At 38.7% G+C, this 144,179-nt stretch overlaps 2 protein-coding genes and 1 non-coding gene across 5 annotated transcripts; 2 read left to right on the top strand and 1 right to left on the bottom strand.

Moving 5' to 3' along the window:
* Positions 1-25,934: 25,934 nt before the first annotated feature.
* Positions 25,935-26,083, bottom strand: LOC123937826. Its single transcript, XR_006817608.1, has one exon. It is a non-coding gene; the product is annotated as a small nucleolar RNA SNORA62/SNORA6 family (small nucleolar RNA).
* A 3,224-nt stretch (positions 26,084-29,307) lies between these two features.
* On the top strand, positions 29,308-86,834 carry MOB1B (MOB kinase activator 1B). 3 transcript variants are annotated; one of them, XM_045997168.1, is made up of 7 exons: positions 30,574-31,135; positions 69,060-69,226; positions 70,669-70,762; positions 76,691-76,824; positions 78,396-78,559; positions 81,019-81,140; positions 81,173-86,834. In XM_045997168.1, exons 1-6 carry the CDS (start codon positions 31,095-31,097, stop codon positions 81,094-81,096), a joined length of 678 nt encoding a protein of 225 aa, XP_045853124.1. In that variant the 5' UTR covers positions 30,574-31,094; the 3' UTR covers positions 81,097-81,140; positions 81,173-86,834. The 3 variants fall into 3 exon arrangements, with proteins under 3 accessions (XP_045853125.1, XP_045853124.1, XP_045853123.1); XM_045997169.1 differs by lacking the exon at positions 30,574-31,135 and adding an exon at positions 29,308-29,854 and having other exon boundaries at positions 81,019-86,834; XM_045997167.1 differs by having other exon boundaries at positions 30,575-31,135; positions 81,019-86,834.
* A 6,666-nt stretch (positions 86,835-93,500) lies between these two features.
* DCK (deoxycytidine kinase) lies at positions 93,501-123,742 on the top strand. The gene is made up of 7 exons (XM_045986684.1): positions 93,501-93,878; positions 98,675-98,790; positions 115,421-115,614; positions 116,815-116,962; positions 120,300-120,415; positions 121,204-121,294; positions 123,243-123,742. Exons 1-7 carry the CDS (start codon positions 93,788-93,790, stop codon positions 123,267-123,269), a joined length of 783 nt encoding a protein of 260 aa, XP_045842640.1. The 5' UTR covers positions 93,501-93,787; the 3' UTR covers positions 123,270-123,742.
* The last annotated feature ends 20,437 nt before the right edge of the window (positions 123,743-144,179 follow it).

The following is a 144,179-nucleotide window of genomic DNA, read 5'->3' as shown; positions in this document are numbered from 1 at the left end:
CGGGGCTCCATCCCAGGACCCTGGGATCATGACCTGAGCCAAAGGCAGAGGCTTTAACCCACTGAGCCACCCAGGCGCCCCTCTTGCTTCATTTTTTACATATGTTTACTCACATATGCTTGCTTCTTCCCTCACCCACCCACTTCCAGATCATGTGAAAGCAAATTCCTCGATAATTTTATTAGTTGTAAGAGTGTGTATCTTCCCCAAATTAAAGAATCAGCAAGACGGTCCTGATGCATATCATTGATCATCAAACAACACATTGTATGAGGTGGGGTTCACCCAAGGTTTCATCTTCAAGATGCTTATAATCATTTTCTCAAGTGTATTTTCTCAGTCTGGAGGCTTATTAGCTCCTGAGGAACGTCTTTCTTAGAACTACTAAAACCAGATAACTCTGATCAACTCTCTTGACCGTACCTACAGCGCAGAGACCGATGATGGTCCTTTCATAACAACACTGAAGTTTTTGCTAGGCTACCAAAGCTGGACTATTACAGCTCATTGCAACCATTTCTCTAAATCTGATCAGTGGAATGTGAGAAGTGATGTCTGCCACGACCAGATCTTTTCCTCAAAGAAACTGGCATGCCTTCAACTTGTTTTTTCCTCTAACCTTCTGGTCTGGATACAAAAGTGATCATGGAGGCAAGAACCCCCAGCTGGGACCCAGAGACAAAAGCCACATATTGAAGATGGCAAAGCCTCTTTACCAGCCCAGAACCACCTATTTGGACTATTAGGTGAGAGAGAGAAAATGACACTTTTCTCTAGACCACTGTATTTTTAGATCTCTTTGTTTTAAAAAACTTAGACTATACCATAATTAACTAACATATCTATAAAATGTTGAAACTGAAACCGAAAGATGCGATTTTTTGTTTGCTTTTTTTTTTATGACCACCTTTTGTTTATAGGACACCCATAGAAGTGCCTAACTGGCTGAATCAGTAGGGCCTGTGACTCTTGATCTCAGGCGTATGAATTCAAGCTCCAAGTTGGGTGTGGAGCCTACTTAAAAAAAAAGAAAATCTGAAGAAGACCCCTATTTCTAAGATCTTCAAGGACAGAGATTATGCTTATCATTTTTGTATCACCAGGACCCTATCATTTTTGTATCCATAGAAATATAAGGAAACAACTTAAGTATATCCCAGGATTTATAGATAATTATATTATATATTTGTATATATTACATGGTATTGTACATTACTTATGTTATATATTTGTGTTTATAATAAATATATCCTTGGGTATAATATCCAAGGAGCTTTGGACCTTGCTCAAATGTCTCTTCCAACATCTCCTTAAGTCTTAGAACTTGGATTAATCCTATGCTTAAAATCATTTCTTTCACAGAGAAACGATAGAAGCCACAGATGGCAGCACTGGCTTCCCTAGAATCATGCCAGTTCCAGCTCTGCTGTTATTCCTTTGCTACTGTTCCATAAGCAGTCTTTGGAAATAAAAGCAAAAGTCACTGTTCTGTGACAAGGAAATAAAAAGATGTAGCTCTACTTAGTTTCAATGCCTGATCTTCACTTGATCTTAGCCAAAAGGCTGAGAAGCAATTCAATGCCTGATCTTGTTGCCTGGTCCTTTTCTGTCATCTGACTGCTATGAATTGATATTTTTAGAAATGTGAAATTTCCTCTTTGAAATGTGGTGCCATTTGCAAGGATGTTAATAAAAGGTAAAGTTTGAGTTGTAGTAATATTGATGTAATCCATCAATACAGTACGTTATTTTGTGAAAGCAGTCTTTTGTTTTAAATTTATTATTTATGTGAGAGAGAGCGTGCATGTGCATACGTGTGTGCGAGCGAGAAGGGAGAGGGGCAGCGGGAGGAGGAGAGAAGCAGACTCCCCACTGAGGGCAGAGCCTGATGTGGAGCTCCATTCCAAAACCCTGACAGCATGACCTGAGCCAAAATCAAGAGTAGGACGCTTAACCCACTGGGCTACCAGGCTCCCCCTTGTGAAAGCAATCTTGATATTAAATAATAATAATGCTATTTCACTTAAAAAATGAAAATGGTATTTCTTTCATGCAACTAAATAGCAACTTAAAGATAGTTTCATACTTAACACTAGCTGTGGGTCTGATTTTTCATTGACTGACTAGGCTATTTTAAGAAATTGAAATTGAGTCTAATTATTAGGAGGGTTAATCCTAAGCAGAACTCAGTTAATTATTATTTGACAGTCATTGGTCAGTTTTTAAAAAGTAAAACGTACTGAGTAGGTTCTATTACAAGATACACTCTGCAGCAAGATAATAGAATTCTATTAATATATTGAAAAGTAATTAAGCTGCTTTTCTTCTTTCAGTGTACCATTTGATAAGAAGAGGACCACTTTTGTCAGAAAAGAGAAATAACTCCAGTTTTTGTTTTGCTTGTACTTTGCTACTGACATTCAAGAAAGTATATTGAGCAATTTTAAAGCTAGCAATTATAAACCATATAGTTTGGTCAAAGCAACTGTAATAACTCATGTTTGCTGGCCTAGGTCATGAGAGCAAACTGCTTTCAGTAGAAGTAAGTCAATTATATGAAACAATTTTTTTCTAGATAATTAGGTAGTAATTATGAAGGAATCTGATATTTAGTCACTAATTTCCCTTAGTAACTAAATATTTGAAATAGATTCCATGCCCTTGGAATGAACCTTAAAGTCTTACCTCCTACCAGGCTGGATGCATTATGAGGCACAGAGGGTGTGTAGAGACCTAACGAGGGTGTAAAACCATAGCTATGGAACCGTTGACTCATTATTTCAAAATAAGCTGAGAACCCGTAGCTTCCTATATGTCACCCTTAAAAATGGGTTGGTATAGCGTTTTCCAAGATTTTCCAACCTAAGTTTTTCTCTCAAATTATTCTCACACAAAACCTAATACATGCCATAAAACAGATAAGTAAGGAGTTTCCCTTTGTGATCCGTATGTGTGGGGACAGGGAGGGAAGCAGAGATCTCACACAATGAGTTCATCCCCCAACAGCTTCTGCTGATCCCTACAGTGTTTCTGAAAATCTGCCCCCCAGATCCTATGATGAGAATCAAACCGAGTCAGCACGACTATTTTCCCTCTGGCAAAGACCAAGAAGATACTATATCATATGATGGAGTACTGGGGCTGATGAACAATAAAGGTTTGCTGATGGATAAAAGTTCGTCTATTGAGAAAATTTGGTTCACTTGAAATGGTCATGTTTTGGGCACCTGGGTGGCTCAGTGGGTTAAAGCCTCTGCCTTCGGCTCAGGTCATGATCCCAGGGTCCTGGGATCGAGCCCCGCATCGGGCTCTCTGCTCGGCAGGGAGCCTGCTTCCCCCTCTCTCTCTCTGCCTGCCTCTCTGCCTACTTGTGATTTCTGTCAAATAAATAAAATCTTAAAAAAAAAAAAAAAAAGAGGGCGCCTGGGTGGCTCAGTGGGTTAAGCCGCTGCCTTCGGCTCAGGTCATGATCTCAGGGTCCTGGGATCGAGTCCCGCGTCGGGCTCTCTGCTCAGCAGGGAGCCTGCTTCCCTCTCTCTCTCTCTCTCTGCCTGCCTCTCTATCTACTTGTGATCTCTCTCTGTCAAATAAATAAATAAAATCTTTAAAAAAAATGTAAAAAAAAAAGAAATGGTCATGTTTGAATACTAATCAGATGCCCTTTGTTATTTGTACTTATTTTTCCATAAGCGTACAAAGTAAATACTTCATCTTCATAGCATTGAAAAGTGAATTAAAAATGGAATGATTAGGGGCGCCTAGGTGACTCAGTGGGTTAAGCCTCTGCCTTTGGCTCAGGTCGTGGTCTCAGGATCCTGGGATGGAGCCCCACATCAGGCTCTCTGCTCAGCGGAGAGCCTGCTCCCCCACCCCCGCTGCTGCCTGCCTCTCTGCCTACTTGAGATCTCTCTCTGTCAAATAAATAAATAAAATCTTTTTTTAAAAAGTGGAATGATTCGCTACAAAGCTGTAATAATCAAAACAGTGTGGTTGTGGCACCAAAACAAACACATAGATAAATGGAACAGAATAGAGACCTCAGAAATAAACCCACGCTTACATGGTCAATTAATCTATGACAGAGGAGCCAAGAATATACAATGGGGAAAGGACAGCCTCTTCTGTAAATACTGCTGGAAAAACTGGACAGCTACTTTCAAAAGAATGAAGCTGGACTTCTTTCTTACACCAAACACAAAAAGAAACTCCAAATGAAATTAAAGACCAGGGATCCCTGAGTGGCTCAGTCAGTTAAGCCTCTGCCTTCAGCTCAGGTCATGATCCCAGGGCTCTGGAATTGAGTCCTGCCTCAGGCTCTCTGCTCAGTGGGGAGCCTGCTTGCCCCTCTCCCTGCTGCTTCCTCTGCTTGTGTTCTCTCTTTCTCTGTCAAGTAGATTAATAAATTCTTTTTAGAAAATGAACTAAAGACCTAAATATGAGAACTGAAACCATAAAACTCCTAGAAGAAAACAAGGCAGTAATTTCTTTGACATTGGTCATAGAAACATTTTTCTAGATATATCTTCTAAAGCAAGGCAAACAAAAGTAAAAATAATCTATTGAGACCACACCAAAAGTTTTGCACAGTGAAGGAGGCCATCAACAAAACTAATGGGAAAAGATATTTGCAAATGAGTTATCGAATAAGGGGGTAGTATCCAAAATGTATAAAGAACTTATACATGTGAACACCCCAAAACAAATGACCTAATTAAAATGGGTAGAGGACCCAAATAGATATTTTTCCAAAGAAGACATACAAATGGCAAACATACACATGAAAAGATTCCCAACATCATTCATCATCAGGGAAATGCAAATCAAAAGCACAGTGAGATACCACTTTATACTTCTCAGAATGGCTGGAATAAAAAAGACAAGAAATAACAACTGTTGGCAAGGAAGTGGAGAAAAAGGAACCTTTGTGCAACTGTTGGTGGGAATGTACATTGCTTTTGCCACTCTGAAAACAGCATGAAGGTTCCTCAAAAAATTAAAAATAGAATTACTATATGATCCAATAATTCCACTAATGAGAATTTACCCCCCAAAATAAATAAAAAGAAAAAAAAATGAGTGTTTACCCAGAGAAAACAGAAACTTTAATTTGAAAAGAGAGATGCACCTCTATGCTTGTTGCAGCATTATATATAACAGCCAAGATATGGAAACAACTCAAATATCCATCAATAGATGAATGGATAAGGTAAATGGGTGTGTGTGTGTGTGTGTGTGTGTGTGTGTGTAATGGAATATTACTCAGCCATAAAAAAGAATAAGGTTTTTTTGTTTTGTTTTGTTTTTTTGCCATTTGTGATACATGGATGGACCTGGAGGGTATTATGCTGAATGAAATAGGTCATACAGAGATAGGCAAATACTATATGATTTCACTTATATGTGAAACCTAAAAAACAAAACAAACAGAAAAAACTGATGGTTGCCAAAGAGGACAGGAGTGGGAGGATGGGCAAAATGGGTCGAGAGGAATGGGAGATACGGGCTTCCAGTTCTGGGATGAATAAGTCATGGGAATAAAAAAGTACAGCATAGGGAATATAGTCAGTGGTATTGTGATAGTGTTATATCATGACAGATGGTAGTTACACTTGTGATGAGCTTGTCAAATCACGATGTTGTACGCCTGAGACTAATGGAACATTGTGTGTCAGCTGTACTTCAATTAAAATTTGTTTAGTTATTTGCCCTGCTGGTATGAAGAAATGGGATGAGTCAGCAAAAGAAACAACTAAATGGGGTACCTGGGTGGCTCAGTGGTTTAAGCCTCTGCCTTCGGCTCAGGTCATGGTCCCAGGGTTCTGGGATCGAGCTCCCTTCGGGATCTCTGCTCAGCGGGAAGCCTGCTTCCTCCTTTCTCTCTGCCGGCCTCTCTGCCTGCTTGTGATCTCTCTGTCAAATAAATAAATTTTTAAAAATCTTAAAAAAAAAGACAATTAAATGATGCCTTGTGAATTTAAATGGGGCAATTACAAAATAGTGGTAAAGTTTATCTTATTTTAATAAAATCTATCATTACACCTTTTCATTTTTTTAAAGATTTTGTTCGTTTATCTGAGAGGGAGAGAGTGAATGAGAGCATGAGCAGGGGACAGGGTCAGAGAGAGAGGAAGAAACAGACTTTCCACTGAGCAGGGAGTCCCATGCAGGGCAATCCCAGGACCCTGGGGTCATGACCTGAGCCAAAGGCAGATGCTTAACCCACTGAGCCACCCAGGTGCCCTGTTACAGCTTCTTTTTAAATTACAAATCTGATTGGCAATCATGTGCTTACAAATCCCCCATCGTTCCCCGTTGCTCATCAGATGAGTCTCAGATCATTACCCCGGCTACAAAATTAGACTTGGTTTGGTTCCAACCGGATATCGGAATCACCTCAATTTCGACTGATCTGTTTGTTCCATGCACTTACACTCCAGCTGCACAGAACTTTAAACTGTTTTCCAAACAGACCTTACGAATTTTCTTTTTTTTTTCATATTATAAAAGGAAAACATTTCTATCAGAAAATGCTGAAAAGAAAAAAACTGAAGTCATTTCCATAATCTCAGCACAGTTTACAAAGTGGTGCTGTACTTTGAAAATAAAGAAATGGAGACACAAGCCAAGGAATATAGGCAGCCTCTAGTTTCTCCCCAGGGGCTCCAGAAGGAACCCAGCCCTGCTGATATCTTGACTATAGCCCTAGTGAAACCCATTCTGATCTCTAGCCTGTCATATAATAAAGCTGTGTTTTCTTAAGTCCTGAAGTTTGTTACAGCAGCAATAGGAAACTAATACCATGCCTTATAAAATTTAAGACAGCAGAAAAGCATAATATATGCCTAGTTAAAAATGTATTTTAGCACTAAAATCCCATGATTTCATTTGGCCCTATAAGTTTTTTTTTAAAGATTTTATTTATTTATTTGACAGAGAGAGATCACAAGTAGATAGAGAGGCAGGCAGAGAGAGAGAGAGAGGGAAGCAGGCTCCCTGCTGAGCAGAGAGCCCGATGCGGGACTCGATCCCAGGGCCCTGAGATCATGACCTGAGCCGAAGGCAGTGGCTTAACCCACTGAGCCACCCAGGCGCCCCGGCCCTATAGTTTTTGAGAAAGTATATTTAGGAAGTTTCACATTGCTATAGAAGTTTTACAGGTAATATTTTATGGTAACCTTGGGTTATAAATTAAAAATAAAAGTTGATTATATAATGAAGCTGCCCAATAAGACATGTGATATCGGTGAGGGTAGGAACCATATTGATTTTGTTCACTACATATATTTAATATCTATAGAGCGCTGGACATATGCCAAGTACTCAGTTAATGCGTATGGAATGAACTGAATGAGTGAAATCAGATTCTTAAACATTCTTCTGAAAGAAATCACACGAAGACTCCTGCAAAGTAATTATCGCACTGTTTTGATTGGTACATGTACTAAAAATGGACTTTTCTCATTGCCAGTAATGTAGGCAAATTTAAGCTCTCTGGACTCTGTGTGTGTGTGTGTGTGTGTGTGTGTGTGTGTGTGTGTTACATACATATATAATAATACATAATAAAAAGAAAAGAGGGGCGCCTGGGTGGCTCAGTGGGTTAAAGTCTCTGCCTTTGGCTCAGGTCATGATCCCAGGGTCCTGGGATCGAGCCCTGCATCAGGCTCTCTCTGCTCAACAGGGAGCCTGCTTCCCTTCCTCTCTCTCTCTGCCTGCCTCTCTGCCTGCTTTTGATCTCTGTCTGTTAAATAAATAAAATCTTTAAAAAAAAATAAAAAGAGAAGAAGTGGTAGTAAAGAAATATTCATTGGTAAAAGAATTAACGCTTCAAGAGGGCATTTCCGAACGAGAGTTCTAGAGCTCAGCAGTTTTTCTGAAGCTGCGAGCTCTGCTTCTTCGGCAAGGTATATCCATTTATCATTTCAGACATTTACTTCTGTTGAACCGTTTACGACGGCAGAAACAGTCTGTGGTAGCTTCACTGACCGGGCCAGTGTCTCTTTTGTTCAGGCGGATGAGCTAAAATACTAAAAACCAGATTATGTCTTCCAGATAACTGCCACTCCAACACCCCATTGACTAGTCACAGAATCTTGTTTTCAGGTCAACAGCATGAGTGAACTCAAATAAAACTGTTTGAGAAGGGGCACTTTTCTAGGACTTTTATTAAATAGAATATAATGAATATAATGGAGAATCAATAAGTAAACAAACAAAAAAAGGTTTTCCCATAAAAGATGTTACAAAATCCACAGAGAGTCATCCGTCTCCTCCTAATTTTAGGCCTAACACCAAATTTACTTACCTCGTTTCCCCAGCACAGGTAAGAAGTAGTGAATGAGCATAGTAACAAAAATAGCACAACAAGAAGCTCCATGAAGCCATAAAGTATCATCATTAAAAGACAGCGGAGATTACAGTAAAATTACCAGTGTAGGGGCCTCTGGGTTTCATAGCCTGTTACGCGCTGGACTCCTGGTTTCAGCTCAGGTGGTGGTCTTAGGGTCTTGGGGTCCTGGCATCAAGTCCCATGTAAGTTGTGAGCTCAGTGAGAAGCCTGCTTGTCCCTCCCCTTCCCCTCTTCTTCCCCCCTTATTTATCTCAAATAAATAAATCTTAAAAAAAAATTATCAGTGTGGGATAATGGTTTGGAAAACTGGTTCCATTTCAGCAGATCTGGTTTAAATATAAGCTTTACGATTACTAACTGGTAACCTCAGTTTCCCCATCCATACAACAGACATAGTAATAGTAAAAGGGTCAAACCACACACAGCAAGTAAAAAAAAGTGTTTGGATATGGTAAGTGTTAAGTAAATTTTATGTTTTTCTTTTATTAATTTTATTATCATTATTGCCGCTTATAAATCATGTAATCTTAGAAGCTATCTCCCTGGAAAGTATTACCCTGCCTTACCGCACATGGTTGTAACAAAAATATACGTATAGGGGCGCCTGGCTGGCTCAGTCAGTGGAGCCTGTGATGCTCCATCTTGTGGGTCATGAATTCAAGTCCCACGTCAAGCACAGAGATCACCAAAAAATTTTTTGTAATTAAAAAATTTTTTTAAAAAGGAGATGAACATGGAAGCTATTTTTAAGCTGTCAATAATAAATATGTATATTTTTAAGATCCTATTTATTTGTTTATTTATGAGAGATAAGGAGATAGAGAGTGCATGTACGCTGGTGATGGTGGTGGAGAGGAACAGAGGGGTAGGGAGAGGGACAAGCAGACTCTGCACTGAGCTCGGATCCTGACAGGGGGCTACATCCCAGGACCCAGTGCTAAAACCCGGAGACCACCACCACCACCGCCACTGGAGGTGAAATCAAGAATCGGCCCATTCAACTGACTGAGCCACCCAGGCGCCCCAAATATTAAATATATTCTTAAAGGAACAAATCATCCTGTAACCTTTCATGACACTGAAGGGCTACAGTGAAAATAGACCAGAAAAAGGTGGTTGTAGTCATAATGACGTTGACTATCAAAAAAGCATTTAACTAATTTCATTCATTTAGTCAACTAATATTTATTTGATTTTTTTTAAAAAATACTATTATTTTTTAATTTAAATTCAGTTAGCCAACACATAGTACATTATTAGTTTCTGCCGTAGTGTTCAGTGAATTCATCAGTTGCATATATCACCCAGGGGTTATCACATCACGTGCTCTCTTAATACCCATCACCCAGTTACCCCATCCCCCACCCAGCCTACTAATATTTATTAAGGAACCCCAAAATGTTGTGTGCTGAACCAGGCCCCCATGGGCGGCTCTTCCCTAGGACCTCTTAGTCTGATACAAAATAGTTCAAATCATTCAAATGTAATATGATACATATTGTAGTAGACTATAGAAGTAGGAGAAAAAGTACTGCCAAGGGACACTTCAGAGAAATTATAGTTGAATTAAGTGGGTATTAAAAGCTCAGAAAGTGGGGCACCTGGGTAGCTCAGTGGGTTAAGCATCTGTCTGCTTTTGGCTCAGGTCATGATCTCAGGGCCCTGGGATAGAGCCCCGCATTTGGCTCTCTGCTCAGTAGGGAGCCTGCTTCCCCACCCCCTCTGCCTGCCTCTCTGTCTGCTTGTGATTTCTCTGTCAAATAAATAAATAAAATCTTAAAAAAAAAAAAAAAGCTCAAGTACTTGCCTCTCTGGGAAAGAAAGCATTCTCAGTATTTACGGCGGAGTGAAAAAGCATAGCATATTTGGGAAATTATGGAAAATCCAGGTATGTCCTGGGGATGAGGTAGATAAGAGAGAAATCTACAAAAAAAAAAAAAAAAGGTGGGGACTTGTATGATTTGCTGAAGAGGTGTGTGTGTGTGTTTGTGGAGGTTTAACTGATAACTGGAGTCAGAGTTTTTGTTACAAGAAATTGGAAGAAAGAACATTATTACACAAGCTGAGGGACTCACAAAGTCAGCAGGAGGCTGAAGGTAAGATCTGGGAAACAGAGGAAAACCGAGGAGCTCCCAACAGATCAAAAACCCACAGTACAATAGCCGTTTTCACTCAGACTAGCAGGAGCCCACCTCCGCCAGCGCGGGCGGGATGATTCTGCAGGTTCCCTGAATAGATCTGCGTGTCCCATGGTTTTAGTGTAACCACCTCCAGAATCAATGCCCTGGTTTGGAGGATGCAATTTCTTTATCCTTCGGCTTCCATGATAAAAGATGGGGAACTGAGTCCTATCAAAACCGTACACAACAGAAGGTTCTCCCCAAATAGGAAAAGGGAGCTAGATAATTGACAACAAAAACAAAAAGCAACCGGCAAATACAATTCCAATAGTTAGCAACTCCACCAATAACCAAAAAAACTAATACAAGATTTTGAATAGGCAGTGACAAGATCAGATTGATTTGTTTAGCAGCAGATGACTATAAAATAACTTAAATGATGGGACGCCTGGGTGGCTCAGTTGGTTAAGCGGCTGCCTTCGGCTCAGGTCATGATCCCAGCATCCTGGGATTGAGTCCCATATCGGGCTCCTTGTTCGGCAGGGAGCCTGCTTCTCCTTCTGCCTCTGCCTGCCTCCCTGCCTACTTGTGATCTTTCTCTCTCTGTCTCTCTCTCTGACAAATAAATAAATAAAATCTTTAAAAAAAAAACTTAAATGATATAGAAGCAGACACACTGAAAAATAATTATCCTTCCTCCTTCTGATGCCCAGGTTGACATTTGCTCTCCCCAATGACATTTTACCATTTTTCTTGCATAATCAAGATCATATATATATATTTCTATGTTTTTGTTATTCTGGTTGCTAGGTGCGTGGGATATTGCTTTTCTTAATATTAATTTTATAGTCAGCTACTCTAATGAATGATTTTATCGCTCACAATAGTTTTTCAGTTTTCATGGTGTGGCAGGCAAAATAATGACCCCCCCCAAAAGGTGTCCATATCCTAATCCCTGGAACCTAAGACTCTTTTTTAAAAATTTGTCCTTTTTTACTTAAATTCAATTAAGGGTGCCTGGATGGCTCAGTAGGTTAAGCCTCATCCTTCGGTTCAGGTCATGATCTCAGGGTCTGGGATTGAGCCCCACGCCTCCCCCCATCCCCTCTGTCTGCCTCTCTGCCTACTTGTGATCTCTCTCTGTCAAAATAAAATAAAAAATAAAATATTTTTCAAAATCAATTAACTAACACATACTATTAGTTTCAGAGATACAGTTCAGTGATTCATCAGTCTTCTCTAACACCCAGTGCTTATTACATCCTGTACCTTCCTTAATGTTTATCACCCATTTACCCCATCACCCACCCCCCTCCCTCCCATCAACCCTCAGTTTCTTTGCTATGATTAAGAGTCTCTTTTGGTTTGTCTCCTAAGACTTTTTTTTTTTTTTTTTTGGAGTAAAGTGATGGAAGTTTATTAAGGAAGGATACGGAAAAAGCTCTTCAGAGTAAGAGGGCTCCCAACAGGGTTGCCACTGAGGACCTTTAGGGTTGGTCTTTTATAGAAAACTAACCATGGAACTTAAATCCTTTTAACATCTCTATTGATATCACCATTGAGCAAGGACTAGTGATAACACCTTCAATGGCTTACTTCCTTTTTAGGATCTGGTTATTTGTTGGTGAATGTGTTTATCATAAAAAGACACCCACCCCACACACCTAGGGCTGAGTGGTCAGGTTTGTTCCCTTATCTCTGGTCCCCCCCCCCCCACCTCCACATTTTTGGGATTTCTTTCTTTCTTTCTTTCTTTTTTTTAAGATTTTATTTATTTATCTGACAGAAATCATAAGTAGGCAGAGAGGCAGGCAGAGGTTGGGGGGAAGCAGGCTCCCACCGAGCAGAGAACCCAATGCCAGCCTTCATCCCAGGATTGTGAGATCATGACCTGAGCCAAAGGCAGAGACTTAACCCACTGAGCCACCCAGGCGCCCCAAGGGATTTCTGCAAGCCTAATCACATAGCCCCCTGTCTGTCTCTCCCTACCAGTTCCCTATTCGTTCCCCCCCTCCCATAGGAACCCTAACTGCCATTACGGAATGGGACGATGACCACTCTTGCTGCTTCTAGCTGAGAAGGGACGGCATGAGGGTACAGCAGTCAGAGTACACTCAGGGGTTGGTCAAGAGGTCCACGGTATGGCTCCAGAGAGATGTTGCAAGGTATGAGGAGACACAGGCATCAACAAAGACCAATGATTATTCCCACCAGCAAAATGGCATCTCTGAAATATTGACCCAGGTCTCCAAGCCAATTGAACAATCCAAGAGAGACGCTGATTTTGTCCAGTTGGGCGCAAATGTCACATTAATTGTGAGACTTTACGGGAATTGCCAGTTTCATTAAAACAGCACATGTGTGGAGACTCTTTACAACCTAATCACCTAAGTGATTTTCTAGAAATCTTGCCCTAACTTCGCTTAGTTCTTCATCTAGAACATTTAATGGTTGGGACGTGTCATTTCAGGTTCTGCGGAGCAGGCAGACCGTGCGTTTTACCTCACAATGTAAGATTTTCCCATGTGCCGGCAGTCCCATCAGGGAGAGGGCCACGACTGCTGTTTCCCCAACAGCCATGCCAGCACAGAATAAGGTCCATCCTCTAGGCCGGTGTAAGTTACTAAGTGGGGATGGGAGGTGTCAAGTTGCATGAGTAGTGGGCTCACTGCTGGCTGGGCACATGCACTTGGCTTGGATTATATGCTCTAGACGAACCACCGGGGGCCTGTCCAGCAGGGAAGGATCCTGAAACTGAGTAGCAAGGCTCTTGCTGAATTGCAAAATTTCGGCCAGGGTGGCCCCCACACATACCAGGCTGTTGAAAAGCAAGCTTTGTGGGGGAGTTACTGCTGGCAAGCTGGCAACACAAAATCGAGGTTGATTCTTGATATTTAGAGCCATATGTATCCAAAAAATTATAGTCAGCAGTTTCATAGGGTTTGGTTTACAGGGACCTAGTGGGCAAGGAACTTTTCTAGTATCAGGAGATCCTTTTTGCATTTTTATACAGGTGTATTTTCCTGCAACCATTAACATACTAGCGGCCAATTATATGGTATAATTCTTATTTTGCTTGCAGGATGGATCTGTTAAATTGGTGAAACGGACAGTGTTGGCCGTTTTGTGTCAGTAAATAACAGTATTTTTCTTTTTCCATACTATGGGAGCAATAGGCAAGGAGCAGTTAGACCAGCATTGGACATGTAAGGGTTCCCCTACAGTTAGATTAATAGCCTGAGAGGTTAAAATAGAACATTCCCTCATGGCCCCTATATGTATATTTTTCCATAGTAAAAGTAAGCCCAAAATCATGGCTCTTAGGCTCACCTGCCTTGTTTTTTGAATGGTAAACAGAGGTCTTGTATAGGCTCACAGGAATAAGTGGGAGGATCACCAGCAGGACTGTCGAGGACTGATATCCACTTCTTAATATGGGAATAATGAATCCAGGACTTGAGACCTGAAATTTTAGCAGCAGTGGGAATAGACAGAATGATGGGATGTGGTCTTTCCCATATTTCTTCCATCAAAGGAGAATTAGTGGATTCCCTGGCTAGATTCCCCAGCTGATATATGAGTTTCTTTTTCCTTGTGGCTGTTTATTTGACAGTTGTAGTTGTTGCTGAAACTGAGCTAAAGGTATCCCATGTTTAATTTGGGCATCTGTCTCTGGGTCAAATAGAAAATCACTGGTTAGGAAGGCACGTCCATATAACAGCTCATATGGATTAAGTTCTTGAATTTTTGGAGTATTTTGTATATTTTGGAGCTACAGGGAGGGTTGAAGTCCAAGAGAGCTGGATTTCCTGAGATAACTTCCTCAGGTGTTTCTTTAGAATATCATTTATTTTTTTCTACCTTTCTTGAGGATTGAGGTCTCCAAGCACAATGTAAGAGACAGTCTATTCCCAGGGTCTTCGATATCCTCTGCATGACAGTAGCCTTGAAGGAGGGACAGTTATCACTTTGTACACTCTTAGGCGAGTCAAATCTAAGTATTATTTCATGAGGCAAAACCCTTACTACTTCCTGTGCTTTTACAGTCCTGCATGGAAAAGCCTCTACCCAATTGGTAAATGTATCAGCCCATACTAACAGACGCTGGAAGCCTCTTGATTCTGGCACGTGGGTAAAGTCTAGCTGCCAGTCTTCTCTAGGATAGTGCCCAGTCCTTGGTCCGGAAGTGCAGGTCTTCTGCCAAGAGGTTTGTTTCTGAGACACACCTCACACGCCGAAGTTACTCGCTGAAACATTTTTGATAAATTTTTCAAGTAAATATTTTTTGACCAATTGATAAGTTTTGTCTCTACCAAGATGAAAAGTCTGATGTAGTGGTTTGATGACTTTCCAACGGTGTGAGCCATTAGGCTAGAGACCTCCTAAGACTCCTGACAAAGATTTCCTCCTTGATCAAACTTTAATCAGGCTCTCCTGAGCGATCTTCTTAACCGGGTTTTGACCTTTAGGCTTCTGTGTTAGTCTTCATGTTGCCCGGTTTTAGCAAGAACACTGCTAAGTCAATTTAGCTAGGAACCCACCCTTGATATCTAATCTTTCTAGATACCTGAGCAAATTCCTTATCCTCCCCTGCTCCTCACAGAATGCCTGATCGCCAGCGCTTGCCTGGAGTAATAATCCTGTCAAGTTGGTTTAGCCAGAAATTCCCTTTTACCTTTGATGTTTCCTTGCAGTGATTTTCAATTCACTGACCCCTCCCTGCTCCCTGGCTATAAATCCCCACTTGTCCATGAACTATTCACTTCTATACCCTATCATTTTCCTCTATTGCAATAGTCCTGAATAAAATCTGATTTTACCACTTTAATGTGGTTCTGGTGCCTCTTTGACACTGTGTTGTTACCTTATATGGCAAAAGGATATTCAGATCATACCAAATTAGGGGTCTTGAGATGGGGAGATCATCCTGGATTATCTGGGTGGGTCCAATATAATCACAAAGATCCTTAAAAGATGGAACAGAGACAGAAGAGTCAGAGAACGAGAGGCAATGACAGAAACAACTACTGGAGGGATAAAGGGCCTTGAGTCAAGGACCGTGAGCACACTCTAGAAGCTGGAAAAGGCCAGGAAGATCCTAGATCCTCCAAAAGGAAGGTAGCCCTCGTGAAACCTTGATTTTAGCCCAGGAAAATCCCTTTTGGACTTCTGACCTCCAGAAATGTACAATAATAAATCTGTGTTGTTTTAGTCCACTAAATTTGTGGTAATTTGTTTTAGCAACAATAAAGAAATGGATAATGTGGTCTTTTAAATACCTCCCCTCCTCTTTTTTTTTAAACAAATGATAGACTACCACATTATTTTTCTGTACTTTGCTTTTCCCCCCTTACTAATATATCTGGAAGATAATAATAATAATACTTATGTATTACTTTTTTTTTACTTTTTTTTCTTTTAAGTAATCTCTATGCCCAACGTAGGGTGTGAACTCATGACCCTCAGATCAAGGATCCCCTGCTCTACTGACTGAGCCAGGCAGGTGCCCTGGAAACCCTGAAAGGTAAATTAAAATCAGATCAGATAGATATGCCACATTTACTAACAATTGCAGAATGTTCTCTTTATGTTTATTTTACCCTATTTTTAAAAATTGTCTTGTGATCTTGTTCTTATTGAATTTCAAGAGCCGTTTATAAAGCAAAGAAACATACAATACATCTGAAATATGTTGTAAATATTCACTCTGATTTGTCAATTTAAACATTTGGTTATTAATATTTTTCACTATTGGAACTTTTTTTCATGTATCAAATTTGTCAGTTCTGTGAATGGGTGGATTTGGATTCTGGAGTTATGTCAAGCTTGGAAAGGCTTTCTCCCTGATAAGATTATAAAAAATTTTTTTAATGTTTTTTCTAGCATTTTTTTTAAGATTTTATTTATTTATTTGACAGACAGAGATCACAAGCAGGCAGAGAGGCAGACAGAGAGAGAGGAGGAAGCAGGCTCCCCGCCAAGCAGAGAGCCCGATGCGGGGCTCGATCCCAGAATCCTGGGATAATGATCTGAGCTGAAGGCAGAGGCTTTAACCCACTGAGCCACCCAGGTGCCCCTTTTTCTAGCATTTTTATGGATTCAATGTTATGTTTAAATCTTTGAGCCACTTGAAATTTAATGTGATATAAAAAATTAAGGTAGAGATTCAAGATTTTTCTGAAGACTATCCAGTTGTCCCATTATCATTTACTGAATAATCCATTTTTCTTACATTGACTTTATATATTTTTGTCTATATCTTTTCTTTCTATTCTCTTCCATTGATCTAGCTTATTTTTCAAGTTTTTATTTATTTATTTTAAGAGATTTTATTTATTTATTTGACGATAGAGATCACAAGTAGGCAGAGAGGCAGGCAGAGAGAGAGGGAGAAGCAAGCTCCATGCTGAGCAGAGAGCCCAACTCGGGGCTTGATCCCAGGACCCTGAGATCATGACCTGAGCCAAAGGCTGAGCCACTGAGCCACCCAGGCACCCCTTTTCAAGCTTTTAAACATTATATCTTTATAATGTTTTAACATCCGATAATCTGCCCCTCCATCATCCTTATTTTTTAGAATTTCTTTGGCTAAACTTGCACATTTCAGTTTTCCTGGAGAAAACTGAATTTTATTGGTATATTTGTTGGGTAGAGAATTGCATTAAATTTATAATCTAATTAAAGCATTGATTCTTCATATAATAGTGCCTTCTTTTAATTTATTTAAATCAAATTTAAATTTATTTAAATTTATTTGTGCAAGCACACATTGTGTGGTGTGAAATGACATTCATTTAAACTTTGAAAGACATTATTAATCATGGAAATCAAGAGCATTCTCCCCACAAGATAACCAGTGGCCTCTGATTTGGCCTTGGTAAAGGGTATGGTCCAAAAATTGATGAGTTACTGGCTAAGTCAATCATTGCCCTCATCCTGGCAATCTGAATTATAAATGCAGAAACAAATTGTCAGTTGGTGGCAGAATGGAAAAAAGTAGAAACATTGATTGTAAACCAGTCCGTATCGATGCAGAGCATAATAAGGCCCACAAATTCTGCTGCTGATGACTCCGGAGCTGTTTTGAGTCTAGAATCACCCATCAGGACTCCTTGAGACCTATTTGGCCCTAATAAGGCACCAGTTTTGAGGTTTCTTTGACATTCATTCTCCATTGTTGTTCTATGAGATTGTACAATAATTGCTACTATAAATGAGTGGTTGAGTAGATTTATTATTCTTTAAAAAAAAAAAAGATCCAAGAGGAGATACCTTATAATTATATATCGGTTTATAAATGCTTTCTCTTATAGTATCTCATTTACTGTATCAATAACCCAGTAAACTACTGAGCTTTGGAGATAGAGAATTTTTCGGCCACTTAATCATTAAAAGCAAATAACTTACAAAGCTGAAAAAGCTGAGGCTGACTTTCAGTAATCTGAGGCTGTCTCTGGAGAATTTCTAGAGACAAATTTTTTTCTAATGTCTTCTAAACGTGGTTGGACGTGAGCATGAGGTCCCAAAATGTAATACTCAATTTCCCACCACATTGAGGATGAAGCTGGCACACAGAGAAAGACAGACTCAAGGGAACCATAGAAAAATGGAGCTGGAATCACTGAATTAAGGCCACCCGAAACTTTCCTAATTTTAAAACGTCATTTCTGTTGACCAATAAATGTCCTCATTGTTTCAACCAGAAATAGCTTAGTTTTCTGCCGTGAGTAACTGAAAGCATACGATCTGACATGGTATCAATTACATGTTTACATGTATTCAAAAAGCTGAGAATAGGGCCTTGGGGGACGAGAAAAGCACCCCTGATTGGGGAGGGAGGGGTCTAGGAAGTCTGGACAAAGGATGCAGCCTTGTCAGTTCATGGTTATATGTGCAGAAGGAGGTGTAGGGCAACAGACCGACTGGAAAAGGAGGCAGAGAAGAGGAAGGCGGTCAGAGAAAAAGAGAAATTTCATGTACTTACTAGCCCAGCTCCTTCTAAGTTGTTTGAATACTTTCAACTTTGAAAGGAAACTTAGAGCATAGTTGTCAACCTGCAGATAAAAATCGTAACTGCTGGTTTTTATCACTACATTTCGAATAGCACTGTAGTAGAGCAGTGTTTCTCAAACTCCAGCTTTTCTCATAACATGTTAAATATTTGTCAAGTCTAAGTCATGTCATGTCTAAGTCCTATTTTTACCTAGTATTTTCTTTTAAATCAGTAGTAATCGGGGGTTATTTTCCCCCTGTGAGGACATGTGGCAGTGTCTGGAGACATTTTTGTCATTACTGGGTGCTACCAGCATCTAGTAGACAGAAGGCAGAAAGGCTATTAAAATCCTATAACTCACAACGTGGCCTCCCACAACAGAATTGTCTGGTCCACAATGTCAGCAGTGCCAAAGGTGAGAAATCCTGATTTAAATCAGCTTATTTTCAGGGTACCTGGGTGGTTCAGTTGGTTAAGCATCTGCCTTTGGCTCGGGTTGTGATTCCAGGGTTCTGGGGTTGACCAGGATCCCTGTGTCTGTCAGGGCTCCCTGCTCAGCTGGGAGTCTGCTTCTCCCTCTCTCTCTGTCCCTCCCCCATGCTCAAGCTCTGTCTCTTGCTTTCTCTTTCTCTCTCTCTCATATAAATAAAATCCTTTTAAAAAATCAGCTCATTTTCCCCTAAACTTCATAATACTAACATTTATTGAGCAACAGTGTATTTTGAATATTTTTCTAAGTGCTAAATATGCAATTTCTCATTGAATCCACACATTAACCTCCTATGTAAATATGACTATTAAACCTATTTTGCAAGTGAGGAGACTGAAGTTTACTTAATGTCCAAGATCTAACAGCTGGTAAGTAGATGAACCTGAATAGTATGATGCTAGAGTTCCTGAGCTTAATCAATGAGATCTACTTTCTATTACTACTATAAATGAAAACGAACATCACAGGCCTCATGTAGTAGAAGAAAATATAAATAAATTCAATAAAAGCACAGTGTTATTAAGTGCTAGCTGAATATTTTTGCCTACTGAAGCCTCTGGATCTAAAGCCTGTGGCTCTCTCTTAAAACCAGAGACTAAGAGTTAAACAGGTGTTAAAGACATACTTTCTCCTCGATATAATCAGAAGAAATGAAAACAAATTTAAAGGGGAATAACGTTCCTAATATGTGAATCGATATTATATAATGCTGTGTTTGTGGACCACTTAACCAACTTTTCAGTAACACAAAGCCCGGAGACATTTTGATTCCCCATGAATTCAAGAGTACCTGGCTTCAAATTCTGAATCTGTTACTTACTACTGGTGTTGTATTAGAGGCTATTTAATATCTTCATTCACAGAACTGGGACAGTATCACCCGCCTCAGAGGGGTGTGGTGAGAATTAAATGAGATACAGAGTCTTGCAAGATTCCCCAGAGAATTACACAGCATAAAATAAATATTAGTTCCCCTCATTTCCTGAAGATTCTGTGGTCTCTTTCCAGCCCTGGCTTAGATTTTCATATGCTTCCACGATTAAACAAGCTCTCTAAAAGCCATGGCAGGACAGGCAGCCACAGTTGGCTCCAGAGTGTTACAGCAAACAAAGAGCTGCTTTCAGTCCCATCCAGAGTAGCTACTAAGGCCTCTTGGGAGGCACTGGCCCTTTGAGCCATGCTGTGTAGCCACCAACCACCCCTTCCCATCCCTCTGCTCCCTGTGAGGGTTGTTGATGATCCAGGGAGGATTTATGGAAATTGTAAGCATGAAGGCCCCCTGACAGTGATTCTAATAGATGACACAAGTCCCTGGAGGTTGCTGGAGGTACGAAGGAGGACACGGAGAAGGAGGGGCTTCTGTTCCTAGGAGCAGAATGTGGTTGCGCATGCGCGCTCACACCCCCCCACACACCTGTTTCAATTTTAGGCCCGCCATTTGACCATGCAGTCATTGAGTTATGGTTAAAGGCTATACTCTCAATATTCTAGCACTACCTATAGAGTTTAATTTGGAACTCTGTGTTATCACATAAAGAAGAGTTCAACAGAGCATCGGAATTCTTTTCTGCTTGGTGGTCAGAAGAACTTTTTTGTCTTCAGGCTGTGACTCTGGAATTTCTTCACTACTTGATTACTGATAATTTTACTTTTCTGAAATATTGTTATAATAAGGCTTGAGATTTCGTACCATAACTAGGGATGATGAAAATATAAATACAGGGGCACCTGGGTGGCTCAGTGGATTAAGCCGCTGCCTTCAGCTCGGGTCATGATCTCAGGGTCCTGGGATCGAGCCCCGCATCGGGTTCTCTGCTCCGCAGGGAGCCTGCTTCCTCCTCTCTCTCTCTGCCTGCCTCTCTGTCTACTTGTGATCTCTCTCTCTGTCAAATAAATAAATAAAATCTTTAAAAAAAAAAAGAAAATATAAATACAACTAGAATTAATGCACTGACAAATTCAGAATATCTCCTCCCCACTAGAATATAAACTTCTTGGGGTCAGGGAGTCGGTTTTGTACACTACTATACCCCTCCCAAGCGCTAACATAAGTAACTAGCATATGGTTAGTACTAATAAATATTGTTGAATGAATAAGTGAGGGTTCATATTACAGTCGTTGGTTGTAGCAGTCAACATTTCGTTTACACATGTATTTTTTCATGCTTCTGGGCTTTTCATCTGTGGCATCATCGTCGCCTTCTCTCTGCCTCTCACTCCTCTATCAACCCTTCCTGATTCGGAGAAAGTCTACTAACTCTCTAAGCCTTGCTTCTTTGCTGAGAGTCTCTATGACCCTTATCTTCCTTCTCAAATTCACTCTTTCCCCCGCTGAGCTCCTGTAGCCCTTTGCACACGATCCTGTTAGCTTTTGTGCTGTAATTATTTGTTTATAGTCTGTCTCTGGCAGTAGAAATGAGCTCCTTGTGGGTTGTAATGTCTTTCTTTTGTATCCTCATCCTTAGCATGGTGACTAGTTTATGGTAGATCTTTAGTAAACCTTACTGACTGACAGAATGAATGAATTTTGCAAACGAGGGATCCTCTATCCTGCAGGGCTCTAGAAAGGTCTCAGATCCCTTGTAAGGAGTGCATTACAAGATCACTTCCTTTAAATGTTTTATTTTGGACAGGAAATCTTGTTCATTATGGTTTCGTTCTATAAAGCCCTTCCCCTGTACTCAAATGGAATGATTAGTGTGGAAATACAAAGTAGAGACTACAAACAAGGGATTTGGAAATAGTGGGTTAGATTTCAAGGTGGGACTGATCATCCTGGGTTGCTTCTCCATAGAGGCGTCCTGGTTACCCTGACGCCATACAAACCCTAAAAGTAGTGATATTTTGGGACAGTAGAAATATTTCTCCCAAGAAAAAACAAATGGTTTGACTCTCTGGGCCCAGATTCCTGCTGGTGCAGTACAGGGGAATTGTTAAAGCAGTATCTCACATCTCTAGCTATAAGAGGATTATGGCCTGCTCAGGTTGCTATGGTTGTGACCATGACAACTGTGAAAAACATGAGAGAATGCCAAGAAGAGGGTGCGGTAATGACCATAAGCAAGAGAGAACAAATGGCCAGGACTAGGGACTGCCTAGGGTCCCTAGAGTCCAGTGGTTGTACAGGCAGGGAGTCAAGACTGTATTGGAAGATCTGACTTCCACATTTATTGTTCACATTGATACAAACCCTGAGTGGCTCTTAACTAATCTCTATTATTCATCCATTTTGCTTTAAGTAACTCTGAGGAGGGGAATGGAGATGGGGGAAGCAGCCCAAGAACACTGGGCATAACCCAAAGGGCTGCAGCTCTTGAGAATAGGCACTATTTAATTAAGCCAACTGTGAATTTGTGTGGGTGAAAGTAACAGCTGCTGATTCTTAGGATATTTTTAAGTTGCAGCCACTTGGGATGCTCTCCATGCCTATATATGGTCCTTCGTGCTCAAGGACCTCATGGAGATGGGTGGGCTGAAAACACAGACTCCTTGAAACTGGACCATCATCTCTGAGTCTCGGACAGCACATAAGCTGCTTGCTCTCGGGGAAATTTGAGCAAGGGTAAGAGTCAGCTGCACCTCTGACACACTCAGTGATGACTCTTTCATTCTCCCCCCAGCCCCCACACTGTTGCTAGGCCTCTTCGAGGTTAAAAGAGACTTACTTGTTTAGTCCCCGTACACTTCCGAGCTGCTTAGCTACCGTGTCTTGTGCACAACGTGCACTCCAGGCAAACAGATTTTCAGGGCACAGCACACTGAAGTGGCAAGCCAGCCTACCAGACCGAGCCCCCTGAGCCCATGTGCTCTAGGAAGCAAACCAAAACACAGCTGGTAGAGTTAATTTTAGACTTTCTGACCTTGGCAATGTCCTATCAATTTGGGAAAAGCAGCTTTGAATAGGTTCAAAAAGGACCCTTCCTCTTCCTTATCCCAATGCAGCTGCCTAGAAAAGTGGCTACGTGGTCTAAGTTTCGTGGGAAAAACAATTAATTATGGCCAATAATAAACTTGACAGATCAAGAAATTCAATATTTATTGAGCAGGTGCAGAGTCCATGCAAGAAATCTTTTATGATTTTTGTCCTGTGAAACAAGATTCTAACAACTGTACTGAAAATAACACCTAAAAAGTTCTAAGACTGGCTTCTCAAAAACAAAAATCAATTTCGATGTCATGGTGCTTCAGAACACTGAAAGTGGGTTGGCAATGATAAGAGGGTTAGTAGTTTTATTAAATCATGCTGTTTATAAACATAACAGGATTTAAATGCAAGAAGTAAATATGTACTAATCGTTTCTTTTTTTACCCCAAGATTTTATTTATTTATTTGACAGAGAGAGAGAGAGAGAAAGAGAAAGACCACAAGCAAGGGGAGGGGCAGAGACAGAGGGAGAAGCAGTCACCCTGCTGAGCACGGTGCCGGAGGCGGGGCTCAATGCCAGGACCCTGGGATCACAAACTGAGCAGATGCTCAGATCTAAGGCAGATGCTTAACTGACTGAGCCACCCAGGTGTCCCTGTACTATTCATTTCTGAGTTCGCAGGATCCAATTCTCTGACAACCAAAAATAGGTGAGGTCCCCTTAATATACGCTCACATATAACATGGACTTGTCTTTCCTGAAACTTACACAATTTTTAATTTTCTTTTAAAGATATTATTTATTTATTTGACAAAGAGAGATCACAAGTAGGCAGAGAGGCAGGCAGAGAGAGAGGGCGAAGCAGGCTCCCTGCCGAGCAGAGATCCCGACGCAGGGCTCGATCCCAGGACCCCGAGACCAAGACCCAAGCCGAAGGCAGACGCTCAACCCATTGAGCCACCCAGGTGCCCCACAATTTTTAATTTTGCTTTTATTTATTTGATTGCCTATATTTCCCAATGACCTACAGGATTCATAATTTTTTGCTCCCAGAGGCCGTAGTAGACAATAAATTCTTGTTCAGTGGATAAATGATTTGCATCTCATCATTGTCTTAAATTTAGCCTTCTACTGCGCAAACCTCACCTTCAAAAGAATGAACAGCTTGAAGGGAGGGTATTGGCTTAGTTTGGGAATCAATGGAAGATTACTTTAAATTAAATTTAAAGCTTTGTGTTTTGATACTTTATGGCTTTTAGTGATAAATGAATGCACTGAGAGACACCAAGCTTCATGAACCAATCTTTTTTTTTTTTTTTCAAATTTTTATTTCTTTGACAGAGAGAAATCACAACTAGGCAGAGAGGCAGGCAGAGAGAGAGGAGGAAGCAGGCTCCCTGCCAAGCAAAGAGCCCGATGCGGGGCTCGATCCCAGGACCCTGGGACCACGACCTGAGCTGAAGGCAGAGGCTTTAACCCACTGAGCCACCCAGGCGCCCCGAACCAATCTTTTATATTTCTATTCTTTCCTATTATATCAGAATAATATGTCCTTGAGAAGTATTTCTAACCATACACTGGATTGTGAATAATCACACATGGTTGTTTTTAATGAAGCAAGGTATAGAATTAAAATCTAAAGAGCATTAATAAGGGTTAGGTTGAATCTCTAGGTGTGTTAAGTGGGATTGTATAGGATGTCAAAATTCATTTAGCATATATTCATTCTAATTTAGGTCATCCTGGGAATGAGGGGGGGAAGGAAGTGGGATTTACTGAATTCAGACTGTACTTATTAGCTATATGATTTTGAGCAAGTTACATACATAACCTCTTAGCATTAATTTCGTTACCTATAAATGGAGGGAGTAATACCTAACACCAACCGTATGGGGCTGGGTAAGGAATAAATGACATAAACATATTTATAAACATGGGGGTAAACGGGGTCAAAATATGTGAAAAGCTTAGCGGAGTGACTAGACCATCAGAAATATTCAAAATATTGGGGTGCCTGGGTGGCTCAGTTGGTTGGGCAACTGCTTTCGGCTTGGGTCATGATCCTGGAGTCCTGGGATCAAGTCCCGCATCGGGCTCCCTGCTCAGCAGGAAGTCTGCTTCTCCCTCTGACCCTCTCTCCTCTCATGCTTTCTCTCTCTCACTCTCTGTCTGTCTCTCTCTCAAGTAAATAAATACAATCTTAAAAAAAAGAAATATTCAAAATATTGCAGCTATAAAAACAATCTTATGTAATAAACTAATTAGATGGAATAATTACCACATCAGCCTAGATGTTATATAACCAAAATACTGCTGCACAACAGAATGCGTTTTATCAAGTCACTACAGGTTTGTTGCCCAGCTGTACTATTTCTAGTATTTGCTGTTCAGGTATCCATTCTTTCATAGTGAGATCACATTCCTGAATCAGAAGGGATCAGCTACCCAAGAAATACGGATGCCCAGATTTAGCCACAGGGTTTGAATTCAGTGTTTCTTCTCTCTGGAATTGACGGCATTTGCTTTTGCCTTTACATGTAAAAAAATATCTTAATATATAGGCCGAAAAAAAACCTGGCTAATATGAGGGCAAGGAAAGAATGCTCCAGTCCAAAGAATCATTGTCTATATCAGCAGATTTTAAGTTCCTATCATTAATAATACTTTTCTTGGCCTCTTCAAAAGGAGACCTGCTATTTATTTTTCTTTTTTATTATGGAAAGTTTCAAAGCTAAACAAAAGTAAGCAGGAGAGTATAAAGATCCTCATGTACTTATTTACCTGACTTTGACAACTATCAACTCACCGCCAGTCTCATCTCATCAGTACTCCTAATTCTCTCTTCTCCATTATTCTGAAGCAAATCCCAGGCATGTTATTTCACCTGTAACTATTTCAGCATATACTTATAGAAATATGGGCTCTTTAAAAAACAAAACCAAACCATAACTACAACATCATCATCACAACTGGGTAAATGGTGATCAGAATCCAGAGATATCAGGGAAGAGAAGTAAAGAAAGAAAAAAACCCAGATGCTTATGGGTAACACTTTGCTTTGTCTATCCTTTTTGGGCATGTAAATTCCTTTTTGGAAGCCCATCTTATGGCTTTTACTTGTAGCAAGAATTACTATCAAACTCCACTCACTGGGCCAGAGATGCTTGTGGTATGAGCAAAAGACTTGCCCCTCGTGTAGGGCACTACATATACTTGTGAGTTCTCTGGCTTGCCAGCCTCAACTCCGAGCTAACAATGTGCAGGGTTTCAAATACTTTTTACTTGCCTCAGCAAGTAAACAAGTCTGCATTCATGTCTCTAGTTCAGATTCCCTCCCCTTCCCCCGCCTTAACACAGTAGTCAAAACTCTACTTGACTATTTTGATGTCTAATAGACATCTCGAAGCTAACATATCTAAAATGGAACTTTTAGTTTAACCCCCAAATTGTGACTCATATCTTCCCTGTTTCGATAAATGGCTGTTTCCCTTAGTTGCTAAAGCCAAAAATAATTGGAGTAATCTCCTTTCCCCAACCTCCGCTATCAATCACCAAGTGCTGTTGGTTTTACCCTGAGATTATTAATTTCTTCTATTATTAATGACACTACGCTAAACCAAATCACAACTGAGAAACAACTGGACTATGAGCATAGTCTCCTCGTTTCCCTTCTGACTTGGCTCCCTCTGGTCCATTCTCCACAAGAAGGGAGAGTGATCTTTCCAAAATGTTAACCACGGATCATGAACTGATAATTGCTGAAGCTGTAGGATGGATTCATTATATTAATTTCCTCCCCTTTGTATATGTTTGAAATTTTCCAAATTAAAAAAAAAAATGAAACGTTATTCAGATTATCTTACCCCAGGCTGCCCTCTGTCTCCATGTCCAGCTTTATCTGATGCCATTTTTCTTGCTCACTCTGCCCAGGCCATAACCTTTCAGCTCTAAGAACTCTTTAAGCTCTTTCTTATCTTAGAGCATTTGTGCTTATTATTTCCTCTACTAGAAAATGCTCATCGCCTCACTCTTTGCAAGACTGCTTCCTCCTCTTGTTTCAGGTCTTAACAGAAATGTCACCTCCTTAGAGAGGCTTTTCTTAAAAGTATCTTTTTTTAAAGATTTTTTTATTTATTTGACAGAGAGAGAGAGAGAGATCACAAGTAGGCAGAGAGGCAGGCGGGGGGGGGGAGGCAGGCCCCCTGCTGAGCAGAGAGCCCGATGAGGGGCTCGATGTGGGGCTCATCCCAGGACCCCGGGATCATGACCTGAGCCGAAGGCAGAGGCTTTACCCACTGAGCCACCCAGGCACCCCAAGAGGATTTTCTTAACCACCGCATCTAAATTAGATCCTCTCCCTTCACCATTGCTATTACATTATTCTGGCTACTTCCTGTCTTCCCACAATTTATAACTATCTTGTTTGTTTACATTGACATATATAAATATACTCACTTATAAATGGGAATGAATCTTTTAAAAAGATATTTGAAGGCATATCCACACATGTTCTATTTCATTCATGTTATAGTAGCAATTCTTGGAAAAATTGGTAAATACAGATTTTAATCATCTTCCTTCATAAATAAAGACTTACAAACAAAATAATTTTGATCAGGGGAGTAACTTCTTGAAATTTTAAGAGGACAGTGATATGAAATATGAATTGGGGAAGGTGAAATTGAAATTAGAAACGTCTATTTGAATATACCCTCGATTTGATTCTAAATTTCCCAGTGCTTTTGAAGCTGAGTAATTTTAAGTGACAGCCATGGTTTGATTTAAATGTTTAACCTTTGGAATTATATTCTGTATTATTAATACAACACCTCTATCATTTCTAAGACCAATATATTTAAGTTTTATCAGCTGTTAATTTCAGCCAGTTCTCCTTGAGATATGAAAAGAGGAACTCAGCAGGTAATTTAGCAGATTCTCTCCTCTGCCCATCGTTATCCTGATTCAGTGTCATAGGATTCCTTTAAATTGTGTTAGAACAAAAGCAAAGCTACATAAGCCAGCTACCAAATCAGGGAGCAGATGGGAACTGTTCGCCAGACATTTGAAGGACAACCCTGACACGACAGAACTTTAGAACTGGAGGCTATCTTACAGATCATGTAAAAATTCAAGGCCCTCATTTTAACAGGGATGAGACTGTTGTTGTAGCAGGTTAACTGGTTTACTCTTCCCAAACGTAATTTCCTAATCTGGTAATTCAAGTTTTACTTTCAGAAGACCCTTAGAAATTGTATAGTACATTAGTAGTACCAAATCAAGATCTGGGCCTCTGTCATAAATCCATTACTTTCACTATATTAAGGTAAATCCTTTCCCCCCTTCTTTTTGCCATCTTTTGAGCCTTTAAGGCTTCTTAAATTATTCCAATGACCACTGCTATTTCCGAGATAGTGTCAAGATTCCAATATTTCCTTCTGTTTTAAAGAAAATGGTTTGAAGGGCACCTGGGTGGCTCAGTGGGTTAAGCCTCTGCCTTCCGCTCAGGTCATGATCCCAGGGTCCTGGCATCGAGTCCCGCATTGGGCTCTCTGCTTGGCAGGGAGCCTGCTTCCTCCTCTCTCTCTCTCTCTGCTTGCCTTTCTGCCTACTTGTGATCTCTCTCTGTCAAATAAATAAAATCTTAAAAAAAAAAAAAGAAAATGGTTTGATTTACTGAGATACTGAATGAATACCGCACAAACTCAGCAGACTATATTTCATATTGGTACTTCTTCCAAGTAACCCAACCCAAGGTGGGTTAATAGCTGTACATTATTTAAGTTTTGTTCCGATACTTTGAAAACTTACTTGTGGATTTGATGGGTGTTGTGAATAAAGAAGATGGACGTCTCTTGTGTAAAATACGTGGATACTTAAAGTGATAATGCTGTGGTAGGCTGCTCATCAGGGGCAAATGCTGATTACGCATTTATGGGGTCCAAGACCATTATAAACATTGGGCCTTCTGCTGCACAAAATACATTCAGTCTCCCTTATTTCACAGAGTCAGGGGGCTCAGGGCCAGGCTTTATCATCTATTGAAGAATGCTGCACAGATCTTGCGTATGTCACTACAGCAGTTTTCCCAGCCATTGATGACAGCCTAAGCGCCTTGAAGCAAGGCTGGACCCTGACCTCTCCTCTCCTAGTTCAGGGTTTTAAGACAGAACCATAAAACGACGGGGAGCTTGACTCCTTTCTCTATTCTGGCCGAACAACACCCACACATTCCAAACACATTCAACGTCCTCCTGCTTTTATATACTAGCAAAGGGACTCCATAACCTTTCATCGTCCCTTGCTGCACACTTACAGCGGGCAGAAGCTCTGGGGGCGATTCCATCCCTCACCGCAAACCCAGACATCCCAGAGAGGAAGCCCATTCCCTTCCCGACTGCTGAAACCCAGCCAAGGAGTTCGAAGCGCTCGGCCACGACCCCCAGCTGGGCGGACCGGTCTTCGCGGGCCTGGTGGCCCCAGCGCCCTCCTTGGGCGCGGTCCCGGGCTTCGAGGACGTCCAGACCTTGGCGGACCCGCAGCCCCGGCTAGACGAGGGTGGGCGCGCGCTGCTCTCGCGAGAACTCGCGGGGTGAGGGCCGCGGGGGGCTAGAGCGTTGGAGAGTGAGGAGGGCCAGGAGGAGGAGGAGGAGGAGGAAGGAGAGGAGGAGAAAGAAGGAGAGGAGGAGGAGAAAGGGGGAGGCGCGGCGAGCAGCTCGGCAGCCGCGGCAGCTGTTCTCCGGGGAGCAGGCGTGCGGCCCTTTCCCCGCCTTCTCCTCCTCCCCCGCCGGCGTCCGTGATTCAGGCGGTGCGCTTCCCACTTCCGCCCCCTGCGCCTGCCACTGGAACGAGCGAAGCCGAGCAAGTTGTGGCCGTCCAGCAGCCGGCCCTTCCCCTCGTCCTCCTCTCCTCCTCTTTTCTCCCTCCCTCTTCTTCCCTGGCCGCCGCTCGAGCCGTCGCCGCCGCCGCCGCCGCCCGGGGGCCAAGAGACCGCCGAGGCCCCCCAGCCCCCGCCGCCGCCGACATGAGCTTCTTGTTGTGAGTAGCCAGGCCCGGCGCGCGCGGGCTTTGTTCGGGAGCCCAGGGCCGCGGGCCGCAGCTCGCCTTGGCCCTCGCTGCCTGGGCCGGGCGTTCCCATCCAGCAGGGCTCTGGGAGCCTGCCCCGTGCGCGGGCGCTGCCGGACGCCTGTCGCCTCCCCAGCCCGCTTCGAGCTCGCGTGGAGCCCTCCAGCCCCCAGGGAGGCTCTTTCGCCCCGGACCCCAAGACCCGACACACCCCGGTGTGTGGGTTGGTTGGGTCTGCGTTTCTCCATCACCCCGATGTCTCTCTTCCCTCTTCTCTTGGGTTTGTGGGTTTAGCCGCCCAGCATAGATACCACCCACTCCGCCTTACGCGTCTCCTGCCCGGCGGCTCGGTCTCCGTTTCGCTTGCCCATTGCGTTTATCTGGGTCCAAGAATAGAAGATCGGGCGTTGTACTTTTCCCCGTCACCCCAGCGCGCTTTTAACTTCTTAGATTTTAGGAGTGCAAAGTTGGGATGACGAGTCCTGTGGATGTAACACCCTTAACGAGGCTGCTTTCGGGTCGGGATCCCATGATGACAGCCCAGGGTCTTGGGGTCTGGAGCAGCTCCTTGCTTCCCCGAGGCGCCCTTCCTCCCAGTGTGCTCCCCTGAAAAGTACGGGCTTTTTCTTTTTAGACAACCACCAAGTAGAAGTCTGAGTAGTGTGCCCTGGGGTCGATTAGGTCCGCTGGGGAGTGGTTTTGCAAATCTTTTGTAAATGCCAACTTAACGTCACATCGAGGGCTGGCTATTATTTCATTTACTTATCCTTTATTGTAGACGAATTTGGGGGATGGGCAGAAAGCCGGGATGGCCACTTGGGGGTATGGAGGCAGCAGACAGCCTCAGGTCGGCAGTAAACAGGCCATACACTCTTGGAATTCCTCTTTTGAGGGCTTCATTGTGATTCACCTATGTTTAATCTGTGGTTAGAAAGCTCATAAAAACTCAGATTGAAACTTGCACCATATACTCCTTTACTGTTGTGGACAGAATAGCATTTTTCTTCACAACGATAATGATAGTTTTGTTCCGATTCTCTGCTTTTCCCACCTGTAATTTTTAGTCACCGCATTGGCACTTGGATCCCGAGAATTTAACTAACCCTAATTTCACGTGTTCAGATGTAGAATATTAATCCTTTTTTGAGCAGTCAAGCAAAACTGAGTGATCACAGAAGGCTAACTGGCAGGCCAGATCGCTGGTGTTTCTCGTATGCGCAGGAGGCCTGGCTTGTGTCACCCTGCCCACCACATGTGAGTTTGAGTTGTGAAATCTCTTTCTTAGGCTCATCCTAGAAGTTGATTCTGAGTTTGTCATGTAGGTAGTCCTAGGTGAGAGGACCGAGTGACTTCTGAAAGACGTTGTTTCTTATTTTAGATTGAATCAGGATATCCAGGTATCTCTGCTTGAAGCTTCTCATCTTGACTGTATTTTACATTGCTGTTGTTTTATTTCTTCAAGAATTTAAAAGCTGTCTTCAAAATAGCCGTGTAGGTGATGTCCGTGACTGTTGCTGATGGGCTTATGACTCTTGGAACTCATAGCTAAATTGGTTGGAGCAGGAAAGAACCATATTTGGCTGAAACTAGGGGATGGAGAAGGTTTTGGTGGTACTTTCTGAATACAAATAGAACAGTATCCTTTTTTACATGGCTCAGTATTTAATAGTTACAGAAATGCAGTGGGTTAGTTCATTTCTCCTGAAGCATACTAGTTATGTAAGAAAAATCTTGCTGTAACAAATGTATATATGTAAAAGCACCTTTCAGGGTTTGTACTATTTGGAGCACAATTTTTCAGTCAGGTTTCATGTAGCAGTTAATATAGTCCGAAAATATTTAGCCCTTGTGCTTGACAATCCATAAAAATAAATCCAACTTGGTTTTGGTTTTTGTCCACCAGTAGTTTCAAATCTAAAGTGAAGACTTCATAGATAGAAATAATTATTATCAGACATGAAAGAATAAAGTTTTGGTTATTTCATCTATATGTTATTTGGTATAGCTTTCTGAGTATTATTTCTCTATGGGTAGGTGAGCAGAAAAATCAAGAGTTGCAAGTTAGGAAATAAATATAAATATTTACCTCTAGTTCTCGGAATCCTACTTGTAAGGCTACTGTGAGTGGATGAGCTGAGGAAATAGGGGCAGTGTGAGATAGGTTTATGAAGGTGCTGACTCAGAACTCCTGAGGGCTTTAAGACAGAAGGAAAGAACTATTGATTTAAAAAAATCATTTAGGGACACCTGGGTTGCTCAGTGGATTAAGCCTCTGCCTTCCGCTCAGGTCAGGATCTCAGGGTCCTGGGATCGAGCCCCGCATCGGGCTCTCTGCTCAGCAAGGAGCCTGCTTCCTCCTCCCTCTCTGCCTGCCTCTCTGCCTACTTGTGATCTCTGTCTGTCAAATAAATAAATAAATACATCTTAAAAAAAAAAATCATTTAATGTACCAGGCACTGAGGTAGGCACTGGGTATCATTTATGAACAAAACCAACAAAAATTCCTGTATTGGTTAAGCTTATGTTTTGGTAAGTGATCATAAACAGTGAATAGCAGTAAATTATATTGCACGGTAGGAGGATGTAAGTGCCATGGAACAAAGTAGGGCAGGGTAAAGAGGTTTTTTTTTTGGATAGGGAGATGAGGTAGATTAGGTAATCTCCAGAGGATGCCCAGATAATCAGCAGCAGTGATACCTTTTGTAGCTTTTGTCCAAACGCTCAGAATAAATTTGTCCAGCATATGGAGATACGGCTGGGACAAAGCTTTGGTTGTGCTGCAGATTGGCCTTTGTGTATCTTCAAGGTAATAAGCTAAACTCTCAAATGCACATAGGGAAACTTCACAGGAACCTAATTCGATTTTGTAGACTCAAATCTTTAAACATCCTCAGCACCTGCTGTGTGCTAAGCATTGTGTAAGATGTGGGACTCCAGCGTAGTTCAGTTCATAAATAGTAATCTCTAATAGATTGTGATGCAGTCATGGGGGCTCTAAAGAATGTGGAGCAATTTGTTTTATTTGGGCTGGAGGAAGGCTTCGTGAAAGAAGTGATGGACAGTTAATGGATCTATAGCAGGGGTTCTCTGAAAGGGTATGGCGAACTGGAAGATTGCAGTCAGAGGAAGCATCATAGAGATACGAACTTGCTTGTGAATTGTCCATTTTCAGGTTTGTCCAAGAGGCTGTGGAATTGTGGAGCTAGATGGGATCCATCCATAACCTAGCTTGCTCAACCTTTTAGTAAAATGGCAAAAATCACCAACATCAGGTTACTGGTATAATTATTGGCTTGGGTTGAATGGGAACACAGCCTTCTCAGGGTTTTTCCAGTCTTGGCATTTTATGCATATAACAACATCCAGGGAAACTTAGGATCAGAGTGAGTTCTCAACATTCACTCAAAGTGTATTGAGTGTTCTCTATGTTTCTAGCGTTTTGAAATTGCTGGTCTCTTCCAACCAGTAGAATTTCACAGAAATATTTGACTTGGAAAAGACTAAGGTATTATTTCCTGATGTAGGGCTTGGTTGGAACAGAGTTAAAACAAATAGTTAACTTTAAAAAAAGTCTGGAGGAAAGATGGTTTAGGGATGTGAATGAATATAAACCAGGTCTGTTTCTGTCTAGGAAGAAACAGATATTTTGGGAAAGTAAGGAAATGTTTATTGAGGATTGTGCTAGGTAACTTCAATTTATCTTTTTTATTTTTATTTTTTATTTTTTTAGATTTTATTTATTTATTTGAGAGAGAGGGCATATGAGGCAGGTGAGGTGCAGAGGGGGAAGCAGACTCCTTGATGCTGGGTGGGTAGGGTGTCTGATCTGGGGCTTGATCCTGCAACTCCAAGATCACGGCCTGAGCCAAAGTCAGACACTTAATGGATTAAGCCACCCAGGTACCGCTAAATTCAGTTTATCTCTTCTAAAAAATAGCAGTGTAGGGGACACCTGAGTGGCTCAGTCCGTAAGTGCCTTCTGCTCAGGTCATGATCCCAGAGTCCTGGGATCGAGTCCCGCATCGGGCTCCTCGCTCGGTGGAGCACCTGCTTCTCCGTCTGCCTGCCGCTCCCCCAGCTGGGCTCACTGTGCTCTCTCTCCTTCTCCCTCTCTGAGATAAATAAAATCTTAAAAAAAAGCCCAAACCTAGCAATTTAGGAAAGGAGATGTAGCTGTGTTTATGTCTGTCTCTGTCTCCCTCTCCTCTCTTTCCGCCTGCTTCCCACCCGCGCCCCCCCCCCCCCCAATAATCCCAGCATCATGAAGGCAAATGACTTGACTGATTAAAGGGCTTTAGCATCTTCATCTATAAAGGAAGTTAATAATAATATTACTAATAATAGTACATCTTGGTAAGTATTTACCATGTGCCAGGCACTGTTTCAGATGAGTAACTCAATTCAATAAGTAGCAGGAACCCTATTTTACAGATGAAGAAACTCACAAAGAGAGGTTAAGTAATTTGTTCAAAATTATGTAGCCAGTGATATAATGGGGGTCTGAATCCTAGCAGTCTAGATCCAGGGATCCTGCCTCATACTGTTGTATCTATAATTGATAAAATTATATAAAAAGATAGTATTCAAATAGGCCTTGTTTTTAAAAGAGGTGTCCTTTTCCCCGGCATTAATATTTCATACTCCTGTACTGTTTGCTACGGGTCACCAAGAATATAATGGTGGAAGAAAAAAATATAAACCTTTAAATTTAAATAATACTTTAAAATTATTTTTGACTTCCATTTTTAATGTAAAAATAATACACATGTTGGAGAAATCACAATATAGTGCTAAGAAAAGTAAGAAAATAAAAGTCACTCATTATCATTACACCTTCCAAAATGACTGTTCTTTGTACTTTGTGATAACAGTTTCCTAATCTTTTCTGCCATGTTTCTACCATATATAGACCAGGTTTTTCATTTGGAGATTTTTTTATGTCAGTAAACATCATTCTGCAACATCATTTTGAATGGCTTTTGAGCAGGTGTTAAGAGTTTTGTTGTCTGACAACCTGATGCAATATGTTCTGCTTTTTTGGAGGGGAAGAGGAAGTAGAGTAAGTGTGGTCATCTTTTTAGAACTGCAGTTTGGGAATTGTAGATACATGTCTGGCTTTAGTTTACTTTTCCTCTCTATAGGATTGCTTTTGCTTTACATTACTGAATGCAAAATAATTACTGTGTGATTACTTTTACCAATATTGACTTTTTTCCCCTCTATATAGTTTTTGTACCTTTGAATTTTCTAATACACAAAAGTACATGTAGTACATCTTTTCAGCTGTATATTCGGTTAGAAGGTATTGGGTCAGAATAGCTGTGGGTTGCTTGAAAAAATGGTACCTGTTCAGAATGTTGAATTAAGTCCTAGAGAGAACTCCTTTTTTTTTTTTTAAACTCTCCTTTTATTTCCATATTTGTTTTTAAAAATTCAGATGTAATTAATGTATAACATTGTGTTAGTTTCAAGTGTACAACTTGTAGTTTCAAGTGTAAAACTTTGTTTTGTATTGGTTATCTAACTTAAGGCCATCTTTTATAGAAGGTTTAGTTAAAGTGTAGCTGTGAAGTCTGTTCATTTGCAGAAAGTCATTTAAAAATTTTTTTTAAAGATTTTATTTATTTATTTGACAGAGATCGTAGGTAGGCAGAGGGGCAGTCAGGCAGAGGGGCAGGCAGAGAGAGAGAGAGAGAGGAGGAGGCAGCCTCCCTGCTGAGCAGAGAGCCCGATGTGGGGCTCCATCCCAGGTCCCCAGGATCATGACCTGAGCCGAAGGCAGAGGCTTTAACCCACTGAGCCACCCAGGCACCCCCATTTTTAAATTTTATTTTGAAGGATTTTCAAATTTTTAGAGAAGTTGCAGAGATTGGGAAAAAGAATTCCTACATAATTTTTGTCCAGAAACCCCATTTAGTGTCATCTGTTGCTCCCATAATGTTACCCCCAGCAGGAGGATCCAGTCATGAATCACACCCAGTTTTGTTCTGTGGTCTTCTTCAAAATGAAATGTTTCCTTAGTTTTTCCTTGTCTTTCAGGACCTTGATATTTTTGAGAATTATAGTCCCGTCATTTTGTGGAATATCCCTCAGTTTGAGTTTGTCGTGTTTTCTTGTGGTTACAACTGGTTATGCATTTGGGGCAAAAATACCACAGAGGTGTTACGTGTTTATCTTACAGCTTCTTATCAGGTGCATGTAATGTATATTTGTCCATTATTGGAAGTGATCCTTTGATTAAACTGTCTACAGAGATTTTCCAGTGTGAAGTTAATAGATCTTTTTTTTTCCTCCTACTAATTAATATTTTGTGGAGAGGTGCTTTGAGACTGTTTTGTGACTGTCTCATTCCTTATTTTGTTTTCACACACTAGTTGTAGTGTTCATTGATGTATTTTGTCTGAATTATTATTATGATGTTGTGTTCTCTCATTGCTTTTACCTTTATTATTTGAAATTTTTACTGAGAACGCACTCTTCCTATTTATTTATCAGTGTGGACCCTTAGATTCCTATTTTATTTAATGAGTTATAATCTATATTTGTTTTGGTGCTTATAATGTCTCAGTTTTGGCTAGTGAGAGTCCCATTCAAGTTGACTTCTGTGTCTCTGCTTGGCACTTCTTTTTTTTTCTGAGCACTTTGTAGCTTTCTGGCACAACCAGATCTTCCAGATACATCCGACACTTTCTCTGCCCCATCCCTGGAAATGGTCATTTCTCTAAGGATGTTGGTTCTGTTTACTGAGAAATAGTATTTAGGAAACAAGTGGTAAGTATCTAGGTGATAAGTATGCGCATTACTAAGATATGTTTCTGCTCTCAGAGCCTCTCAGTGGACATCGCTAGAAAACAACATAATCCATTCAGATTTACATACATAGATATATATATATAGATATATAGATACAGATACAGTATATAGATACAGATATCAATATCTGTATATATTGGATGAGTTCACACTAATACCGTAGTTCTTTATTTTATTTTATTTTATTTTTTCAGTGTCCCAAAATTAATTGTTTATGTACCACACCCAGTGCTCCCTGCAATCCGTGCCCTTCTTAATACCCACCACCAGGCTCACCCATCCCCCCACCCCACTCCCCTCCAAAACCTTCGGTTTGTTTCTCAGAGTCCACAGTGTCTCATGGTATCTCCCCCTCCAGTTTCCTCCAACTCACTTTTCTTTTCCTTCTCCTAATGTCCTCCATGTTCTCTCTTATGCTCCATGAGTAAGTGCAACCATATGATAATTGACTCCCTCTGCTTGACTTGTTTCACTCAGCATAATCTCTTCCAGTCCCGTCCATGTTGATAACAAAAGTTGGGTATTCATCCTTTCTGATGCCTGAGTAATACTCCATCATATATGTGGACCACATCTTCTTTATCCATTCGTCTCTTTAAGGGCACCTTGGCTCTTTCCACAGTTTGGGGATTGTGGCCATTGCTGCTGTGAACATTGGGGGTCATATTAATACCCGCAGTTCTGAGTCAAGTAGCACAGGGTTCATCCTAGCCTTCTCCCTCTACATATTTTTCACTTTGTTAGTCTACCAGGCTCCCATAATCCTCAACATAATGTATTTGCTCAAACCACTGTATATAGCCATTCTCCTAACCCTTCCCGGCCACCCTTCTTGTAGCTTGGGCCTCCGCATGTCATCCATGTCTCCTGAGCATGTGCAGGCCTCTGCTTTAGCTGTATTATGGTTGAAAGCAGTCTGAGACTCCACTGTGTATGGTTGAAGTGTGACAGTAATCTAATTTTTCCCCCATGAATCCTGTGTTTAGGATCAATACCTCAGATATGATGGGAGGATTAGAGATACTGAATGTAAAAGGCCTAGCTCAATAAATTCTAGTTAAGTATAGCAGTGATAACTAGTTCATTATCGATAATTCAGCAGTGTCATGATTGCTCGTAGCTGTTATTATTTTTTATTCACATATTCATCATTCTGATTACTTAAATCAGAGCCAGTTTCTGTAGGTTTATAGTCATATGTATCAGTGCTGCTTTGATTTTCTGTAGTTAGGACTTAAAAAGCAGATGTTTGAAGGTAAGCCAATATTTGGGTAATAGTTTCCTCCTAGCCAAGTGGCCTTATTATTTATAAAGGGAAGTGTGAATTTTCTTTTATTGCTACTGTTATTTTACCTTTCAGCTTAAGTCCTTTTGTTCTCAAACTGAAATTTGATAGGAATAGTTCAGTAGTTGTAGTATTGAGTCTTAGAGGAATATTTTTTGTGTGTTTCTTTGTAGAAGTAGATAATTATATGACAGACACTTCCTTGGGATATGCCTGGGTGGCTTAGTAGGTGAAGTGTCTTCCTTTGCTCAGGTCATGATCCCAGGATTCTGGGAGTGAGTCCTGCATCAGGCTCCTTGCTCAGGAGGAAGCCTCCTTCTCCCTCTGCCTGCCATTCGCCCCTGCTTATGCGCTCGCTCACTCTCTCTCAAATAAATAAAATCTTAAAACAAACAAACAAACAAAAAAAACCAAATACATTCTTAATATTCCGTGTAAATACAGGATGATTAAGTAGAAGCAGTAGGGGTGAAGGCCTTTTATGGCAACTTTTCTGGTATCTTGGTGCCTAGATCATGTTCCAGACAGAAGAGCAGCAGCTTGGCCTTTCTGCTCTGTAGGGAATCTGTTTGCTTGGTAGTGCCCTATAGCGTTACATTTAACTACTGAAATAACTCTTTGTTTAAAAACTCGCCACGGTTAAAGTTTTTAGTCACATGTGACTGGTTCCATTCTGTAGCTCTTCCCCACATCCTGCCAAATATTCAGCAGGCCCCCCTATTTTCAGCTCTTCAAAATTTCACTTTTGGATCCGTGAACAGCAACTGATTTGACAGAACCGAATTCTCTCCACTGGAGCACAGCCTTGTTTTGAGGACCCATACCAGTGTCAGTTGTCTCTGGTTTATTGTTAAGGACTCCGAAAGGGGTCTTATTGGTCAGCCTTGTCTGTTTTTTGTTTTGTTTTATTTTTTTTTATATATTTTTTTAAAGTAAATTGTGCCTCCAGCATGCGGCTCCGACTCTGCTGCCTGAGCCAGCCAGGTACTCTAACCTTGCAGTTTTTAATTTGGGAAATGAAAAGTTATCAAGAACCAAAATTAATTTTTTTTCCCCCAAACTACAGTTATAGCCAAACTATTCCAAAAGTGCAATTCTATGTTGCTAGACATTTGGGAACCAAAATGTGCCTCAATTGAGATGTATTGGTTTTAGCTTTTTTTTTTTTTAATTTGACAGAGATCACAAGTAGTCAGAGAGGCAGGCAGAGAGAGAGGTGGAAGCAGGCTCCCCGCTGAGCAGAGAGCCCCATGCAGGGCTCATCCCAAGACCCTGGGATCAGACCTGAGCGGAAGGCAGCGGCTTTAACCCACTGAGCCACCCACGTGCCTCAGTTTTAGCTTTTGTTAAGTGGGAAAATAATTTGGGTGTTGGGACTGTGTTGTCTAGTGATAACTAGAGGTTCTAGAGATAACTTTATTATCATTATTATTATTTTAAGATATCGTTTATCAGAGAGCGTGCAAGCAGGGGGAGTGGCAGGCAGAGGCAGAGGGAGAAGCAGGCTCCCCACTGAGTAAGGAACCTGAAGTGGGACTCAATCCCAGGACCCCGGGATCATGACCTGAGCCGAAGGCAGGCGCCCATTATTACAATTTTTTAAAGCCATTCAACATTTAGAAAAAAAGTACCACTAACACCACTGGGAAGAAGGTCTGCTGTTTGCTGTCTGGTGACACAGCGCTACCCCCCAGGACTGAGGAGATCAGTATCTCTACACAATTACAGCTCTTGATAAGTCTACTCTTGGGTGGAGCTTTGGCATCACTTAGCAGTATGTTAGAAATGCAAGATTTCAGGCCCGAAACCTTGAACTAGAATGAATTTTAAGATTCCTGTGTGAAAAGCACATTCAAGTTTAAGAAGCTTTAGATAATAGCGAGTGGACGATGCCCGTGTATTGAGTTAGATGATTCAAAATAAGGTAAAGTAGAAAAATCCTTGAGATTCTAAATAACACTACCTCTGTTCTTGAGACATTCTGTGAGGCCCTGCCAGATTCAGTGCTTGACCAGACTTGAGTGAGGCTCTTGGAAACCTACTCCTAGGCTCACCTGCGCACTTCCGTGTAAAGTTTGCTTTTAGCAGGAACCCTGCTTGTTCATTTTAAGCAGAAACCCCTCCCGCAATTTCAGTATCTGATTTAGCTTCGTCTTGTCCACCGTCCCTCAGGTGATGTTGGATCACCTGGCCTGTCTTCAGCAAGAATCCTGTTAGGTCAGTTTAGCCAGAACCATTCTAAGCCTGATGTTTTCTCCTGGTAATTTTCTGTCCGCTCACCCCCACACCCTGCTCCCACTTGCTGGCATTCCCTCTCGCACACGCTGTGCTTAGCTTTGAACCCAGTCTCCACCTGTGCCTTGCCCCCCAGTGTAAAATCCCATTCCCCTGGTTCCTGTATTTAGCTCCTTGTTCCTGAATAAAGTCTGCCGCACCATCTTTGACAGTTGTCGGTTTTCTTTCTGTAACTTCTCTCAAGGACGTTAGGTCCCTTGGTTGTCTTTGTACATCTGTGATTGTTTTAATTATTAATTAAGGCTTTTCTTCCCTTCTGGACAGTAAGTTTCATAGGGTTTATTGACTGTTTCATTTCCCAGGGTGTTTGGACCATTTTCTTCCAGCAGTTCACTCGGGTCTTTCAGGTAGAGACTGGAGTATGCTGGAAGTGGTTGGCAAAAGTCCCAAGGCAGCCTCTGTGATGTGGTGTTTGCTTACCATTTCCGTCTCATCTGAGCCTACCTTCCATGTCCTCCCCCGACAGAGCCCTGCCACTTTATTTATTTGCATTTCTTTATTTTTTATTTTGGTGGGGGAGGGGCAGCGGGAGAGGGAGAGAGAGAATCTTAAGCAGGGTTCCCGCCTTTTGTGGAGTCCAGGACCGAGCCAAAATCGAGTGTCACATGCTTAATCCACTGAGCCACCCAGGTGGCCCGATTTGCATTTCTCTTAACGTGGCATTTCTCCCCGGCCTGCCTGCATTTTAAATGCTCTTCCTGTTCTGCTGGCTGGACTGCCCTTCTGCTTCCCACCCACACTGCTTCAGTTCGAGAGCCAACTCCTTTTCTCTGCCCTGTGCCCCCTTTCAATTTGTAGGCTACCGTTTCAGATTCCTTCATGTTCCTTATTATAGCTCTCATCGAAAAGATACTGTACTTGTCAGTTTTCAGGCCTTTCTTCATCAGAATATGTGACCTTGCAATTTCAAAAGCTGTGTTTAAATCTCTACCACCTAGGGCGCCTGGGTGGCTCAGTGGGTTAAAGCCCCTGCCTTCAGCTCAGGTCATGATCCCAGGGTCCTGAGATTGGGCCCCACATCTGGCTCTCTGCTCCGCAGGGAGCCTGCTTCCCCCTCTCTCTCTGCCTGTTTGTGATCTCTGTCAAATAAAAAAGTAAAATCTTTAAAAAAAAATCTCTACCACCTAGCACAGTGCCTGGTATATGTTACATACTCAGTAACAAAAATTTTGTTTAAATCAGTGACATTTTCAAGTATTTTCATGGTGGTAGATGGAGGTGTGAGTGATTCCTTTTATTCTGCTCTAATTTTGACTTTCAAGAGACTTCTTGGGAAATATACATAGGTGGCTACCGTGCACAGGAAGGTTTACAACATCTGTTTATTGGGTCTTTATCTCACAATTTTAAAAAATATTTTGATACTAGTCTTTATTGCCCAGCAATTACAAGTATTCAAGCATGTATTTTTCTACATAACTTATTGTGAGGTGATCAATGTTAAATAAAATATTAATTTTCATCATCTGTTTCAATTCATGTCTCCTTGACCAATTCTTCATTTTTCCTTGTAATTGCATGCCTTTGAGGCAGTGAAAAATTTTAACCACGGTAGTTATGGACTTGAATATTCATCTGCATCTACCTATATGCTCATTACATGCAGTTGTGCTCCTAGTGGTTGTATTACAGCCATCCTTTGGGGATTTCTGGAAAACATCAGGACGACCTTCAGTCATCTTCATCTCAGAGGCTTTGTTGCACCTCAAAGAACCCAGCGACTGGCCGGCAGATGCTGCCACATGGCCTGCTTGCCGATGGGGACTCATGCCCCCTTCGATGTCTGCTGGGAAGAGAAAACCATCTCACAGTTTTGTAGAGACCTTGTCCTACCCTTTTTTCAGGATCTATGTATGCCAGGCATGTTTCCTACCTGCCACTGTAAATTGCGTTCCAGTAGCGGTGAGTGAGAGTACCCATTTCCTTGCATCCCTACCAGCATTTCACTTAAGAAGAAGAATCAAGAAGACTTCTTGGTTTCTTGGGTTTTTCATATTAATACCAAGTAAACAAGTTCTTTTTTTTAATTTTTAATTTTTTTTTAAGTAGACGCAATGCCCAGCATGGAGCTCAGTGTGGGGCTTGAACTCAGGACCCTGAGATTAAGACCTGGGCTGAGATCAAGGGTTGGATGCTTAACCGTCTGAGCCACCCAGGTGCCCCTGAAGTAAACAAATTAATGGTAAAGCTTCTTCCGAAGAACTTCTATCCCCATTCTTTCTCCTTCTTCTTCCTCCTTCCGTCCCCTCCCCCCTTCTTTCTTTCTTTCAAGATTTTATTTACTCACTTGACAGAGACAAGGGCAAGAGAAGGAAAACCAGCAGGGGGGAGTGGGAGAAGGAGTACTAGGCTTCCCAGTGAGCAGGGAGCTGGATGCAGGACTGAATCATGATTTGAGCCAAAGGCAGATGCGTCACAATTGAACCACCCAGGAGTCCCCCTCTTTATTTCTAATAAAGTAGTTAGGTGCTTGCTTCCATTACCATCAGTCTTTTTACTCTTTTATTTTAAAAGGGTAAAATAATACCTTTTTATGTTATAATTTAGAATGGAGCTCTTTGTTAATAATTGAAATTTAAAACTTAATAGTCATATAAAAAAGAATATAATTAAAAATTTTTTATTGTGTGCTTAATGGTCACAGAATTCATAATTTAAAATATTAATAACTTATTAGGAAAATACTAATTTTCTCCAAGAGGTGCACAGATAATAGTCTGTAAGGGGGGGGTTATAAAATGAAATATTTAACTTTTTTTTTTTTTAAGATTTTATTCATGTATTTGACAGACAGAGATCACAAGTAGGCAGAGAGGCAGGAAGAGAGAGGAGGAAGCAGTCTCTCCGCTGAGCAGAGAGCTCGATGTGGGGCTGGATCCCAGGACCCTGCCATCATGACCTGAGCCGAAGGCAGAGGCTTTAACCCACTGTGCCACCTAGGCGCCCCTGAAATATTTAACTTTAATTGAATTTGTTGCTGATATTTTAATGCAGATAATAAACAGATAATTTAATGCAAATAATATTTTTGGGAAGCAGATGGTATACTTGGAGCTGTAAAAATGCCTTGTAGATTCTGAAGCTTTTCACCTATTACTTTTAACATATTTATTGCTTTTTTCGTGGAGTCTGAGAGAGAGCTCTGCCAGGGTTTTGCTCTCTGTATTATTTCAAGGTAGAGTTTTTTTTCCTAAAATATGAGTAAGTAGTAGTGTTTCAGTTGCTGTTGAATCTGAAGCATATGCTTTTATAAAGTGCTTATAGTTTTGAACATTATAAATGTTGACTGTTTTAAGCATGAGTAAGTTACAACTCAGAACACTTTATCATTTTATTGGTAAATACTTTGCATATTTTTATATATGAGAAATCCTGGTAACCTTAATACATTTGTTCCTTTTTCTTTTTCTTTTTTCTTTCTTTTTTTTTTAATTTTATTTATTTATTTGACACAGAGAGAGAGAGAAATCACAAGTAGGCAGAAAGGCAGGCAGAGGAAGAAGGAGAAGCAGGCTCCCCGCGGAGCAGAGAGCCCGATGTATTTTTTCCTTTTTCTAATGGCAGTTCTGATAATTATATTTCACTTGATTCAAAGAAGAAACTGCGGGTGATGAGAGATTTTTGCAGTTTTATGCATTTTTTTTCTTTTTCCCCTCTTCGGTGGTTTTCACTGATTTGTGTTATCCTTTCACAGTTTTTTGTTGTTGTTGTTAATTTATTTGCCAGACAGAAATCACAAGTAGGCAGAGAGGCAAGCAGAGCAAGAGCGAGAGAGAGGGAAGCAGCCTCCCTGCTGAGCAGAGAGCCTGATGCGGGATCCTGGTTTCGGGACCCGAGCTGAAGGCACAGGCTTTAACCCACTGAGCCACTTAGGCGCCCCCCTTTCACAGTTTTAAATGGCTGAAGTTGAAGTCCATTGCAGGTACTGGGGAGCATTGCTGAATCCCAGGTAATGCAAAAATGTCATTTTTACAGTATTAGGATTAAAGGGGCTTTCTTTTTTTAATTGTACCACTCCTGGAATTTTATATAGCCCTTTCTCTGCCTTCTGTTCCCAAGCTTGACTACATCTGATTATTTTCATACGGGCCTTCCTGACATCACACTAGTGACTACAGGCTGTTCCTGTTAGCTTTCATTTAGAGGAATAATTGCCCTGTGCTTGGGTGCCATGCTTAGATTACTGGTGATCGGAATTTGATTGCTTTTGGCTTTTTCAAAGGCCATTTGTTTTATCAAGTTGATTGAATCTGGCAGTTTCTAAGGTGATTGAATCTTTTTGAAATAATTTGATAGTAGACCTAAGCAGTAGCAGACACTAGCTAGCTAATAAGCCATTAGGATGAGAAGTCTCCATATATATAGGTGATTTTTGGCTTACTGATCTTTGGTGTACTATAAATATGATGTCATAAATATATTGCATAGTATGCTTTGATTTTAAAGATAGACAGTTTATTAACACTTCTATAAAAGTCTATTTTACTGCCATGTTTTCATAAGCATTCACTTTTTTTTTTTTTTAAGATTTTATTTATTTATTTGACAGACAGAGATCACAAGTAGGCAGAGAGGCAGGCAGAGAGAGAGAGAGGAGGAAGCAGGCTCCCTGCTGAGCAGAGAGCCCCATGTGAGGCTTGATCCCAGGACCCTGGGATCATGACCTGAGCCACCCAGGTGCCCCAGCATTCACTTTTTTAGTTTAAGCTTTCGTATTTTAAACAATTTTATTCTTACTATACTTGTCCATGATTAAATAGTTCTGTAAGTCTTGTCATAAAACCCCTTTTTTCCTGCTTCAGGATATAGCCATTTGAACTCTTTTATCTGATTGTTTTAATTTCTTATCTCTAATTTATTGTTACTTATTTTTTTCATTTCTAGGCATTAAATACTAGATTCTCTTTCTTTTTTTATGGAAGTATAGTTGACGTATATAGTATTAGTTTCAGGTGTACAACAGACAGATTCAACATTTGTATGCATTGCAAAATGATCACCACTGTAAGTCTAGTTAAACATGTGTCATCAAAGTGTGATGCAGTATTATTGACTATATTTCTTATGCTGTATATTACATCCCTATGACTTATTTATCCCATAAGTGGAACTTTGTATTTCTTGATCTGTTTGCACTCCCACTGTCGCCCCTTCCCTCTGGCAACCACCAATCTGTTTTATATATCTATGTGTCTGGGTTCTGCTTTGTTTTGTTTTTTAGATTCCACACTTAAGTGAAATCATGTGGTATTTGTCTTTCTCTGACTTATTTCACTTAGCATAATACCCTGTAGGTCCATCCATATTGTGGTAAATAGTAAGATTTCATTCTTTTTTTATGGCTGAGTAGTATTTGTATGTGTGTGTGTGCACGCTCGTGTGTGAGACATTCTTTATCCATTCATCTATTGATGGACACTTAACACTGTTTCCCTATCTTGGATATTTTATATCGTGCTGCAGTAAATGTAAGAGTGCATATATCTTGTTGATTTAGTACCGCTTCCCTCCCCCCGAGTGCATAGACACTCAGTAAGTAGCGGAATTGCTGGCTTATTTAATAGTTCTTTTAATTTTTTGAGGAACCTCCATACTTTTCCGTAGTGGCTGTTGCAGGTTACATTCCCACCAACAGTGCACGAGGGTTCCCTTTTATCCACATCCTCCACAATACTTGGGATTTCTTATCTTTTTGGTGATAGCCATCCAGACAGATGTAAGGTGATCTCTCACTGTGTTTTTGATTTGCAATTCCCTGTGACTAGTGATGGTGAGCACCTTTTCATGTGCTTTTTGGCCATCTATTTGTCTTTTTTTGAAAAATGTCTATCCAGGTGCTCTACCTGTTTTTTAATGTTTTTTGTTGTTGTTGTTACTGAGTTGTATGAATTCTTTATGTATTTTGAATATTAACACCTTATTGAATGTATCACTTGCCAGTATCTCCTCCCATTTAGTAGGTTGCCTTTAGAATTATTGATGGTTTCTTTTGTTTTATTATTGACGTTTCCTTTTTAGTTTGATGTAATCCCCTTCATTTTTGCTTTTGTTTCCCTTTCTTTTGAGGTCAGATCCAAAAAAAAATGTATTGCTAAGACTGATGTCAAGGACTTAACCAACTGTTTTCTTTTAGAAATTTTATGGTTTCAGGTCTTATATTCAAGTCTTTTAAAAATTTTTTTTTTTATTTTTTAAAATATTTTATTTATTTATTTAAGAGAGAATGAGGGAGAGAGAGCACGAGAAGGGCGAGGGTCAGAGGGAGAAGCAGACTCACTGCTAAGCAGGAAGCCCTAGGCGGGAGTCAATCCTGGGTCCAGGATCATGACCTGAGCTGAGGGCAGTCACTTTATCCAGCTAGGCCCACATTCCAGTCTTTAATCCATGTTGAGTTAATTTTTGTGTATGATGTAAGACAGTGGTCGGTTTCATTATTTTGCATGTAGCTGTCCAGTTTTTCCAACTCTGGAACCTTGACATGCCTGTGTGGCTCAGTCACTTTAGCATCTGATGATTTCTGGTTTTGGCTCAAGTCATGACCTCAGGTCTGTGGAATTGAGCTCCGTGTGGGCTCTGAACTCGTTGTGGAGTCTGATATTGGTACTATCAGTCTCCTTTTCCCTTCCCTTAGGTTCTTTCCCTGCTTGTATGTGCATGTGTGGGTGCTCTCTCTCTCTCTCTCAAATAAATAAATAAATATTTTCCCCTGTGCCTTTTTAAAAATTTTAATTCAGGGGCGCCTGGGTGGCTCAGTGAGTTAAAAATATTAATTCAGTTAATTAACGTATAATGTATTACTGGTTTCAGAGGATATGTCTGTGATTCGTCAGTCTTACATAATACCCAGTGTTCATTACATCACGTGCCCTCCTTAGTGTCTATCACCCAGTTACTCCATACCTATACCCCCATCCCCTCCAGCAACCCTAAGTTTGTTTCCTATGATTAAGAGTCTCTTATGATTTGTCTCCCTCTCTGGTTTTTTTTTTCCCCCCTCTCTTTTCCTATGATCCTCTGTTTTGTTTCTTAAATTCCACATATCAGTAAGATCATATGATCGTTGTCTTTCTCTGATTGACTTATTTTGCTTAGCATACTACCTCTGGTTCCAACCACATCGTTGCAAATAGCAAGGTTTCTTTTTTTTGATGGGTGTGCAGTATTTCAGTGTGTGCGTGTCTCTGTGTGTGTGTACCACATCTTCTTTATCCATTCATCTGTTGATGGACATCTGGGCTCTTTCCATAGTTTGACTGTTGTGGACATGCTGCTATAAACATTGGGGGGTAAGTGCCCCTTTGGATCACTACATTGGTATCTTTAGGGTAAATACCCAGTAGTGCAATTGCTGGGTCATAGGGTAGCTCTATTTTCAACTTTTTGAGGAGCCTCCATACTGTTTTCCCAGTGCCTATACCAGCTTGCATTCCCACCAACAGTGTGGAGGTTTCCTCTTTCTCCACATTCTTCCCAACATGTGTCATTCCCTGACTGGCTAATTTTAGCCATTCTCACTGGTGTGAGGTGGTATCTCATTGTGGTTTTAATCTGTAATTCCCTGATGCTGAGTGATGTTGAGTGCTTTTTCATGTGTTGGTCATTTGGATGTCTTCTTTAGAGAAATGTCTATTCATGTCTTCTGCCCATTTCTTGATTCGATTATTTGCTCTTTGGGTGTTGAGTTTGATAAATTCTTTTTTTTTTTTTTAAACCGAGACCACACGAGTACACCTTATTTTTTTTTTTTTTTTAAGATTTTATTTATTTATTTGACAGAGATCACAAGCAGGCAGAGAGGCAGGCAGAGAGACAAAGAGGAGGAAGTAGGCTCCCTGTCAAGTAGAGAGCCCGATGCGGGACTGGATCCCAAGACCCTGAGACCATGACCTGAGCCGAAGGCAGAGGCTTAATCCACTGAGCCACCCAGGCGTCCCTGAGTTTGATAAGTTCTTAATAGATTTTGGATACGAGCCCTTTATCTAATATGTCATTTGCAAATATCTTCTCCTATTTTGTCAGTTGTCTTTTGGTTTTGTCAACTGTTTCCATTGCTGTGCAGAAGGTTTTAATCTTGATGCAGTCCCAGTAGTTCATTTTTGCCTTTGTTTCCCTTGCCTTTGGAGACTTGTCCAGCAAGAAGTCGCTGCAGCTGACGTCAGAGAGGTTGCTGCCTGTGTTCTCCTCTAGGATTTTGATGGATTCCTGTCTCACTCTTAGGTCTTTCATCCATTTTGAGTTTATTTTTGTGTATGGTGTAAGGAAATGGTCCAGTATCATTCTTCTGCATGTGGCTGTCCAAATTTCCAATACCATTTGAAGAGACTTTCTCTCTTAGATTTTTTTCCTTCTTTCTCAAAGATTATTTTACCATATTGCTGAGGGTCCATTTCTGGGTTCTCTGTTCTGTTCCTTTGATCTGTGTGTCTGTTTTTCTGCCAGTACCATCTGTCTTGATGATGACAGCTTTGTAATAGAGCTTGAAGTCCGGAATTGTGATGTCACCCGTTTTCGTTTTCTCTTTCAACATTCCTTTGGCTGTTTGGGGGTCTTTTCTGGTTCCATACAAATTTTAGGACTGTTTGTTCCAGTTCTGTGAAAAAAGTTGATAGTATTTTGATAGGGATTGCACTGAATGTGTAGATTGCTCTAGGTAGCTTACACATTTTAACAGTATTTGTTCTTCCAATCCATGAGCATGGAACATTTTTCCATATCCTCGTGTCTTTCTCAATTTCTTCCATGAGTGTTCTGTAGTTTTCTGAGAGTAGATCCTTCGCCTCTTTGGTTAGGTTTATTCCTAAGCATCTTGTGGTTTTGGGTACAATTGTAAGTGGGATTGACTTCTTACTTTTTCTTCTGTTTCCTTGTTTGTGTATAGAAATGCAACTGGTTTCTGTTTTTTTGTTTTGTTTTGTTTTGTTTTTACAAATCTCAGGTTTTTATTTAATCTCTGATCCAAGAATTAAGAGAAGTACTTTTGTTTATTTGTTGTTCCATGTTCATATGGTTGGGACACTTTCTTTTCTCAATTTGTTTTTAATTTCTTATCATAATCTTTTTTTAAAAATTTGTTATTTATTTCTTATTTTTTTATTAACATATAATGTATTTTTATCCCCAGGGGTACAGGTCTGTGAATCACCAGGTTTACACACTTCACAGCACTCACCATAGCACATACCCTCCCCAATGTCCATAACCCCCTCCCCCTCTCCCAACCCCACCTCTCCCCAGCAACCCCCAGCTTGTTTTGTGAGATTAAGAGTCATTTATGGTTTGTCTCCCTCCCAATCCCATCTTGTTTCATTTATTCTTCTCCTATCCCCCTAACTCCCCCTGTTGCATCTCCATGTCCTCATATCAGGGAGATCATATGATAGTTGTCTTTTTCCGATTGACTTATTTCACTAAGCATGATACCCTCTAGTTCCATCCACGTCGTCGCAGATGGCAAGATTTCATTTCTTTTGATGGCTGCATAGTATTCCATTGTGTATATATACCACATCTTCTTTATCCATTCATCTGTTGATGGACATCTAGGTTCTTTCCATAGTTTGGCTATTGTAGACATTGCTGCTATAAACATTCGGGTACACGTGCCCCTTCGGATCACTATGTTTGTATCTTTAGGGTAAATACCCAGTAGTGCAATTGCTGGGTCACAGGGTAGTTCTATTTTCAACATTTTGAGGAACCTCCATGCTGTTTTCCAGAGTGGTTGCACCAACTTGCATTCCCACCAACAGTGTAGGAGGGTTCTCCTTTTCTCCGCATCCTCGCCAGCATCTGTCATTTACTGACTTGTTAATTTTAGCCATTCTGACTGGTGTGAGGTGATATCTCATTGTGGTTTTGATTTGTACTTCCCTGATGCCGAGTGATGTGGAGCACTTTTTCATGTGTCTGTTGGCCATCTGGATGTCTTCTTTGCATGACGTGTTCATGTCCTCTGCCCATTTCTTGATTGGATTATTTGTTCTTTGGGTGTTGAGTTTGCTAAGTTCCTTATAGATTTGTTTCTGTTTTTATCTCTCAGATTCTCCCCTTGTGACCCAGTAGTTGTTTAGCTCTCTTTTTCTTAGCGTCTTTACTCTTCTCCATCATTTGGTCTTCTATATCACTAATCCTCGCTTCTACCTCATTCATCCTAGCAGTTAGAGCCTCCATTTTTCTATTGCATCTCATTTATAGCCTTTTTGATTTTGGCTTGGTTAGATTTTAGTTCGTTTATTTCTCCAGAAATGGATTCTCTAGTGTCTTCTATGCTTTTTTCCTAACCCAGCTAGTATTATGATTGTTTTTCTGAACTCTAGTTCTGACATTTTACTTAGACTTGCTGATTAGATCCCAGGCAGTCAGTACTTCCTCTTGTTCTCTTTTTTGAGGTGAGTTTTTCCATCTTGTCATTCTGTCCAGAGAACAGGTGAATGAAAGAAGAAGATTCTAAAATAGCAACAATGACCTCAGAGAAATATACACTAATCAAATCAGAAGACACTCAAAACTGGGAGAAAGAAAAAAAGAATACAGTCAGACAGGTGAGCAGTATAGAGCAGTACACTGGATTCTGTGTTTATTTTAGTCTGTTTTTTAGAAAACCAGATCCAAAAATTGTAAAGAAAAAAACTTATATGTACAAAAATAAAATTAAATACAATGAAAGGATAGGATGTAACTGTAAAAATGGAAATTAAAAGACAAGAAAAAGGAAAAGAGGAAAAAAATCCAACAACAGCAAAAAAGGGAGTGATATAAACAGGTGAATAGAGCAGAGCAATGCACTATCTCCTGAGTATATTTTGGTCAGTTTGTCTGAAGAAACTACATCTCAAAATTGTAAAGAAAAAAAAACATATATACAGAAATACATCAAAAGGATAGAATATAACTGTAAGATGAAAATTAAAAAAGACTTTAACAAAACAAAATAACAAAAAAAGGAAAAGCAAGAAAAAAGAAAAGAAAAAAGAGAATATGATCAGATAGGTGAATAGAATGGAGCCATACACTAGATTCTGGGTATATTTTGGTCTGTTAGAAGAAAGTGCATTTCAAAATTGTAAAGAAAGAAACACTTATGTGTATATATACAGAAATAAGATTAAATGCAATGATGGATAAAATGTAACTGTAAAATGAGAATTAAAAAAGATTTTAAAAAGGAGTTAATAAAATAAGAAATTGGTTGAAAAAGGAAAGAAAAATTTAAAAAATTAAAGTCGAGAGACTAAAGAATCATGGGGGAAAAAGCCAGAATTCCTCTGTGCTGTATTCCCCTCGTGTTGGAGTTCTGCAGTTCTGATTGATCAGCAAACTGGGTCTTGGCTGGATGTTCCTGCTGATCTTCTAGGGGAGGGGCCTGTTGGGTTGAGTCTCAAGTGTCTTTGCCCCAGGCGGAATCATACAGCCCTTGACAGGGGCCAGGCTAAGTAAGTGGCTCTGGATTGCTCTGTGTGCCTTTTGTTCCCTGAAGGCTTTCTGGACAGCTTTAGAGGATGAGAATGAAACTGGCAGCTTCCCAGTTTCTGGCCCCAGAAGTGAAAGCTCGGGCCCCCACTTGTCAGTGTGTCCTCAGAGAAAAGTAGTTTATCACTCCTGTCTCCGTGGTTTCTGGCCTCACTCTGCTCACTGGGCCTGTGATTGAGTGTTTCTGTCTCAGTCATGCAACCCCGTTTGGCGTCTCCAAACCTTGTGGACTCCTGCAGTGTGCTCCTGTGCTGCTCCTTCCTGGGGAGCAAAGTGCGGGGGGGGGGGGTGTCTCCCAGGTTCTCTCGCTTGTTGGGCCCTTGCTCAGAATGCACACCTGCCTGTGCCCGCTTTGCAGCTTATTTCCACCCCAAGCTGAGAGCCCATTACTGGGCTCATTCTTTGCAGCCAGCTTCCCTGCTCCAATGCCTGGGAGCTCTACTGCTGTCAGACACCCCCGGTCTTCCTGTGACCCTAAGGATCCTGAGACCACAGTGTCCCAGGTAGGGTTCCATCCCCACTTAGCCACCTGAGCAACATCCCTTAGTGGAGCAGACTTCTAAAAGTTCCGATTTTGCGCTCTGCTGCTGTCATTTGCCAGCCAGCTGTTGGAAGCCCCCCTCCCCCCAGTGGTCTTTCTTCCCACATTGCTTATGAGTCATTTCTCTGCACTTCCTACCTTGCTGAAAGTGGTTGCCTCTCTGGTAGAGTTGCATCTATTTGGGTCTTCAGTGTCCTGTTGACGTTGCAGGTGTTCAGAACGATCTGATAGCTGTTTAGCTGAATTCCTGGGACCAGACGAAACTAAGGTCTCCTACTCCTCTGCCATCTTGGACTCCTCTCAGATCTTTAAAAAAGAGAGAGATTATCCTTTCCTCATTGCATAGTCTTGCCTTCTTTCTTGTAAATATATGCCTGAGTTGATTTCTAGGTTCTCTATTCTATTGCATTGATCTGTGTGTCTGTTTTTAGGCCAGTACCGTACTCTTTTGATTACTACAGCTTTGTAGTATAGTTTGAAATTAGGGAGCATGATACATCTGACTTTGTTCCTTTTTAAGATTATTTTGGCTATTCAGGGTTGAATTCTTTTTTTTTTTTTCCTTTTTTTCCCAAAGATTTTATTTATTTATTTGACAGACAGAGATCACAAGTAGGCAGAGAGGCAGGCAGAGAGAGAGAGAGAGGAGGAAGCAGGCTCCCTGCTGAGCAGAGAGCCCAATGCAGGGCTCGATCCCAGGACCCTGGGAATCTGACCTGAGCTGAAGGCAGAGACTTCAACCCACTGAGCCACCCAGGTGCCCCTCAGGGTTGAATTCTTATAATGCAAGAAGAAAATATCGCACCCCTCTCCTATGTCACATATATACATACTTCTCATTCTGCCAGTTTCTCAATATGATTAGTACTATACAAACACTATATTTATTTTTTTACTTTAAAGATTTTATTCATTCATTTCAGAGAGTGAGAGAGAGAGAGCACAAACAAGTGTAGAGGCAAAAGGAGAGGGAGAAGCAGACTTCCTGCTGAGCTGGGAACCCCATATGGGGCTTGATCCCAGGACCTGGAGATCATGACCCGAGCCAAAGGCAGACACTTAATCACCTGAGCCACCCAGGCGCCCTGTAATTTTTTAAAAAAATATTTTATTTATTTGTTTGACAGAGAGAGAATACAAGCAAGGGGAGCAGCAGAGGGAGAGGGAGAAGCAGGCTACCTGCTGAGCAAGAGCCCAATGCAGGGCTTGATCCTAGGACTCTGGGATCATGACCTGAGCCACAGGCAGCTGCTTAACCAACTGAGCTGCCTCTGCACCCTATATTACAATTTTATTTTTCATTTCCTGAACAACTCTAAGCCATCTCTGGAAATGTTTTATTTTCTGTGTACTCATTGTTCTTTTGATCCCCCAGTACTCCCTCAGTTAACCTTTAAAAACATTCAGATTCTTTCACTGTTTTCTTGAGTAAATGCCTGCTGGAGTTTTTGACCTGCTCTAGTCTGTCTGCATTGGCTGATGTTATCTATCTAGTCTTGCTGGATAGCTGTTACTTTTGGAATCCTTTCATGTCATCCTGAGGATTTCCCCCTTGCATGGCTTTTGGATTTCTTGTTTCTTAGCTCTTATGTCCTTTTTCTTGGTTTCCTCCCTTACTTTGGTGGAGTAGATCTCTAAAAACTCCCTAGAAATAGTAAGTGGAATGTAAACATTTTGAGACGTTTGGTATATAGAGATATACTCTATCTTCCTACTTGATATTATTTTTATTATGTCAGAATATAGAGTTCTAGGTTATAAATAATTTTTTCACAGAATTTCAATTTTAATTTACATGGTGTCTAAGCTCTAGTTGTTTTAAAAGTCCAAATGCCTTTCTGATTCCTAATTTTTTGTATAAAACTTTTTTTTGGTTCTCTGTTGTAGGGTCTTATCTTTGTACATACAGATCTGGAGTTTCATAATGGCATCTTTTGGTCTGGGTCTGTTTTCATCCACTGAGTTGGTGATCTCTCACTCTAAAAAGGCATTTTCAGTTCTGGGAAATTTTCTGATTTATTTCTTTGATAAAATATTTTAATGGTAAAATATTTTGTTTTTCTGTTATATCTTTTTGGAATTTCTTTTACTTGGATATTGACCTCTTAGACTGGTTCTTGATTTTTTTACTTTCCATCTCTTTATGTCCCAAGAGATTACTTCAAGTTTATTTTCTGTTCTATTATGTTCTTCATTTCTGCTACCAATTTTTAAAAGTTTCAAGTATCCCATTTAGTTTCTCTTTTTTATGTAGTGTCCTATTCTTATTTCACAAAGCAACGTTCTTTTTTTCCTGTATTAATAGTTTTTTTGGAATGGGGTCATTTTTATTCCTCTGCATTGTTTATTCAAGTTGCTTTTTTCTATTTTAGTGTCTGCTTTCATGTTAGAGGCTTCCTGCAAGTGCCTGGTAACCCTTTTGCTTTCTTCTTTTATTTACAAGTAGGACAGCTGAAAAGCTAATTGGAATCTGTGTGCTTGTGTGTGAAGGGCGTTTCAACTGTGGTCTTTTCGAAGGGTGATAAGGCTAGGCTGTTTCCCTGAAGAACTCCTAGTATGAATCTTTTTAGGTCTTTGTGCATGGGTGGTCAGATTTGTCTGGAAGAGCTCTTCTGGTGTTTGCTTGGAGATTATTATCCTGGCTGCAGGGTTTTTGGGATCCTGTGGTTGGGAGGTGCAGGTGCAGGGGAAGCCAGATAGAGGCCCTGACATTGCTTTTCCACACTTACCCAATCTCCCAGTGTTGGGTATGGTACATTTGCCTGCACTTCGTGTGTGCGTGATCTCCCAAGCCAGACACCCTTTCTGTTTTGCCCTTTTCACAGAATAACTTTAGCTCCTAGTCTTTTCTTAGGATGGGGATAGTATTGAAGCCCACTGTGCTGATTGCAGAGGGAATTTGAGTGCGTCATTTCTTAGAACGTGAAAGTATTGTTCCATGTCCATTCCCACTTCCAGAGTACTCTGCTTTATTTTTGAACCTTTTGTGGGATCTGTGGTTTAGGATTAGGTTTCCTTAGGTATGTTAATTCAGTTATTTATTCATCTACTTTTTAATTTTCAAAATTTCATTTTTGTCTTTTCTTTCATTCTCTTTGTCCTTACAAGATTATGCTTTTTTAAAAAATTCACTTTAGGGGCACCTGGGTGGCAGGCATCATCAGCTTTTAGCTCAGGTCATGATCTCTGGGTCTTGGGATCGAGCTTGTATTGGGCTTCCTACCTGGCAGGGAGTCTGCTTCTCTTTCTCTCTCCCTCTGTCCCTCCCTAACACTTGTACTCTCTCTCTCTCAAATAAGTAAAATTTTGAAAAAAATTAAAAAATTCACTTTTCATCATTTTGAGGAGGGAACAGAAACTAGTAGCCTACTATCTTCAACTATCACTCTTCGAAATAGTCTTATTGTAAGTTCTAATTCACTTTATTGCCTGATTCTGTTAAGTATCAACAATTGTATGGTGTCTCTAAGTGAAAGGAAATTGTTTTTGTGTTAAACTATTGTTTTTTGAGTTGTTTTATTTCAGTGATGTATTAGTTGGTAGTGAGACTAAAGGTCCTTTTTCCAGCCAACAGGGTTTAATAACTTATTTTTACAATGAAACAGATTAATCCAAATTTGAGCTGTAAGGAACTTTTTAAAAATTTATTATCAGTCTTACTGATATTCTACATTATTCAGATTATTCTTATGAAGTATGTTTTAGCAAATCTCATTTAAATCTTTAATGTCTTTGATTTTAATTATTCATTGGTTAAAATATATCTCTAAATCAGGAATGATTTCTGTTTTATTTAAAACAAATAAAACCAATCAACTGCATTTGAAATTATATATATTTATGTTTTTAAGGATTTTATTATTTGTTTTATTTGAGAGAGAGCAAGGGGAGGGGTAGAGGGAGAGGGAGACAATCTTAAGCATACTTAGAGCTGAGCACAGAACCTGATATGAGGCTTGATCCCACAACCCTGAGGTCATGACCTGAATAGAAACCAAGGGTTGCACGCCTAACTGACTGAGCCATCCAGGTGCCCCTGAAATTATGTTTATAGGAGAAAATGATTTATAACTTTTGTATTCATGTTTCCGATACCTTTCTCTATCTCTACTAAGTAAAAGAAATAAGGCTTTTCCCATTTTCCTGGACACTTTGTCATTTTTCATAGGCAAGCATGAGCTTCCTTATTTTTCTTAAGACCATTTAATGTGTTGAATTTCTTTTTTTTTTTTTTTTAAGATTTTATTTATTTGACAGAGAGATCACAAGCAGGCAGAGAGGCAGGCAGAGAGAGAGGCAGGCTCCCTTCTGACCAGAGAGCCCGATGTGGGGCTTGATCCCAGGACCCTGAGATCATGACCTGAGCTGAAGGCAGAGGCTTAACCCTGAGCCACCGAGGCGCCCCTGAATTTCTTTTTTTTTTTTTTTATTTAAAGATTTTATTTGTTCATTTGACAGAGAGAGAGAGAGATCACAGGTAGGCAGAGAGGCAGGCAGAGCGAGAGGAGGAAGTAGGCTCCCTGCGGAGCAGAGAGCCCAATGCAGGGCTCAATCCCAGGACCCTGAGATCATGACCTGAGCTGAAAGCAGAGGCTTAACCACTGAGCCACCCAGTTGCCCCAAGACTGAACCTAATTTTATAAGCCCAGAAGATGAATTTAGCAAACATTGCCAAAATACTTGCTTTACCTTACCATTTTTGGCTTGGAGTCCTGTATTGGTTTAGCTCAGCAGACATTTATCAAAGATCTCTGTTTTAGCCTATGCCTTCTGCTAGGTTCTGGAGATGCAGTGTTGTCTTAGAAATAGTTCTTGCCTTTGAGAAACTGATGGTACGTTGTAAAATAGAGACGTGTGATAATGTCTTTGTGAACACAGAGGAGGCTTCCTTAACCCAGTTTAGACTATCAGGGAAGCCTCCTGAGGAAAATGATACCTGAATTAATTCTCTAGAGATGACTAGACAACCAATGGGAAAAAAAAAAGTTCAGTTAACAGTACATGGGATAAGGAGAGTAGGCTCTCATTTTGACTTCACATTTTTTTTTTCCTAGTCAGTCTGGCGTTATTATAAGAATTTAATTTCCTAGCATTTAGACCACAAAACTGCTGTATTTTGCATTGCATACCTATTGCTTTACTGCTTTGTATTTGTAGGCAAATGGTAGGCTATAGGAATTTTAGGTGAATCTTTGCTCTAGTGTTTACTTGAGTCTGTATCTGATAATTGTTTAGAGGATGCATGGTGGCTCAGTTGGAGCATGTGACTCTTGATCTTGGGGTCGTGAGTTTGAACCCCATGTTAGGCGTGGAGCCTACCAAAAAAAAGAGAAAAGATTGTTCCATTCCTGCCAAGGCTGAAGACGATCCTTTATTGCACCTTTTAAGGTGGGTCATAGTATTGGATTGAATACCAGAGTAATTCTGTTTTGCTTTGGAAAAAAAGATAAAAGAATCCTATTATTACAAGGAAGTGCCTATTAGCTTTTAAAGTATGATTAAATTACTTTAAAGTTTGGGAGGATATGGGAACCTGTTCAGTTATTAAAAATATATATATATGAATAAATCATAGAGATAAAAAGTACAGTGTAGAGACTATAGTCAATAATTTTGTAATAACATGGTGACAGATGATGACTCCACTTACTGTGGTGAACATTGAGTAGCACATAGAATTGTTGAATCCGTATGTTGTACACCTGAAAGTAATACAACGATGTATATCAATTATATTTCAATAATTTACAAAAGTATAAAAACTACTTCCTCCTTTCCCTTTCCCTTAGTGGGAGGAGTAAGCTTGCTTAAAATTGCTGAGATGTCTTGCTTTGAGTGACGAGTTTTTAAACCAAGGTTTAAGTATGGCCAGACTACAAAGGGCCCAAGATTGAAAATGAAATTTTGGTATCAGGATTAGGAACTAACCCCAATCCATCTGCTGCTGCTTTTGTTGCAGTTAAAATCTTCTGGATTTCTTGTGCCAAATAAAGACAATGGATAGGTTGTTTTTTTTTTTTCCCATTTTATTTATTTTTTCAGCATAACAGTATTCATTGTTTTTGCACAACACCCAGTGCTCCATGCAATACGTGCCCTCCCTATTACCCACCACCTGTTCCCCCAACCTCCCACCCCTGACCCTTCAAAACCCTCAGGTTGTTTTTCAGAGTCCATAGTCTCTTATGGTTCGCCTCCCCTTCCAAATTTTTTTTTTTTTAATATACATATAATGTATTTTTATCCCCAGGGGTACAGGTCTATGAATCGCCAGGTTTACACACTTCACAGCACTCACGATAGCACATACCCTCCCCAATGTCCATAACCCCCTCCCCTTCTCCTAACCCCACCTCCCCCCAGCAACCCCCAGTTTGTTTTGTGAGATTAAGAGTCATTTATGGTTTGTCTCCCTCCCAATCCCATCTTGTTTCATTTATTTTTTTTCTTTAATATTGGGAACAACTGCTCCTTGCAATAAGAACATTTTTTTTCTCCCCTTTCAACATCATTGTTTAAAGTTAAGTAAACATTTATTAGGTATCTGTTACCTCCCAGGTTCTGTGTTAGGTATTTGGGATTCAGGGGTGACTAAGACATGATCTGTATATATTCTTGATTAACTCACATTCTAGTGTAAAATGCAAACAAATAAGAGCGGGAATGTTTTAAGTGGACCCTTTGTGGATTAGCATAAGTGTGGCAGTAGAATTGCTGTGCTCTGGATGTGTGCCCCCACATTCATACGTTGGACTCCTAATGCCTAATGTAATGGCATTAGGAGGTGAGGCCTTTTGGAGGTCATTAGGTCATGAGGGTTTTACCCTCATGACTGGGGTTAGTACCCTTATTAAAAACAAACAAACAAACAAACAAATGAACAGACAACAACAAGCCGGAGAGCTCCCAGTCCTTCCAGCACATGAAGAGAAGTAGGCAGGCAGCGAGCGCAGAAGAGGGCCTTCACCAGTGCCCGACAGGGCTGCTGGCTCCCTGTTCTTGAACTTTCAACCCCCGAAACTATGAGAACTAAACTGGTATTGTTTATAAGCCACTCAGTCTGTGATATTTTGTTACAGCAGCCTGAATAGACTAAGTCAGGGATGAAGTGATTGGTGTTTTGTTTATGCATATGTGTATATACATGCATGCGAATGTGAATATACATATTCCCTGAATATCCTCATTCCCCGAGCATCTGAAAGCCGTCAGTTCCTATGCTGCGCGTATGCTGTGTGACAGCTGCCTTAAAACTAAGTTGGTTTAAATGTATTCACTCATTTTTTTTTAAAGATTGTATTTATTTGTCAGAGAGGAGAGGAAGAGAGCACAAGCAGGCAGAGAAGCAAGCAGAGGCAGAGAGAGAAGCAGGCTCCCTGCGGGGTAAGGAGCCCGATGCAGGACTCGATCCCAGGACCCTGAGATCATAACTTGAGCTGAAGGCAGCGGCTTAAGCCACTGAGCCACCCAGGCGTCCCTGTATTCACTCATTTAATTATCATAATAATCCTGCGTAATTGGTGATATCATCTCCAGTATACTAACAAACACAAAAGTACACACATAAAGTATTAGCGGTACATTAAGCTATAGTAAAACACAAGAGAGAATGGACAGTTTTTCCTGGGAGGTTAGGAAAAAATTTTGTAAAAGAAGTGATGTTGAAGCTCCCTAGATGTTTCTTGGTTGAAATACCAGTATATTTGGAATTACTGCCAACTCAGGTGCTAGATTCATGTTTATTCTGAGCTCTGCACAAGCAAATTTCAGTTTCTTCCTTTTCACAGGAAGAATTGTGTAGGATTCTGAAAAGGGAGTCACTGCGGCTGCATGGAAATCACCCAGATATTTGACTCTGGGTACTTTCAAAATCTCCTGTGGTTTCAGTACCTGTTTACCGACTGGGATAATGAACGTAGTGCTGGGCGAAGGAAACCATGGTCTGTGTCCCGCTCAAATGCTCAGAGGGTGGGGCGCCTGGGTGGCTCAGTGGGTTGGGCCTCTGCCTTCAGTTCAGGCATGATCTCAGGGTCCTGGGATTGAGTCCCACATCGGGCTCTCTGCTCAGCAGGGAGCCTGCTTTCTCCTCTCTCTCTCTGCCTGCCTCTCTGCCTACTTGTGATCTCTATCTGTCAAATAAATAAAATCTTCAAAAAAAAATAAATAAAAGCTCAGAGGGTGATTGGAGATGAGTGATTAAACTTTAGTGTCTTCACCTGTAATTGAGATAATGCCTCAGATTACTTCACAGGTGTGGAAACTAATTGGCCTTCGTGTGTGAAGTACTTTATTATTTTCTAAGGGTTAGATTATAAAATGTCATGGGGCACTAAATAGTGACTTGACCAACCCTCTACCTGTTCTTATACGAAGTCACTGAATTATACTTTTTAAGGTTGTAAGTGTTGTGAACCTGCTTTAACTGAGGCAACCCAGTTATCAGTTTAATACACTGGTGAAATATTCCGTATAAGACGTTAAAGAGCAAGATGTTAAAATATGGGAGAAAAGTTTCCATGATTAAAGATGTTTGGGAAGCCCTGGGCTAAATCATAAACAATTTTCTTTACTACTGTAGGACTTCTCATAGCTTATAAAATACTCATTTAATAATACACTCGTGCGTCTTTTGGCACTGTGCTAACCAGTGAAGATAGCAAAATTATCTCTTACCTTTAGTTTCATCTTTCCTCTGAGCCCGAGTCTTGTAAATACAGCTGCCTACCTAACATACACCCATTTGAATGTCTGATAGACGTCTCAGGTTAATCTGTCCAAAACCCATCTCAATAAATGGCCTTTTACCTACTTAAGACTAAAAACGTAGGAATCCTTGATTCCTTACCACTTTCCACAAATCATGAAATCCAGTAGTGAATCTTTTTGGTTCTACCTACAAATATTGGAATCTTTCTTCTTTTTTCCATCTCTACCATGAGAGTAGGGATCTTGTCTTTCTTGTTTAGTGCCATGTCTTAGGACTTAGAAGAGTGCTACCTAGAACATAGATGGTGGTCAGAGTATGTTATTTGAAGACGGAAGTAAGAGTGGATAAGTGGATGAAAGAAACGCACTTATTAAGGTGGTGAGGAGCATTTTTTTCCCTTCTTTTCTCTTTCTCTTTGTTTTAGGAGCATTGTTTTTTAATAATAAAGATTATTCTTTGAAAAATGTAAAAAATGGAAATATAATTCATATCCTAAAACTCATTCTTTAAAGTGTATAATTTTGTGGATTTTTAGCAAAGTTGCACCACCACCCCGGCTATTTAATTTCTGAACATTTTTTTTTTAAATATTTTATTTATTTGGCAGATAAAGATCACAAGTAGGCAGAGAGGCAGGCAGAGAGAGAGGGGGAAGCAGGCTTCTTGCTGAGCAGAGAGCTTGATGCGGGGCTGGATCCCAGGACCCTGAGATCATGACCTGAGCTGAAGGCAGAGGCTTTAACCCACTGAGCCACCCAGGCGCCCCAGTTCCTCAACATTTTCATCAAACCCTAAAAGAAACCTTGTATCATTAGTAGACACTCTTCCATTTCTTTCTCTCCAGCCCCTGTTTTCTGTCTCTGTGGATTTACCTATTCTGGACATTTCATATAATGGAATTGTACAAATGTGATACTACATATTTTGTGTCCGGGTTCTTTGCACTAGCAAAGTATTAGCAAGATTCACTCATGCTATACCGTGTATCATTGGGCATGTCCTAGGCTAGGTTTTGTAGACTTTCCTTTAAAAAAAAAAAAGAAAGAGATTTTATTTGCCAGAGAGTGTGTGAGAGTACAAGCACGGGGAGCAGCAGGCAGAGGGAGAAGCAGGCTCCCCATAGAGCAAGGAGCCTCAGGCGGGACTCGATCCCAGACTCTGGGATCATGGCCTGAGCTGAAGGCAGATGCTTAACCCACTGAGCCACCCAGACATCCTTTGTTGTTGTTGTTTTTTTTAAAGATAGACTTTCTCTGTTAGTGTATCTTGTCAACACTTTTTTTTAATCTAATTTTTTAAAACTGAATTGTCATTGACATATAATACCCTCCTAGTTTCAGGTGTATTCTCATCAGCTTTTTAATCTTACCAGAATTCCTCAGTTGCTGGTCTGCTGATAGCCTTCTTTCAGGCTGTCTAACAATGTTAAGGACTTTTTACTTTCCTAACTTTAGCTATAGCGGCAGTAGTACCACTAGTCATAGTGACTTAAAAAGAATGTTAGACATGGGGTGCCTCAGTGGCTCAGTCAGTTGAATGTCCCACTTTTGGTTTTGGCTCCGGTCATGATATCATGGTACCCAGGATGGACTCCGTGCTCAGCGGAGAGTCTGCTTGAGATTCTCTCCCTCTGCCCCTTCCCCTGCTTATGTGTGTGCTCTCTCTCTAAAATAAATCTTTTTTAAAAAGAAATGAATGTTTGAGTTAGGCAGAAATGTAAGTAGGTATGTTTGTTCAGATTGCTAACTTTCTTGAATGAAGATGGTCTTTTTGGTACTCATAGCTTTTAGCCTGTAGCCTTTAGCTTTATTAATTTTAGAACATGTTCTACTTGATTTTGGTAATTTCTAACATTTTTTGCTGGTATATATCTGCCTTTCTGAAAGCATTAGTATGTTTGTCAACCTTTTGAGAGAAATTGCTCTCTGGCGGGATTTTATTTTTCCTTAATGGTAGTACTAAATATTCATATACATTAGAAGAGATACGAAGAGAAGAAATGGAATTAAGTAGTTGGAAGATTGTTTTTAAAATATGTCTCATGGGCGCCTGGGTGGCTCAGTGGGTTAAGCCGCTGCCTTCGGCTCAGGTCATGATCTCAGGGTCCTGGGATCGAGTCCCGCATCGGGCTCTCTGCTCAGCAGGGAGCCTGCTTCCCTCTCTCTCTCTCTCTGCCTGCCTCTCTGCCAACTTGTGATCTCTCTCTGCCAAATAAATAAATAAAATCTTTAAAAAAAAATAAAATATGTCTCATAACTCCCTCAGTATGAATTAGTCTTGTGCTTTTTCATAAGTGGCTTGATTAAAACTTTGGTGATTTAGGAAGAAAATTGTTTGAAATAATTGGATCGAAGAAAAAGGTAAATAAGCATCATGTAGTCTTTGGTTGTGGGTGAAAGAATGGACTTTAAATATTTAAATCCTAGATTGAAATTCTGGCTCCTTTATCTACCACTCTTACAGTCTTGAGCAAATTATGTAATTTCTTAAGCCTCAGTTTTGTTATCCATAAAATAAAATAATAGCCTGTACATCATAGAGTTAGAAGGATTAAATGAGATATTACATGTAAAATACTTCTGAGCACAAAGCCTGCAGTAAATGTTAGTTAATATTAGTCATCATCATTACTGTCCTGATGTAGGAGTTCTTAGCCTGAATTTCATTGGAACTATCAATTAACAAGTGTTTATCAAGTACCTGATCTTTGGTATTGGACTTAGACCTATGGAAAGAGCTACTGATGTGAGTAACAGGTTGGTACCTAGAGTTGGAGCAAAGAGAACGAATATTAGTGTTCTTACCACAGGATTCAGTAGTAAGGTAGATATTATTATTCCCACTTTATAGATGAGGAAGTTGAGGCTTGGTAATGTTAAGTAACTTGTTAAGATAATTGACATGTTCTTCAGTGTCGAAATACACAGATACCTATTCTAACCCATATTAGTGCCCCAGTTTTAAGTTCTCTATGTATCTCTCCCTTGCCCCATTTCCTTTAGTCTTAAGATTTTCCTCTCCAAATTTGAAAGTATCATAGTTGGATTGGACGATAAAGGATTAAAATTAAGGGTAATAATGAATGTGACAGTGCTGAGATGGTAGGAAATGGTTTATGGGAATTAACCTAGGTATCACTGTGGGAGCTAATCTATTGTTTAGGTTCTCAAAGAGGAAATAAATAATGCTCTTGAAACTTACAAAAGGTAGGTCAAATTGGATGACTAATTAATTAACCGCGGGTTCAGGGTTTTCCCTTAGGACACAGTTATTTGTCAAACCAACATGTCTTGCTTTAGAAATTGATTGGCCTTCTGATGTGACTAAGAGAACCGACCAGGACAAACAATCCCGAATCCTTGTTGTTTACTTGGAAAGAAAAGACCTCAGAGTAATGCCATGAATTATCAAAAAGGGAAATTCATTCCCTTATGTGTAGAATCCTTTTCCTCTAAGACTGAAAATGTGCGTAGGCATTTTCTTTTTTTTTTTTTTAAGATTTTATTTATTTATTTGACAGAGAGATATCACAAGTAGGCAGAGAGGCAGACAGAGAGAGAGGGGGAAGCAGACTTCCTGCCCAGCAGAGAGCCAGATGTGGGGCTCCATCCCCAGACCCTGGGATTATGACCTGAGCTGAAGGCAGAGGCTTTAACCCACTGAGCCAACCAGGCGCCCCGCATAGGCATTTTCATACATTGTTAGTGGGACTGTAAAAGGGTACAACTTATTTGGGGAAAAATAGGCTTATATAAAATCTAAAAATGTGACTGTCCTTTAGCACAGTAATTTCATTTTTAGCGGTCTGTCCTTCATATATGCATGTGCAGGAGGATACTTACTTCAGTGTCATAATAACGAATGACTGGAACAGCCTAAATGCTTATCATTAAGTGACTGATTAAAATGTATTATGCACTTTTATAAAGAAGTACTATTGAATCTTAAAAAGAATAAGTTAGATCTACTTCTAATACAACCATGTCCTGGATATATTAAGTGAAAAACATTATTTAGTATAGTATAGCATGCAACAATTGTGTAAAAACAAAAAACAGGCCCAAGTGTTCTTGGCCTTGTTTAGACATAGACTCTCTGGAAGGAAATACAAGATACTTCCTCTGAGATTCTTCTGATACACAGGTCTCTTCTAAGGAGGGTGGGGTGGGAGGCAGTGTGCTCTCTGTTATTGAAGATGTTTTTGAATATTTGCATCAAATGTCTTAAAATGCCATGTGAGATATATGCATTTGGCCATACATAGTTATTGTAAGAACTTGTACTCATCGATAAGGATTTTTGTGTGTATACTTTCTTGTTTGTGCTTTTGAACTTGAGGACTCTGTCATTGGTCTTTTTGACCTAGAAATGGGGAGTAGTACTGACCTTCCAGAGGTAGGGTGGGTAGTGGTAGAAGTTTCAGGTTGAAAAAGCTGAATGTGGTTTCTAAAAATAATATTTTAAAAATATAGAGTATTGAAATGGTTAGGTTATTCTGCCTGAATAAAGTAGAAAGTTTAGAGAGAAAGAAAATTAAAGGGCTGAGAACATTTCGGAAGTTTGGGTGTACATGGAAAAGAGGGACAGAGAAAGGAGTCAGCAGTTTTAAAAACAGTTTAGGGGGCACCTGGGTGGCTCAGTGGGTTAAAGCCTCTGCCTTCGATTCAGGTTATGATTCCAGAGTCCTGGGATCAAGCCCCATATCAGGCTCTCTGCTGGGCAGGGAGTCTGCTTCCTCCTCTCTCTCTGCCTGCCTCTCTGCCTACTTGTGATCTTTGTCTGTCAAATAAATAAATAAAATCTTTTAAAAAAATAAGAACAGTTTTAGTTTTTAGGAACTAAAATCATTTTATAAACATTATCTCATCTCTCAAATTATCCCCTTTTATAAAAAGTTATTTTCCAGACTTTCAAAAGACAAAATAAGGACATTGAAGCCTAGATGATAATTTGTGGTTTCCTAAGTAACATGAGAGGAAAATGGCAAAATGAGGAATAGAACCTTGTTTTCTTGATTTCTAGTCTAGCCCCGCAATTAGCGTTAGATCACCTGAACCTTGTTATGGGAATAGCATCAAAAAACAAAACAAAAATTTTAAAACTTCTTTTGTAAACTTGATGTGTAAAAGCATTTGTTTCCAAAGTTAAGGTGATGTTTTTCCCCAGTCTTAGGAGAAGAGGGTGGGAATAGTGGTTGAATTCAGCTTCGGGTATGGGTCTACCCTTTCCTTTGTTACTCTGTCCTTCTGGTTCAGAAACAGGAAGACAATTAAAAAAACCTAACATTTTATTTGCACAGCATTTTACAGTTTTAAAAACTTTTTCACGGGGCGCCTGGGTGGCTCAGTGGTTTAAGCCTCTGCCTTCGGCTCAGGTCATGATCTCAGGGTCCTGGGATCGAGCCCCACATCGGGCTCTCTGCTCAGTGGGGAGCCTGTTTCTCCCTCTCTCTCTGCCTGCCTCTGCCTACTTTTGACCTCTCTCTCTGTCAAATAAATAAATAAAATATTTAAAAAAATAAAATAAAAATAAAACCTTTTTCACATTTATTTTCTCCTTTTGCAGCAGATTTAAGATACAGATAGTGCTGATGCTTTGTTATTTTTATTAGGCTTTCTCTGGTTTTTTTTTGTTTTTTTTTTTTTAAAGATTTTATTTATTTATTTGACAGAGAGAGATCACAAGTAGACAGAGAGAGAGAGAGGGAAGCAGGCTCCCTGCTGAGCAGAGAGCCCGATGCGGGACTCGATCCCAAGACCCTGAGATCATGACCTGAGCCGAAGGCAGCGGCCTAACCCACTGAGCCACCCAGGCGCCCCTAGGCTTTCTCTGTTTAAGAAAGAATAGACTCAGGATAATTGGGGTATTTGCTCCAGATAACATACCTTGGCCCTCACAGAATCGAACTCAGAGTTTTTTTTTCTTTCTACTCAAGAATTAAGTCTTATGAGGTAGGTTTATTTAGCTTTGTGGAAGACCAGTTCTGGAGAGGACACCAATCAAAAAACATTTGGAAGCCTAAAATTTCGTGGTAGAGTGATTCAGTACATAGGGGGCAGGTGGAGGAGGCTCTGACCCTCCTCAGAGGGCAGGCACAACTGATGTCCCTGTAACTTTCATCAGTTTGTCGCATCCTCAGTTGCTGTATTAGTCTGAAGAGTGGCGAATTAAAGGGAGTGTACTTAACTTACACCCTGCCCGAAGACATGTACCAGATCACTCAGGAGTTATTTTTGTAATTAATCACACATAAATTAGTAAAATGTCTTTGTTGTTTCTCACACTAAATTTTTATAAACAAAGGGTGAGAAGGGCGGGGAAATGAAGTAAGTCTTAAGCTTGGTGTAGCCACAATGATTCTTTCTGTGTTGTTATATTTTAGAGATGCTGGGAGAGAATTTGGTGTTTAGTGCATTACCGGATTAGACTGAAGAAGAGTTTTTGTGCTCTAGTGGTGGTCCAGGGACTTACTGTGTCTGTCGTTTGACATTTGTGTTTACTCTTAGAGCAATGGAAAAACCACGGAGTGGTTTTAAGCAGAGGAGTTTTGTCTGATCAGGGCTTTTAATGATACCTTGACTCTTAGGTAGAGATACCTGGCCTGGAGAGGAGGCCAGTGTTAGAGTTGAAGACCCTTGGTTTACTCCAGTTGAACACTTGAGGAAAGACCAGTGTGAAGAATACTGTTGCCTTAGAAATGAAAAATACTAGTCATTTAAATGGAATATTTGGGTTGACTGGTGGATTCTTAGTTTATCTCAGGATCCTTAGTATTTTTTGAAAGCACATTGGGTGACTATAATATGTAACCAACATTGAAAACTACCCTTTATCTTGGGGAAGACAGGAGAGATCATGGGGTTAAGCTTGGGAGAAAGGGGTTAGTGAGTGAAAAGTTATGGAGAGCTTGGAAAGTATAGCTATTGTTCATCTGTTCTTTTTTTTTTTTTTTAAGATTTTTTTTTTCCCCCGACAAGGGAGATTTTTTTTTTTTTAATTTAATTTATTTATTTGACAAACAGAGACCACACGTAGGCAGAGAGGCAGGCAGAGAGAGAGGAGGAAGCAGGCTCTCCACGGAGCAGAGAGCCCGATGTGGGGCTCGATCCCAGGACCCTGGGATCATGACCCGAGCCGAAGGCAGAGGCTTTAACCCACTGAGCCACCCAGGCGCCACTGTTCATCTGTTCTTTTTGGAATTCCCCTTTCATATTCATAAGCTCCACAAGTCTGAAGACTTTGGTGGTATGGATATAGTAATATTAAACTTTACAGAGTTCCCATTTACCCACCTTCCTCTAATTCATTCTTAACTGTTCCTTTTTATATGAAGAGAAGAAAAGGGAAGTATTAAGAAGGGATGACTGGGGTATAATACAGTTTGATAAGAATTGATAACATTAATGGAAGAATCCATCCTTAAAAACTCTTAAACCAGTTCTAAGACAAGTTTCATTTGACCCATTGAAAAAAATGCATGTGTATATCCACACGAATTCAGAAATTTTAGTGAGACAACCATATTAAGGTCTAGCTACTTACTGCATATGTGGAATTCTACATTAAGATTGCTGCTGCTTCCTATAATTGGGCAGAACATAGAACGTGTAGCTTCTCTTTCTCACTCTAGGATTTTTATGTTTTATTGATGTCAAACTTTTATCTTTAATGAAAGAAATTATTTTTACTAGAATAAGAGACTTAATAGGGTTGAAAAGGAATAAAATGGCAGAAAACAATCACAGAAATACTTTGTTTTTATAGACTACAACCTATAATTCTGAATCACTAATTTATGGTGAAAAGCTGGATTAGTTATAGCTAAAAATTCACTTTCTCCTTAGAAGTTGTAGTAGGGAATGTAGAGAAAGTTTGTAGGAGTTTTGGGTATCAAACATAGTAGCTACAACATTATTTTGCTGGGATTTAATGTCATAGGTACAATTTAGGGCTCTTTATTTGTGGACTTTAGGATCACCTCAGTGTTTATTCAGTAGTACAGCGCAGTATACTCTGTTGAAAGTCATGCCTTAAATATTGAGGTTCTTTTTTTCTCTTCTATTCATAGTGGTAGCCGCTCCTCTAAAACTTTTAAACCAAAGAAGAACATTCCAGAGGGTTCTCACCAGTATGAACTCTTAAAGCACGCAGAAGCCACGCTTGGTAGTGGCAATCTCCGGATGGCTGTCATGCTTCCTGAGGGGGAAGATCTAAATGAGTGGGTTGCAGTGAACAGTAAGTAGCCTGTCTGTTTCTAGGTGGACTCTAAATTATGTTAGTAGCCTAATTGTGGGTGAGTGTTGGCATGTTGTCTGTTCAAGGATCTAGTTACCAACCTAATGCCACAGTCATAGTGATACCTCAGCCCACTTTAGCCTTTATGTTATTTTATTGTGAGCATGGAGTTTTATGAAATTTTTGTCTCCTGTTACAATGTAACACAGAGCATAGATTTACCACCTTCAGTAGAAAAAATGATAATGATGACAGCAGTTAATATTTATGGAACACTGATTCTGTGTCTGGTCCTCCGTTACCCTTTCTGCATGGATTATTTATATTTCATCTTTACAATCTCACAATGTAGGTACTATTATTACTTCAGTTTAATATAGATAAGGTGAGACAGAAAATAAGTAATTTGCCTAGGTCATACAAATGGTAGAACCTGGGCTCAAATAAATAGAGCTTTAGGATTTTAGAGACTGCGATTTTTTTGTTTTTTACATTTTTATTTTAATTCCAGTTAACATACAGTTTTGTATTAGTTTCAGGTGTATGATAGAGTGATTCAGTACGTCCACGCGTCACCCAGTGCTCGTTATGACAAGTGGAGACTACACTTCAGCTGCTGTGCTAAATTGCTACTTTCAGTAGCATTCTCAATTATTTGTCTACATTATGCCTTTTTTTCCCTCCAAAAAAGGAAACCAATAATGATCTTGTGACGTTAGTAAAATACGTTTATGAGATACTCTTTTATTTTTGGGTAGACTTATAAAAATTTTTTAAATCCAGTTTAGCTAATATGCAGTGTTGTATTAGTTTCAGATGTACGGTAGTGTTTCACCAATTCTGTACATTACCCGGTGCTCATCAAGATAAGTGTAGTCTTAATGCCATTTACGTGTTTCACCCTTCTCTCCCTTCCCACTGCCTCCCCTCCGGCAGCCACTTGTTTGTTCTCTATAGTTAAGAGTCTGTTTTTTGGTTTGTCTCTTTTCTTTGTTTTGTTTCTTAAATTCCATATTGGAGTGAAACCATACGGTATTTGTCTTTCTCTGACTCACTTATTTCACTTAGCCTTATACCCTCTAGATTCATCCACACTGTTGCAGGTAGCAACATTAGTTGCGTAGGGATCAATCCCAGGACCCTGAGATCATGACCTGGGCTGAAGTTAAGAGTTGGATGCTTAATTGACTGAGCCACCCAGGCGCCCCCAAATTTGTGTTGGCTATATGTGTTGCAAAGAATTTCTCCCACTCTGTGCTTCTTTTTTTACCCTCTTAAAGGAGTCACTTAATAAACAGAAGCCCCTAATTTCAGAGTAGCCAAATCTTGTGATTTCTGTGTATGCTTTTTGCCTCTTCTTTGTAGAGGAAAGAACACTGATAATGGGATTCTGCTTGAGTAAAATTAAAATTTAATTCTTATAACTAATGCTTGCTTTGCAGCTGTGGATTTCTTCAATCAGATTAATATGCTTTATGGAACAATCACAGATTTCTGTACAGAGGAAAGTTGTCCAGTGATGTCAGCTGGCCCAAAGTAAGACATGGTTTATGATCAATTCTCATTTTTACTTAAACGTTCTTAGATAAGAAGAAAGATTCTGACCATATAATTTCTCTATTCAACATCTCCTTCAGTGGTTCACTAATGGCTGATAAATATTAAGTCCAGACTTCTAAGCCTGAGCTTTATGGTCCTCCCTGTATAATCCACTTTCCTCCTTTTCTCTCTTTGCTTATGAATCTCCTCTGGTCTATCCAAACTAGGTAGATTACTGGAAATGCCTTACTATTCCCTCCATTACTTCCACTCTGAAAACTTGCTCATTCCATTATTCTCTTGGATATTTTTCTTCTCTTCCCATCTCCCTCCAGTCATTATCTGGTAATATTTAAAAAAATCTTACCCATCTGCAAGGCCTACATCAAATGCTTCCTTATGAAACCTCTTGATTTTTTTCATACTAGATCTGATCTATTTAACTTTTTTGTTTTTGTGATTACATTTTTTTTTATATTATACTTAGACTATTTACACATGTCTTATTTAACCTATTAGATTCCTTCTTCATTTAAATCCCTCTTGGTGCAAAAACAGTGCCTGCCACCTAGTTAGCACTTGGTAAATGTTTGCTTGGATCAATAAATTTTTGAAACTGGATTTTATTATAACTATGACTGATAATGACTGCTACCGCTTATTTAGTGCTACCTAAAAAGTTAGGCCTTTCATACATTTCATCTTTTACTTCATAAAGCAACCCTATGAGGTAAGAAAAGAAATTGAGTCTGAGAGAGACTGTCCAAGTCTCTCTTGGACAAGAGATGTCCAAGGTCCTATTATCTAGAAGTCAGAGAACCAGAATTGAAATCTAAGTGGGTTTGATTCTAGTGCCTCTACTCTTACTTGCTACATTTTATTATTATTTTACTATTATAAGCTATATTAATTGATATTTACAAGACATTAAGAGAAGTTTTAATTTTTAGTGCTGACTTTATAAAAAGTCATATATCCTACATATACATATATAAAAAGTCATATATCCTACACCCTCATTATATATATGGTATAAATATCAAAATAAAGCAAAACAGGGGTGCCTGGGTGGCTCAGCAGGTTAAGCCTCTGCCTTCGGCTCAGGTCGTGATCTCGGGTCCTGGGATCGAGCCCCATGTTGGGCTCTCTGCTCTGCGGCAGCCTGCTTCCCCCCATCTCTCTGCCTGCCTCTTTGCCTACTGGTGATGTCTGTCTGTCAAATAAATAAAATCTTAAAAAAAAAAAATAAAGCAAAACAGCACTGCCCAAGCTTATGAGTGCTTAGGAGTATTATCATTATAAGTTGTGGCCTTAGATTGCTAATCACTTTTTGTAGACTATTTTTGGTGACTTTTAAACAGTGAGATTACTGACTACCCAAGAGATTCAGTGTTACTAGTTCATAGTCATACTTTATTTTTTGACCAAATTCACATATTGAGCAAAGCATTACCTACTTGGAGTTGTCTACCTTATCCTTCAAATTAATTCCAAATGAGTTTAGGTGTTTCTTGGAATCCAGGACTTTAAAGAGGACTGCCAGTTTGCCATCATCAGAGATGTTCAAAAGAATATGATTTGAATATTTCCTAGGGTAATTTTTTTTAAAAGAACTTATTTTCAGACTATTTCAAACTTTGAAACTTCCAATAATTTTAACTGTACAGAAAAGTTACCAGAAGAACATGAGGAGCTCCCGTATTTCTTTGACAGCAAATTCCCCAATTATTAACGTCTTAGTGCATTTGCTTCATCACCTACTCTGTGTGTATACTTATTAATGTTAATTTTTTCTAAACCTTTTGAGCAAGTTGTAGACATTAAAGCCTCTTCCCCCCATATTCAACTGTGTATTTTCCAAAAACAAGGTTACTCTTCTACGTAATCGGCTATAGACCGTCCAGATCACTTCTTGTGATTTGGACACCATTCACATTAAATAATTGCTTCAGCAGTATCTCAGTTTTCCCTTTCTGGTCCAGGATTCAGGATCCTATCTAGGAATACATATTGCATTTATTTGACTTCTCTCTTTACGTACCTATAATTTAGAATAATTTTTCAGTCTTTTTCTGGTACTGTCCTTTACATGGAAAAGAGTTAATATAGCAGGCCTGACTGTTACCTCTTGAAAGATCTGTTAAAAGTTGCTATCCTTGTGGACAGCAGCTGGGAAGTTGGATTTCTTTTTTTTTTTCTCCCTTTTTTAAAGATTTTATTTATTTGACACCGAGTGAGAGAGCACAAGCAGGGGGTGGTGAGAGAGGGAGAAGCAGGCTCTTCTTTGAGCAGGGAGCCCGAGGCAGGGCTCGATCCCGGGATCCTGAGATCCTAGTGGAAGGCAGACACTTAACCAGGTGCCCCAGGAACTTGGATTTCAAAAGGGTTCCCACCTCCCTAACTCCAGACTGGGTCACTGTGCCTAAACTCTTTGTACAAACAGTATGGCTAATGCTTCCTTCTGGGAATCTAGAACTGTAATATGCGCCACCCAGAGGGTGCCTACTTGACCATGCCCCAATAACTAAAACCTGGACACTGAGTCTCTGATGAGCTGACCTGGTAGACAGTATTTAACGTGTGCTGTCATTACTGAGTCTTGGGGGAATTTAAATGCGTCCCTGGGACTCCAGTGGGAAAAGACTCTTGGAAACTTGTGGCTGGTTTCCTCTGGACTTTGCCCCATTTGTTTTTTCTTTTTGCTGGTTTTGGTTTGTGTTCTTTCACGGTTATAAACAATAGCTTTGAGTACAACTGTGTGCTGAGTTCTGTAAGTTCTTTTAGCAAATCATCAAACCTGGTAGTGATCTTGGGGACCCCTTCCTTACACAGTCTGTCTGATGTTTCCTTATGACCACATTCAGACTATGTATTCTTGGCAGGACACCATAGAAATGATCGTTTTTTTGGTCAGTGAATCATATCGGGGGGCACACAATGTCAGCCATCCCATCACTGGTGATGTTAACCCTGATTACTTTATCATCTTAGTGTCTGCAAGGTTTCTTTACCGCAAATTTGCCATTCCCCCCTTGAAATTGACTAGTATTTTACTGTGAGATTTTTCTGATATACCAATACCTGTGAACTAGGGAGAATTACTGCCACGCAGAATACTGCTGCGATCACTTGCTCAGAGAAACCTTATCTAAATAGCTGGTTAGGAAGAACGTATGTAATTCTTCAAAAGTAGCAGGCATAGGATGTCTATAAAGGTACTATAAAAACAAAAAATAGTCTTCCTTTTCCTCTTCCTTCCAGTCATCCGTCCTTCCAACTACCTTTCTTTTCTTCTTTCCTTCCTTTTCCTTCCTTCCCTTCCTCCCTCCCTTCTTTCTGCTTTTCCCTCCCCTTAACCTCCTTCCCTTCCTTTTTATTTTGAGACTCTTAAGTTTTGTCCATTGTTAGTGCTGAGAAGATGCAGTTGTCCTCTTGCTTTGCCATCTTTAGCAGAAGATGCTTGGCATTGTACCAAGGAGAGGCATTTGTTAATAGCTTAGCACTGGCCCCTTACAAAGTGTTACTGAGTGATGGCTCAGAGGATTTTGTCAGTTATTATTTATTATTACCAAGAAATGAATATTTTGCAGTTTGCAAAATATTTTTTTTTAATACTTTATTTATTTGACAGACAGAGATCACAAGTAGGCAGAGAGGCAGGCAGAGAGAGAGGAGGAAGCAGGCTCCCTGCTGAGCAGAGAACCCGATGCGGGGCTCGATCCCAGGACCCTGGGATCATGACCTGAGCCGAAGGCAGAGGATTAACCCACTGAGCCACCCAGGCGCCCCGCAAAAATATTTTCTTCTTTTTTAAAGATTGGTATGAACTTACCATGATGACAGAAATACATTTCAAAGAGAATGGTCTGTCAAAAGTGGAATAAAAAAAAAATCAGTGTGGGCAAAATAGAGTTATAGGATGAAGTCATCTTAAGTATAAACGTGACAAGAGAAGAAGTATGAGCAGTATGTAGTGGTTTTTTTTTTTTTTTGGAATTTTTTATTTTATTTTTTCAGTGTTCCAAAATTCATTGTTTATTTATTTATTTATTTTTTAAAAAGATTTTATTTATTTATTTGACAGAGAGAGATCACAAGTAGGCAGAGAGAGAGAGAGAGAGACGGAAGCAGGCTCCCTGCTGAGCAGAGAGCCCGATGCGGGACTCGATCCCAGGACCCTGAGATCATGACCTGAGCCGAAGGCAGCAGCTTAACCCACTGAGCCACCCAGGCACCCCCAAAATTCATTGTTTATGCACCACACCCAGTGCTCCATGCAGTATGTGCCCTCTGTAATACCCACCACCAGGCTCACCCCACCCCTTACCCTAGTTCTGTTTTTTAAAAAGCTTTAGGATATTGAAAGTTAGTATGCTTAAAAACTTCAGAAAATTGGAAATGATTTTTAGGTCAACTGTGTCTGCTTTTGATTTTTGCATTTAAAAGTGAATATGTAACCCCTGGTCACTGACAAAATGAAAAACATGTTTGGGAGGAAAGGCAAAAATTTTCAGGTTTCTTAACATGTGGGAGAAAACATGGATAAGTACCTGTCTTTAAGTGAACAGTAATGTTGCTAAAAATTCTACCATTCATGGTCTCTGTCTCTCAAGGATCAAATAAGAACAGGCCTGAGTCCCCCTCAGAACTTTAATTTCAGATTAGAAAGGATCTCTTGACCATGAAAGTGATTAAGCAGTGGAATAGAATGCCAAATGTTGGGGAATCTCCTCTTGGAGACCTTCAAAGTGGACTTGACAGTCATCCCTGTTGCCTAGGGTTGGCAGTAAGGTGCGCTGTTAGAATGTTTGTTCAGGCGTATCGTGTTGAGGTTTATTGTTCAGATGTAAGTAGCTATGATTAAATGGAAAGCTTTGTTATTTAACCCATCTCAAGATCATTGTCATCATTTAAAATACTCTGTAATATTTTTCCATTGTATTTCTTTCACCTTCTTCGTTAGACACACTGACCTATCATTTTGTCAGTTCAAACTGGAACACAAACAAATTGGCTTCAAAGAGAGAAGCTAAGTGGTAGAAGTAATCTTTTGGAAACTAAAATACAAAATGATGGTTCAATTTAGAGATTTTTATGCTTTGGAGTTTCAGCTGTGTGCTTATTCCTTGTCTTAAAAATCAGGTTGTGGTTGTGTGTGGGTGTGGGGGTGTGTATAACTCTGTTATTCTTGCCAGACTGTTTTCTACCTACTCACTTACAAGACTATCTCCTCTACTAGTCTGTTTTCCTTGACAGTATGGAAAGTGTCTTTCATTTTAGTATCCCTTGGTCAAGAACAGTATTTCACATCATGTGGTAGGTGCACATTCAATATCGATTATACCAAAAGAATAGTGTTCTGTTAATACCCATTCCTATAGGCATCTTTATTTGGGTTGCCATTTTTCTTTAAAGGCATATTTAGCTCCTCAACCAAATGTACTCAGATATTGACTCATTCTGTTCTTGTTGCATGTTACTTTGGAACTTCCATGTCATTCTCTATCCTTAACCCAAACTTTAAAGCCCCAAGTTAAAAGAATTGTGTTGCATAAGGAGAAATGTTTTTTCAGAGGAGAAAAACAATCATAAAGATTAAAGGTGGTTATCAGAGAAGTGGAAAGTTAGGTAAGTTTTCTACTGTTATGTGTCTAAAATATAAATGCTGTATATAAAGAAAGGTTTACGAAAAATGAGTTTGATGGGACCTGCTTAGTTTGGATCATGATAAATGTAAAATAGTTCAGTTACAGTTTAAAGGCTCTAAATTTAAATGCCAAATGCAAAATATATTTAGAGGAGCAGATTGTTTAAAACCTGTCCTGTGTATGTACATTCATAATATATGTACATATATAACATAAAATATATACATTTTGTATAGGTATATACTAATACTCTGTGTCTGTTATTTTTCCAATACAGATATGAGTACCATTGGGCAGATGGAACAAACATAAAGAAGCCTATTAAGTGCTCTGCGCCAAAGTATATTGATTACCTAATGACTTGGGTTCAGGACCAGTTGGATGATGAGACATTATTTCCATCAAAAATTGGTATAATTGTTTTGTATAATTGGAATCCATTGTGATTTATCTACTTTTGTGTGTTTTTAGAGCTTATTGGCTCTCTATTCCAGGAACCATACTAGACTACCATATCTATCAAAATATTTATAATCTTACACATTCAAAAGTGTCGTATTGGGGTGTCTTAAGTGTCTGCCTTCAGCTCAGGTCATGATCCCAGACGTCATGATCCCAGGGTCCTGGGATAGAGGTCCACATTGGGCTCCCTGCTGAGCAGGCAGCCTGCCTTTTCCTCTTCCTCTGGTCCTACTCCTGCTGTGCTCTCTTGCTCTCTCTGTCAGATAAGTTTAAAAAAAATTTTTTAATAAAAGTGTCTTATCTTTTTCACACCAGGTTTATGATGAACATTAAGTGAAAGCTCTCTGTCATTTTAAACAACAAGAAGATTAGTGTATCTTGGTTAGTAACAAAATTTGCCCTGTGTTACAGAGAAAAGAGACTGAATACTAGGTAGGCAGGGACTATCATCTGCCACAGGCATATCCATTTCTTGTTTAGGGAAGGAGTTTATAGGACTTACATCCAGTTTTACAGTGTATTTGTGGCAGAGAGGGAGTTTGGATTTATGAATACGGTGTGATTCTTACAACTGTGGAATCCAGCTAGGTGAGAAGAAGGCAGGATTTGAGAGGGTGGCTTGTTACCTACTGAGTGACTTTTGCTTTTTGTATATTTGCTTTTAAGGAAATTATATTTTCTTTCAAGTGGAAATTGTTCACATCTAGGTAATTCATATGATTTTACCCTCTCAAACTTCTTGTTTTTCTAAAAAAGTTATGTTTTCTGGGAAAAAAAAAGAATTTGGTCTTCTATCAACAGACAACTTTTTGACTGTATTTTATGCTTTCAGAGTTTGGAAGAAGGGTGTGGTGGAGGAGACAGCAATATAAATAGTTACTGTTACGGATTGTTTTTAAACACATTTATTGAATGTTTTAAATGCTTTGGAGCCTTTGTAGTAAAAGATCTGTTTTTCAGGACTTCATTACTTACTTACATCATAATCGTTTTGGTTAAGTGCTATCACCTTATCTTTTATCTCCCATAATATATTTTATAACTTTCTGTTTTGACTGAATTTCAGGCTTTTAGAACATTTGTGGGAATTGTGCAAAGAATCCCTGTATATCCTTCTTCCAGAATTTTTTTCTTCTTCCAGACTTTTTTTTTAAAGAGCTAGTGAGTTTATACCCACTCCCCCCCCCCTTTTTGTTTTTAAGGATTTTATTTATTTATTTGACAGACTGATTACAAGTAGGCAGAGAGGCAGGCAGAGAGAGAGGAGGAAGCTGGCTCCCTGCTGAGTAGAGAGCCCGATGTGGGACTCGATCCCAGGATCCTGAGATCATGACCTGTGCTGAAGGCAGAGGGCTAACCCACTGAGCCACCCACGTGCCTCTGCAGTGGATATTATTAGTAATTTACAAGTACTTCTTTTTAGCTTTGTCTTGTTAATTTATGTTGCCATTTGTTGACAAACTCATATTGCCTTGTTCTTGTTTCTTGTTAATAGAGGGTGTTGTTTATCTATTTATTAGGTGTCCCATTTCCGAAGAATTTCATGTCTGTGGCAAAAACTATACTGAAACGCCTCTTTAGGGTTTATGCTCACATTTATCATCAGCATTTTGACCCTGTGATCCAGCTTCAGGAGGAAGCACATCTCAATACATCTTTCAAGCACTTTATATTTTTTGTCCAGGTAAGTTGAATTAGGAGGCCTTTTTTCTCAGTAAAACCAGTTATCTGCAGAATTCCGAGGTAGATCCTGCATCCATACGGTTAGGATAAAATTTGCTTTCTCTCTCTCTAGTCTTCTACACGTGCCATGATGATAAGACCTTTTGTTTCTGAATTCCATTCGTCTCCAAGTTGGTGGCATGCAAGTCTCATAAAACAGATCTTAGGGGTCTTGCCTTGAATTTGCTTCATTTATCAGGCTGTATGAGGGACTGAGTTAGGAACCTGATTAGTTTAGAAGGTCTATAGATGAACTTGCTACCTTTAGCATATTAGCATTCCTTCTAATCATCTGAACCCTCAATTTCTGTCTACCCTAGATTTTTTTTTTTTTAGATTTTTTAACCCACTGAGCCACCCAGGGGCCCCGATTTTTTTTTTTTTTTTTTTAAGTATATTCTATCCTGGAAATGGACTTTGTGTGTAATACCTTTTTTTCTCCTTTCTAAAAACATATTCTGAGTAATTTTTAAGTTAGGTACTACTCATTATATCCACAGAGTGTTGCTATTCCAGAGGTTCATTAGTCTTTTTTTCTGGCTCTGGTTGACCTCCTGTTCCTTTTCCCTTTAGTTCTCAGAGGCGTAGACTAAGAGAAGTTGGATATTTGCATCCTGCTATATAATAATTAGGAAAGAGTGAAAAAGAGGTAGAAATGGTTAAGCTGACCAGTTCTTTTTTGGTGGAAGTTGAGAGGGTCGATGATAGGCAGAAGTCCAAGTCTTGAATCTGTGTAATTTTTTTTTTTTTATATCTATGGGCATATGCTTATAAATGCCCTCCCCTTACCCTCTCTCCACTAAAGAAAAATGTGTCTATTTTTCCCTCTGTACTTAACCTCGCATACTGAACACACACATTTTGTATCTTAATTTCACCTATATAAACACATTTTAGGAGATCTTAACTTGCCAAAACTATTGCTTGAAGGAATTACTTTACCATGGAATCCCATCTATAGACACCCATAGAAACAAAGAAAATGTTATCTCAGAGTTTTCTTCTGTCCTTTGGCTTAGGCAGAACATGATTGCCAGTGTTCAGATTTTAGTGATTTAGAGGATATTCTTCCACCGGAAGGGTTAGTTTTATCTTGCTGTATGATCTTATTTTTTTTTTAAGACCTTATTTATTTATTTGAGAGAGGGACAGAGGATGAGTAGGGGGAGAGGTAGAGTAGAGGCAGACTCCTCATGGAGTGTGGTTCCCATCACATCACGGGGCTTGATCCCAGGACCCCGAGATCACGACCTGAGCTGAAGTCAGATGCCCACCCAACTGAGCCATCCATGCACCTGTGTATGATCGTATCTTAAAGTACAGTGTTAACTCTCGACTTAGCAAATAGTTGGGGATTCATAAAGCATTTACCACATCTGAGGCTTTTTATATCTCAAGACACTGTGACCATCTTAAAGGTAAGTCCATAATTATACAGTCACCCCTTGACTGAGCAAGAGGGGCCTCTGCCCTGGGCCATACTATTTAGAGAACCCTATGCTGACCCTTCTCTAGCTGTACTCCCCACAGTGTAAGGGACCTACAGGGCAAAGAACATTATCTCCTAGATTCCACTGGTTTGTACCTGACACTTCAGAATTTCCTTTCCACATGGTCCCATTTTTATTTCCACTGTCTGCGTGGGCCTTATCCTTGGGCCCATTCTTTCAAGGGAAGGTCATATCTCTGATATTTGTACCTCTAGATCTAGAGGCTAGTCAGATGGCAGCAGTTTGTGAAGGTATGTGGTATGTTAACTCTTTTCACTCTTGTGAAATTGCCTGAGATGCTAGATTTTTTGGTCCCCACCTGGTTAACTATATCTAAATGATACTCAGGTTATTCCCTTTTAACAAGAAGCAACACTCACAGGGAGCCTGGGTGGCGCAGTCATTAAGCGTAGTTGGGTGTCTGCCTTCGGCTAGGGTCCTGATCCCAGGGTTCTGGGATCAAGCCCCCATGTGGGGCTCCCTGCTTGGTGGGAGACCTTCTTCTCCTCTACCACTCCCCCTGCTTGTGTTCCCTTTCTCGCTGTGTTTCTCTCTGTCAAATGGATAAATAAATCTTAAACAAACAAAAAAAAAGCATTCCCACTTACTAAGTTATCACTTTATGTCAGGGATTACATGAAGTGGTTAGCACACAGGATCACATTTAGTTCCCACAGTAATTTTATGAGGTGGGGGGATTTACTCTAGGGTTATTACAGACATGTACAACATAATATCTGAAGTGCTTAAATGATTTGTCTAAGGAGAACATAGCTAGGGAAGAGAAAAACTTTTTTTCTTTTTTTTTTTAAAGATTAGACTTTTATTGACCTTGAAAGTTAATTTCCAAAAAGTGTTAATAGAAATCTGCTTTGGAATGAGATGTAAATAATACATCTTCACTATTTTTTCCTGTCTTTAACATGCGTAGGAATTCAATCTTATCGATAGAAGAGAACTTGCACCACTCCAAGAACTGATTGAAAAACTCACCTCAAAGGACAGATAAAAGGATGAAGAGCTGTGCAAGTTGTTCCTCAGATGAAGTGTGTTGAGTGTATATGGATTTTGTTGTGTTTTATTTTTATCTCAGTCATTTTTGTCCTAGGTTTGGGGGGCTCGTTTGGGTTTGATTTTCTTTATTCTGAATAAATGAAACCATACTCTGTTGCTAGAGGAAGCCAAGAACCATTCTCTATATATTTGATAGGGTTAAATTTTGTCTTAGTGGCTGGCATACGGTTTTTGTTTTTTTACTTGGTTTGATTACTTGCAGAATTTTTGATAATACTGTGTGTTGAAAGAAAATGCTTACTTGATTAGACTGCTGATGGATGGGGTTTCTGTGTTGTGTAAATTGTGGCCAGTTTTTGAAGTCCCCAAGAGACTTATGTTTTTAAGTGCCTTGGCAGGCTCACTTCTGAGGTGCAAAGCACAGACATAGAACTGAACAGGGCTTGAAATATTAGGAATACTACCCAGGGCACTTACTGATGCATGTTTTAAAACATCTGTGATAAAAGCCATAGTTTACCTAAATTGGTGATCTCCAGCTTTTACTACATTGAAGAAACACAATTTGTAAAGGTGTGCATGTAGAACATAAAAAATTAGTATTATTTTTTGATATTGGTGGTAATTCTGTTCAACAAATGCTTAAAGTTCTACAAGCAGGTCTTTTTCCATCTCTTGGTATCTGTGATATTAAAACTTGAGGATGTTGAAGTGTAATACCTATTGTATTTTAGCTTCTTTCCACGTGTTAACTGCACTGTAGGTGTAAAATTTCAGGTTATATATAGGCTTGCCATCTTCAGAGGTGATGCTGAACTGTGAGGTTTCTTAGCAATTGCCAAATGAGCCATAAGTCTACAGAATTCCCTTCTGTTTTGAAGAGGAAGGGATGGATAGGAGTGTGTGCTTGGTTGGGAGAGTTAATTTGTATGGGGAGCTATAGATGGGATAAATATGGTGAGTCAAGTTCAAAAGGTCTTGTCTTAAAATCCTTGAATAGAGTGGCATGAAGATTTTAATCAATTTCTTGTAAACAAAGTCTTAGAGACTTCCTTTTAAGAATCAACTTCCATGAGAAGTTAAAAATAAATTATTAATTTTAGGTGTAGACGTTAATTGTGGAATTTAAGGACTGTTTGGAGGAATTGATCACACTCCAGCATTTCCATTCAGTGAATGGAGCTGGTGTTTGCCTGTCATTTTAAAATGATACAATACCTTTTTTCCTTATGATCGGCCCAATTTGAAGCATTCTGACTTCTGATTTTCCCACTGTGAAAGGAAATCTTTTTCTTTGCAGTGATATCAAACAATGAAAGTGCTAATTTGGTAGTATTAACTTTTACATTAGTTGTCATGACTTTGTAGTGAATTATTCCCATGAGTAAAAAGTTCAGAAACTTATTTTTAAAAATAATATTAGCATTTTTTACTTCAGTTTTATTCTCAAGAAATATCTTTTTCAGGCTTCCAGTTTTAATTTTGTAATTTCTAGTAAATTTCATTCCTTCAGTTACCTATATATAGTCTTCCCTCAGTTTGAAATACACACCTTTTTCCTTGTAGAATAGAAATCTCGTTCTGAAATTATATAGACTAAAAATGGTCAGTAGGAAAGAATCTAAAATGAAATCACTTTGTTTTTGCCATTAACAAGGAGAGCAGTGATACAATTTAATGCCATTGCAATTATGATGATTAGGAACTGCCTTTTTCTCCATTTCATTTCTAACAAACATTCTCCAAGTACCAATAGTAGAAGTAACAGGAAATCCTGGCAGAGGCAAATATATTGGACACTTACTGGTAATGTTTCTTCACAGATTGCAGTGAGAACTAGCTGACTTCCTTCAAACAAATCTTTTATTACCCGGATAATATCAGCCACTATGGTTGATTCAAAAATAAAATTTAGTGTCAAATAATTTTGGGTCCTGTTTATTTATGAAAACGAAGCACATGATTTTTCAAGTAGTCTTCATACTGCATTGACTTTATATCAACCCAGTGACAAAGGGGTTGCAATAGCCATGCGTAGAGAAGAGTGAAAAATTGTTCTTGCTCTTTTTAAGCCTTACACACTAGTACACTGTAAAAATGGAAAATGTTTCTGTAAATTAATGTTTAGTAGTAGGCCCTACTTTCTACTATATGTAGATAGGAGTTGTCACTGTGTCAGAATCTCAGGTGCCTGCTTCTGAGTATTCCTTTCAACAGAGGTATTATTAGGAAGTAAGGAGATGTGTAAGTGTATATATGGTAACAAAGTAGAGAAGTTCTCCCAGGGAGAGGCCTGGAATTGTACATGGTGTTACATGACTGTAGGTAAGGACACACTCACCGGAGCATGTGAGAAGTAACTGGTTGAACAGAACGTTGCTTTGATTAGTTCCCATGAGCATTAAGATGCCCTTTACAGAATAAGGATCAAATCATGGCTTTACAGCAGAGTTTGCTTATGAATGTGTATTAGGTTCTTTCCAGATCTCTTAATTTAATTTATAAGTAAGCAAGATAATGATATTACCCCTTGTTCTTTATACAGAGATATAAAGCAAAAGTTGGTTTTCTCATCCACTAATAAAAGCTTCAAATAAAAAATAGTAAGTTAACATAGTATTATTGCCACAATGCTTTGGTTCAGTGTTGAAATGAAGCAAGTTTTAGGAATGATTTTAAATGATGGAGTAGTGGCAGTGGAGAGAAATTAATAACAAAGAGTGAAAATCTTTCGCTAAGCAGTAGATGGTGCTCCTGGATTTCATTTGCTGACTTGATTATTTTATTTCCCATAAAAACCGCGACAGTAGACTGCATTAAAACAGTAACATGTGTTAGTTTAGCTGGTAGAGGCTTTGGTGGTCAGTTTACTTTAAATCGAAAGATTTTAGATTGCTCTTTCTACTTTTGTCATTTGCAAATTCTAAAGGGTCAGCTTAAAATGTATTAGGTGGGAGAAGACAGGTTTAGTGTATAATATATCTCAGACTGAGTTACTGCCTGGTTATCAGGAAAGATGAAACACTACAATCTCTTATCTCCAGGAAATACAGATGATGTGGATATTTGTATTTTGCATGTAATCACCAAACTCTGTTTTATGTATTAGCATTTTCCTTGCTTATGGGAAAATAGCAAAATGACATTTGTTTTATACCTTTGTATACACCCTCTCTGAGAGAGGTTTTGATAACCACTGAAATGGTAAAATATGTGAGATACAATTATTAAGTTGTAGGACTTTCTTTTAAAATAAGTATGTCATACCTTAAATATCCAGATGAGAGTTGATCTTCAGAGTGGTTCCTGGGGGAGCACCACTCTTACCAGCTATGTTTTGAAGGTTTAATGTTTTTAGAACATTTAGTGATACCTGAGAATTGGTTTATGACTATGCAAGAAAATTCATCATTTTAGTTGCACTGAAAACTTTTGGCAGCTTGATAATGACCTGTCTCAGTCACCAAACCAACTTTACTATGCTGTTTTTTTAGAACTAAACCATTAGGAAAGTTCAAAAGACTGCCACAGGTTCTGAATTTGCAGAAGAAAATGTTTGGAGCATTGGTAGCATCATTTAATAAAGGAGCAGTGCCTGATGTCACTACTTTGAAGTAGACAGTATCATTTGGATGTATAGGTTTTATTTAATTTTTAAAAATTTAGTTTAATTACCTTACAGCTAAATATAATTAAAAAATCAAAGTCTATCTCTTGTTTTCTAATTTTATTTCTTTCCCGGATAGCTTTTGAATTTTATCTCCGCTACTATAGGATATTTTTGATTGAAGGGATAGTAAGAAAAGAATGGATCCAATATTTAAGATAGAAGTAGCTTAAGGTAACAACAGCCTTTACTTTTTAAACATATTTTCACTCAAATGAACAATAAGAATTTAAAGGCTGCAGATCATTGTACAAACAAATTGGAATAAATTTTATATAATAATTATGCTGAGTTTTAAACCTGCATATCACAGATAAAATGTTTAAAATTGTATAAACATTTCATAAATCATTTATAACTTTAAAATTTTCAGTGTCTTTTTAAAAGATGTGGGACTTGTAATTTGTACTTTGTAATTTGAAAATGTGACTGTATACCAAGGAGAAAACTGATTTTGCAACTTAATCTACAATACTAAAGAATAGACCCAATTTTTACAAACACTGTGTTGGGTCAGTACTTCAAGAACCACTCCTAAAATAACTTAAATATTGGAGTTTTGTCATAATATTAAGATTCACCCATAGGAATTACTGTTTTTCAGTATTGGTTTAATGTTGTACGAGATTAATATTTAGAGGTAAAGATATGTCAAGATTTCATGGAAAAGTTAAATTTTATGATATAGCAATTCTGACTGTAAACAATTTGAATTTTTAAGATGTTCCTAATGAGTTAGTCATAGAAAATAATTTATTTTAAAGGTATAATACTGTGTGTTCCATGTCTTCCATTTATAGCTGGACTGGTACTTAAATTTTGACAAAAGAGAGAAAATACAGATTAAAATACTGAATAATCTCAGTTTTGCAAGTATGATGCAAATTCTTTTTAGGCATGTAATGCTGTGCAATAGAAAATTTAGATTATAATTCTCAAAGATACTGAAGTCACTGGCCTTTTTTCATTCTATGTTTGTCATCTCCTTCTCCTTAAGCTATTGACTTACCACCTCCTGACCCCCCGTCGCACTAAGAAAACAAGACAGATAGGTTATTGTGCAGGTCCTCCTTGTTACTAATTGTGAAGTACTTTCTGTCAGTACATTGGCAGAAGTGTTGGAAGGTGCAACTTACGTAAGTATTTTTGGGTTGTTTTTTGGTTGACAGCTTCATTTAAATTATGTCACTGAACCTGAGATTATTAGTGATATAAAATATTGTTAATATTTAATTTTTCTTCTGTGTTACTAAATTCTTATGTTGGTGTTTTGCACGTTTTCATTTTTATTTTGTTCTGAAGTACTTGTGCAAATTGTAAAATAGATTAGCGCATTTTCATGTTAAGAACATGTTTCTCCTTAAATTGTTCTGCAGAGATAACTATTTTTAGGGGAAATAGTTTTTTACAGCCACTAGATTGTATTTGTTATTTTTGTACATGCATAACTAAGGTGATAAGGACCCTAATCCTGTGGAGAACACTTAACTTTTGTTCTGTTTGAAATTTTCCTATACATTATTACTGAATATTATAAAGGAACTGTCATGAAATCTAGTTGAGAGAGAATACAGTAAACATGACAAGACTTAAAAGTTGAGTAGAGATCATTTCTGAGGACAAAAACTGAATATTGCCAATACCAAAAAATGGAAACATAGTGGCAGCATTCGCACTGTGTGAATATTGCAGAGAATACAAAAGACAGGGATCCTGCTCTCATGGAGATCCGCAGTTTTTCTCTATTTTAAGTAGCTGGATGGGGAAAAATAGTTTAAAATATGAAATGCAACATGAACACTATATTGAAAACTGTGCCAAGATTACTCAAATTCTAGTTATTAATCATCAAAGTTTAATTGCTCCATCATTTTATTTTAAAAGGGGATACTGAATGTCAGAAAATCTGTAATATGTTTGAGAGATGTAAATAACGTATATAGACTTGTATGTGATGAGATGGGAAATATTTAAATTCTAGGGTTTTTTTTAAAGGAAGAAACTGAATGTTTATTTAAAAAATTAATAAATAGTTATGTTTGGCCATGAATCCTGACTTGGCATTACTGATTATTTACTATAGATGTTCCCACATTAAACACATTACTAGAGAAATATTGAAAGTATGGAATATGTTGGACATATAAGATTTGTTAGGCATTATTTTAAAGATTTATTTATTTTAGAGAGAGAGAGAACACACATAAGTGTGCATGTGAGTTGGAAGACAGGCAGAGAGAATCTTGAAGCAGACTCCCTGCTGAACTTGGAGCCTGACATGGAGCCACATCCCACAACCCATGAGATCATGACTTGAGCGAAACCAAGAGCTGGACACTTAACCGCCTGAACCACCCAGGTGTCCCTGTTAGGCATTATTTTTAATAAGGTTCACAACAACCCCAGAGGCTAGTATCTCATTGTCTTACATACTAGAAAACTGAAACCCAGGAATTGTATGTCACTAATTAGGACCAAGATACAAAAACCCAAATAGGCTTGACCTTGAAGCCAGTGCTTTTGTTTGTTTTCTTTAAATGTTCTGCGGCCATGAGAACGGTTAGCAACATAATCATTGGCCTTTCTCTCAAGCTTTTTTTTTTAATTAATTAATTTATTTTTAGCCTAACAGTACTCATTGTTTTTGCACCACATCCAGTGCTCCATGCAATACGTGCCCTCTCTATTACCCTCCACCTGGTTCCCCAACCTCCCACCTCCCGCCCCTTCAAAACCCTCAGGTTGTTTTTCAGAGTCGATAGTCTCTCATGGTTCATCTCCCCTTCCAATTTCCCACAACTCCCTTCTCCTCTCCATCTCCCAATGTCCTCCATGTTCTTTGTTATGCTCCACAAATAAGTGAAACCATATGATACTTGACTCTCTCTGCTTGACTTATTTTGCTCAGCATAATCTCTTGCAGTCCCGTCCATGTTGCTACAAAAGTTTGGGTATTCATCCTTTCTGATGGAGGCATAATACTCCATCGTGTATATGGACCACATCTTCCTTATCCATTCATCTGCTGAAGGGCATCTTGGTTCTTTCCACAGTTTGGCGACCGTGGCCATTGCTGCTATAAACATTGGGGTACAGATGGCCCTTCTTTTCACTACATCTGTATCTCTGGGGTAAATACCCAGCAGTGAAATTGCAGGGTCATAGGGAAGCTCTATTCTTAATTTCTTGAGGAATCTCCACACTGTTCTCCAGAGTGGCTGAACCAACTTGCATTCCCACCAACAGTGTAAGAGGGTTCCCCTTTCTCCACATCCTCTCCAACACACGTTGTTTCCTGTCTTGCTAATTTTGGCCATTCTAACTGGTGTCAGGTGGTATCTCAATGAGGTTTTAATTTGAATCTCCCTGATGGCTAGTGATGATGAGCATTTTTTCATGTGTCTGATAGCCATTTGTATGTCCTCATTGGAGAAGTGTCTGTTCATATCTTCTGCCCATTTTTTGATAATGATTATCTGTTTTGTGTGTGTTGAGTTTGAGGAGTTCTTTATAGATCCTGGATATCAACCTGTACTGTCATTTGCAAATATCTTCTCCCATTCCGTGGGTTGCCTTTTTGTTTTGTTGACTGTTTCCTTTGCTGTGCAGAAGCTTTTGATCTTGATGAAGTCCCAAAAGTTCATTTTCGCTTTTGTTTCCTTGGCCTTTGGAGACATATCTTGAAAGAAATTGCTGTGGCTGATATTGAAGAGGTTACTGCCTATGTCTCCTCAAACTACTAGAACTCATACAGCAATTCAGTAACGTGGCAGTATACAAAGTCAATGTACAGAAATCAGTGGCTTTCTTATACACTAACAATGAAAATACAGAAAGGCAAATTAGAGAATCGATTCCATTTACTATAGCACCAAGAACCATAAGATACCAAGATACCTGGGAATAAACCTAACCAAAGAGGTAAAGGACCTGTACTCAAGGAACTACAGAACACTCATGAAAGAAATTGAAGAAGACACAAAAAGATGGAAGACCGTTCCATGCTCTTGGATCGGAAGAATAAACATTGTTAAAATGTCTATACTGCCTAGAACAATCTATACTTTTAATGCCATTCCGATCAAAATTCCACCGGTATTTTTCAAAGAGCTGGAGGAATCAGAAGAGACCCCGAATTGCTAAGGAAATGTTGAAAAACAAAAACAAAACTGGCGGCATCACGTTACCCGATTTCAAGCTTTACTACAAAGCTGTGATCACCAAGACAGCATGGTACTGGCATAAAAACACACATAGACCATTGGAACAGAGTAGAGAGCCCCGATATGGACCCTCAACTCTATGGTCAAATACTCTTCGACAAAACAGGAAAAAATACTCAGTGGAAAAAAGACAGTTTCTTCAATTAATGGTGCTGGGAAAACTGGACAGCTATATGTAGAAGAATGAAACTCGACCATTCTCTTACACCGTACACAAAGATAAACTCGAAATGGATAAAAGACCTCAACGTGAGACGGGAATCGATCAAGCTTTTACCTATTATTTTATTTTCATTATAGACCAATAAGGAATATTAATAAACAGTTTTGGAGGATCTTCCTTTTGCCCTGATACCTAAATTCGAGAAGGAATTGTGTTAAGAGTATTCTCTGAGTCATTATTTAGAGAGATTTATGTTTAGAGGCATTTTGTGTTTGGACCATCAAGTCACCACAGTTGCCCAGTGCCACTAATTGGTATTTGTAGGAAAGATTAGGAGTAGAAGAAATACTAGTCCATTCTGATAAGATTTGTGCCTGTATACTTTAATGAAAACACCTTGTTAATTTGCACGTATAGTATCTACAAAGCATCCCCTGTGTATAAAGAAATAAACACATACCCATGTAAAAATTAACGACATTTTGATAATTAGGTTCACTTGCCTCTATTGTACTAAATTTAAATAGTTAATTCTTCACTATATAATATTACTTGGAATGATGCATTTTGGTATCCAGTTCTAAATATTCCTTTAAGTAACCGTGTTTAATAAATGTTAAACTCCTGTGTTAAATAGCCTATTGAGTACAGTGTCACATTTTCTTGATGACCTAGCATGCAGCATAATATATTTTCCTTTGATAAGGAGCTATATAGGATCCACGGCTCCCTGTTCATGCCCTTCTAGCAAATTATTATGCTGTTGCACTTCAGACTTGCTGAAAGCACCCTGACTCCCCACTCTTGCTTTTATGATGGTTTCTGCTTTCATATGTCTTTAGGCAATAATGACGGTTGCAAGGAGTAATTTATAACCAAGCTTATTAAGTCAATAAATACCATTTTACAGAAGTTAGGTTGGTGTATACAAATGCATGGGCTGTAATCACTACTTATCAATGTTCAGGGACTTTTTTCCCCCCCCTTTGCTCTCATTTTCTGAGTTGCTTAGAGTTTTCTTAATAAACCTATATGTCAAAATCCTGTCTTTAGTTATACCAGCATTCCCACAGAAGAAAAGGAATTCCCAAATTGAAGGAGTTGTAAAATTTCTGGCAAAGAAGGGTGAAAATGGTAGCATGGTCACAACTGGCTGGGTGTTCCGACACCCTTGCAATTCCAGAATCTGAAAAGCTTGAAAAACTGCAAGTATTTTCTTGAATTTGGTGCAAACTTAACTCCATCTGGAGTTACTAGTTTTTAATCCCACTTAATGTGAAATCTGTGTTTCACTGCAAATTATCTGTGTATTTGATTTAACACCTCTGCAGGAGGGTGAGGGATGGTTACATACATAATGTACTACATGACTGTATGTTTCTAAAATCCAGAATTTTTGCATTCTTTTTTTTTAAAGATTTTTATTTATTTATTTGACAGAGATCACAAGTAGGCAGAGAGAGGAGGAAGCAGGCTCCCCGCTGAGCAGGGAGCCTGATGTGGGGCTCGATCCCAGGACCCTGGGATCATGACCTGAGCCGAAGGCAGAGGCTAAACCACTGAGCCACCAGGCGTCCCCCAAATTTTTGCATTCTGAAACATCTGGCTGCAAGGGTTTCAGATAAGGAGTTGTGGATAAAAATCAAGGAGGTTTTTGTTTTGTTTTGTTTTTTTTCCTTAAGATACTATTTATTTTAGAGAAAGCAGAGGGAGGAACAGAGAGGAAAAAATCTCAAGCGGACTCTGACCCAAGTCCAGAGCTCAATGCAGGGCTTGATATCACAACTCTGAGATCAGGGCCCTGAGATCACGACCTGAGCTGAAACTATGAGTTTGGTGCTTAACTGAAACACCCAGGCACCCCCAAAATCAAGGATATTTTTTAAAATTGCTTTTCTCTTACCTCTTTCTTGCATTATCCAAAGGTTATTTAGGAAAATAGTAAGTTATGCTGAATCTGATGCCAAGAAAGCTAGGTTTCCCTCTTTCCCCCATCTACTCGTGTTTTTAAGGAACACTTTTTTTTTTTTTTAAGATTTTATTTATTTGACAGATAGAGATCATAAGTAGGGAGAGAGGCAGGCAGAGAGAGAGAGGAGGAAGCAGGCTCCCTGCCAAGCAGAGAGCCCGATGCGGGGCTCGATCCTAGGACCCTGGGATCATGACCTGAGCGAAAGGCAGAGGCTTTAACCAACACTGAGCCACCCAGGCGCCCCTTAAGGAACACTTTTAAGCTTTGAAGAACTCAAGTTCTCACAGCCCAGAATCTGGCAGAGCTGGAATCTGAACCCAGTCTTTGATTTTCCACTGCTTAAACCTCTCAATCTCAGCATTATACTACTTTTCTTTTGTGGAAATCACACTTGGGTATTCCTACTTCTCAACTCTAAACATCTTTATCAGATCCATATGGAATTTCTTGTCTTCTACTTTCCTCTTGTTTGAAGGTCTCCCTCACCCTGCCTGACTCTTAAGTACAGCCAGTATCTTTACCATTTCATGGGTTTTCTAAGCTTGGGTGTGGAATATAACACTCCATGGATTCCAGGGCTTCCTTGCCATCCCTGATGACAAGTGTTGAGGCTTTTTCATTTCAGCGATCCTGCTGATAATCACTAGGGGGATAAATGAAAGTAATAAACATAATAACAGCAAAATAATTACAGGGATGTTAACAAAGAATGATTTTTGCTGTTTTCATTCTAGAGTTCCCCATGAATTCACATTTTAATTTCTGCCTTCTATTTCTTAGAATGGATTCACTGTTTACACCCCTTCTGACTCTACCATTAAGACACATTTCATGTCTTGGTATTTGAAAGGTAAAAACAGAGTAACAGGGCCTTTGGTTTCCATAGACCATTTAACTCAGGAACTTCTAGACTGGGTAGTGAGTTTAGCAGATCTTTACCAAGATTAAAAATGAATTCTGGGTGTTTCTACACTACATCTGTTCCCAGCTAGATGAGTCTTTTATCAGAGTTCATGGCACATAGGTGTGCATTCAAAAATTAGCAGTTGTGGGGCGCCTGGGTGGCTCAGTGGATTAAGCCGCTGCCTTCGGCTCAGGTCATGATCTCAGGGTCCTGGGATCGAGCCCCGCATCAGGCTCTCTGCTCCGCAGGGACCCTGCTTCCTCCTCTCTCTCTCTGCCTGCCTCTCTGCCTACTTGTGATCTCTCTGTGTCAAATAAATAAATAAAATCTTTAAAAAAAAAAAAATTAGCAGTTGTTAACTATGTGCCAGGTGTAGGGCATGCAAAATTAAGCTGTCTATAGTCATGGGTACAGAAACCTACCCAGCGTGGCAACTTCTATATAGCATTGTAGGGGCAGAAAATTTTTCTTCTACCCTTCTAAGTTCTTTGCCCGGTCTAATAATCATATTGACACAAGACAGATTCATAGGAGGAAACCAAATTTCATTATGTGTGTATATATATAGGAGCTACATACAAAGTAATGAGCAAAGTAGGTCATTTAATCTTAGACAAATTAGAATTGACAAGACAAATGGGGTTTGGATTTGGGGTAATAAATTGGTGAAGTAGCAAGGCTACTTTCTGGCCCTGAATTCCCAGTCTGGTGATAAGGAGGCCTTCTGCTCTCCTGGTACAGGGAGGATACCTTTCACACAGATTGATCTGCTTTTAGTGGGGAGAAAGGAGGGGCAGAGTGTCCTTGTCCTTTATTTTGAAATAATGTCATAGTGCATATTTTGGGGTGGCATATTCTCTTTCAACATAAATGGGACACAGATGGAGAGGGGTTTGACATCCGGAAAAGCTTGCTGTGGAGTGGCGCCTGACTGCATGCATTCCTGTGTCAGATCCACTCACTGCTTTTGATATTTCGAACGAGTAGCTTCTCGGTGCGTTTCCTCACTGATAAATCGGGCTAATGGTGGGGATTTCCCGCACTGGACACTAACTGCGGGTTAATTCAAGATCAGCTCTCGAAACAGTGCCTGGCACGCATCACCAGTGCCCTACATCTCCTCAGGGCTGGGATGCCCAGCGGCACTTCAGCAGGACGGTTGTCCTCCAGGCTGAGGGCACGGGAAGCCCTGTGGTTTTGCACCGCACACGGCTTCCCAGCCAGCTGTGTTCCAGTCGCTCTGTCTCCACAGGCCGCACTGGAGAGGCCAGTTCTTCAAAGTTGCGGCCGGCCCACTCCTGGCGATGAAGGCGGGTGGCACCGCCTGCCCTCGCTCAGCCTCTGTCTTCGGCGGTCACCCCTGTCCCACAGGTCTCAGGAACCTCCACCCCGACTCCGGGAAGAGGCGCGCCCTTGCGTGCGCCGCCCCGCCCCGTGCCCCCGCGTAACCCGACGTGCCGGGCGCGCACGCAGGGGCCCCGCCCGCGGCGTCCAAGGCGAGGGGCCGCGAGAAGCTCCGCCAGCCGGGAAGAGGGAGGGGGCGTGGCTTCCCGGCGGGTCGGGTGGCCGCGCCCCCGTCCCGCCCCCATCCGCCGCGGCCTCCGCGCGCCAAAATCAAACCCCGGGACCCGCCGGCTGGAGGACCTGCTGCAGGCGGGAGCTCAGCTTGCGCGTCAGCTCACGTTCGGCAGTGGCGCGCGCCCCTGTGGCCACTTCCCAGCCCCCCTGCTTGCGCTCCGGGCCGCCGCGAGACCAGAATGGCCACCCCACCGAAGAGGAGCTGCCCATCTCCCGCGACCGGCTCTGAGGGGACCCGCGTCAAGAAAATTGCCATCGAAGGCAACATCGGTAAGGAGCCTCGGGAAACGTTCCCAAAGCAGGGGGAGCCGCGGCGGCGGCGGCAGCTGCCCTTCCCTGCATCTCTGCGGCTCCTCAGTGAGGGCCTTCTTCCAGCCCGGCTGTGTGGATGCGGACGCGGCCTCGAATTCCCTTCGCTCCGAAAGTTTTTTCCGACCCTGCCCTGCCCTGCCTAGCTTCTGCCCCGTCCCGGGGAGTTGGCGGCGGCCTCGGGCCGCGGGCCGTGCGCTCCACAGCGTTCGGGCCTCGTGAAGGTGCACTTTGGGCCAGTTTTCCTCCCCTTGTTGGGATTGTGCGAAGGGAAGGGCTGTTCTTGGGTTTGTTTTTGTATTGGGTGTGTGTGTGTGTTCTTGAGGTGTGATTTATGTACATTAAATTATCCTTTTTTAGGTGTCCTCTTCAATGAGGTATGCCAGACACGTAATGCTGTGCATGTTTATCACCTCAGAACACTCCCTGGTGCTCTTCCGCAGTCAGCAACCTCTGCACTCCTACCCCTTGGCAACCACTGATTGGGCTTCTGTCCCGCTAAGTGTTGTCTTTTCCCAGAATGTCATATAGATGGACTCACAGAGTATGTAGCCTCTTGTGGTCTCGCGTCTTCTATTTAGCACGATGCTGCTTTTACTTTAGCGTATTGTTTGTATCTGTTCTCTTTCATTGCCGAGTAGTATTCCAGTGCATGGATATACCGCAGTTTCTCTCTCCCCAGCTGGGAACATTTGGATGGTTTCAGTTGTAACGGTTATGGATAAAATGGCTCTAAACATTCCAGTACAACGAAAGAGAAAAGGAGAGAGTTTTTTTTAATGATCTTAATATCATGGCATCCCTCACCCTTGCCCCACATCCAGGTAAAACATTGGTTTATGATTGAAAGACCCACATGTTTCTATTCCTAACCCAGATGAGGGCGGAATATACCATGCATGTCATTTTGCAAGGTGCATCTGAACTTAAATTCTTCTGTGTTTCCTACCACAGGAAACCTATGCCTGGCACTTCCTGTTCTGATAGAATTTTTTTGGCTCCAAGTTGGGTACTGGTCATTCATGCATACAGCAAATGTTTTTTTAATTCTTACTGCATTCAAAACTCTTGTACTTCTTTAAAAAGATGGGGCAAATGCTCTAGCTGCATTCCAAGGAGTAGAAAATAGCTGAACACACTCTTAAAGACGAGATCTTGTTGCATTGCTCCAGTATTCAGGCACCAGTGGAAAAGAGCCCTTTAATAGACTCTCATTTCCTCTTAGGATAAGTTCTTTGAAGTTGAATGTTTACTAGTAGGATTCCCCATAGCTCCATATTGGATAAAAAAGAACATATATAAAGGAGAAAGTGGTTGAACAAAGCCATTTCAAAGGACAATTTAAATGAACAAGCTTTAGATCAATACCACAATGAGTTAATCCCCTTCCATTTCTTAAATCCAGTTCAGCAACATAGCATATCTAGAAAGTTACTACTCCCCAAGCATCTTTAATCTTCCCAGCACCTGAAATAATTTCCCAATATGTCACCCCATCTCCAATTTCTCTTAACTAGCTCCAGAGCAGACTTTCTATATGCAAATCTAATTGTGTTATCCCCTACTTAAAATTCTCTAATTTCTCCATTACCTACACTGGAAGGACTTGCAAACTGGTGTCTTGGATTTGCACAACAGTGGCTCACATAGAGTTGGGGAAAAAAAAAGAAATTAATGAATTGCTAGTTTTTCGAGATTTCTTTTGAACATCTAGATTCTTGACATTTCTTAAAATATGTGAAGATCTGGGAACACTGGTCCTGTGTTTCTGTAAGATAACAATTTGCTATTTAGATGGATTGTGTTCCTTACCACTTACTGTTTCTCTGACACTGAGACTTTGTTAGTTGCTGTTAATGTGCTAGCACTGTTGTTTCTGTCCTTCCACCTTATTTGCAAGACCCAAAGAAGTATAAATATACAAATTGCTAATATGTGCGTAGAAGATTATTTTGTGATTCCTAGAATTTGAACTTCAACTGGTCATTTTAGTTTTATACTCATGTAACTTCTCACGCTCTTTGTTACTAAAATACGCCCTTGTGTTAGATTTATGGAGGCCTTACCTGCTTCTTCTCATCTTAATAGTTTGTATAGATGATTTTTGGCATCATAATACCTGCTTGGCATTAGTAATTCTGTTAGGTCCCATGACTTTTTAAAGTATTAACCTCGGTGTCTTTGATCCTTGTTCTCCTTTGCTTTCATAGAATATTAATTTATAATTGGCTTATTTTCTAGCTCCCTACTTTCCCCCCGAAGTTAAGGAACTAGATATTAATCTGATTGGAACAACAGGTAACTATTGTTACTCTGCTTGAACTAAAGAATGATTTTAAAGAATAACTGTTTTTGCTCTTAAAATTTTAGAGTATGACCACATGAAATTTTTCTGTTTGTAGGCATGTCAGAAGAAAGCTGAATGTTCTAGCTTTGAATGCTTTCAGGCTCTGGCTGATGCCTGATTTTTTTAATGTGTTCTTTGGATTCTCTTTTTTTTTTTTTAATTTATTTTTTAAAAATTAAAAAAAATCATTTATTTACTTATTTTAAAGATTTTATTTATTTATTTGACAGAGAGATCACAAGCAGGTAGAGCAGCAGGCAGAGAGAGGGGGACGCAGGCTCCCTGCAGAGCAGAGAGCCTGACGCAGGGCTCGATCCCAGGACCCTGAGTGAAGGCAGAGGCTCAACCCACTGAGCCACCAAGGCGCCCCTTCTTTTTTTTTTTTTTTTTTTAAGGTTTTATTTATTTATTTGTTAGACAGAGAGAGGGAGAACACAAGAAGGGGGAGCAGAAGGCAGAGGGAGAAGCAGGCTTCCCGCTAAGCAAGGAGCCCAATGTGGGACTCCATCCCAGGATCCCAGTGGGACTCAGTCCCAGGATCCTGGGATCATGACCTGAGCCAAAGGCAGATGCTTAACCGGCTGAACCACCTGGGTGTCTGATTGGATTCTCTTTCTGAACATAATGTTTTCCTTTCCTTCCTCCATCTAGTTCAGTGAATGTCCAGTGATCATTTATATGCTTCTGCTTACCATACTAAATGCTGCATTTGAAATCTGTTGTCACCAATCTTTTTTCCTGTGATTAAATCTAATGGTCATCTAGTTTATCCTCAAAACTTTTTCCCCTTTCCTGTGATGATAATATAATATGACTTTGTGTGTTGCTTCTCAGCAGTTCTCTGTTCTATGTTACCTTCTTATTGATTCCCTTCCTTCTGTCCCTGTTTTTTTTTTGCTCTATGTGTGATCTTCTAAAAAAAAAGAAGAATTTATTTATTTGAGAGAGAGACTGAGGGGTGAGGCAGAGGGAGAGAATCTTCAGCAGACTCCCAGCTGAGCTGAGCTTGGATCCTGACACGATGCTTGATTTCATGACCCATGAGTTCATGACCTGAGCCAAAACCAAGAGTCAGAAACTCAACCAGCTGAGCTATCCAGGTGTCCCTCTATGTGTGATCTTTTAAAGTCTTCTGTTTTCTTCTTTTCTATTGCTTGTGTAATGTCCTAGATTTGAATATAGTTAGTTATTCAAGTCAAAAGTAAGTTCTTTTTGCCCTCTTTGGATCCCATTTATAAGGATGTGGAACCTTTCCTTTTAAGCTTGCAGAAGGTGCTTTTTTATATTTTAATCTGTGTGTGTATTTTTATATACATATGGAGAGAAAAAGAGAGAGCACATTATGTTGACCAGAGATGTCTAATATAAACACATTTGGTGACTTCAGATAGGAAGGGTGGGGTGTTCATTAGGAGTGTTGCTACACCCTGTTGAAGTCTAGGTCAAGACTTTTCCTTTTCCCTACTGTTAAATGTGTTTCCAAGTAATATAAAAATAGTGAATTAATATGTTCTGATCATATGTGAACTATTTCCCTATAGGTGTCTCAGAAGCTAGTGAATGATCAGGGAGAAGCAAAGTACATACAACTTTTTTTTATTTTTTAAAGGGTTGGATAAGTGCATAGAACTGTGAAAGTGAGGTAGAGAAAGCATGGCTATTCCTTATAAGGGTCTTTATAAAAATGTTTTTATAATTTCTGTTGGGTACTTGGCTTAATGTTGTGTAGTTATACAGTTAGTGTCATATAATCATACTGATTCTCATTGTAAAACTCTGGATATTGGATACATCTTTATATTGATTTTATAGTTCATTTGGCTGTTTCTAAGTTGGTTTTAGATGGGAAGGATTTAAGTTTGTAAACTGAGAGAATAGAGCCAGTAGACAGAAAAATTTTGAAGAGGCAAGAGCCTATAATGATTGTCACTATAGTCATAGCTTGTTTATCACAACAGTTTCCATAAAGAGGGTATTATTATTTCCCTTGTATTATGAAGAAACAGGCTCAGAGAGATTCAATGACTTGCCCAAGATCACATATTTAATTAAATGGAAAAATAGCCTTAACCATTTCCCACAGTTATCTCTAATTACTTGGTTAAGGAAAGTGAGGCTAGGACTAGGATTTTTTTTTTTCCTGCCGTAGCACCTTGCCTACAGTTTCACCAGGTTTTAAATTCTTCTGTTCCATAGCCTTGATAAGCTAAAAACAATAACAAATGTGCCTAATACAAGTGGTAGGGATCCTTTTAGTTTTTATTAAAACAAATCTAAAGAGAAAGTTTAAGAAATTGAATATTTTTGTTTTTTGTATTTTTGCTGGTATAAATTTTGAAAAAGTTGATGACTATTTTGACTTTTTTTTCCCTAAGTCTCCTTCTTCAATTTTCTTTTCCTCTTACAACAGCTTCAGGGAAGACAACATTCGTGAATATCCTTAAGCAGGTCTGTGAGGATTGGGAAGTGGTTCCTGAACCTGTTGCCAGGTGGTGCAATGTTCAGAATGCCCAAGGAGACTGTGAGGTATGAAAACAAAATTAACTAAATAAAAGAAATTTCTTTTGCTTTAGAGGACCAGTGGTATTTAACCTTTTGGGGTTTTTTTTCCTAATAAAATTTTCAAATCTAGCTTTAAGTCTGTATCTTCATTTTCATACATGGATGTGTGTGTGTGTGTGTGTGTGTGTGTGTGTGTGTATGTGTGTATAAACATTCATTGAGCTATGCACTCAAGATTTATGTACTCATTGCATCTAAGTAGAATTTTAAGAGTTTTAAAAAATTAATTAAAAAGTTAAAAATATCTAATTGCAAATTAAATTCCTTGAGTAGATATTACATTTTGTTTAAAAACTAGTGAACAGGAAAACAAAGACCTAACAAACTATCCAGTAACTTAATTTTATTAGTTTACCTTTTTTTGTTTTTAAGATTTTATTTATTTATTTGAAAGAGAGAGACTGAGAGAGCATGAGTGGGGAGGTGAGGGAGAAGCAGGCTCCCTACACCCCCACAGATGCCGCTGGCCATCTGGGACTTGATCCCGGGTTCTGGGATTCTGACCTGGTCCTAAGGCAGACACTTCACCAACTGAACCACCCAGGCATCCCTATTAGTTTACTTTTTGAACCTTTTGTATTAGTGAGAAGATTTATCTTCTTATTCCTTTGTACTTTTCATTCTTGCCAGACTTCCACCCTCGACACAATGGTTAATTTCCCAGCACTTTCCATTCTACATTGCAAAAAACTTTCATTTTTTTATAACAATATTTTTTATTGTATGCGTATAAAGGAAAGAGATCTGATTGCTAAGACTTTCATTTCTGGAGAAATGAGACTTGAAATTGAAAGCAGCATAGCAGAAATCTTCAAAATGGAAATGTGTTCTATAAACTTTGTTAGAATAGAGGAAGATAGAGGATTGAACAAAAATGTCTGTTTTTTCAAGTTTAGCTGTTGGTATAAAGGGATCTGGGAATATTAATTGAGTATTTAAAATGTAAATAAAAAATATGTCTCACACTGATTTGTCAAGCATAGTTAACTTTAAGGGTGGAGCTTAATGCACTCTGATCCTTAGAATAACCTAGGATTACATCTTGAAGGGACTTCTTTTCCATATGGTCTCCATTTTCTTGAGAAATTGATATTTCAGTCTGGTCTGTGGGGAAAGGCAAGATTAGCCTTAAGTAGAACTTTAAAGTGGGTACATTTATTTGCTTCTTTCCACAATTTTTTTATGACGCATGATATAACTATTATAGAAAATTATAGGAAACCTATGTATAGTTTGAAGAACAACTGGAAAGCTAATCATCAGCCAGGTCAAGAAATAGAATATTACTGATATTCTAGAAGTCCCTGTTTGTCCTTAGGTCATAGTATCTCTTTCCTAGGATAACTCTGCTAGGTGTAATCAATCACATCACATAACTTTTGCAATAATACTTCTGCTTTCTAAAAATAATTTCACCATATGTGAACATATCTCTGAGAAATATAATTTAGTTTTGTCTGTTTTTGAATGTTATATAAATGAAATCAACTGTTTGCAATCTCTCTCCTCTTGCTTTTTTTAAGTCTATGAAATTTGTCTATATTTTTGCATACATTTGCAGTTTGTGCATTTTCATTGCCATACAGTATTCAGTTGTGTTCATATATCACTACCTGTCTGCTCTATACTTTTGATCAATTTTTGAGTGATTTCTAGTTTAGTTTCTATATGAACAACCCAGTTATGAACATGAATCCTGGTGTACACATAAAAGAGTTTCTCTGGGAATAAGAAGTAAAATCCCTCGTTGGTGGGTTCTTTGTATGACGCCTGTTTTCCAAAGTGGTTATTATCCAGCTTCCTAATTTTTGTCCTTCTTTTGGGTGTTTAATATATTTTATGTTTTTAATTTGTGTTTTTTTTAATTGCTAATGAGATTGTGCTCCTTTATTTAATTAATTTAGTTGCCATTTGGATTTCTTTTGTGAAGTCCTGTTCAGGTCCTGTTGTCATTTTCCTTTGAGTCTTCAGTCTTCCCTCCACTCTGCATTTTTATCTCCCAGAGTATGTCTTGTGGCCTCTTTCACTGAAGTGCCCTGCTCAGGTTTGCTTACCTTTAGAAATGAGAGACATGTATTCTAAAAACACCTCTTTCCTCCTCATTTCTGGAGTAAACTATCAGTCTAGTTATTCTCAGGTGTTAGGAAGTAGAACAAACCAAACCAATGTGAGAAATACAGAAGGGATTTTTTTCATTGACAGAATGTTAAACTAAATTGGATTAGTTGACCTCCATTTAAGGCCCATTCTAGTTTCAGTGTCGTAAGCTTCTAACTCATATTAAATATATACAACTGGTTCTTTGGCACATCAAAGGCACATCTCTGCCTATCAGTATACCTGTAATTAATCTGGGGTGCAGAAACTGATCTATAAAAACCAAAATGCCGAAACATTTAATTCGTAGAGAAAAATGTAATTATCAGATTCACAGAATTAGGTCAATATATTCTCTGTGGAGACCCATAATTCTCAGCCAGTGGAAGGAACTCAGAATCTCAGAGTTTTAGGGTATTTTATAAAATGACAGACAATCCCTTGGGAATGTTAATATGTGGAATGCCTCCTGGGTAAAAATGACTGCCTTAGTGAATCACTGTTAGTGTTGGGTTTATATTGACCCTTTTAATTATGTTGGAGAGGAGAGGTTGAAAACATTGCATTAGCATATATGGGAAGACAAATGTATAATAAGCAGGTTGTCTGTTAAGGTTAGAATCAGAACCCAGGGGAATTAGTTATATTGTCTTAACGACTGATGTCATCAGATTGTGACAGATTGATGCAACTGTCTCTGTTTTAAGACTCTTGGTTTCACAGATTCAGTACTCATGGTTAGGGGCATTTTCTTCCCATGTACTGGAGTCAGAATTACAAATTGATTCCGATAACTACCATATGGATGAACCAATATGTTCATTATACAGTTTACTGTAATCTAGTCGTGTCTCCATGGTATTAAAATTTGATAACTTTAATTGGTGCACATTCTTAGAGAATAGTTTTATTTGTGTGTCTATATTGGGGTCTGTTTATGTTGTTGGTCCTCTGCACTTCTAGGTGGAACTTCAGGCAGTGTGGATGGTATTTTGGGGATAAGGTTGTGGAGTGTGAGGAGGGTGATGGGTGGGTTCTGTGTATCTTTGGATATTTTCTTCTTATTCCACTCCTCCACTACACGCAAGAAAAGGTATTTTCTTCCTCCATCTTTGAGCTCTTCTTCCCCAGACTCATTTCTGGTTGCTTCCTTGACGTTATAATGTGAATCACCCACAGTCCAAATCTCAATTTTCTTAGAAGGGTATCAGTAGTGAGAAGTAGATAGTCTTCAGACCCAACCCTGGCAAGGCTAGTCCTACTTTGGATGTTCTTCATTTAATCACACTTCTTGGCAGTTGCTGTAGAACTGGAAGAGTTGGGTTGTTGGTTTGTTGGTACCTTTGATCTCTTAACCTAGTCTGTAACTTAATTTGCACCTGCATCCTTTGCTTGTTTTGTTTTTTAGCCGTTTTATTTTTTTTTTTACCTGCCACCTAGTGGCTGAAATGTTGCTCTACTATTGATAAACTGCACCAATTTTAGCAAAATAATGAGGCAGAGTACCTAAAAAGATTATATAGCCTTCCCTCCTTTCCCTCCCAGGGTAAGATTATCTTTAAAGGTGCCACCCAAAAGATTGCCAATCTTTGAATTGAAGGTTTGCTTCAAATAGTCCTTTATTTGGTGGTTTATATTATTATTGAGGCCCAAAGTTTTCACTTAATTGGTTACTTTTAGCTTATTTTTGAGATGGACAAATTCTTAGGAACATATTTCTGCTCTGTCTTGTTTTTCTTATCAAGCTGAAGTCCAAGGGGATCTTTGTTATTAATTGTAAAGTATTTTATTTACTTCTATCAAACATTTCTTACCACTAATTAGAACTATGATAAAGAAGGGATAAAATATACTTGTTTTTCAAATAATAGCATTTTGATAAGTCATTCTTGAAAATCAGTTAAGTACTTGCTTGATAAAGTACTTCTACATATACCTTCTGAAATCACTTGGTAACATTTGTTGGCTATTTTATGATTACCTTGTTTGGTAGATTCTAATCTTTTTGATTGAACTTAATTCAACTCTTTTGCATTGTTTACAAAGTTTAGATTGGAATTAAAAGATAAATGATTTTGTATCTTTACTCAATATTACTGGTTTTCACTTATCTTGACAATAATTTGTGCTTTCTGCAAAATAATCAAGTATTCTATCATGACATGTGTTATAGAATTACAGATATAAATGACAGAAACAGAGTAAAACTTATCTGTTATCCCACAACCTTACATGTATCCTATGTACAGTTGAGATATAATTTACTATATCTAATATGGGTGGGGGAGGAGATATAATTTTTAAGAATATTATACATGTTCATTGTTTGAAGTAATACGTGTTCATTCATTGAAGTTAAGAAAATACAGATTACCAAAGGAAGAAAATAAAACTTGCCTACAATTTTATTACCTAGAGAAGACTACAGATCTTGCTTGGTATACAACAATATACAATTTCGTGCTTTGTTCCCCCCCTCATAATGTTTATATCAAAGGTAATTAAAAATGTCATTCTGTAAATGATTTATTTATTTATTTTTTAAGATTTTATTTATTTATTTGACAGAGAGAGATCACAAGTAGACAGAGAGGCAGGCAGAGAGAGGGGAAAGCAGGCTCCCTGCCGAGCAGAGAGCCCGATGTGGGACTCTATCCCAGGACCCTGAGATCATGACCTGAGCCGTAGGCAGCGGCTTAACCCACTGAGCCACCCAGGCGCCCTGTAAATGATTTCTAATGGCAGCCTAAATTATTTTGTGCATGTACCAGTACTTATATATACAAATTTCTAATAATAGTGGAACGATAGGCTATTTGCTTAGTAATGTTATAAACATCTTTGTGATTAATTCTGTATTCTGGGTTATTTAAGACAAATTTCCAAAAGTGAGGTTAAGGAGGCCCAAGAATACAGATTTCTAAAAATAAATGTAGCTAAGCTGCATTTTAGAGATATTCTTTTTTACAAAATATTTTATTTATTTATTTGAGAGAGAGAGTGAGAGAGAGAGCATGATAGGGGAGAAGGTCAGAGGGAGAAGCTGACTCCCTGTGGAGCTGGGAGTCTGATGCGGGACTCGATACCGGGACTCCAGGATCATGGCCTGAGCCGAAGGCAGTTGCTCAACCAACTGAGCCACCCAGGCACCCTATTCTTTTCAACTTTTACATAATATAATTTGACCCCGAGGTATTCACATTTTTTTTAATCTGGGTCCTTTTCATAGGGGAAAAAACTGGTAAAATTACACTCAAGTTGGTAAAGATGATACACAGTGTCTTTTTGGATAAATTTTAATATGTATTTTATTCTGAAAAGTCATAGTTGCATACAAAAAGCCCAGCAATTTGTAGTCTCCAAAACCTCATGCATAGAATCAAAAGAAAACATTTTGTATGGGCTTTTAGATTACCCTGAAAAACTGGAAAATGATATCCTGGCTTTACTGTTAATTTTCTAATTTGGTGTAAATTCAGACAACTAACATGTTGAGAGCTGTAAAATTGTACTGCAGATTTTTTATTTAGTTTTAATTTAAGCATTTATGTTTTTAGAGCACTACCTATTATTTTTATAATTGGGTGATGAGTCAGTTTCATGTAGTAGGCTTTGGAATTACTTTGGGAAAGAGTAAAAGAGTATTGGAAAAACCAAATAAAAGGAGATGTGTAGTCTTTCTTGTGTGATTAATATTTTCATTGTGGTAAAAACATATCATAATTTTACCCTCTTAACCATTTTTAAATATACAATTAAGTAGTGTTACGTATATTTCCAATGTTGTAAAACAGATCTTTAGAATCTTTTCATCTTGTAGAACTGAAACTTTATTCATTAAACAGTTCTCCTTTGCCCCTTTCCCTTAACCCTTGGGAACTGCCATTTTTCTCTCTTATATCAATGAATTTGACTACTTTAATTAACTTAGTCTTAAGGTTTTATTTATTTTTTAATTTTAAAGATTTTATTTTTAAGTAATCTCTATATCCACTATGTGGCTTGAACCTACAACCTTGGGATCAAGAGTTGCATGCTCCATTCACTGAGACAGCCAGGTACTCCTGAATTTGATTACTGTAGACACCCTAATATAACTGAAATCACACAGTATTTGAACTTTTGTGACTGGCTTATTTCACCTAGCATATATCCTCTAAGTTCTTCAAAAAAGTTTCAAACTTCTCACTATATAACAAGCGTATGTTATATATATGTAACCTACTTTGTTATCCCTGTGCATAGCAAATTTATCCTAAGTGTTTTTCAGATGAACCAAGTTCACTTCTAATAGATATTATTAAATGTATGTATCAGGTAGATTTGCTGCTGTAATGAGCTCTAAAATCTCTGTAGTTCAAAATAATAAAATTTTATTTCTCAGAGAACAGTGCAACATGGTAATTTGGTGGGTAACATGCCATGCTGTGACTCAGGGACCCAGACGCTTTCGAAATTGTGGCTCTTCCAACCTCTAGAACAGTGGTTCAAATGTTAATGTTTATTAGACTGACCTGGAAGACTTGTTTAATCACATATTTGGGCCCTACCCCCAGTTTTTGATTTATTTGGTCTGGTGTGGAGTGGGTGCTAAAAATGTGCGTTTCTCACAATTTCCCAGGTGATGTTGATGTTGCTGTTATGGAGACCATACTTTGTTACCCCTGCCCTGGAGCTGTAGTTGAAGAACTTGTGATCTAGGGTCTTGGTGTCCTTTGCTTTGCTTCTAGCTGATGGAGAAAGAGAGAAACATCATATTTGAGAGGTTTTTAGAGTGAAGCCTGGAAATGGTATTCATTGTTTTTGCCACTTCCATTGTCTAGAACCTGAGTCACATGGCCACACTTAACTACAAGGGAGGCTGGGAAATAAAACTTAGTTTGCGTCCAGGAAGAAAAATGATGTGACTTTAGGGAACGAATAGCAATGTCTGCCACACACACATTTCTAAATAGGAGTACCTTACGTTTATTTTTTAATGTAACTTAAACTCAAAGATTCCAAGTTTAATTAACTTATGTGGAAGAGATCTTCAACAGATATTCTCTATTTTCCACTTCTAAGAGACAAAAAAATAAATTATTAGAAAAACTTAAATATGCCCTTTGGCTCACAGTCCTGAGCACATTCATTTTATAAAAGCATGCCATGGATAATGTAACCAGGAATAGAGCAGACTAGTCTAAGACTTAAATTTTTTTGTTTTGAATTAACATTTTTACTACAGAGAATTCCATATATATATGTGGATACCACTATGACCCTGTCCCTCTACTTTAGCATCAAAGATATGTAATTCCTTTAGTGGAATGAAAAAACTTCTTTAGATGATGTTAGGATTAAGCTTGGAGTCTACTTTGCTATCCAACGAATGCTAGCACCTATCATGAAATTAATTGTAACTCAGAAAATCAACTGTAACTCATTAATATTCTGGTTAATTTAATGTACAAAGGGAGAAGGCCTAAATGCTCTATTTCATTTTATTATTTTTCATTTTTTTCATTACTTTGTATCACTTTCTTTCCCTTGAAGCTATTTTTGAATTTGATTTACTTTAAAATAAATGACCACAATCATCTACCACCTTTCTGAAGAACTGGGGAAGTGCCTAAAAGCTGGTGTCATTACTGAAGGAAATATAATGTGACCTGGCATTTCTGTTTTATGGGAGGTTTTTGATTTTTTTTTTTCACACTGTAGGTTTATGCTTATGTTTTTTGGTCTACTCGTAGACCCTGTTTGAGGGGGAGTAGCTGACATCCAGGAAAGAAGTTTCGTTAAGTGAAAACGTTTTTTGATTGTAAAAAGTTTACCAAATTATTTTATGTTTGCCAAACTCTGCTTGAATGACAATACATGATGGAAATATGCTTTAAAAAACATTTAATTACCTTTCTTTTAGGAAGGAATGTTTGTAGTAGTGAAAAGTACTGGATAAGGCATGCACAAATAAACTGAGAAAAAGGAAGGAAACAAATCATTTGAGTGGCCCAAATGGAGGTCACAAAAATATGCATTAAGATTAATGTGGTTTCTTCATAGGGTATCTACCTAATGCTTTTGACACAGTCTAATAAGCTTATTTTCTGATTAGAAGGGGCTATCAAGGGAGGGACTACAAAGAGATGGCCACAACGATGACCTGACATCTAAGGAAGAAATAGAAAAACAAAAATAGACAAGAACTGCAAACTAATGCCAATTTGGGCTCATTTAGTATAAGATTCAATAGCAATGTGAATACTTTGTGCCTGATATTTTATGTGTACATTGGAGGCTTGTGCCCTATTGCTAATTTCTTTCATAAATCCAGCACTTGGTATTTATAAATTTATAAAGTTGTCTAAGAGTAAGTGTCTGTTACTGAGTAATTTCAAAATGCTATCCTTATGTGGGTAGGAAAATATAATACATACTAGTGTCTTCTCCCTATAAAAATAACCACATAAAAAAAGTGGTTAAGTTGATAAACTTCACTTAGTTGAAAAGACTCACTTGTATGAAACATTTTTCTCCTGGAGATGCTGAATAAATGGAAAGTCAGTTTATAATTAAATTAACAAAGCCTTTTTAATGAAACTTAAAAAATTTGTTCTTTAAGCAGTTTGGGAAGGCAACAAACTACACCTTTGTTTCAGTTCATTATCCGTTGAGAGTTTTTCTAAACAGACCTGTTGTTGACAGTTAGCTTCTTGCTATTTTATGCTTTTTTTTTTTTTCAATTTTGGGAAGAAGATTCAGTTAATATGTGGTTTGCGGTATGTAATTTAAATTCTACCTCAGAATGCCATGTGTTTGTGTGGTTTTTAGTTCTTAACTGAAACTTTGAGGTCAATATTTACACTTCTGGATTTTTTTTTCCCCCCAGAGGAAAACCACCTACTTTGAGCGTGAACTTCTAGGAAGTGTTCAGGGGTGTTTATTTGGACTAGGATTTGGAATAGGAATTAAGCCATCATATTTTATTCCTTGAAAGTTACTGTACAAGATTAAAGACTTTTTATGACTTTTGGGGGGAATCTTTATATGGGTTGACATTACAGAAGAGGCTGAGAAAGCTGCCTTTGCCCATCAAAGGACGAAGACAGCTCCTTATTTCCTCCTTTTGTCTAGGACTATCGATAACTATTTGCCCCTACAGTGCACCTGGTGGATAAAATGCCTTTCTTTTAAAAACAGTAGTATTCAAGATAATCAGCTGTTAGGGCAGAGCTCATTCTTGGTTTTCTGAAGGCAGGGAAATTCTCATTTCTAGTTCACAAAGGGAGGACTTCTCTCCTAGGCTGTTTTCCCTACTGGTTGTCTGGACTATGAACAAAAGCTCCTCTTTGCTAAAGAGGTTGCAGTTGAACTAATAATAATGGGGTATGGTTCCTGGAAATGGAAGCATCAGGTTTATATGTTTGATTTGGTATGTGTTGAAACTTTCAGGGATTATTGTTGGGTGACTGGAATTTGGAGAAAGGGAATATTAGGAAGTGAGAATGACATATCCCACTGTATGTGAGGTTGTCCTTTTCCTTAGAGACGAAATTGGAATTGGTTATACTTTTCTTCCTAAAATGGGCTTAAAAGTTTAAAAAGGGAAGCATATGCTTAATGATAAGATTGTAGGTAAAATTCAGTGACATTGTATGTTATTGCAATAAAATTTTCTATATAATCTAAATATTTATAAGCTCCAATTCAGCTACGATTTAGCCATGTAATCTTAGAAAGCACGTTAGTTTTTCTAAACTTTTCTTTATCATTAAGATGGGAGTGATAATGGGAAAAATCAAGCTTGTGCAAGAATTAAATAAGAAAACAAAAATGAAAGTCCACTGGGTTGGAAAGGTAAGCTGTTGTATATTAACTTAAAGTACATGCAGTATTTGGGGAGTTTTTTTTGTTGTTGTTTTTTGAAGATTTTATTTATTTATTTGACAGACAGAGATCACAAGTAGGCAGAGAGGCAGGCAGAGAGAGAGGGGCGGCCCCCTGAGCAGAGAGCCTGATACTGGGCTCAATCCCAGGACACTGGGATCATGACCTGAACCGAAGGCAGAGGCTTTAACCCACTGAGCCACCCAGGCACCCCATTAGGGGAGTTCTTATACTAAAAAATTATTTGTTGTTTATCTGAAATTCAAATTTAACTGGAGGTCCTGGGTTTTGTTTTTTCTTTCTTAATATGATATTAAAGTATTCTAATACATTCTACTACTGTGAAAGAAAGAAAGAATATTGCCACAAAGAGGAAGAAATATTGGTGGCTTCTTTCTGTTCATCCTTTTATTTTGATTTGGAAAGTGTGGAACGGTAGGACTTATTGACTATGACCATAGTAGTGAAGTGACAATGGACAGTCCTCAAATGCTAAAAATTATTTCCTATATATTTTACAAACTAGAGATTCATTTATAATACCAGCTCTCTTTAAAAAGAAAGCCACATATTGGGACGCCTGGGTGGCTCAGTGGGTTAAGCCGCTGCCTTCGGCTCAGGTCATGATCTCAGGGTCCTGGGATCGAGTTCCGCATCGGGCTCTCTGCTCAGCAGGGAGCCTGCTTCCCTCTCTGTCTCTCTGCCTGCCTCTCTATCTACTTGTGATCTCTCTCTGTCAAATAAATAAATAAAATCTTAAAAAAAAAAGAAAGCCACATATTAAATTAGGTATTCCCTAATTTATATTACTTTAATCAGACTATGTAAAAATCTAATTACAAAACTTTGTGGGTAAAGGGTATTGTTAAGTGAAATAAGTCAGAGAAAGGCAAATGAATAAAAAACAAAAAGCAGAATCAAATCTGTAAATACTGAGAACAAGCTGATGGGGAGAAGGATAGGAGATGGGCAGAATGGGTGTAGGGGAGTGGGAGATACATGCTTCTGGTTCTGGAATGAGTAAGTCACAGGAACACAGGGCACAGAACAGAATACAGTCAATGATAGTGTAAGAGTGTTGTATGGTGCCAGATGGTAGATACACTTGTGGTGAGCACAGTGTAAGACAGAGTTGTGTTGAATCACTATGCTATACAGCTGAACTAATGTAACATTGTGTGTCAACTATACTCAAATATTTTTGATATGAAAACAAAGCAGTACTGTGCCTTTAGTTCCTCTCAGTAAAAATTTCCTAGAACCAAGTCCCCCATGCTTCCACTAGGTGGGATATATGGTCTCCATATCTAAATATTATATAAATACATATGTATTTTTTGCATATCTCATTTTGCACATCTTTTAATGTTTGACTTATTCCTGAATTCTCGCATCTGTTTCTACATTCAAACTGTTGCAGTATCATGTGTTACTTAGCTTCTAGAAAATTATACATTTGGAGCACCTGGTTGGCTCAATCGGTTAAGCATCCAACTTCTGCTCAGGTCATGATCTCAGGGTCCTGGGGATGAGCTGCTCAGCGGGGAGCCTGCTTCTCCCTCTCCTGCTGTCCCCCTACTTCTGCTCTATCTCTCTCTCTCTGTCAAATAAATAAACAAAATCTTCAGAAAAAAAAAGGAAAAAAAGAAGATTATACATTCATGAGAGAATGAGAATGGAAAAAGGCACATTTATTATTAAAAACTTTTTTTTTTTCGGTATAGACCCCTGCAAGGATCTCAGGGACTTCTCAGGCATTCCCTGGCCACACTTCGATGACCTCTGTTCTAGATAATATATTTAGCTATAGAAATTAAGGACTCAATAGAAACTCTAGAAAAAAAGATTCTTTAAAAAAACAGCCTGCATCTAAAAGATTAGTAATTCTACTGTGTCATCACATCTAGTTTGTGTTTATATTTCTCTTTTTGTCTCATAATTTTCTTACAGTTTGTTGATATCAAGAGTCAAACAAGGTTCACATATTATATTTAGTTGATATGCCTTTCAAATTTTAATCTATTGGTTCCTCTTCCTCTTTTTTCTTTGAAGTTTATTAGTTGAAGAAACTGGGTCATTTGTTCTTATATAGTTTCCGTCATTCTGGTCTTGGCTGAGTGCATCTCTGTGGTATAGTTTAACATGTTTCTCAATCTCTGTATTTCCTGTAAATTTGTAGTTAGATCTCTAGAGCTTTGATTAGATTTGGCATTCTTTTTTGGCTAGACTTCTTAGGTGCTGATGTGTATTTTCTTCCCCCAGGAGGATGTCCTTTGTGATGTTAGAATCACTCTGTTCTGACTTGCATTTCCGGGGTTTGTTTAGGTTTTGTCAGCCTAATTCATACATTATATTAGCTCTTCTTTAATGATTTTAGGATCTATTGCTAATTGAGCCCCTAATCAATCAGTTGGTATTAGAAAAGGTGATAGATATTCTAATAATCAAGGCTGTTGGCTGAGATTCTTCAGTCGAAGGAGATCCTTTCCTCATCTATTCCATTAATTTGAAATAATATTTGCATACAAAGGACCAGAATAAAATTTTGGATAATTTTTTCTCTATATCTAGAAATTTCCAGAATAATTAATTGGTTACCTAGAAACCTCCAAAGATGATTCAAGAGTTTGGTTTTTTTCATTTTCTGGTTTTCTTTAGTATTATGAATTTATAATTTTTTTGCCTTCTATTCACCATTCCTTTCAGATGTTCAAAGGCTCCTATCTTTTTTTTTTTTTTTTAAGATTTTATTTATTTATTTGGCGGATAGAGATCACAAGTAGGCAGAGAGGCAGGCAGAGAGAAAGGGGGAAGCAAGCTCCCCGCTAAGCAGAGAGCTCGATGTGGGGCTTGATCCCAGGACCCTGAGATCATGACCTGAGCCTAATGCAGGGGCTTTAACCCACGGAGCCACCCAGGCGCCCCCAGGGGCCTATCTTCTTGACAAGTGGAAGCCCTTTCATATTGGCTCCCTTGTCTGTGGTACAACCCCAGCAGATTTTGATAGTTTACTTGCTGCCTGGAGCAAGATGTGTTAAACTCATCTTCTACATTTCTTTCTTCAGGCATGGAATCAGGTATGTGACACTAATTTTTTTCAGTGGGAAATGGTATTTAGAGATCATAATCTGGGTGACATTTATGTTTATTCCTAAAAGCTTGTCATTGTTTATAGACCTTTTGGTGGTTGGAGCTAGGAAAACTGTTTTTTGGGGTTTTTTTTGAAAACTGTATTTTGTAGAAAGGAAAATAAATCATGAGTTACAGATGCTTCTTCAAATTCATTTATAATATTACAGAGATTGGGGCACCTGAATGGCACAGTTGGTTTGGTGTCCTACTCTTGGTGTTGGCTCAGATCATGATCTCAAAGTCATGAGTTTGGGCCCCATGTCAGGCTCCATGCCCAGCATGGAGTCTACTTGAGGATTCTCTCTTCTTCTGCCCCTTTTGCTCATGCTCTCCATCTCACTCTTGGGAAGAAAAAAAAAAAAAAGATTACGGAGATTTTACTTTATTTTTTTATTCTACATTTTCTTAAACTGAAAATATTGGTTCCAACTATACTTTATTTTTTTATTCTACATGTTCTTAAACTGAAAATATTGGTTCCAACTATATGATTATGAAATCACAAAATTTTAGGGAGGATTTGTTCTGTTTTATTAGAAGATTGGGGCCTAAAACACCTAGCGGGGTCAGGTAGCTGAACAAATGAGTCAGGCCTGTTGTGAGAATCAACAGGGAATGACAGGGGCTGATGATCAACTGGAGAGCGTATGTCCCACCTAATGGAAGCATGTGTGATTTGGTTCTAGGTAATTTTTATTGAGAGGAACTATAGGCACAGTACTGCTTGGTTCTCACATTAAAAAAAAAATTTTTTTCATTTGAGTGTAGCTGACACACAATGTTACATTAATTCAGCTGTATAACATAGTGGTTCAACACAACTCTGTCTTACACTGTGCTCACCACAAGCGTATCTACCATCTGGCACCATACAACACTCTTACACTATCATTGACTATATTCCCGATGCTGTGCCCTGTGTTCCTGTGACTTACTCATTCCAGAACCAGAAGCATGTATCTCCCACTCCCCTATACCCATTTTGCCCATCTCCTATCCTCTCCTCTGGCAGCCATCAGCTTGTTCTCAGTATTTACAGATTTGATTCTGCTTTTTGTTTACCTTTTTATTCATTTTTTTTTCTTCAGATTCTGCATATGAGTGAGATCATATATTTGCCTTTTACTGACTTATTTCACTTAACATAATACCCTCTGGGTCCATTTATGTTGTCACAAACAGCATAACCACATCCTTTTTTTGGCTGTATGTAATATTCCACTACATGTATTTTTATGATTTTTAAATATTTTTATATTTTATATATATCACATTTTCCTTATCCATTCATCTGTCAGTTGACACTCGGGTTTTTTCTATATTTTGACTATTTGTAAATAAGGCTGTAATAAAAAAGGGTGCATATATTTTTTTGAATTAGTGTTTTTGTTTTCTTTGGGTAGATACCCAGTAGTGGAATTACTGAATCTTATGGTTATTCTATTTTTAATTTTTCGAGAGACCTCCTTACTGTTTTCTACAGTGGCTGTACCAATCTACATTCCCACCAGTAGGGTATGAGGATTCCTTTTCCTCCATATCCTTGCCAACACTTACTATCTTTTTTGATTTTAGCCATTCCAACAGGTACAAAGTCATATCTCATGGTTTCGATGAGCATTTCCCTGATAATGAGTGATGTTGATGATCTGCTCATGTGTCTTTTGGCCATCTGTACGTCTTCTTTGGAAAAATGTCCATTTAGGTCCTCTGCCCATTTTTTAAATCAGATTGGTTTTTATACTGTTGAGTTAGGTGAGTTTTTTAATGTATTTTGGGTATTAATCCCTTATCAGATGGATATATCATTTGCCAGTATCTTCTTCCATTCAGTAGATTGACTTTTTGTTTTGTTGATGGTTTCCTTTGCTTTGCAAAAGCTTTTTATTTTGGTGTAGTCCCGATAGTTTATTTTTGCTTTTGTTCCCTTGCCTTAGGAGATGTATTTAGGAAGATGTTGCTATGACTGATGTCAGAGAAATTACTGCCTGTGTTCTCTTTTAGGTGCTTTTATGGTTTCAGGTCTCACATTTAAATCTTTAATCCATTTTGAGTTTACTTTGTGTATGGTGTTAGAAAGTGGTCCTATTTCCTTCATTTGCATGTAGCTGTTCAGTTTTCCCAACACCATTTATTGAAGAGATGGTCTTTTCCCCATTGTATATTCTCATCTCCTTTGTTCATTAACCATATAAGCATGGGTTTATTTCTGGGCTCTGTATTCTGTTCCTTTTATCTATGTATCTGTTTTTGTGCCAGTACCATACCGTTTTGATTACTACAGCTTTGTAGTGTATCTTAAAGTCTAGGATTATGATACTATTACCAAAAGACCCAAGTTCAACTGCTCATCACTTGAAAAACCAATACTCAAGAGATGAGTTCTGACTGGAAAGGAATATGAGCGTTATTCAGGAGATCCACCACCTGGGGAAAAGGTGGACTCTTGTCCAAAAACCAAGTCTGGGGTTTCTGCCTGGCCCAAAGATTTTTAAAGGAACTTTAGGACAGTTAATCAGTAAAAGGGAGCACAGTGGTTTACAACACTTCCTGATTGCGTGCAGATTCAGTGGTGCCAGCTACGGACATTATCAGGGTGCTCAGAGGTTGCGTATTGGTAACCTGGTGTGGGGGAGGGAGGTTGTGAAGAAGGTTTGGTTCTGGGTTTTTCTAGGAAACAATACACAATCTATAGATATGCCAAGAAAGGTTTAGTAAACCATCACTTGGGCAAAAGGTGTTTGCTAAAACTTTACAGACTACTAAGTGCCTGAGGCCGCAGAGTCAATATGATTTTTCTTTGTTTTTCTTTCTCAGGATTGCTCTGGCTGCTCAGGGTCTTTGTGGTTCCATACAAGTTTTAGGGTTGTTTGTTCTAGTTCTGTGAAAAATGCTATTGGTGGTTTTTGCATTTTTAAAAAGAAGTTATAAATCTAAATATATTTTGTGAAATTATTTAGCTTTTAAATGTCGACAATTGGGGCACCTGGGTGGCTCAGTTGGTTAAGTGTCTGCCTTTGACTCGGGTCTTCTCCCCGAGTCCTGGGATGGAGCCCGGCATTGGGCTCCCTGCTCAGCGGAAAACCTGCTTTTCCCTTTCCCTCTCCCTCTGCCTGCCACTCTTCCTGCTGTGCTCTCTCTCTGTCAAATAAATAAATAACATCTTAAAAGAAGAAAAAGGGTTAAATAAATATTGACAACTAATTCAAAATTTTAGGACTAAACGAGTATTTTCTGCCACAGGCTTTTAGCTTGTGACTTCTTGTGGAAAAGCTCTAAAGAACTGATGGTTAAGCAGCCTTTCAGATTCTTCTAGACCTCAGGCAACCTGAGAACTGCAATGGGAAAGACCAGGAGGAAGAGGACTTAATCATCTTGATTTTGCTAATTGCAATGCATTTATTTATCTAACTTCTCTTTTTGAACTTAAAAAAAATTTAAATAGCTCTATTGAGCATTAATTCTGCTTTTTGTTTCTTTTTCAAATTCAAAATAGGAACTGACGACATCTCAGGAAAGTGGTGGAAATGTTCTTCAGATGATGTATGAGAAACCTGAACGATGGTCTTTTACCTTCCAGTCCTATGCCTGCCTCAGTCGAATACGAGCCCAGCTTGCCTGTCTTGACGGCAAGCTCAAAGACGCAGAGAAACCTGTATTATTTTTTGAGCGATCTGTATATAGTGACAGGTATATATAAATGTCTTGCACTTGTCATTCTAGAATAGTGGCATGGAACTGGAATTTTTTTCTGTTTCTGGTAATCAAAGGAGTAAGAGGCTATGTTGAGGGTAAAAGATGGAACATTGCCTTTAGCAGTTTGGTAATAATGGCATTAGGGAAGTTCTAGCATTAATAATTGCTAGCTTCCATGGCGACTTTGGGGACGATGGTAGCCATATCATTCCAATTTATGGAGAAGTTTTTTTTCTTCCAACCCTCTTAAAATTTTCATCTACTCTGGTTAAATCTGGTTCTGTATTCAAGACTTACTTCTTGAGCAAGATCAGAAATCTCTAAGGGGGCCTTAGAGTTACCCTGCTTATGTAAGGATTCTTTTAAGCTAGAGAGTTGGTGCAAAACAAATATTCGCAAACTTTGGTCACAGGATCCCTTTCCATTCTTTATAATTATTGAAGAGCCCAAAGAGCTTTGTGTCTTACTGATATTTATGTTGTTAAAAATTAAGATTGAGGGGGTACCTGTGGGTTAAAGCCCTGCCTTCCCCTCAGGTCATGATCCCAGGGTCCTGGAATCGAGCCCCACATCAGGCTCTCTGCTCCGCAGGGAGCCTGCGTCCCTCCTTCTCTCTCTGGCTGCCTCTCTGCCTACCTGTGATCTCTGTCTGTCAAATAAATAAATAAAATCTTTAAAAAAAATTAAGATTGAGGAATATAAAGAATATTTACTAATTTATTTAAAATTAGTAATATAAGCCCATTACATATTAGCATAAATAACATACTTGTAAAAATTATATTTTTTAAAACAAAGAAATTAGTGAGAAGAGGATTGTATTGTATTTTGCAAATCTTTATAATGTCTAACTTAATGGGAGACAGCTGGATTCTCATTTACGCTTCTATATTCAATCTGTGTACCCTGTTCTTTAGTTGAAGTATTGTACATACAGTAATCTGGCCTCTCACGGAACCCTTGGAAAGATCTTGGGGACTACCAGGGGTCCCGAATCTACCTTTTTGAGAACTGATGGCCAAGAACATATTTCTTGTAGTTGGAGATATTCTATTGATTTTTTTTCTGCTAACTCATTATCAGCCATGGATTTTGGGAGAATGATCCATGTCCATTTAGTAGATTTATTTTCTCTTTTCTATTTCTTTGTGTTTTGTGGAAAGGAATTATGTTTTGATGTGGACTCTCTTTCAGGTATGTCTTTGCATCTAACCTGTATGAATCTGACTGCATGAATGAAACAGAGTGGACGATTTACCAAGACTGGCATGACTGGATGAATCAACAGTTTGGCCAAAGCCTGGAACTGGATGGAATCATTTATCTTCGAGCCACTCCAGAGGTGAGACTCAGTAAAAATTTACTTGCTGCGGTGCCTGGGGTGGCTCAGTCAGTTAAACATCTGTCTTTGGCTCAGGTCATGATTCCAGAATTCCAGGATCAAGCCCCATGTTGGGCTCCCTGATGCTCAGTGAAGAGTCTGTGTCTCCCTCTCCCTCTGCCCCTCCCCCTGTGTGCTCGCTCTCGCTCGCTCTCTCTCTCTCTCGCTCACTCTTTCTCTCAAATAAATAAAATCTTCCAAAAAAGTGTTTTAAAAAATTTGGTTGCTCCATTGACAATTTAAAGTAATATTTAGAAGTCCTTTTAGTGGTATGCAGTGAAGGCAATTTAGTTCAACTCCACTCCCTGCTCTCTACTTCCCACATCCAAATTGGAAACTCAGAACTGCATCGATAGAAGCATTCTCTTTTCTCAGTAAAGAAGAAACCCAGATTTGGCAAGTTGCTCTTTTAGGCCCTACTCTGTGCTTCCTCAGTTTTGTTCTTCATTATTTCTTCCTAACTTTTGCAAGGGCTCTCATCTCTCACAGTTAGATTAAAAAATTTGCTCAAGCAACCCTTAGAATGTAGGTTTCTTCTTCTTCTTCTTTTTTTTTTAAGACTTTATTTATTTTTTTGTCAGAGAGAGAGCACAAGTAGGCAGAGTGGCAGGCAGAGGCAGAGAGAGAAGCAGGCTCCCTGCTGAGCAAGGAGCCCGATGTAGGACTAGATCCCCGGACCCCGGGATCATGACCCGAGCTGAAGGCAAGCCGCTCAACCGTCTGAGCCATCCAGGTGTCCCAGAATATAGGTTTCTTGGTGTGAGACCAGATATTTTAATTACTGTTGAATTTCCATTGCCTAGAATAGGGCCTAGGTACATAGTAGGAGCTCAGCAAATACTTGTGAGTGAATTACAAAGTTGATGGAAGCCCATTTCAAGAAATCTTTTATGTTTGTTTATGACTTGGACTAGATGGCAGCTTCAGTTGAGAAGAGATTTAGAGAACCCTTAGCATTTTCAGTTAAGGGAACTTGAAAATGTGACTTTCATGATAGATTATAACACCGCCATTCTTTATTTTTTTTTTTAAGATTGTACTTATTTTGGTTTATTTGTGAATTGTGTAAGAGTGATGATTCACAGACCTGTACCCCTGAAACAAATAATACATTATATGTTAAAAAAAAAAGATTGTGTGGTTTTTTTTTTGTTTTGTTTTGTTTTTTATTGGTAACACAAACTTTAATCCCTAGGGTTCTCACAAACATATTACTTTTTTTTTTGTTTGTTTTTGTAAAATCAAAACCTTTTAATTATATTAAATATTGCAACCCCCCCCCCCCCAATATAAGTCTATAAGTGAGAGGAAGGGGTGTTGTGCAGCAGATGGGGCTCACGCACCACAAGTAGCCCAGGGGCCGAGGTGCAATCCTTGTTTGGCCAGTGGCCACGGGTTCAGCTCTGATGGTGTTATGAAGCCAGTTGTCCTGGTGCTTGTGTTCTGCTGGGTATCTAGGACCGGGGCTCCAGCCGGCAGGACAGGATGTAGCTCTCATCCTCGCTGAGCCGCTCCACAGACCAGAACCAGGCCATGAATGGATGCTGGGACTCTAGGCAGTAATTCTCTGCCGCCGCCTGGAGCAGCCTGGAGCAGCATGATGTCCGTGAGGACTCGGTATTCCTTATTCTTTTTGCAGTGGTTGATCTCATTGCCCTCCAGGTAGTCCTCCATTGCAGTATCCAACATCACCAGGTCAGTGAGGAAAGTGCCGAGGTACGGGACCACACCCTGTGTCATGAGGGGTAGGTTTGGGGTGAGTCCCTGCTCTGTGGTGCCCACAGAGGCCCTCCCCTGAAAAGGCTTCAGTGTCCTGGCCCAGCCCACTTTTGTGTGTTTTTTTTTTAAAGATTTTATTTATTTATTTGACAGAGAGAGAGATCACAAGTAGGCAGAGAGGCAGGCAGAGAGATGGGGGGAAGCAGGCTCCCCGCTGAGCAGCGAGCCCGATGCAGGCCTGGATCCCAGGACCCTGAGACCATGACCTGAGCTGAAGGCAGAGGCTTTACCCACTGAGCCACCCAGGCGCCCTTTGTGTTTGTTTTTTTATTTTATTTTTTACTTTTTTAGATTTTATTTATTTATTTGACAGATAGCAAGAGAGGGAACACAAGCGTGGGGGGCCAGACAGGAAGAAGCAGGCTGAAGAGGGAAAAGCTGGCTGGAGAGGGAGAAGCAGGCTCCCCACTGAGCAGGGAGCCCTAGGCTGGGCTTGGTCCCAGGTCCCTGGGATCATGTGCCGAAGGCAGATGTTTAATTACTGAACCACCTAGGCATTCCTAATTTGTATTTACTTATCTGCGAGAGAGAGAGAGAGAGAATGAGAGAGAGCACAAGCAGGGAGGAGTGGGAGAAGCAGTTGCCCTGCTGAGCAGGGAGCCCAGTACGGGCCTCGATCCCAGGACCCGGGATCATGACCTGAGCTGAAGGCAGATGCTTCACTGAGTGAGCCATCCAGGTGCCCCCATTCTTGTTTATATATGAAATTATGTAATGAATCCAGGAAGTGGATTCCTTTCATAAAGCTAACCTAACTAAGAGCTTACTTTATTAACAAATTTCTGGTTTCCTGCTTCCATTCCAGTTTTTATGTTTTTTATTCCTGTGTCTTCCCTAAACCAGAGTAGGCTCTGATGAATATAGATGTCATGACTACTAGCCAGAAGGAATACTGTGTTGCTACTGAAGCCGAATTTTCAAAGAAACCAGGTTTCTGATTCCAAGTGATGATTTTGTTCTTCTTTTTAATATCAATAAAGCCGGAATTTAATAATAATTTTGAAGTTCACTTCTATTTTTGAAAATAATTTTTTGTTTTTAATTACAAAAATAGTAAATGCAAATGTAGAACATAAAGAATATAATAATTTCATTTTGCTAGAAAATATAGTATCTTCAAGTCTGTAAACACAAAACTTTATTTCATCAATATTATAAATAATATTTTGATTGTAGGATATTTAAGTATTTGAAAAGAGGATTTATAATAAATTTTGAAGCACGGTTTGTATATTGAACTTTTTACCAAACTTACTTTATATAGTATTTTTTAAATAGGGATCCCGTAAGTTTATAGATTTATTCTGAAAGTACTACTTGGTTTAGAACCACCAAATGGTTAAAACCACCAATTTTTTCCACAAGGAGGAAAAAAATGAACTATTTCAATTTTCTGGAAGGCATAAATGGAGATTTTGGCTAGCATAACTAAAGAGACACTAGAGAAGAAAAATTTAATGATTGCAGACAAGAATAATTGTTCCTTGCCCTCAACCCCTTTCTTTTTGTTTACTTTTAGAAATGCTTGAATAGAATATATTTACGGGGAAGAAATGAAGAACAAGGCATTCCTCTTGAATATTTGGAGAAGCTTCACTGTAAGCATGAGAGCTGGCTACTACACAGAACACTGAAGTAAGACTGCTTGTACTTATTTACTATTTATTTTAAAGACCTTTATCAAATTTTAATCTAAAACAGGTACAGATTTTCATTTTCAGTCATTTTTCTTTTAAACTAGTATTACAGGATCTCCCAGAATTAGGTGTGAATTTTGATTCTTTTTGTTTTTTAATGAGATCCTATTTTCTTAAAATTTTTGTAGTTAATCTCCTCCAGTGGTATTGACAGCCTACTACATGGAATTTAAATGATAAAGTTGGAAATTTATGTGTGCATTACTTAGGTACCCTTTTTCAGAGAGAATTTAAGATAAGATACTTCAGATTTAATTTTTAGATCAAGGCTTTGGGGGTAGTATGGCACAGTTGTTAACAGCACAGACTTTGTTGTCAGTATTAGTCAGATCCTGGGTCAAATCCCGATTTGTTAGTGTGTAACCTTAGGCACCCTTTGAACCTCAGAGTGACTTCTTGAGCTTTAGTTTTTTCATCTTCTCAATGCAAACATTCCTTACTTTATGGGAAGTTTTTGGTTTTTGAGAATTATTACATGTCACAAGGCCTAGCTTTATGTTTTTTATACTTGAGATTTGTAGTTACTATTCGTATTATTATATAGTAGTAAGTCTAGACGAGAAAGAAGGGTTTTCCAGGTAAAGTACTTGCTGGATAAATTTAATGTAAAATGATTGACAACATTTTGATTTTCCAGAGATAATGTAGGAGTGAATTTTTAGTGCTTGTCTTTTATTTATTGCTTTTTCTAATTATTTTGTTCATCTCTCTCTTTTTTTAAAACAGAACCAACTTTGATTTTCTACAAGAAATCCCTATCTTAACATTGGATATTAATGAAGACTTTAAAGACAAACACGACGGTCTGATTGAAAAGGTAGATTTATACAAAGACTATACACTAACATGTGATTTGTCTTGTCTAGAAGTGTTGTAACTTGTGAAAAAATGATTTTCTAAGAGAAAAATATACATAAAATTACAGTAAGACAGTTAAGAGCTTTAGAGGGATTTAGACCTCAAATTCAAATCCTAAGTTTAAATTCTAGCTTAGTGGCCTTACCTAGAATGAGTAGGTTCTTTTATCTATTAATCCCTTTATCTGTATTATAGGGATAATCACAGTAACTAAAATTCTTGCCCACCTCCTTCTCTTCTGCTTTGTTCCCTCTTCTTTCCCTCTTCCCTCCATCACCAGTCTTTAGGTAGTTGAATAATAAACTACTTGTGAAATTAAATTCATCTTTTGCAATTAAATTTAGTATAGAAGATATTTGAAGTTGTAGGTTAAAGATTTCATCCATTTTTATATTAGCTAAAGTCTTGAGATTAAAGGATTTTTGGTTTTGACTTTATGTGGGACCTTGTCAATGATGAATTGGCATTGCCTGATCATCGAGTCATTGTCTTAATCAGAGTTCAGCTGTCCTCTACATGTTTGGGAGCTGATTATACTCTGTTAAAGAGTGATGCCTGTACTGATAAGGGGACTGGGAGAAAATCCATTGATGTGCACTTGAGAGAGAATAGTAATGGGGATTGTATAATAAATATCCCACTATCCATATTAATTAACTTAGTGATGATCCAAGATCTAAACACAAAGCCATATTTTTTTGGTTTGTTTAGTATTAAGAGAAATTTAATTTTTTTCTCCTTCATAAAATGCCTGTTATTTACTATAACAGAAACCTCACGTTCATAAAAGTATATATATCAAGAATTTTGAAAATCTCAACATTTATTATTAACTACTCTGTAGCATATGATTGTTTTCCTCATGATAGAAAAAAGTAAAGCATATCTGGAAAATTCAGATGACCTCTTTATACCATAATGATGTTAAAAATATAGGAAATAATTCATTTATAATACTATGAAAATAAATGAAATAAAATTAAGTCTTTATTATATATTAAGTCTTTTACAATTAAGCCATTGTAATTCTAACAGCCAACCAACATTTTAACTGAGTCAATCTGTAAAACCACTTTTTAATTTTATCTAACACTTCTGTGTTTTGACTAAGAATAATCTTTAAATGTTATTTTTTACGTTTACGTTCATTAATAATGCTAATAATTGGCTTTTTTTTCTTATTGAAATACATAAGTGACATATAACGTTTTATCTAGTTTCAGGTATCCAGCATGTTGATTCGACAAGTCTGTATACTACTCAGTGCTTACCACCATAAGTGTAGTCACCATATGATGTCATTACAATAGTTATTGTTAGATATTTCTTTTTTAGGTATTTCTTTAACTATTTTTACAAGGCAATAATCTTTGTTTCTTCAGAAGAATTACTGCGTCATCTAGAATTTATGTAGAACAGAATCTTTTTGCATTGTGATGTCCGTCAGTTGGTTAGGTTCGTTCACAACTTACATGACCTTTCCTTGCATATTAACATTACAGATTTGTATACATGATTCAGATTTGTGCTTCAGAAAAATTACAAGTTTTAAGTGTCTGGACCTTTGAGAGTTGTTTAAACCATCACAATTACTAATATTTTTGGTGCTAAAGCTGCATGTCAGTGATCAATGTTGTTATAAAGAGATTATGAAATTTGTGTTATGGCTGTTAGAGAATTCTATCAATCTTACATGTAAATTTAATAACTCCTGTAATGACATTTTAAGTCACTTATCTTTTACTACTGAAGTATTAATATAGCTTTTGAAAATAAATGCTATGGCTTTGTGTTGGAGTTACTTATACAGTTGGGGTCTTCAGCTGTTATTACTATTAAATAGAGATGAATACAAGACATTTCAAATTAGCCAAGGAATTACATTAATATTTATTTCCTCCCTTCAGGTCAAAGAATTTTTGAGCACTTTGTGATTTTGCTGAAGACTACAGGCAGCCAAATGATTCCAGATACTTCAGCTTTGTGTATCTTCGTAGCTCAGTATTCATACAAGTCTCTAGAAAACCCAGGTTTTTTACCATTTTTGCTCCAAGAAAAAAATTGTTTTGATGAATTCTATGTAAAAGTTTATGAGCTGTTTTTTTTCTTTTTTGCCTTAAAAAAAAAAAGACATCTAATTATCTCTCACTGCAAAAGGTCTGGAGGTAGATGGTTCCAGAGTAAGTACTGACTAAACTACATCACAAAGGACCCAGCCTCCTTTTGTCTTTCCCCCCTATTATTCTCCTCAGCAGGTTGGCTTCTCCCCTCCCCTCACCAGTTTCTTAACTGGGAACTTTAATGTTACATAGCAAATGGTAGTGTACCCTGTGTAAATTGATGTACCTATTACAAGCTGGAAAGTGGAATTTAAGGAACCCCTATAAAAGGATTATGAAGTTTTAAATACTTTTGATCACGTGTCTCCCCTTCCATCTTGATTTGTATGGAAGATAAGACCATTTTAGTATTTAATCACTTCAGTGATATTTATGAATGTGTCTATAATTCATTCATAAAGGAGCAGGTCAGACTTTGCTCCTATTTTATAATGGCATAAACTATCTTGCAAGTATTTAATCTTTTTTTCTGCTTTTGTTTCCACATCTGTGGTATGGGTGAGACTACATCTTTTTGTATGGGATTTTAGAGGATTAAAGCAGAAATGATAACTCAAAATGTTTCTGTACTTAAAAGATAAATGAGGGGTGCCTTGATGGCTCAGTTGCTTAAGTGTCTGCCTTTGGCTCAGGTCATGATTCCAGGGTCCTGAGATCGAACCCCACATCAGGCTCTCTGCTCAGTGGGAAGCCTGCTTCTCCCTCTCTTACTCTCCCTTGCTTGTGTTCCTTTTCTCACTGTCTCTCTCTCATGCTGTTAAATAGATTAATAAATTCTTTAAAAAAAAAAAAACAACTTCTAAAAAAAAAAAGAGAAAAAAGTATAAAGATTCAATTTATATGGAGCCTGAAATAGCTACCTACGTTCTCTCAGACCATTCTTCTAGAATGGATACTACTCTTACAGTTAAAAGATTGGTTTAAAAGATGATTGTCTTTAACTCATTGTAGGTGAAGGTATAGTTTTCCCTAAATTTCTTCTCATTTTTATAGGTAAAAATTTAGTGGAACATAGCAAGGAATAAGTTTTTCTATTTTATTTTTTGTTAACCCTGTGCTAGGAATGAGTAGTTTTCATTACCTTTATAGTTGGTGAGAGTCAGAAGAGAAATTGAAGACAAGACAAGATGATCTTCTTAGCAGTATAGTCTCTGTTATTCCAGCTCTTACTTCCTGTCCTACCCTCCTGCTTTCCTTACTGTCTGGATTAATTAGGGAGCCTGCTATTTTCTTCTTCTTCTTCTTCTTTTTTTTTTAGTAATCCTTATACCCATCGTGTGTCTCCAAGTCATGACACCAAGATCAAGAGTTGCATGCTCTTCCGACTGAGCCAAACAGGCACCCTGGTAGCCTGCTATTTTAAAGTTTAAATGAAAGTCACACATTTCTACTTCGAGAACATCATGACCACTCGTCACTTCACAGTTTGCTTTGCTTCTCTGTAGGGTTATGCCCTAGGGATTTTTCCTTCTTTAAATCACTGATAAAAATCATCTTGTTTTTATGTTCTGTATCTTGAAAGCATTATCATTTTTGTTAAATATATATTAGGAAATATATAATAATAAAGAAGACAAGGAGGTAGAATAGTTGTAATTTTTAAAAGCTGCATGGGTTCGTTTTATTAGGTCTGTAGATAAAGTTTTTTTTTTTTCTTAAGTTTGTTTAGGTAAGGTGTGCAGTGTTTTTTCTATGTGTTTAACCTCTCTACTTGACATTTTGGAAAAATTCTGTGTTTGAAAGGAGAGGAAGAGTCACTTTAACTTTGAAACTCATTTTCCTTTTTAAAATGTCATTTTTCTGTTTTGGTTTTTAGATAATCAAGGATGATAATTTTGTAAGTTTAACATTCCAGATGCACTGATCTTTGAAAGGGAGACTTTGTCTCAAGTCCTACACTCACCGTGAATATCGAAACTATTTCATGATATTGTATGGGGTTTTTTTGTTTGTGTGTGATACAAATGAATTTTCTTACTAAATATTACCTAATAAATAAGTATAAACCTCATGTACTGTGATGGAGCTATACTCATTGAAATGATTATATCTTTTTAAAATTAAAATTCTACTTTTAAAGAAAAAATATGAATATAAAAAGGTGACTGGTTTAAATAACATTGATTGTTTTAAGTGAAGACATAATTTACAGATTTTTAGTAACCTCTAGAAATGTTTACCTTAATGCCTTTTTTAAATCTATAGGATTGAATAAAAGCTTTAAAAATTTATTATGACTCCAAATAAAAGCTGTACCATTGGGTGGATACAGGAGTATTGAGCCTAGTGGTCTGTATTCTCTTTGGATCCTATTTCCTATGTCAGATCAACTTTATGTACTAATTTTTATAGTTGACCCTTTTTTAAGAAGGTAATTTAATTGTGCAAACAGTCCCTCATCAGAATATTTTTATCTTCTATGTCTGAAAGTTTGAGCACTGTATACAAAACCCCTTAGAAATTAGGTGTGTCTTATTTTATTTTTATTCTATTTTTATTTTTTTTTAAATTTATTTATTTTTTTTCAGCATAACAGTATTCATTGTTTTTGCACAACACCCAGTGCTCCATGCAATATGTGCCCTCCCTATTACCCACCACCTGGTTCCCCCAACCTCCCATTCCCGCCCCTTCAAAACCCTCAGGTTGTTTTTCAGAGTCCATAGTCTCTTATGGTTTGCCTCCCCTTCCAGTTTTTTTTTTTTTAATAAACATATAATGTATTTTTATCCCCAGGGGTACAGGTCTGTGAATCACCAGGTTTACACACTTCACAGCACTCACGATAGCACATACCCTCCCCAATGTCCATAACCCCACCCCCCTCTCCCAACCCCACCTCTCCCCAGCAACCCCCAGTTTGTTTTGTGAGATTAAGAGTCATTTATGGTTTGTTTCCCTCCCAATCCCATCTTGTTTCATTTATTCTTCTCCTATCTCCCTAACCCCCCATGTTGCATCTCCACGTCCTCATATCAGGGAGATCATATGATAGTTGTCTTTTTCCGATTGACTTATTTCACTAAGCATGATACCCTCTAGTTCCATCCACGTTGTCGCAGATGGCAAGATTTCATTTCTTTTGATAGCTGCATAGTATTCCATTGTGTATATATACCACATCTTCTTTATCCATTCATCTGTTGATGGACATCTAGGTTCTTTCCATAGTTTGGCTATTGTAGACGGGTACACGTGCCCCTTCGGATCCCTGCGTTTGTATCTTTAGGGTAAATACCCAGTAGTGCAATTGCTGGGTCATAGGGTAGTTCTATTTTCAACATTTTGAGGAACCTCCATGCTGTTTTCCAGAGTGGTTGCACCAGCTTGCATTCCCACCAACAGTGTAGAAGGGTTCCCCTTTCTCCGCATCCTCGCCAGCATCTGTCATTTCCTGACTTGTTAATTTTAGCCATTCTGACTGGTGTGAGGTGATATCTCATTGTTGTTTTGATTTGTCCTTCCCTGATGCCGAGTGATGTGGAGCACTTTTTCATGTGTCTGTTGGCCATATTTTTATTTTTTAAGATTTTGTTTATTTATTTGTCAGAGAGAGAGAGCGAGAATGCACAAGCAGGCAGAGAGGCAGGCAGAGGCAGAGAAAGAAGCAGGCTCCCCGCCTAGCAAGGAGCCCGATGCAGGACTTTATCCCAGGACCCTGGGATCATGACCAGAACCGAAGGCAGATGCCTAACTGACTGAGCCACCCAGGCATCCCAGGTGTGTCTTATTTTAAAGGACAGAGTCCCAAAGTATTTTTTATAGAGAGATATAAATTTTATTACCTCCAGAAATGCTAAACCAGATTACAGACTTTACTTGGATTTTATCATTCTCTCTCTTTTTTACTTTTTTAAAATACTTTATTTATTATTATTATTTTATTATTATTATTATTTTAAAAATTTATTTATTTGACAGACAGAGATGACGAGCAGGCAGAGAGACAGGCAGAGAGAGAGGGGAAAGCAGGCTCCCCACCGAGCATGGAGCCCGATGTGGGGCTCGATCCCAGGACCCTGGGATCATGACCTGAGGTGAAGGCAGAGGCTTTAACCCACTGAGCCACCCAGGTGCCCCGGTACACTTGTTTTAATCAACGAACTTACATCAACAGATTAGCACTCAAAGTCCAGAGTTTACATTAAGGTTTATTCGGTGTTGTGCATTTGTGGGTTTTGACAAATGAATAATGGCATATATCCACCACTGTAGTGTCATACAAAATAGTTTTATAGCCCCCCAAATCCTCTATGCTCTGTTCATCACCCCCCACCCAACCTCTGGCTACCACTAATCTTTTAATTATCTACATAGTTTTGCATTTTCTAGAACATCGTTTAGTCGGAAGCATTTAGTATGTAGCCTTTTCAGATTGGCTTCCACTTAGTAATTTATGTTTAGTTTCCTCCATGGCTTCTTTTCACGGCTTGATAGCTTCTTTTTTTTTTTTTTTTTAAGCACTGAATTATCCATTGTCTCCATAAACCGTAGTTATCCACTCCCCTGCTGAAGGGCATCTTAGTTGCTTCCAAGTTTTGGCAGTTATGAATAAAACTTCTACAAACGTGTGTAGATTTTTGTGTGGACAAAAGTTTTCAGGTACTTGGGTGAATACCAAGGAGTACAATTGCTGGATTGCTTGATAAGAGCGGGGTGCCTGGGTGGCTCGATGGTTAAACCTCTGCCTTCAGCTCAGGTCATGATCTCAGGGTCCTGGGATCGAGGCCCGCATCAGGTTCTCTGCTCAGTGGGGACCCTGCTTCCTCACCTACCTCACCACCTGCCTCTCTGCCTACTTGTAGTCTCTCTCTCTGTGTGTCAAATAAATAAATAAAATCTTAAAAAAAAAAAAAAGAGTGTGTTTAGGTTTTTACGAAATTTCATAACAGTTGGGGCGCCTGGGTGGCTCAGTGGGTTAAAGGCTCTGCCTTTGGCTCGGGTCATGATCCCGGGGTCCTGGGATCGAGCCCCACATCGGGCTGTCTGCTCAGCAGGGAACCTGTTCCCCTCCTCTCTCTCTCTCTGCCTGCCTCTCTGCCTACTTGTGATCTCTGTCTGTCAAATAAATAAATAAAATCTTAAAAAAAAAAAAAGAAATTTCTAACTGTCTCCCAAAATGTTTGTATCATTTTGCTGTCTTCCTAGTAACCAATGTGAGTTCCTGTTGCCTCACAACCTTGCCAGTACTTGATATTGTCAGTGATTTGGATTTTAGCCATTCTAATAGGTATACTGTATCTCATTTTAATTTGCAGTTTCCTAATAACATGATATTAACCATCTGTTTAGATGTTTATTTGCCATCTGTTGGGTTCATTTTCTTATTGAGTTTTAAGAGTTCTTTGGATACTTCAGACAACAGTCCTTCATTTTTAAATTTTTTTATTAACATATAATGTATTATTTGTTCCAAGGGTATAGGTCTTACACAATTCACAATGCTCACCATAGCACATACCCTCCCCAATTTCCATCACCCCACCACCCCATTCCCTCCCGCCCCCCTCCACTCCAGCAACTCTCAGGTTCAGGTAACAGTCCTTCATCAAATGTGACATTTGGAAATATTTTCTCCCAGTCCGTGGTTTATCTTACTCTCTTGACAGTGTTTTTCACAGAACAGAAATTTTTAATTTTGATGAAGTCCAGCTTATTAATTATTTCTCTTATGCATTATATCTTATGTCGTTTCTTTTTTTGTTGTTTTGGGGGGTTTTTTTGGTCCTGTATCTTGTGTTGTTTCTAAAAAGTCATTGCCCAAGGTCATCTAGGGTTTCTCCTGTGTTATCTTCTAATAGTTTTAGAACTACATTTTACATTTAGGTCTGTGATCCATTTTGAGTTGATTTTTGTGAAGGTTGTAGAGTCAACATCTAGGTTCCTTTTTTTTGTTTCTGGGTGTCCAGTTGTTCCAGCACCATTTGTTGGAAAGATATCTTCCCTTCACCGTATTGCCTTTGCACCTTTGTTGAAGATCAGCTGACTATGTATACATTGATCTGTTTGTCTATCCTTTTGCTATACTGTCTTGATTAGCTTTATATTAAGTCTTGAAATTGGGTAATTTTGTGTTTCCTAGAGGACTGAGCTACTTGGGTTTAGTAATACTTTGGAGACTTTTTAAGGCTATATCCTAATAAAGTTTTTTTTTTTTTATTTTAAGTATTTATTTGTACAACGAAAACTTTGCTCATCTTCAGTTAGTTGAATTAATTTTTTTCCTGATCCTGTGTAGTTCCTTACAATGTTGCCATTAATTATAAAGCGTATTAGTACTGAGATTAGTAATGCCAAATCCAGTCTTCCCCTGTAAGAACTTTTTAGTTAATAACTTTTTGCCATAATATGTCTTGGAAAGTTATATCACTTTACGTGCAATCACCCTTTTTGCTCTCTTGGTACAAAGAGTTTCCACCAAAATACACTAAACAAGTATGCAATATAAGTCAATACTTAAGCATTACCATCTCAGACAAAAACATACTAATTTACTTAACACTTTCTGTACAGAGGTTATCATTTTGAAAACATGAATTATGCATCAGGCTATTTTGCGTTGCATAGGTTGTGTCAAATGAGAGGAATGAAGAGTTTACATCTTCCAGGACTCTAGTTTGTTATGTGCAGATGACATGACTATGTGTTTTGAAGTTCCCTAGAGGTTTTTGTTGTTGCTGTTGTGTTATAAGTTAGTTTTAAGTGCATTTTGAATTATTAGTCCCCAAAAGGGTGAAAAATTGGTGGGGATACATGGTACAGAAAGCAGAATTTATCTCCCAAAGAATGATTTCTTTATTCCTCTCCTCCACTAACCACCACCCACTATCAAGTTTTCCATCTTGGCAAGCATGATAAACATTTTTTACAATATATTTTACATGCAATCCATATTGTTTATTGCTTATAAACTTGTTCTTACTCAGTTGATGCTTTTTTGGTACCTTGGTATAGAATATCATGTAATCTTGGAATATAAAATAATATATCCTATTAAAATTAATGGGAAAAGTTTTCGTTTAAAACTTTTTACTTAGTGGGGCACCTGGGTGGCTCAGCAGTTAAGCCGTCTGTCTTTGGCTCGTGTCATGATCCCAGTGTCCTGGGATCGAGCCCCATGGGGAGCCTGCTTCTCCTTCTCCCTCTGACTGCTGCCTTCCTGCCTGTACTCTCTCTGTCAAATAAATAATAAAAATTTAAAAAAAAAGTAGAACTTTTTACTTAATGCTTTTACTTAATACTTCCGCCATTTTTTAGATTATTGTGGCTGCAGCTCTATAATTGTATGTTTATTGGCATATAATTTTTTTTCTTTTTTTTTTTTAAGATTTTATTTATTTATTCGACAGAGATCACAAGTAGGCAGAGAGGCAGGCAGAGAGAGAGAGGAGGAAGCAGGCTCTCCTTTGAGCGGAGAGCCCAATGCAGGGCTGGATCCCAGGACACTGGGATCATGACCTGAGCTGAAGGCAGAGGCTTTAACGCATTGAGCCACCCAGGCGCCCCCCCCCCCCCCCCCGCTTTTTCTTTAAAGATTTTATTTATTTATTTGTCAGGGAGAGAACACCAGCAGGCAGAGGCAGAGAGAGAAGCAGGCTCCCTGCTGGACAAGGAGCCCGATGTGGGGCTCGATCCTAGGACCCTGGGATTATGACCTGAGCTAAAGGCAGCAGCTTAAGTGACTGAGCCACCCAGGCCCCAGGCGTCCTTTTTTTTTTTTGAAGTGGGCTCCATACCCGGTGTTGGAACCCAGTGCGGGGCTTGAAACTCATGACACTGAGATCAAGCCCTGAGCTGAGATCGAGAGTTGGACACTTAACCGACTGAGCCGCTCAGGTCCCCGGAGTTATAAATTCTTACTGTGATATGCTGTTCTCAGAATGTATCAATGAAGATGTGGATTTGCTTCAGGGGTTTCACAAAAAATTAACACCTAAGTTCTGCTTCCGCAATTTTAGATTGATAAATATTGAAGTGTGGTTTTTTTAAAAAAATTTTTTAAGAAGACCATCCTCAAGGAAGTTTATTAGCAATATGGCTATCCTTTGACTTTATTTAATATTAGTTCTATGCCTAGTATATGAAAAATACTATACCAATCAGTATCCATTGCACTAGAATTAAAAGGGACAATTAGAAGTCAAACTAGGAAACTGTACTGGGAGTTTTGGTTTAGTTTTTATGATGAGATTAAAAATTTTTATATGTAGAATAGTAAATACTTAAGTAAGATAAAACTACCATATAATGTATTATAAAATCCTAACCATCTTCTAGACTCTCAAGTCTGTAGGAGACAGAATTTACCATCATTTCACGCATGTGAGAGGCTAAGGTATTTCTCAAGATCTACAAAAATTAGCAAATCTGAAACAAGAACCCAAATGTTTGACTCTAGCATGTAGGTTCACTTTATTTAGTCAACAGTGACAAATTTTACCTCTGCTTTTTTTTTTTTTTAACCTGTGCTCTGTATATCTAAAGTCATTTTTTTCTTCTTCTTTAATTCTGGGCAGTATTTAATGTCTATTTAATGTATTTAATGTTTCTAATAGCAATTTAAAAATAAAAATTTGATACCAAAAGTAGTTTAATAAAGCCCATGATTAAGTTAAACCAGTAGTTATAGTCATTTACCACATGAGGTCATTATATACTTGATTCTTTCCTCTTCTCTGGCTATAATCCAAACAAAATTATTTTGATGGTGAGTCTTTGGAAAAAGTAGTTCATGAGAGGTCTTTTTTATTACCAGAGCAAAAGCATAATCGATTAATAAATACTTCATTGAATGATATTTTATGTGTTTAAATGTTGGGGGGAAGAAATGTGCTTCTGGATTAAATATAAGCAATCAAAAGGCCTTTTAGAATTATTTTACTATAAGAAAGCCCACCATATAGCTCCCCGCTGCTTCTCTGAGTATTTGATTGAGGAATACCAGTTGTTGTTGTTGTTTTTTTTAATGGAACAGTACTTGGTTAGATAATTATGCTTAAGGTTGACAAGGAATTTAGTTTTCTAAAGTTCACTCATTAGACTTTATATTGAGGGCTGTCTTGCCAAACTGTTTACCATTTATTTAGTAATTGTATGTATAAATTGTATATACAAATATACAAAAATACAAATATACCAATATATATTTTCACTATTCTATGGAACTACATGGAACTCAGACAGATGTTTATTTTTCCAGGAAGAAAGATGTATTTAACAAAACTAAAACCAAAAAAGCAAATGGGTAACAGAAGTAGTCAAAACCTAATCTTTGATTGACCCTTCTGTGATGTATTATATTTTTTTTAAGATTCTTTTTTAAATATTTATTTGGCAGAGAGAAATCACAACTAGGCAGAGAGAGAGGAGGAAGCAGTGGGGCTCGATCCCAGGACCCTGGGATCATGACCTGAGCCGAAGGCAGAGGCTTTAACCCACTGAGCCACCCAGGCGCCCCTAAGATTTTTTATTTATTTGAGTGAGAGTGCGCACATGCAGGCATGCAGTAGGGGAGGGACACAGGGAGGAGCGGGGAGAGAGAGAGACACTCTCCATCAGACTTCACACTTGGCACAGGGTCTGATGCAGGCTGGATCTCACAACGCTGGGGTCATGACCTGAGACAAAATCAGGAGTTGGTTGCTTAACTAACTGAGCCACCCAGGGGCCCCAAGATGTATGACCTCTTAATGTTAATTGGCATCACTTCAAAATGTTGGTGGTGATGCTGGTGTTTGGTGATATCGAATATATCTATATGTGTATGTAGGCACTGTTTTTACCATCATTGCTTGTTTAAAACCAATAAGGTTCATTCAAAGGTAAAACATCTCTTAAAACTGCCATTTTATCCTTGCTGTTATGGTCAGCTAGAGTGGAATCACTTTATGTTAAAAGAGCAAATTAGGAAATTGGCTAATGTTATAAAACAATTTATGTTCCACTTGGCACAGAGATGCTATTTTGTTATGTTTATGATGCTTAGAATACTAGGGATCAGATCTGGCTTGGGAACAGAATAGCCAATATGGACATAAGTTATTATTTTGCTGATGGTTGACATGAACTGGTTGCTGGATTAGTTAATGAAATAAAACTGTTAAGTACGATAACTAACTTAACAGATTGACCTTAAACAGGCAATTGAATATTGTCTTCTTCAGAATAGTTACCTTGGGAGACTATATGTTTATTTCAGAGATTCTGTTATTATTCAAAACATTCTTAGAGGGACACCCTAGGTGGCTCAGTCATTGAGTGTCTGCCTTCGACTCAGGTCATGATCTCAGGGTCCTGGGATCAAGCCTGGCATCGGCATCGGCATCGGGCTCCCTTCTCGGCAGGAAGCCTGCTTCTCCCTTCCCACTCCCCCTGCTTGTGTTCCCTCTCTTGCTGTCTCTCTCTCTGTCAAATAAGTAAATAAAATCTTAAAAAAACAAAACAAAACAGAAACACTCTTAGATCTGAGTTTAGAGTCTGAGTCAGGTATTTAAAAAATATGGTCAGGTCCTTTTTTTGTGACTGGATATAATGTGTTTGTTTGTTTTATGGCCATAAATCATTTAGTGACAGTTAAGTGAATAAAATGGGTAGTAAAACTGGAAAAAAGCTGCTTTGGGCCATAAAAGAAGGTAATAGTAAGACACTTAGATCTCTTTTCTTGGTAAGTTTATGAAGTATATGTGAACAAATTCATACGTTTTTTGCTAATTCAGGTGTTCTGACTAATGGCAGACTCTAAACAATATATAACCTCTTGGTATGGTTACTTTGAAGGCACTGTTATGTATAGAAGGTTCTGATATAATTGTAAAAAGCACACACATCAAAACACTTGTTCTGTTTACATCTGGTATATGCCAACAGTCATTATTAAGTAAGAATTTATTTGTAATATTTTTAATATCAAAGAGTCACTGTTGGTTAAGAATATAGGCTCCAGAGTCACCTGAGTGACTCAGTCTGTTAAGTGTCTGCCTTCAGCTCAGGTCATGGTCCCGGGGTCCTGGGATGGAGCCCTGCATTGGGCTTCCTTCTCAATGGGGAGTCTGCTCCTCCCTCTGCCTCTACTGCTCCCCCTGTTTGTACTCTTTTGTTCTGTCAAATAAATAAATAAAATCTTAAAAAAAAAAAAAGGAAAGAAGAAAGAATACAGGCTTCAAAGACAGAGTGGTGGCTTCAAATCCTGGCCCTGCCATTTACTGTCTAGTTTTGGGCAAGTCGTTATAAACTTGAGCAAGTAATGTATTTTAATTTCCTTATCTATAAGAGGGACACAAATCATAGTATGCACCTATAAAGTTGTGTAATTTTAATGGTTATAGTTATATGGTAGTTATATATAATATATATATAGTAGTTATATATAAAGCATTTAGAACAGTTCTCAAAAAATGTTAGCCATTACTATAATTTCTTTTCATTCAGTGTCTTGGTGACTGAAAGCACCTGGAAGATTGAAAAGTTTGTGGAGTTATCAAAACCGAATGACAATATCTACTGTATTTTTAAAGTGGAATAGTTATAGTATGATCACCTTTTTCTCCCTCTCAGTAGATGGGTGGATGGATAGGTAGTTACAGAGATAGGTCTATGTCTATATGCATTTATTACTATAGCTAATATGTACCTCTCTGTATATATCCCTATATATGTATTCACATAGTATACATATATATGTGGTATGTGTGTATGGTGTATGTTTGTGCAGAGAAAAAGTCACCAAACTGTTCATTGCAGTTGCCTCTGGTGAGTTGGATTGGAGTGCTAGTTGCGGTCCTTGAGAGACTGTCTTTGGTATAAAAATTAGAAATTAGGCAATTCATTTAATATTAAATTACTTATTCTGCAAATATTTTATTAATCTCATATTATATACCCGGGACTGATGAAGGAACATTTAAGTTGCTAGGAATTTTTTTTCCCCTTGAGGATCTTTGAAGCTACCTAAGGAAGATTAGATTGCTACCTAAGTTCTTAGCATTTTCCTTTATTTTTAAATTTCTGTATTTTAATTTTTTGAGTGATGCTGAATATAAACATTTTTGGTGTTTTTATTAATGCTTCAGAAAATTTTAATTTTTCATGTGTGAATATCAAAGTTCTCATTTTAAAATATGAAAGTATCTCAGCTTTATTGTATTAAGATTATAAAAATAATAAATATTTGTTATAGAAAACTCTCAGGAGAAATTGATACTTGATACTTCCCTAACACCAAGAGACCGTCCTTCTCTTGGGAAGTAGATGAAATTAATAGGCCATGGCTTTATGTATTGTTTTCAAGCAAGGTGCATAAGGATCTTTGTGCTCCTTCCTACAACATAGGTTGCAAAACAGAACTCTCAGTATCTATAATAAAGCCTGTTTGTTTAGAAATTGCCCTTGTTCTTTCTATTTTTGTAGAAGTTAGAAGCCTATTACTCTTATTTGAATAAGAGAATACTAATATTTTTTTAAAAATTATTTATTTTAGAGAGAGAGAGCTTGAGGGAGGGACAGAGAGAATCCTGAAGCAGACTCCCTGCTGAGTGGGTGACTCGTAGTGGGGCTCTATCCCATGACCCCTGAGATCACAACCTGAGCCAAAACCAAGAGTTGGACACTCAAGTGACTGAGCCACTCAGGTGCCCCCGAATAAAAGCATATTATGATTAGTGTTGTGAGTCTAATACTTCTGCCCTGGGTTAGTGGTCAAAGGGAGAGAATACTCAATTCCTCATCCCACCCAGTTGTTACCAGATGCTTTTGCAAGGGGTTGGTTGTCAGCTGCAGGCAATAGTCTTGCCTTGGTTTCACACCTGGTCAGGACCTCCAGACTGAATGCCTTCTTTGATGGAGCAGGACAGGCAATACCAGGGTAATACTCGATATTATTTAATAAGAACCAAAAGGAAATTGAATGAAACCTTTGGTCTTTATTGATGTTCTGTAGTTTCTATTTTATTGCAACCAAAGTTATCAAGGAAAAGGAGAGAAAGGCTTTCCTAATCTCATGGGTCCTAAAGCAGTGTTGAGTATGGAAAATTAAACAATCTAAAAAATTATAAAGAAATATAGTCTCCTAGAAATTCCTCATCCTTGTTCACAGCTGCTGTGTATATATCCTCACATGTATGCATTTATGTATATACATAGACCTAATTTGTACATTTGTGTATGTTTGTGATCTTTGGGGGGCTTTTGGTTACATTCAGACTCCAAATCCTGAATTCCATATTGAAAATGTAATCATTTCGAGTTTTTTAGGCTAAGGTGTGATTATCAACAAAATGTAATGACCCTCGTCTTTTATGTTTCATGAGAGATACCTGTACCTAACTTAATGGACATAAACCAAAAGTTTAAATTAGAATTTGGGTATACTGATATTTTTCCATTGATTTATAATTTGAGTTGATTTTTTTTTGCTTCTGCTTAATTTCCCCTTGGAAGTGATAATAAACATTTTCCTTTTCTTTATAAAAGTGCAAGATGCTCATTGAAATAATTTTCAGATTGCACAGTTTCAAATAAGAAGATACCTCCTGGATCCCATCATTCAGCAGTAACACTGTCCTAGCAAACTTCCCGCGTTAGATACTTGCATCTACAAAGAAACATTTTTCTTTTTTACCAAATTGACATGGCACTATTGATTCAGCTTTGTGTCCTGCCTCCTTCCCTTAAAGTATGTTATAAAAAAAAATGTATGTCTAAGTTATTTTTGAAAATGCAGTTAAGACCGTATTTTCTTGCTTAAATGAAATTTGAAATGTACAGAAAATATGAGAAGAAAAAAAATCTGTAATCCGACCTCTGAGAGATAGATCACCGATTTACACATTAGTATTTCCTTCTGAGATGTTTATTTGCTCCCATCTTCAAACAAAATGTAAATGCCCATGATAGCTACTTCTTTAATCCCTTTTGTAAGTGATGATAATTTTGTACATGTGCTGCTGAATCAGGCACAGGTGATGACTTCGAAAAACGAGCGTCTTTAAAGCGATTCATCACTGTGTACTCAATAATGAGCAAACTCATGTCCTCGTATTTAATAGAACTTTTGCATTTGTAAAGGACCACTAGTCCAAGAAAAAATGGTAACATCTTCCTCGTAATTGGTGTATGTCTATTTGTGCATGCTTACATATGTGCGAAACTTTACAAGTTCAAATCTTAAATTCCATTATGTTGGAATCTTTAGGGAGGGGTGTGTGTGTGTGTGTGTGTGTGTGTGTGTGTGTGTGAGAGAGAGAGAGAGAGAGAGAGACAGAAGAATGCAAAGACATCTGTCTGGATAGCTCTGGGCAAGCTGCAACTTCTGTGAGCCTCAGTTTTCTCATTTTTCAAATTGTAACACTAGAACCTTTCCAAGGCAACAAGCTTGTTGTAAGGAGCCAATAGCAAAATCAGTGAGAAGACTTCTTAAATTACAAAACATACAAATGTTAATAGTTATTATTCAAGATGTTCCAAGAAAGAAAAGAGGCTAAGGCAATTCTTGATCCCAGAAGTTATGCTCAGATTTCCTTTCAGAACAAATGGAGATTGGATATGGAAACCTTCCTGTAAGAAATACAGAATATAGCTTTGCCCCGACTTTCACATCTTTCTTAACAAAATGTACAAATTTTTCTAACTGACCACATGTTTAGCTCTTAGGACAAGAGAGAATATCATTCTTTTTGTACTGTTTATTATGGAATAAGCCATGTTTATGGTACCTGGCTCTTAGGGAAAAAAACAAAAAGAGCAAGAGAGAAATGGTATATCTGCCCACCGCCACCTGCTATTTTTAGATTGGCTAGGAAGCCCTACTTGGCTGCCTTTGCCCATCTCATTTGGCAACTCTTGAGCCTGCATCATTCAGAGATATAAGAAGCTTAGAAGGTGGAAAACTGGATTTCTTTGATTTTCCAGACGTCATTGCTGAAAAAACATATCACCACAAGCAATCTGAAGGACATTGGCTGTAAGTAAAACACTAAGTGTTTTCATTTAGTGAGATGGGCTTATGCAATACAAAAGACATGATGTATTTCCACCTTTTTGCCTTAATGGGGGGTGAGGAAGGGATGAGCCTTCTGTCCTGATTGGATTTATATTCATTATCAAAAGAAATATTAATTCAGAAAAAGATGCCTGTAGTGTGCATGCATGCACACCAAATATTATATTTGCTCACACATTTTTATGGCTTTTTAGAATAAAATCCTTGGAAAAGAAAGGGAAACAATATGAATGCCAAGAAAAGAAACAGAAACAATCCTGAAAATGACAGACATCAAGATTAATGTACTAAGATAATTTGAAAGCTAAATAAATAGAAGGTAAATGGAGATACCTGATTTTCCATCTTCATGGATAAAGGGATATAATACTATATCCACGGGTGAATTTTTAAAGAGTATACATGTCGGCATTTTATAGATAACAAAATTTAACCTATAGTTTCTATGAAGTGTTTTGAAACATTTCTGTTGTTGGATTTAATAATTTACCAAAAGCTCTATTAAAAGTCAGGTTATGTATGTATGTAGTTTTTCTCTTGCCTATATTATTTTATAGCTTTGGCACTAACTTTCCTTTAATTATTAAACTTTTCTCTAATTGTTAACTTATCATTTTCCTATAACTGGATAATTTTACTAAATGAGTTAATAATGGTCAAGTAAGTGCTTAGTAAATGTTTTCTATTATAGTTATACTGGCATTTTAATATCTGCAAAACTTTTAATAAAACTTATAACAAAATTAATTTAAAGCTAGTCCTGTTGCAAGCTATTTTAATTATTTTACAGAACTGCACAATTAAGAAGAAATTCACTTTCTCATAGCAGTTTCAAAGTCGATTATTTTCCTCCATTTCCAAAAGAGTTTGAGGAAAGCTTGTATTGCAAGCTTAGTCTTACCGGTAATGTAAAATAATTTTGCCTGGTAGCAAAAGCTGTGGACATAGTGTTCTTTTTTTTTTTTTTTGGTGGACATAGTGTTCTATTTAAATCTGTCATTATGAAGTTAGTGGCATATAAAGAATCAATTTACAATGACTTAAATTCAAAGATAAAATTTTTCTACAGCTTTAACTTGCTTGTAAACAAAGTTCAGGGAGCATTTGTAAATTGATTTATTGTTTTCCAAGGACCTTTACATACTTTGTCATTAAATCCTCACAATAACTGTGAAATAAATAGTAGTATTGCCTTTTATAGATAAGATAGAGGAACCTTTCCAGGGCTCATAGAGGTCCCGATTTGCATGTGACAAAGCCAGGATTTAAAGAGACTGGATGACTGGAAAGTGTTCTGTAGAAAGGATTCCTACATGACGTCTCTGCACCAGAAGGGATCTTGTAAAAGATATTAGGGGGTCCTTTCCAATGCACATTTCTGTGACTTTTCTAGTTTTAGGTGGAACGCAGTATGGTGTAGAGGAAGCACACGGGAAGACCCGAGTTTACTATACCCTGGCCTTGAGCAAGTAACTAGCCTCTCTGAACATCAATTCCTTATCTGCAAAACAGGAAATTTTTTTAATAACTTACAGTATTACTGAAAAGACGAAGTGAGATAATGTAGAAAAGGGCCAGGCACTTAATTACGTCATGGTAGAGCTATTGTTAATATGTGTGAATCCAAATACGATATAGTCCTTCCAACATCGCAGTTGCCACATTGCCCATTAGTGCCATGCCTTGGAAGGGGAGTACAGTGCTACTTAGCAGCTTATTTGGGTGAATGAGGCAAATGAATGGAGAATTAGTTGTAGATGTTAAGAGCAGAGAAGAGGATTGCGTAGAATGGAACCCATGGATATATTTTGATGTGGAAACCAAAACCACAATTAAAGCAATGCAGGTAGAAGAAGGAACACTGCAGGAGTAAGGAAGAGCTCACAACCTAGTCGGGTGGGAAGAAAGAGTATGAGAATCGTTTGGCTAAATCCTGGGCACACCGTTTAAGGACCAGCCATGCGCCAGAGAAGCCTCCAGCAACCTCTGTGGTTCAGGGAAACGGAAAGTTTCAGCAGTGAACGGAATGGCTCACATTGGACATGAGCTTCATAGTCTGATATACATAGGTTAAAATTCTGGCTGTGCTACTTGCTGACTGTCTGATCTTAGACAAACTATTCGACATCCCCTGTCTCTTGTAGAAGGAGGATGATAAATCCCGTTTCGTGGAGTTGTTTCAAAGTTTCAAATTTGTTTCAAAGACTAAATAATATATATGTAAAGTGTTCACTTTATTTTTTGTTTTGTTTATTGCTTCCTCTGCCAACAATAATTTAAGATCTCTATGGGTAGGACCTTCATTTTGCCTTTGTACCTGTTGTATGTATATAATAGCAGACCCTCAGATAAAGACTAAGTAAACGAACTCATCATATTTGCATATAACAAGCCCATGGTCCTCACTGAATGATGTGAAGGAAGTATTCCCAAGCTGCAGTGGCATTTATAAGATTTTTGTCATGGTCTATCCTTGTCTAAATTTTTACTACATTTATTGCCCAACCAGAGTCTATTACATTCATGGTCCAATTATGATTAATATTTAATCACGTAGTATTTTGTTGCATAATTTATTGTATGTTTTACTTTTCTAATTGGACTGTTGAACTCGTGCAGAGTGATATGTGTTTCTCATTATCCAGTCTGATATGTTTATAGTATCAGTAGTTTGGAATAAGGATATAAATGGTGAATTATTGGGCCACAGAACCAGGAATTTATGCTTGATAATGTGATCGGTTATGGTAGGATTTTGGCTGAAGATGAAAACAAGTTTTCTCTGGTGGTCTGCAATGCGTGTTTATCAGATGATAGGCTGAAAGACGAGATGTCTGTGGACAAGGAAAGGACAGAAAAATTTATATAGAAGTATTTATGTTCTAATCCCGGAACAGAGAATACAGGTTGGTAGGTATTTTGAGGTATTTTTTGACAAACATGACGTCTCTTGCTTCTGGGTCTTTGCCTAGAAAATTTCCCGTACTCCCTTTTCTCATTTACTAATTCCTATTCCTCTTTAAGTTTTTAGCTCAATGTCACTTTCTCCAGGGAGCCCCTGTAGTACAAACCCGAGTCTGGATTAAGTGTCTCTCCTCTGGGTCCTCTTAGGACCCTACACTTTCCCTATTAAAATACATATAAAATTCTATTGTAATTTCCAGTTTGTGCCCATCACTACTAGATGACAACTCCATGAAGATAAGAGTTGTATATGTCTTCTTCACAATTAAATCCTAGCACAGTGTCTATTAATGAATATTTATTGACTAAATGAATGAAAAAATTACTAAAGGAAATGGAGAAAATCTCAAAATTATAGCTATCATTTATTGGATACCTGTTAAGTGATCAGGCCTCTCTTTAAGTTAATATTTAATCCTTGCAACAATCCAGATGGGGCGTTTGAGTTCAGAGAACTGAGCATGGTCAAAGTGATACTGCTGAGATTTGAACCAGGATCTCTTTAGGTCTGAGCCTCTGTTCTTCCCACTTGGTAACGCTGCTTCTCTCATACTTTACATTTGTATAAATTGTTATATGCAAAGCCATGATTTTCAAATGAAATATTCTAGTTCCAGGTTCAATTCCCTTTCCATAATTCAAAGGTGTAAAGTCTTTACAGAAATGGTTAGATGATGAAAATACAAAAACTGGTCAGGAGCTTTGATTCATAAATAATAGAAATAATTTCAAGTTAATGTATATTTTAGCAGGGCTAAAATAAATTCTGCGTTTTCCTTGTCATCTTTTTTTTTTTTTTCCAAAAAGAGAAAAAATGAAGTTGGGAATAATTGTTACTAATATTACCAAGTTCTTTGTTCTCTTTGATATCTCATTATTTCCTGGCCTTCTGTTGCTATGAGCTCAGAATTCATAGGATCCTTCCGAAAGAGATGATTGCTAATGGGACACTATGGTGCTGCTCCTTCTGACAGCGCCCTCCGTCTCACAGCAGTTTGTTTTGCAGTGACTTTGCTTATCCCACACCCCTCAGACTGTGGCTTCTGGTAGGAGGGAGTTTAGTGGGTTGGCCCTGGAGGTTATTGACTTTGGCCACCTTTGGCCTATGACTTTTCTTTGCTCTTTACCCTTTCACCAAAATTTACTTCTGTCGAGAAGTGAGGGGAATGAGAATCTGGTAGTGGGGATTATTGTATTTTTGACAGAAACAAGCAGAGACCCAGAACTAAAGCAAATAACAACACCTTCCAAAGTGGAGATCTTCCATACATGTAAGAGAAGAAAATTCAGTGTGAAAAAGAATTAAATTTTATTTTCTCAATCCTGCTAGAGTGTTTGGCAGCTGCCCCTGGGCAGCAGGGCAATTGCAAATTCAAAGTCTCAGAAAGGAAATTAAAAATTTTAAACAGCATTTTTAAAAAATCATTAAAAGATTATAGTTTTCTAAACCCACAATTAACCAAAATTTTGTCAGAATCTCTTAACAAAACATTAGATTTAAACGAAGACTTTAAAACCAATTACAAATTTGAAAATAAATTGCCCTAAAGCAAATATAATCTTAACATATAACTTGATTATCAGCTACTTTGTTCTGCCCTGTACTGTTCTGTAAATGTTTGATGAAGCCACAGTTCACTATTTGCTTTTTTTTGATCTCTCCGTCAGCTAAATAAATTTGTGTTTCTGTTTTCCTTGTGACTTTGCATTTGTACTACCTGGCATTGGAATTTTGCTGAATGATGAGTTTTATTCTTTATGGGAGAGAAAGAGGAATGTGGACAACCCATGTCCAAGTAGGTTGTGGTTTAATGGAAGGAGATCTCAGGCTACTTTTAAAAAATTGGGGTATAGTTTATGTACGGTAAGCCTGTAAGTTTTAAACAAACATTTTGAAGTATGTATACATGCAACTAACCACCAATCATCAAAATAGAGAATATTTTCAGTACTTTGGAAGGCTCTCTCAGATGAGCCCTCCCTGACATTACCTACTCCTAAAAATAACCACTGTTCTGATTTCCATCACCATACATGAGTTTCGTCAGGACAGCTGTTTTTAACAGTGCTTTTCATGGAAGACACCATGAATGGAATGATTGATACAAAGTTTGGGAATTGGAAGTAAGTTCAAATTCCTTGGGATGACATATGTAATAGCTGTGGGGTACCGACTGCTTTTGAAAAACAGAAATTTCCAACTTGTTCCCCTCCGTCCCACATTGGTCAGGGGACAGAATTTCCCTTAGGTATCCATCTCTATGTAGGATGTCCAAAGTCACCACATTGTGTGGTGATGTCCTCTTCAAGGGACATTTTAAGACCATCCAGGTTGGTAAGATAGTTACTATCTACAGTCAAAAGATTAGTGGGGGGTCCACACTAAGAATAACTTATCACTGCGTCCTTTTCTTTGTGTTCCTGGACCTAAAAATTCCCACTCATACTTTGAAAGGGACCCCAGTCCTGAACCACATCCAGGTCCGTTTTCCATCTCTACTTGCCCTCTCTTCGTTACTCTTCAGGAGATACAGCCATTGTCTCACACCTAATCCATTAGGTTTTGGGGTCTCTGCTTCTGCAGAGAATGGAGATCCTTCCTTATCAGTACATATCGATTTGCCTTACCCTTCAAAGTTTGCATGTAACTGCATTATATGGATATCTCCCATTTGTTCCAATAGTTTGATATTTTACTTATGCGTCAATATCTTTGGACATGTCTTTTCTCACATATATCAAATATAGGGGATAAAATCCTAGAA

This window comes from Meles meles, chromosome 2 (genome assembly GCF_922984935.1).
Source record: "Meles meles chromosome 2, mMelMel3.1 paternal haplotype, whole genome shotgun sequence".
Classification (NCBI taxonomy): domain Eukaryota; kingdom Metazoa; phylum Chordata; class Mammalia; order Carnivora; family Mustelidae; genus Meles; species Meles meles.
This window is presented reverse-complemented; position numbering and strand designations above follow the sequence as displayed.

Excerpts from the sequence above, each read along its gene's own strand:
- MOB1B (XM_045997168.1), top strand. The coding sequence starts at position 31,095 with ATGCGCAGGAGGCCTGGCTTGTGTCACCCTGCCCACCACAT. Across the intron at positions 76,825-78,395 it reads ATTATTTCCATCAAAAATTG|GTGTCCCATTTCCGAAGAAT; the intron begins GTATAATTGTTT and ends TCTATTTATTAG. Across the intron at positions 78,560-81,018 it reads ACTTTATATTTTTTGTCCAG|GAATTCAATCTTATCGATAG; the intron begins GTAAGTTGAATT and ends TAACATGCGTAG.
- DCK (XM_045986684.1), top strand. The coding sequence starts at position 93,788 with ATGGCCACCCCACCGAAGAGGAGCTGCCCATCTCCCGCGACCGGCTCT. Across the intron at positions 115,615-116,814 it reads CGATCTGTATATAGTGACAG|GTATGTCTTTGCATCTAACC; the intron begins GTATATATAAAT and ends ACTCTCTTTCAG. Across the intron at positions 120,416-121,203 it reads CTACTACACAGAACACTGAA|AACCAACTTTGATTTTCTAC; the intron begins GTAAGACTGCTT and ends TTTTTAAAACAG.